General features: G+C 37.7%; 1 protein-coding gene and 1 long non-coding RNA gene across 8 annotated transcripts; both read left to right on the top strand.

Moving 5' to 3' along the window:
• Positions 1 to 25,108: 25,108 nt before the first annotated feature.
• On the top strand, positions 25,109 to 94,437 carry NETO1 (neuropilin and tolloid like 1). 7 transcript variants are annotated; one of them, XR_003923016.2, is made up of 11 exons: positions 25,118 to 26,373; positions 29,958 to 30,011; positions 31,645 to 31,782; positions 40,328 to 40,576; positions 65,026 to 65,067; positions 65,179 to 65,306; positions 76,054 to 76,282; positions 88,442 to 88,555; positions 90,857 to 91,415; positions 92,571 to 92,659; positions 93,905 to 94,437. XR_003923016.2 is itself a non-coding variant. In XM_030011779.2 (11 exons), the coding sequence occupies exons 1-10, from the start codon at positions 26,346 to 26,348 to the stop codon at positions 92,643 to 92,645; spliced, it is 1,578 nt and encodes a 525-aa protein (XP_029867639.1). In that variant the 5' UTR covers positions 25,119 to 26,345; the 3' UTR covers positions 92,646 to 92,659; positions 93,905 to 94,437. The 7 variants fall into 7 exon arrangements, 6 of the variants coding, with proteins under 6 accessions (XP_029867640.1, XP_029867642.1, XP_029867638.1 ...); XM_030011779.2 differs by having other exon boundaries at positions 25,119 to 26,373; positions 92,609 to 92,659; XM_030011776.2 differs by having other exon boundaries at positions 25,120 to 26,373; positions 92,585 to 92,659.
• A 2,986-nt stretch (positions 94,438 to 97,423) lies between these two features.
• Positions 97,424 to 112,045, top strand: LOC115340322. Its single transcript, XR_003923017.1, has 2 exons — positions 97,424 to 98,855; positions 108,974 to 112,045. It is a non-coding gene; the product is annotated as an uncharacterized LOC115340322 (long non-coding RNA).
• Positions 112,046 to 144,179: the final 32,134 nt, after the last annotated feature.

The raw sequence follows: 144,179 nt of genomic DNA, 5'->3' as shown, positions 1-144,179 counted from the left end.
TGTACGATATTTGATTGGAAAGAAAGGTAAACAGTGAAATCATGTTTTTCCTACTGTTCCTGTATAATCAAGATTTTAACCAAGCCATGCAGTTTTATCATTTCATTTGTCACGGTGTATGTCTTCTGCAGTCCTCACTGTAGACAGAAGAGCTTCCAGGGATCTGCTGTGTAATGTAACAGTAATTGTTTGAGGTTAAGAAATCTCTTGATCAAATGATCAGGATGATAGGAAAGATTGCAAAGACTGAAGAGTTTTAGGATTCTAGAAAAGTAGTAAGTAGTAATAGCAACTTGAGGGAATAAATCAAGAAGAACCCATTAATTGTTCATATCTTAGCAATCTTAAAAAAGAAAAGGGTTATATTTTAAGGTATACTTTTCCACTCACTTTTTATATTTATTTTTTCTTTTTCTAAGGCTTTCAGGTTTCTTCTGTATCTGATTGAAAAAAGGCAAATCTCATATCCCATATATGTGCTCTAGCTCTAGCAAAGCACTATTGTAGCTCATCTAAGAGCAGAAAAATATGAAAGAGGAAAAAGCATGTATTAAAGAAGAAGCACTTTACTGCCTGATACTGTGGAGAACTTATACTGCATATCATGTGATTATACTACCAAAGAATCTTTCTTTGGCATGTGCAAAAATCTGGCAAGATAATTGTCAAAATATTGGGAAAAAAATAAATATAAGCAAATAATTTTGGGAAATACAAATGACAGATATTTAAATTTTAGTTTTATTTGCTTGTAATAATCAAGGCACAGAAATGCCACTGTAAGTTTACACTTGTTGCCAAAGGCCTGAAGAGAAATAAGGTCAACAACAACTGAAACAGTGTCTGCCAGTATGTCTCTTTGTTAGATTTATATTTGATTGGTTTGATAAATCCCTTTTCCTGAAATCAGATCACGGCAAGATGTGGTAAGATCTTTGCACCAAAATAAGCCTAATAATCTAAAACCCAAAAGATGTAGAATCCTTGAGACAGACTCCTCATTTACTCTCAGTATGAACTGAGCCACTATATTAGGGATGGAAAGAGGAGGACATTTAGGTAACAAAACTACTATACAGTAGTTCATGAACAGCAGAAGTTAAAGGAGTTCCGCTGTATTTCACCTCACCTTGTACAATATAACAAAACGATTTTTACAATTACTGCAACACAGCTGGAAATAGGGTGCTGAATTTTTACTGACTGAAAATCTGCTGAAAACCAATGATTGAAAATGCCGTGAAACTAAGCAACAAATGCAATGTATATTTGGGTAATTGAACTTTGAATGTGCATGACAGATGATTTCTCTAGATATTAGAAACCTGTGTTATATAGCACCAAGACAAGTTTTCTCATTCTTTTTTCCAGTCAAGAAGTTTCTGTCTGCCTACAATTTAAGGAACTGACTCATCTGATTTGTCTATTTAAGCATGCTTTCTGGAAAACCTTAACATTTGGTTTATTCTTTCTATAATGTTTGATGGTTTGTGACTCATTTTTCAGGTGGCCAATCTACAGGCATTTGTTAATAGGAAGATACTACTTCTGCTTTTCTAAAACCATTCAGGGATAAGCTGGTCATCCCTAACTAGGAGACAGTAAGGTCACAAAATATTTGTAATTTTGAAGAAAAGTTTGGGATGCTTACAATACATAAGCTGTAAAAATTAGGATAATGAGGTGAAGAGAAGACTTTTTTGTTAGTGGATTTTTATATATTTTTTGTTCATGTAAGCTCTTCATTCATACGTATCTTTTTACTTGTGCTGTTAAGACCTGTTGGTAAGTTCAGAAACCTGCTTTAATTGTCACCGAAAAATTACTGGGCATTGTCTTGGCCATAATCCCCATTCATCCTTCCTGACTGTCATTGGACAGAGAAAGTAAGATGGCTCAATAATTTATATTAGTGCCTTAAGGCAAGTACCTGCACAACTTTGTACCCTTCTGAAACCAGCAAAAATGCCATAAAGTTTTAAACAATTTCTATGGATGTGTTTCTTTAATAGGATAAACATTTTCATTTGCCTTGATTTAATGTTGATTTTTCCCTTAAGACTGCAATTATCCAGCTGGCAAACACAAAATGGTCTCCTTAGTTATTCCTCAGCTTAAATTTATAGAGATTCATCCAAACTGAGTCTAGCAACTGAAACATGAAGCTGCTTTGGAAGATCAGGGAGAAGATGGCTCTTAATACTTCCACCTGTCTTTTCTCAATGTGCTTCAAAATAGAATGGCATGCATGGGTAAATATGATCAGACTTGTTTCTCTCTGGACTATTAAACCATACGATAGAGAACTCTTGCTTTATTGCATTTGAAAGAAAAAAGTTCTCGCCAGGAAACATACATTGGCTGTAACTTTTAGCGGTCTTCTGAAAGTGTTTGGATAAAAATAGATCAGAGTGGAGACTCTGAGACAAAAATGTGCTCAGAAAGAAGTAACTGTGACCTCATGTTTTGTCAGAACATTTTTTGTTGTAGTGCATTGTTTCCCTATGTTGGTGAAAATATTATCTCAGGCTGATTGCTTAAGGTCCCGACCTGCAGATATAGGATATTTTGAGTGAGATTTTTCAGTGTAGACCAAAACCTGTTTTGAATATTATCATCCAAGTGAATACCCTAACCTTTACACTTAAAAGGTACACACTTAAAGCACTCAAAGGCTTCTACTTTATTTTGAATTAAAAAATGAAAATAAATCATAAGAAGAATGCTATTATTATCTTCTGCTCTGTTCTATTCACAGATCTTGCAGCTTAAGGCAACGATCTATATCAGCTTTACAGAGGATTACAGCAGTCACTTGGTAGTTCATAAGACACTGGAAATTCAAGTGGTTGCTTATTTTCAACTTGTAACAAAAAAAGGCCCAAGGACCTGCTATTAATATCACTTTATCATTTATGTCACTATTATTAGGCTGCCCTTAACAATATTCTAAGTGGTATTTACCCACAAACTGGTACTTGAACAGCTTGTATGATATGTGCCTCCTTCAAAAATAAATCACTATAAAAACTTTCATATCCCCAGATATGTGACTATACCATTATTACTATACCAACATTAGCAATGTCTGTTTTCCTGCATGACCTTTTTCAATATATTCAGAACGGCCTTATTATTCTTGACACCACCAGCATTTGACACCATGTGAAAGGCTTCAAAATGAGCGTCTGCAGGTGTAATTGCTAAATGAAATCTTGTCTGACTTTTCATTACCTCCTGGAAGAGCTACATTCTCTTTTTGCAATGGTTATCCTGTAGAAATAGTAGAATATACTGCTCAAGGGTATTCTGAAGACAGAAAGGCATTTTCGGCAGAGTGTTTTTACATTATGGAATACCCTGATGATTTTGAAACTCTAACGTTATGTTAATATATCTGACAATGTAAGACACTCTTGTGACCACATGAACATTAGTCGCAAACCTAGATATGCCTTATTATCTCATTTTTCAAGCTACTAAAGAATGCAGAGATAAATCGCCACACACTGCTTGCCCCAAGGACAGTGAACTGTAGGTGTCAAAGCAGAGAAGACTAATTAGTCACCTTTCACTACCTCAAGGTCAGAGGAACATGTTTTTTGTAGCTTGCATAAAGTGATCATCTATGCTCCCTTATGGTCAGAATGTCCCTCTCTGTTTTTTCCCCCCCTGTACTATCAGTATGGGCAGCCATGAAAAAAAGACTGCGATACTGAAGTCCTTTTTTTACAAAGTGCTTTGGTCATCATCAAGTCTTTGTAAAATAATTTATTTTTGTCATGGAGTCTATTGATCACACAGTCATCTTGGCTGTATTTTGGTAAGTGGGTAGTCTGCTATTGAAGTCTGTTTATCTTCACATGAATTGTCATGTGTTTTGGATCTTTTTGATGCATGTCAGGATTCTGCAACTTTGAAGGCTAAAGACATCTTGTACTTCTATATGTTTAATGTGCATGTGTGGTAAATGATTGTCCATCCTCACTCGAGCTTTCATCTTAGGATGTCTTTGAAATAGCTTAATGCTACATTAATGCTGAAAATAAGTTCTTCATCATTTCTAATGCACTGTGTTGTCTGTTCATTCACAGACGTTTAAAATTTCACCCAGTGTAAGCTTTTTCCCAAAATTATTTTCTTTAAAGCATTCTGTAACAGTCACAATTTGCACCATTCAGCATTTATCTAGCCACAACTATTGCTCAAGTAAAAATTTCACAACTTCATAATTTTTTAAAAATCTCACTGTACTCCTGTAATTGATGACACACAACTACAATGCAGAGACACATATTCTTTTTTAAATGGCTTTATTTTACCTGTGAAAGTACAACTCTTCAAGCTTGGCCATGCAATTCAAATCAGATGGTCCGCAACCATATTATACTTTAAGAAGGGTAGATGGGATGCATATGCCAGATTTTCAAGAGAGAAGGGGCTTCCTCTTATGCTGTAGGAGAATGAAAGCAAAGTTGTGACAGACGCTTCAGAACGGGTTCTGCTTATTCTGGAATATGGCCAAACCTTATTAATGCAGTTCTCAAAAATGTCAGATTCACCATGGAGCAAACACTCCCTTTCATCTATGACATCTGTAAGGCGCATAACAAAATAAACCTACTAGCTGGTGTCTTCATCATGCTTTTATTTTTGTTTCTATTCTGTTCTCTCTTCATTTAGTCAGTCATACAAATAGAACATTTTCTCCCATCCAAACTGCAGTGTCCAAACCTAAAGTAGTTTTAAAAAGTCTATAATTAAGCACAGGGGAAAATATGAGTATCAGTTATGGGTCCATGTTAAATCAAGAAAAGAAAGGAAATTCAGGGTGTGATTGAGGATGACAGACTGGCTTTGAAACCAAGAAGAATTAAATACCTTTTTTTCTAATGTACAGTTAAAAGTATTGCATTGTATATTGTGGTTATAGCAGGATTTGGGGAATATCATTCATTCAGTGCATTCAAAACACATGTAAATGCAGAATACATCGTGGACTAAGTAACAGCAAAACTTCTGAATAAATTGCATTTCTTTTCTTCTGCACCTTGAATCATACAATGCAAGTGAATTTCATTAGTTCTCTTTCAAATATGGCCTTTTAATGCAGCTTTACGAAAAGAGACAAAAATTAAACAAGCTCTATTTTACTCAGGATTGTGAAACAGAGAAAGGATTTGACTCAAAAGGCAGCTTTTATTATAGCCAAACTCCTAACTTTTCTGTAAAGTTCTGTAAAATGAGTGTTGATCTGTTGGTTTTAAGGGATTTTGTTTGGTTGGATAAGGTTTCTCTGCACTCTTCACAGCAGTGTATCAGAACTGAGTTGTAGAATTAACAGTTCAATCCCTATATTGATTAAATTTAAGCTGAGATTTTGCCTCTGGGAATGTAAATGAATCAGATCAAATAATTGAGTATATATTTCAAGCACTAAAGCTCTGTAACTGGCTACAGGTTTTTACCCAAATTGCAGAATAAGCACGGGCTGTGAGACATTACTGGTATACTGATCATGAGTCTGGAAGCCAGGATTTCCAGATTCTGTAGCTGCTCAATGTTAAATCAGGGACTCCGGGAATCCCAGGAAGGATGTTTAGCCAAGAGAGGACCTTCCTGCTCACCCTTGGAGTGGGAAGAACCTGAAAACTCCTGACTCTTAATCTCATTCAAGGACACTTAGGAGGACTAAGAGCCCTTGGGACTTCCAAGCACCTCAAGGAGCCTCCAATATTGCAAGAGCTCTGTGGTGACCAAGACAGAGGAAGATTTCTTGGCAGGACTCCCTTGGAGCTTGAGAATCAGAATATCTTCAAGTCCTTGTGACCTCATCGAGAATACACAGGGAAAAAAAGAAGAATCTTTCAGGTCTTTTGCAGCAGTTTGTTTCACTAGGTGCCTGATGGGGAAACAGCTAGCTTTGAAAGAACCAGCATCACCTAATGGAAGTCTGTACCAGCACATATTAGTACTTGGCCAGCAATTTATGTGACATGATCTAGTCCAGGTAAAAATTTCCTTCTTTTCAGATTTATCTTGCAGATGGCATATAATACTTTGACATTGCATTTTTTTGAAACAGAGCCTGAAAAGCCTGCTAATAAGAGTATTAAAAAAAAATATGCATTGCACTAAACCAAAATCTTGTTCAATGTCCTGTCCCTCACAATCAACAAGAGCAGATTCTTAAAGGAAAAAAAAGGAATAAAGTATTTATCCTCCAGCTTTCCCAATTCACCCACTTCATGTCACTAATAATTCTGTGGGCCTCTCATCACATCTGTTGACAGTAGTCTCTCTGCAAACCTAAAGAAGCTACTCCATTTCTCTCAGCACACTTCCTATCTTTTTATCCATATTTTTTCATTTTAAAATAAGTTTTTTGAGGTGGGATGAACAGGACTGTAGTCATCATGTAAGAATGTGTTTTCTAACCAAGTTGCTTATTCTGTTCTTTTTTCCATTCCTGATCATAGCTAACACTCATTTTGCCTCTTTGCCTCCTGAAAATTCTCTCTGATATTTTCAAAGAGCTACCTGCAAACACTTCAAGAGCTCTTTCATTCATCATGATAGAGTCTGTTATTGTGAGTATGTCACTGGGTAATTTTTTTTTAAATTAATTACCTTGTATTATCTCGTTTGAGTTAATCTGCCACTTTATCTTCCAGTTTCTTGAGGCTTCATCCAAATATTAAAAGGCCCTTTTGTAATGTGGTTTAACCCCAGCTGGCAACTAAACACCACGCAGCCACTCACTCACTCCCCCCACCCAGTGGGATGGGGGAGAGAATCGGGAAAAAAAAAAGTAAAACTCATGGGTTGAGATAAAGACAGTTTGATAGGACAGAAAGGAAGGGAAAATAATAATAATTAATAACAACAACAACAACAATAATAGAATATACAAAGCAAGTGATGCACAATACAACAACACCACCAACAATAATAAAAGAATATACAAAACAACTGATGCACAATACAATTGCTCACAACCCACTGACCAGTGCCCAGCCAATCCCCGAGACGCAGTGTCCCTCGGGCAGCTTCCCCAGCTTATGTACTGGGCATGATGTCATATGGTATGGAACATCACTTTGGCATGTTTGGATCAGCAATCCTAGCTGTGTCCCTCCTAGTTTCTTGTGCAACCCCAGCCTCCACTGGGAGGGCAGTGTGAGAAGATGAAAAATCCTTGACTTACTCTAAACACTGCTTAGCAACAACTGAAAACATCAGTGTGTTATCAACATTATTCCTATCCTAAATCCAAAACTCAGCACTATACCAGCTACTAGTGTCATGTCCCAATTTCCCAGGGCGATGACTCAGATTTGCTGATTCCCAGGTCAGGATTAAGGTGAAATGACACCAGGGATCCTTTAACTCACAAAACTTGACTTTTATTCGCTCACAACAAGAACTGGCATGATCACAACAAAAATTGGTATGCTCACAACAAAAATTGGCATGAAACTATGTCAGTAAACGGTGTAACATGTGCTAACCATGCATCACCAAACTTATACTACAGGCCTGGTTTATCAGGGAATCAGTTGAGGGCAGACAATAAGGCGAGCCCTCCCGTTGAGTCCTGAGGTTGAGAGCAGACCCCCTTGCTTTCTAGACTCCTCCTCAGAGAGGAGCCCAGGGGCGTCTGGACCAGCTCCCCGTCCCAGACTGGGTCAGCGGTTTATGTCTAAAGGGATGAGGTGTAGGGATTGTGGAAAAGGAAAAGAGAGAGAGAGAAGAGAAAGATCTCCCAGGTCCTGGGTCCGGCGTTGGCCCAGTCAGCCGAGGGGTCCAGTCCTGGTGGGCTTGCACACCCGGGGCTTCAGTTTGCGTCCTTTTATCATCCCTGCCCCTCCTTCAGGTGGGCATTGGGCTAATTAAGTGTCATGAACGGTTTGTGAACCTTTGGGACTTGGGGGTCGTTTGGGGAGACACTTCCCCTTCCCGGCAGGGTGAGCTGTCCTGCTCAGCCCATCAGAACAGCGGTATGGGGGCCGGGAGCTGCGCGCCCTCCGGAACGGCCTCCTTCTCCTCCTGCTGATTGATGGGTGCTGATGGGTGCTTTTCACCTGGGGTTCCTTGCTGCGCAGGGTTCCTTGTTATGCAGAGTTCGTCCTTAAGCAGAACTTGCCCCACCACAATGTTTGAGACATGATCTCCTTCAGTCCTTCACAACTAGGAAGAAAATTAACTTTATTCCAGCTGAAACCAGGACAACTTCACATTCAGCTTTGACTCTTCTGCATGATTTTTATATTCTCAGCAAGCTTTATCAAGTCATTGCTTATAAAATTTTCAGATTTATTTCTGAACATATTTAACAACAGATACCCAAAAATGTTCCCCTGAGAAGTGCCTATAATTGTGAAAACTGACCATTTATTCCTGTGTTTTGCTTCTTACCATGAGAAAATCTTACCTGGTATCTCTGACATCTTAGTTTATTTAGGAACTTTTGTGTAGAATATACTAAAAAGCCAAGAATAGTCTATTAACCAAATGGCCTTTTGTTTTCTCACAAGTTTATTGCTGTCTTGGAGAACTCTGGTGGATGTATCAGACATGGCTTTCTTCTACAAAAACTGTGTTGATTCTTTGTAGCATGCAGTATTTATCCTCAGGTGACCTTTTCCTCTTGTTTCTACCATTTTGCCTACTGTGGAGCTCAGGCTGTTCTATAGTTATCCAGATCATTATCTAGCTTTCTTTCACAAGCTGGCATTGCCACTGTCACCTTTTACTCCTCTAGCACCAATTCCAGTTTAAGGAGTACTTTAAACTCACCCATAAAGAATAGTTCCAGAGAGGGAACTTCCTCACCTTCTCTGTGATGAAAACTGATACATAGAATTTATCTACTTCTTTTTCTGATAAAAATTTAGTTTTCTTGCATATTGTCTATATATTATCTGTATCTGCCTTATATATATGCCTTATATATCTGCCCTGTCAGGTTTTCATTAAACTATGAAGCAATGTGTTGGTTTTGGCTGGGATAGAGTTAATTTTCTTCCTAGTAGCTGGTATGGGGCTGTGTTTTGGATTTGTGCTGAGAACAGTGCTGATAACACAGGGATGTGTTCGCTGTTGCCGAGCAGTGCTTACCCAGAGCCAAGGGCTGTTCTGCTTCTCAGCCCACCCCACCAGCGAGGAGCCTGGGGGGGCACAAGGAGCTGGGAGGGGACACAGCCGGGACAGCTGACCCCAACTGACCCAAGGGATATCCCAGACCGTATGGCGTCATGCTCAGCTTATAGACCTGGGGGAAGAAGGAGGAAGGGAGGACCTTTGGAGTGACAGCATTTGTCTTCCCGAGTCACCGTTAGGTGTGATGGAGCCCTGCTTTCCTGGAGATGGCTGAACACCTGCCTGCCCATGGGAAGTGGGGAAGGAATTCCGCGTTTTGCTTTGCTTGTGTGTGTGGCTTTTGCTTTACCTGTTAAACTGTCTTTATCTGAGCCCACAAGTTTTCTCATGTTTACTTTTCCGATTCTCTCCAATATCCCACCGTGGGGGGAGTGACCTAGCGGCTGCATGGGGCTGAGCTGCCAGCTGGGGTTAAACCATGATACAATGGAAACTAAATGAAAACACTCCCTTTTCCACTACATCATGTATTTCTGATTCTGAAAGTAGTATGAAATTCAATGCTAATCCTATTAAAATTTTCATCTTATAACTCAGAATGTGAATGTGGCTTGTGGTGGACTTTTTTGGCAAATACAACATTTCATTAAATGAAACCAGTGGTATGTTTATTTGGTTCAGATCTACTATGGAAATTAAAGGTGATCAATAGGATTTTTTAAATTGAAATAATTTAATCTGAAGGGGTAAAGACAACTTAGTGATGAATTTGGGTCCATTTTTTGAAGTGCATTTCAAAGAAAAGTTAAGGACAGTATAAATTTTATAGCACAGGATGAACAGACTAACTCAGAGCATTCTTGAATTAACTTTTGAATGATCTGAGAAATGTTATCACCTGTAATTTCTCCCTTTCTGTATGGCAGGTGAGTTTCTGAATATTTTTAAAGTGAACTGGTATGATTTATGAGGATTATTGCTTTATTATTTTCACAAATGCCATCATCTGACTGTTCATGAGATTTATTAGAAAATTTAGGGATTATCTGGGAATTAGTTAGATTCCAGAGAGCATGTTCTGATCACAGGCCCTTGTGCTAGACTTGTAGCTTAATATTATGTACTGTGGATAAAGCATAAAGACCTTTGTGCTTACCTCTTAATTTATCTTTTTTCTTGCTTATTACAGCTTTATGCAGAAGTGGGCTGTAAGAACCAAACTCTGATTAGAAGCAGCAGCCAAAATGGGCAAGGTGAGCAATAGTGAAGGGCACCATCTCGTGTGCTGCTCTAGGCAGCCAGGAGGGAAATGAGAAAGGAATACTTGACACTCCAAATGCCTCAGGTATGCGGTGTCATATTATATCATACACCACAAGCAGCATAAATGGTGTAACTGAACTAAAAATGCAATGCTTTCCATAAACCACTGAGAAATCACTTAAAGTATCCCATATATAAGTTGCCGGGACAGTAGTTTGGCAAAGAGTTCCTCTGCAGGTAGTTTAGAGGGAGGAACCATGATTGTTAAGCCCACAGTTTATGTTTTGGGATATCTCTTTTTTGCACTCTTCTTTTGTGATCTCTGTTTGAGCGAAAGACTAGTGTAAAATCGAGTTCCCTTAATGGAGGAATAAGCTTCAACTGAGCAGCACCACTGCACCCAGAGCAGTGTAAGCCCAGACTCTCGTGATGCTTAAACACGCTCAGCTGGCCCGTGGCATTTTGTCAGTATATGGGTGGATCTGCATCCAGAAAGATTCAGGTTGGATATTAGCATAACTGTAATAATAGGGTTACTGAAGCATGGAAAGAAATTGCCCATCAAGCCTTTGTTACTTCCTTCACTAGAGAATTTAAGGACTGGCTACACAAACATGTATGAGGAATGACAAAGATATAGTTCATCTTGCCTTGTGCCAGAGAACTCAGTGACCTCTTAAAGTCCCTCTCAGCTTTATTTTCCTATGATTCTATGAAGATTTGAAAGTAAATACAATAAAAGCTTTGAGATGCTCACAGACTGCAGTAAAGGAGCCATATAATGTTTTGAGTAGATGACACCAATGCTGTCTTCCTGGGACTTTTGCCAGGTAAGTGATTTTGAACTACAGCTTTTCTGAGCACTTATACTACTGAATCCCTCAATTTATTTCCAGTGAAGCCTTTATTCTTAAATCCATGTAAGTAAATTAGGCAACTGAACAGAAGGGAACACATTTTGATTGTTAGGAATTGATTAGTATGCTATAAATGCTAATACATGCAAATACCTCTATAAAGAACATTCCTCTGATTTAGTCCATTTCCTTTTTGACCTTTGGAGACCTCTTTCAATTCTGATCGCTGTGCAGGTCATCTGATTAGTAACATGTACATGCAGATCTCAGAGGGCTGCATGAGTCTTTTCTAGCTTTCAAGCCTTTTAATATTGTCAATAGAAAAAGACAAGTTTTCTGTGGTCAAAGGCTCATTTTTGTATAAATTTTAAAGATGAAATCCAATCTATAGTGTTAATTACTGCAATGTAATTCAGTTGTAGCAATATGTATAAAATTGAAAATTACCATAAAAAGTACTGAAAACATATATGTAATATACATTCAGAAGTTAGGTATGCTATATGTGAGATTATTTGATATCCTAATAAAATCTCTTGTTTGTATAACAATAGTATAGACCCTAATTAATTTATCACAATCTATTTTTTTTCCAAAAAGATTTTTTTTCCACAAGAGCGAAGCAATAGCACCATCTAGAAGAAGTATACTTTCAGTTATGTGTTAGTCCTTTTCATATCTATCTTTTTCCTGTTTCCTTCCTACTGGATGGAAGATAGACCTAATGTGCTTCTCAGTCTCCTAATTTGGTCAAATTTCAGTAGACTTTTATTATTTTTATTATTTGCATAAGGTATTAGAAATTTGACTTAAATTCATATCCTTCTATTTAAAATAAGGTCTTTATAAAAATTTTCAGTGAAATAGCTGTCATAAAGATAAAGAATTAACTAGCAGAATTTTTTTCCTTTACATCAGATGGAGAAATGGATGAACCATTCTTGACATTTTTCCAAAGTATGAAGATAGAATCAGATACTTGGCAGAAAAAGCCTACACAAATGGATAAAGCTTAGAAAAGTATAAGAAACTGAGAATGGACCTTAAAATTGAAAATGCTGAAAAACTTGAGATAAGCCTTGATACACCATCCAGGATTTGTGCTCATATCAGTAACACTGGGCCAATATTCACTTCACATGACAATAGAGTAGCTTGCAAAAAATTCTGTCTCATGTAATACCATGATAATCCTGATAAAATTTTCTCCCATAAAAAAGATGATGACAAAATTTTATCTGTAGGCAAAGAGCAGTTACTCAAGTGTGCAGTACATCAAAAGCAAGTTTCAGTGATCCTGGATCAGTGAATGGCCAACTCATTGAATGGCTAAACTCATTCTCTGAGCAGAGTATGAATGATTGAACATCCCTCTCTGGGTATCTCTGATGGTAATGTAAATTCATGAGCCAAATTCAGTAATGCTCTTGGTATGGATATTTATGCTTTACATTTGGAGTTTCTGCAGTTGATCTTACCTGACACCTGAGATGGAGAAGCCTCATGGACTGTCCAACATAATTTTTGTGTTGCACCAATTAGTGTGACTAACATCATTGGAGTATTTGATATCTCATTGTCTTGAGTATGCAGTGGAATGCTTTGCATTGGTTTTTCTAGCTTTGAAACATATTACCTTATATTTTGGAAGGGCTATGACTTTTTCCGTGCAGCAGTTTGATGGAACAGGGTTGTTTGGTTTTTTTTAATTAAAACATAATAACTTGTTGAAGTGAAACTTATTCTGGCAATGAGCTAGTTTCAAGAAAACATCTCTTGGGAAAAGTTTCTTATGTCCAGCATTGGATTTTCCAGGAGAAGTAAATAAGTAAAACAAAAGGTCATGGTCAACATCTTGATAGTTACCTAGGATGCAGCACCCCTAGATTAAATCTGTAGTCTGAATCAGGAAAAAAAAACCACTTGAACTAATATTTCTCAGATTCCAGGTGCAGGTTTCCTGTCTAATTCTTTAAAAGTATATTAGAGAAGACAAGGTCAAAGAGATGAACCTTGTAGCTGGGAAGAAAGGGGAGTATTTTTCTGTCCTTTGCTTCATAGTGATGATAAAACCTTGCATCAGTTTCTTAAACTTTATCTGATGCTCTTACAGGCTAGACCTATAATCTACAACAAACTTTGATATTTTTTTTTACTGGAAGAGTAAGCCTGTTGTCTGTGTCTTCCTTCCCCAAATTTGAATTGATCTTTTAGTTTCCATAGGTCCTGGCCATAAAGTAGCAATTGAATTAGAAATTATAGGGAAAGTCAAGTATCATTGGAGAGAGAAGGACAAACCTAGCCTGTTGTTCTTGACTAATATATGTGCCTTTTAAATCCTCTTGCACAGGCTGGAATTTTCTCCACATGGGAAGTTTTGTGGTGATGCTTATTGCACTACTGCAGTTCAACTACGAGGTGAGATAAGCATGACAGGCATGAATAATAAGGCAGAACTATGTTGTGCAAAGCAGCTTCATACATAGATACCTGAGCTAGCCCCAAGCAGTGCTGATGCAATCACGTGGCACATACAGCATCCTGTTCTAGAAAATAAACCATGTTTCCCATGGGTGCCTTGTAGCTCAAGCTTCTTCAGGCCATCGTGATTATCGTGTCGAAGATTCCTGTTTGGCGGCGAGTGGGATCGGTGCTAGATTGGGAGCAGCCATGCTATGCTCCATGGCACCCCGCAGACATGACACCACTACTCCACAGCTTCAGATAAGAAGTGTTTTGGACGTTACTTCTTCTTTGGACCTATAGGTGGTAATTGTCATAACTGCACAACTGAGGTCTGGCATCTTATGCAATATGCATATGGTGAAAAGAGCTACTATGTACCGGTTGATTTTCCTACTCAGCACAAGTTGGAAGAGAATCAGTAAGAAAAATGACACAGCATAACCAAGAAAAATGGTATATGATGTCTCTAACTTTTGATTTTTTGCTTTTGAGTCAGTTTATAAATAGCAGGAACAGGACATAGGCCTTTAATGTATTTCAACTTACATTTAAAATGTATTAAATGTAACTGATTTAGACTTCTTTTATTTCACGTTCTAAGTACAAAGAAGCAGGACATTAGTATTTAGTGTTCTTTTAATTAAAATAGCAGTTTACTCTAAGCCCTGGAATTAATTACTTTTTGAACTGCTTCTCTGCTTTACTAATAATGTTTGGCAGTTTTAAAATAGAATAGCTAAACTTGAGGCTATTCATTTTAGAAAGCTGATACAGAATACACTGAGCAAGCCGAACTGTAATTTAAAAACCTGTCATGTGTAAGTGCATACAATTCGTTTAAACATGAAGACCTCTGTGAAAATTTGCATATGCACACTGTGAATGAAAAGCCATTCAAAAGATGGAAATCAAAGCTAATTTTAACATTATTGACCTAATGATACTAAATTTTGTGCTAGCTATGACTTTAACGACAGCTGATTATTTTTCCACGAGCCCAGCCCTTGAAAAGAAATAGTTTGCATCGTACAGGAAATATGCACTAAAAATGCTGGGTTTTAACATATTTTTCTTAACTATGAGGAAGTGTTATAGGACTTAAATGACAGGACATGCATTTTAAAGCAGAAATTGAGAAAAGTTTTCACCTGATAACAACTTACTGATGTAAATAATAGTCAAGGAAGGACTCTGCATTTGTAGTTATCTTCTTGGAGAAATTACAACTTTAATACCTACTAACACTTTGTCCCAAACCGTAATACAATCATTTTGCCTCATTTAGAATATTTTGATGGCATGTTCCTAAAAGTAAAACCCCCATGTATGCAGAACAAGAAAAACACTCCAGATAACTTCATGCTTTAATAAAGTAGGCTCCTACATAAGGCAACTAACTTCTGGAAGCAGTAAAAAGACCCAAGTAAGGACAGACGTGGCATCAGTGTGTCCTATGCCATTAGAAATGGGGACTGGCTGTACAAACCACATGCGATACTGTGGTGGTTTAACCCCAGCTGGCAGCTCAGCCCTATGCAGCCACTCGCTCGCTCACCCTGCAGCGGGATGGGGGAGAGAATCGAAAGAGTAAATGTGAGAAAACTCGTGGGCTCAGATAAAGACAGTTTAATAGGGAAAGCAAAAGCCACACGCACAAGCAAAGCAAACCAAGGAATTCCTTCCCCACTTCCCATGGGCAGGCAGGTGTTCAGCCATCTCCAGGAAAGCAGGGCTCCGTCACGCCTAACGGTGACTTGGGAAGACAAACGCCATCACTCTGAACGTCCCCCCTTCCTCCTTCTTCCCCCAGGTCTATAAGCTGAGCATGACGCCATATGGTCTGGGATATCCCTTGGGTCAGTCGGGGTCAGCTGTCCCGGCTGTGTCCCCTCCCAGCTCCCTGTGCCCCCCCAGGCTCCTCGCTGGTGGGGTGGGCTGAGAAGCAGAACAGCCCTTGGCTCTGGGTAAGCACTGCTCGGCAACAGCGAACACATCCCTGTGTTATCAGCACTGTTCTCAGCACAAATCCAAAACACAGCCCCATACCAGCTACTAGGAAGAAAATTAACTCTATCCCAGCCAAAACTGGCACAGATACACACGCAACAGTCTCTTCCAGACATTTTGGGTGCTAACGAACACTCTCTGTAGCAACAGTTGCCAGCCCCACTTGTGTAGGTGCTGCTGGGGCAGTGACTCTCTGGAGTGCTTTTCGTATTCTGTCCAGGCCAACTGTCCCCATTTTGGGGACACTACCAGTTGAATTTGCTTGTATTGGTGAGCACCTCAGCATGATTCTCTTGTCACTCATGGTCACTGTGTTTAAAATCCAAAAACCACCTCCTGGAGGGTGTAAGCTGCCTTGTATGATCCTGAATGAATGGTACCCTGGTGGAAGTTGTCTCCGAGTACTTCTGTCACATGAATTCAGGTCCTCAGAAATATTTAGATTTCTATGCCAGATGTTGACCTGATATTTAATAGTGAACGTCCCTAGATTTTTAAGTATTTGTAATGAAGCAGTTTTACCCAAGAAGAGTTAAGTCTGCAATGTTATCCATTAATATTCAAGTATCTCCATTAGGAGTATGTCACACTTGCTTTCATATATGTACTCTTTCCATCTCCTGCCAACCTTCTTTTTTCTCCCCACCTCAAGATTAAGAACAGAACAATACAATGAAAATCTAAACTATGTGTTAATCTAGAAGCTAGCAATTAAAATAGGACTTCATTTGGACTGATTTTGGACTGATAAATGTGTATCCAACATCTTCTGTGAAATTTTGTTGATTTACACCTGCTGACCAAGCTAGGCTTCTGCTTCTAATTTACTATTCCTGTATAACTCTTCCTCTTTTACTGTCATCTCAATCTAGTTTTCAGTACATCATTTATTTATTTGTAGTTTTGCTGTATATGCTACATATATAACTTGTGTGCTGGATATAGCAGAGATGCTGACTTGGCAGTTAGCAAATTGCATGCAGCATTCAAATTCCTTTTCTCTAAGAGATTATAAATAGAGTGCCCTTTTTGATCCAGGTCTACAGTAATGAATATTTTCATGGTATCTAACAATAATGAATTTGAGTCCAAATTGTGTGACCCGCCACTGTCTCTCTTACTGTGTCACAAGGATGAAAAGTTTGGTAAGACAGCACGATTCATGCTCTTTTTTCCATGCCATGATATTACAAACATTCCATTTAAATAATAAAGATGACCTATTCTGTCTCCCTAGTGTAAAAAAGAGTATTTGTCTTAAAATGTAAATTTACTCCTATTAACAATCCCCTAGAAAAATGCATTTAATCACAGTGTTCCACTGGAACACTAATGAAATAAAAATTAGTTGAACTTTCCAATTAATCCTTTTAAGACTCCATACTATTAGGTAGGAGGAACAGTGCTGTTTTGTCTTAATGAGGAGGTCATTTCTTTTGTCAATGCCAAAAAGAATATTTAATAAGCTTCAGGAAAACATGCAAGTATCTTTCTAATTAAATTAAACTTTGCCTTAAGATGCAATGAAGAACAAAAACATACAGTCCCTACATATGTCACATTATTTTTAAATACAGTTTTCAGGTGGGACCCCCATTTGGCATTTGGATCTATTTACCCTAAATACAGTTATAGGAAAAAGAGTGGAGGGAAAGCTGCAATGGCATGGCTTAGAGGTAATTGCAGATGAATCAGCTAATAGTTAATGTCACCGGAACACAACTATACAGTGTACTTTATCTGCATATTGTGCTGACGTCCCAATGGAATCAATCATTAGGCTATAATTTGTTTCCACAATAGATATCTGCCTTATTTCCAGACCTTTTCTATTCACAAATTGCAGACCAATAGGTAAATGAATGCTCGCATTTGCATATAACTAGTTAAAGATGATACAGGAGGAATTTTCTATTCCCCCATGACTCAAAAGGGAAAGTTCTCCTTCAGAAGAGCAACAGGAGTGAGGCCCAGAACTGTCTTACTTGCATGAGCAGAACGCTCCTGCAGTTCAGCAGCAGCTTCTGCTGGCTGTCCATTGGCACTGGAGTCCTCCTATGGAGTATGCAGTCACTTGATTTTATTGAGAAATCCATCCTACAATTCACATTTCACTCCTCCACTTTGGAGCCTTGCAGTTTTATCAGATGCTTTCGTTTTGGATTAACATTTTCTACAGCTGGCATCATATGGGGAGGATTCTTTTCTTCCCCCCTTTTTTAGGATTGAGGAAAATCTCTGCAAGGACTCCTTTTAATTCCAGTAAATATGGAAATGAATGCTCTGACTTGTATGAGTATTCATACTTGAATTGGCATAGTTCAAAAAAGATGAAGTTAGAAACCTCAAAGTTGGCTGATTTCTAGTCTTCATTACACAAGGCAAAGTACTGCTATTATGAATACCTAATCCCAAATTTCTGTATGTTTATGCATATATGTAGCATTTGATCTTAGGAAGATTTAAAAATGTGAAATATAGTTTAGGATATAAAAGTGAAAGATAGCCTAGATATTTTACACATCTGAAAAATTCACAAACTTCTGTTTGTGTAAATATGAATCATAGAGGAGCATATTCTCCCATGCAAGGGATTACTTTCAGGATTTAAAAAGAGGTAGGTATATCAGCATTTTGAACCATTCTTAGCAATTGTTTGAATCCTTTACTATCATACTGTTCTTGAACGTTCTTAGTCTTAAATACCAGGTTTAATAATAATTACAGAAGAACAGTTAAAATATTTACCATTAATACATAATGATATTTCTGTAATTTATTACTTCATAATAAATATCAGATCGTTTTAATTCTTTAATGCATCTGCCCAACATAACATTCTGCTGAAAACAGTGTTGTATTTGATTTTGCAATAGACCTTAATTTATTATACCAATTATTGATTATATGTGGTTATCAGGTTTAAAGGGTCACCCTTAACTGTGACAGAAAGATCTGAGTCTTCCATCTCAAAGGTGGGCCAGTCAAAGTTATGTGGTACCCAAATTTAGTAGCACTTTGTTACTGTAATATTAACGATTTGCATTAGACCAATCTATTTAAAAGAGATTTTGACTTTCACACAACATGCCCATTGTGTGGAAACTAGCTGGAAGTTATTCTTTACAAAAAATGTAAGTAGCAAATTTTAAATAAGTTTTCATTATGTGGTAAATTATAGAAGTTTTGTAAGGAGTAAGTTATCTATTTTAAAATTAATTTTAGCTTCTGCCATTTCAGTTTTCAATTTTCAATTAAGCATATTCCCACGGTTTATCTTCCACAGTTGTCTTCAAATTCTTAGCCTGTGATTGATGATTCAGAATATAATCTTTGGAAAGGTTTACCATAAGATTCATGTACTCTTACAGTTGTTTCTTTGAAAACTGATTATTTATAAGTTTTTCTTGTTCATTCTTTTTTTTTTTTTTTTTTTTTTTTAACATTAGTTATTTTGGGCAGAGAGTAATAATCCCAAAATTCTTACTGGATGAGTTGGAAAGAAAATATTTTCAAATATTCCTGTTTAACAGCTTTCTTCCAGATTTTGCCAATAATAAGCATGGAATTTCTTGAGCTCTTTCAGAGTGCTGTATGTCTATGTTTAATTCATAAACCAACTCACCAACATGTGAATTACAAAAAAATTCCCATATTCTGTACTAAGAAATTCCATTAGGAATGACCCTTAGTCTTGAAATGGTAAAATCAAAGGTTCCTGAAAGCCTTAATTTAAGTGTCAAATACATCTCACCCTAAAAATTGGAATCCTGGCTAGCACTTCTGCAAGTACCATTTGCTCCAGAGAGGATAGTTGACAGTGGTTTTCTAGGTCAGTGGTCTCAAAATTTTTTTGATCACAAACCCCTATCAGTAAAAGATTTTTAAGCATGCACCCCCAATATATGTTTATTTATTTATTTATAAATTATATACATGTACTACTGTACTAATGTATTTTGCAAATTATAAAACATATACAAAAATAGAAATTAAAAATGATAAAGATGAAATAAACACCAATTTAAAAAAATACTTCTATTTTTCTTATTAATGGTGCAAAAAAATACTTTCTTCCTGCACCCCAAAAGGTTGCATTGTACGTCCTGTAAGTGTATGATCTCCCCCTATTTTGGAGACCACTGTTCTAGATAAAGCAAAGCAAACTGAGTACAGTAGGCAACCTTGCCAATTCCTGTATCACACAACAAATACTTTTTAATTCATTCCATTTCAGAGTGAGACAAAGCAAACAGGAAGGGGGGGGGGGGGGGGGAGAAGAAGAAAAGTAAGCATCCTGTAGAAGAGAAGTCTATTATCTCATTGAAATCATCGGGTATTGTGTAAATCCAAATTGCACTTGGTAAATCCTAGGCTAATTATGAGTTACTCTGCAGATAAAAAGTATAGGATTTTTCTTCTTGTTTAAACTGCTTTCTTCTCATATTTAAGTGTTACCGCCTAGACTGGCTTGTAAAAGGGAAACACACTTCAATTTCCAAGAACACTTTGTGAGAAGAGGTGTTCTAACTCTGTTGTGTTCAGGAAAGCCTTTGTTGGAAGGGTCCCTCTGCACTTACAGGAGACAGGTCTGTGAATGACCACAAAAAGGACAAGGAGAGAAAGTTTTTATTTTAAAGGACCAAACGGTGCCATCATCCTTATATCAAACAAGGAGATATATATATATATATTATGCCTCTCGGTAGGTGTTTCATCACAAAAAAGAATGAAGCGTATTTCAGTTTTTCTTGTTTCAGTTTCTAACCCAGTTGAAAGAAATATTCAATAAGTCCACATTAATAAAACTCAGTGCAGAAGGAGCTTATCTGAAAGGTGAAACGGTTGGTACTGAGGTTTCCACACCTTCTCTGTACCTCTTTTAAGGGGTATTTATTTAGCATTAGTTTTACTCTGTTCCTGTGTACCACATACCCTTTAGAAGCTGGAAAACAGACTCTGCTCCTGGAACACATCTCTCAGCTTGATTTCATCCATAAGCAAACCAGCTCACACACTCAAAGACTGCTCAAATTTGCAATCCAAAATGCGGTAAGTGGGGGCAATTGGGAGATTCACTTCAAAACCACACTCCTAATCTGAACTAAAACACGAACATAGATGTGTTGATCAGCTCAGTGATTCATTTTAGCGTTTCCAAATGTCACACTGTGTATAGATGTATTACTCTGAGCCTGTAGTTTGGATTTGCTACGTTCTAGCAACAAAAACCATTCACAAAGAGATTGTGACAAAAAGTGCATCTGCGATTACATACATCAGCACAGAATCCATGCTGTTTTTAAAGGAAGTGTAGAGAAGTGAAATATCACTCTCTTATTTCTTCTTTCCCACCCTCAGATGGGTAGATTGCTCTCCATAAATCAGGAAGCCAATGTCTCCTCCGTTTCATAACTTTGCTGTTTCTTGCAGTTCAAGGAGTCTTTCAGTAGGAATGTAGGAGTAACTCGTGGCTACTTTGAATCCTTTGAGTCTTTTACCTACACAAAGAGGAATTAATTCACTTAACTGTTAAGGGGCATAGTTAGAACAGCAGTCAATGGCAGAGCAGGGATAGGACAAGGCTATCCGAAATGGCCAAGAAAATCTGCTGGACAGATTCTGTTTTCACGAGAAAGATTTTAATGGACAACGGTACAGGGGCAATTTACCTAGGATGCCTCCATGTTGGGGAATTTTTAACTGAGACTAATTTTGTTTTAACGGAGACTGAATAATCTCCTCTGGTTGAAGGAGAATATAATCCAGATATATTGTCTAATTCTATTATATGTTACAAATGAAAGCAAGCTGACTCAATCCTGAATATTAAGGAGTTTCTTTATCTCACTAACCATAACAACGAAACTGTTCCCCTCCTTTATGCTCCCTTTCCCCCCATTGCTTACAGAACCACAGAATCATGGAACAGTTGAGGTCGGAAGGGATCTCTGGAGGTCGCCTGGCCCAACACCCCTGCTCAGGCAGGGTCACTTGCAGCCAGTTGCTCAGGACTTACTTCTGCTATTTGTCATTTACGTACATAGATTAACCACAGAAAGGGGAAAGCAAAGCAGACTTTTTTTTTTATTTTCTTGTGATTGAAACACCAGCATAACACATTTCAGAGGCAAAAGCTTTTCTTCTGTCCGTTAAAAAAAAGCATCCATTCCTTCATTTAGCTCTCAACGGGAGACTGTACACTACTGTTTCTGACAAAACTGTTAGAAATATTTTCATACTTGTCTTTTTTCATTTTGTAATCTCAGTTTGAAATGTTCCATAGTGCTCAAATTGGTCTCCAAATGGTTGATCTCCTTTCTGCCATGCTAACCATCCTCAGACTGATCTGTGTCTTAGGTTAGCCTAAAGATGTTAGACCACAGGAAGGAAGTGCTTCATATCTTGCTGGATAAAATATTCTGGGTTCAAACAAACTCCTGTAAAAATCAATAGAAAAACTCAGCTGTGAAAGTGAAAGAGAGAGGCTGACAGAATGCGCTATATGAAGAGATTACCATGTAACAGATGGTTTAAAACTACAAAGAATAACGTTGTATGTACTGAATCAAGGAACATCATTGTGTTTGGTCGTCTTGCTTATTTTTAAAAATAAGATTTCAGCTGACATCCAACAAAGAACTAATAAAAATACATTTCTAATCTAAAAGTGTAGCTGCCATTCCATGTAATAAAATAAGGCAATGTTCTTACTCTAAGGAAAATGCAAAACTTAAAAAAAAAAAAAAAATTTCAAAATCAATAGGACTCTTACCAAATAAAATCCAAAGGGTTCCAAACAATACTAAGATGTCATTTGAGACAATTGTTTATGGCCACTATTATTTTCCATTTTTTTTTAACATTTCATGTTTTATTAAATGTGAATCCCTTTCTCCCTTTTCTAGTTTGCTGCCTAATAGAAATGTAAGGGTATGGTTATTGGCTAATTAATATACACAAAAAATACACACTAAGTATATAAATATTTACCCATACAAAACCAGGGTAGTGAAAGGTGCATGCTGGCTGGTGAGCTACTACCTTTTTAGAAAGAGTATTTACCAAAACTCACATAAACAGATTTTGAAACAAAATGAGCCATAAAGCAAAAAAAGGTGGTGGTGAAGACTTTACAGTTGTATGAAGTTCAAAATTTCAAACTCTCTACAGGAGGGAGATCTATTGAGGTAGAAAGTGATTTTGACCAGTCTCTAACTTACAAACCCTGTGTGCTTGCTTATAAACACATTTGAACAAGCTTTTAGCATCCAGCTATGTAGATCCTGAGATATCCCCTTAAGGTCTCATTAGCAGAACATGCAATGGCCACTGTGGCCATTCCTCAGCTATTTTGTGGATGTCTCACTCCATAATGATGGTGACTGACTACATTTTGGCATATTTAAAACGTACCTGGTATGTACCACATGCTATTAGTCAATACTATTGCAATGGTGTCCTTAAAATTAAGAGTGCCAATCAAAAGAGATCTAAGATTTTTAAAGATGAAAACACCCTATTTCAGAAAAGGAAAAATGTTGAAGCTCGCTGTTATATGATGTGACACAGCACATTTTCCCAGAACAGCAAAATCAGCTGTTTTGTGCCTACTTGTTCTATAACCTTTTTTTTTTTTTAAGTAACTATAACTTGAAACTTAGCCATATGGATGTCTGCATCATCCTGCAGAAGAAACATCTGACTGTCTATAAACACTCCTATGACTGTTTTCAACACTATCCTTCTTCAGTTACTCTACTGTTGCTTGCTAAGGCAGGCTGCACATCTGTATTGTAGAAGTTTATCCTATGGATAAATCAGGTGACTTTCAATTACTGCACAAATAAAGTTCTTTAACTTGAGGCGGGAGAGAATAGGGAAGGTCAGAGAAAGTGCTGAGAGGGTTAGAAAGCAGAGTAGGACAGTTTATTAAGATTAACAGCTGCAGACTTGATGTTGCTAATGGCAAGACAGATTACACACAACATAGGTGAATCCTTTCATGAAGTCTGATATCTTCTATATTCCTTATTATAAGGAGCTTACTGCAAAGCCCTGTAGCTGAATCCTGTGCCCTTCTCACCCAGCAGGATTTTTAAATGCTCAAAGTCAGGCTGGCTGGGTGGTGGCTGGCTGGCTGGTCGAATGGATGAATTCTGCTAGCCAAGATCACCTCAGACTTACCCTAATGTGCACGCCGCTATGGCTGACTGTCTGCATTCGTAAGCATCGATGGCAGATATATTCTTGATTTCAGAGTACAGAGCAGACAATCCACAGGCTGAAAAAAAAGCCCTGAGGTTCTTTGTTAAAACACGTCGATTTACTGGGGGAAAAAAAAAAAAAAATCAAAATAAAAAAAAAAATCGAGGCTTCCTCATCACTCACCTCCTGGAATAGCAGTTGTGCTGCTCAGTGCTGTCCCAGAGGGAGTGAAGGCTCCCGCCTCATTAAAAAGCTGCCCTACAGACAACGGGTCGCCCGACTCCGTTCTCACTGCCCACCAGGTAGCCGGCAGACCCCGGGCCGGGGGACGCGACCCCGGCGGGCGGCCCGGCTCCGCGGGTGCGCACCGCCCCTCCGCGGGGGCCGCCGGCGAAGGGCGATGGGCGCCGTCTGACCCTTTGCCTCTCCTCATCTACGCCGGCATTTTATTTTTAATTGATTTACAGCCTCCTCCCCGAGCCCCCCCCCCCCCCCCCCCCCCCGCCCCGGTTGCGCGCTTCCAGACACACTTTTCTCGTTGCAAACGGCGTGAGCATCAGGTGCGGGCAAGGAGGAGAGGGGCCGTCCCTGCCTCCGAGGTGCTGCCTGCGGCGTGGGGAGCCGGGGGAAGGGGCTGGCTGGGCCCCGGAGCCCCCGGCTCTGCCCTCCCCATCCCGGCGGGGGGGCGGGGGCGGGGGCGGCGGCGGCGGCTCTCCCGCGCCGGCCCTTCCCCAGCCGCAGCAGCGGTGCGGAGGGGCCGGGGGAGCCCATCCTGCTCCCCTCGCACTTCTGTGGCACAAATCTTCCCTTCTCCTCGGCCCTCCCCGCCGCCCCAGCGGTGCGCTTCGCCCCCTTTCTACGTGCCCCCCCTCGCCCCGCCTTGTCCGGGCCGGGGGGTGCCGGCTGCCGCGGCCCTGCAGGGCCGGCTCCCGGGGCCAAGAGGGGACACTGCCCTTTCTTTCCATGCACTCCCTCCTCCTGTCTCGTTTTTCGCTGAGATCATTTCAGCTTCTCGCAGTACTCTTATTATTAATATGTTTTTTTCCCTACTTTACTCTCCCCCCTCCCTTCCCGCCCTGGCCGCGAGCCCTCCGCAACCTCGTCGAAGGGATGGGTGTTCGGGGTGGGCTGTAGCTGGGGAGAAAGATAAGCCCGAGAAAGGGAGGGGGAAGAGAAAGGGAGAGATTTTGCTGTCGTCTCTGGGCTGATTGGAAGAGGCAATCATTGTATCTGCGGCCGGAGGATTAGCAGCTAAACTTTTATTGCTCCCTTTTGTGCGTGCGTGTGTGTGCGTGTGTGTGCGCGTGTGCGTGTCTGTGTGGTGTGCGTGCGTGTGTGGGGTGTGTAAATGGAGAAGTCGCCTCTCGAGGGGGAAAATCTCTTCAATTTCCCTTTGGCAGGTGCAGTTCAAGGAGGAACAAACTCATGAGCATTTTGTCTGATCCCTGACCTGGGGAGGGGAGGGGAAACTACCCCTCTCCTCTCACTCTTCCTTTCCCAGTTTTGAAATCATTCTTTCCCCACCACCGCCACCCTCCCGCCCTTCCCCTCCCCTTCCCCTTCCCCTTCCCCTGCACTGAGTGAATGGAAGAGTCTCCAGGGTTTTCTTCTGCTTCTCGCCCTGGACTGGAGAAGTGAGGGGACATCTCTGTAGCCTCATCCGTCTCTATCTCGCTCCATCCATTGCCGAGACGATTTCAGACGGCGCAATGTGTTTTCAGCCTCTTGCCGCTGCTACCACTTGATACCATGCTACGCGCAGGGAGAGGGTTTTGCAAAAATGGATTTGTTCGATTTTAAAGGATTTCTTCTCTAATAAGGATCGCATTGCACACAAATATGACTAAATCCCCTATTTGGTAAATCTTTCTTCCCCCCACCCCTCCTCTTTGGGTTCCCTCCCGCCCGCCCCCACCCCTTCAGAGGAGCAAGCACAGGGAGCTGATGACGGACCCATTAATCCCTTCTTCAATGCATCAAAAGAAGCCGAAAGGCTGGAAGTCGCTGGGCTCGGAGTCCTGCAGGAAATGCTTCGACCTGCTTTTGGTTTTGTATGAAACTGGTGACTAGGGGCTCGGCTCGCCCCGCCGCCGCCGCCGCCCGCCCGCCCGCCGGCACCTGGATGCGCGGGCTGCCGCTGCCGCCGCCGCCGCCGCCGCCGCCGCCGCCGCCGCCTTGCCCGCCGCCGCGATGCAACGCTCACGGTGGTGCTGCTGCTGATAGCTCGGGTGTGAGGGGAGTGAGCCGGCGGTGATCATTTGAAGGCGGTGAGGGAGAGCGAGGGAGAGGAAGGGCTGCTCCGCTCTGCTGTGTGTGGGCTTCGGGATTTTTTTTTTTTTTTTCTTCTTCTTTTCCTACTTCCATCCTCTCCCCGTCACTGGAAGTCCTCCCGTATCTAAATGGAATTAGTGGAGACCGAAGCCCCTTGTGTAAGGAACAGACATGACCCATGGGCGCAGCTTCTTTCACAGTGAGTATCTCCCCCTTCCCGCCCCCCCCGGGCTGAGCTCCGCTGCCGCGCACGGGCTCCTGCCCTCCGCTGCCTCCACAACTAGCGTAACGGGACGCCCAGACCTCCGCGGCGTGGGGGCAAACTCCCCCCACGCACACACAACGACCCCCTTCCCCACCTCTCTGCGGTGCAGCGGAGGGGAGCCGGGGTCTGTCAGCGCTGTGGGCCCGGGGGGGGGCACGCTCCTGCGGGCTGGAGGCTTTCACCTGATGGCTTTCGGCGTGACGGGGCGGGGGGGGGGGGGGGGGGTAAAACGGCCCCCGCGGCCGCAGCCGGGGCTCGAACCGGCGGCCGAGGGGGCGAGGGGGCGCGGGGCAGCGCCGCGGTGGGGGCGGCCAGAGCCGGCGCGGATCCCGGAGGGCTGCGGGGCGGGGGCGGCCCCCTCGGGCGAAATCCTCCGGGAGAGCAGCGGGGAGGCACGGGAACGTAACAATTGTTAGTCGGAGACCCCCCCGGGGGGCGTCAGGCTGCCCGGGTGGGCCCCCTTTTCCCGCCTCAGTTTTGCAGAGGGTCCACTCTACTGAAGGGGTTTGACTGGCCACAGTTCCTCCCGGCACCTCTCTCTACGCCCGCACCTGTAAAATAGGAGCGCTATGGCCAGGTATTGCTTGTCCGACAACTCTTCGCTCGGGCTAAGCCATGTCTATGCCAAATCGCAGCCTCCAAAAAGCTGCCTGGCCGAGGATTAAATCTCTTAATGTACAGCTTGCAATGGAAAAATGCACAGATCCCAAAAGATGCAAAGATGCGTAATCAGAGTGGCACTAGAAAGCATGATTATAATTACACCCGTGATTAGGAGGGAAAGGAGGAGGAGGAAGGCAGAGAGAATGCAACAAGAAATTTGGTGGAAACTTCTTTAAAATAATTCCCAAACCCAGATAATCACACTACTGTTGCCGTACTGTCAAAGCTTCCCAAGCGACAGTTTTCAATGAGTGAAGATTGCATGAGTGGTCTCTTTGGGGTCTTTTTTTTTGTTCTTTTTTCCTCTGTGAGAAGCACTGTTGTTTTCCTGTGGCTTGAGAAAGAAAAAAGCAAGGGGTCATAGAATAAAATGGACCGCCTTGACTGCTTAAGTAAAAAATATTGTGTTATCTTTTCCCATAAAGCCCACAATTTTAATTACTTTCTAGCTATATACAGATTTTGGTGATGCTGGTGTTAATGCCACCGAATCAAGAAGCTTTCGCTTTTTTTGAAATACAGGAGGAGTATTTCACTTCATCTATCCAAATGTTAGATGTGATACATCCAGAAAAAACTTAGCCTTTTAGTCTTTTCTTGTCTATTATGTTTTATGATCAAGATTATTTTGACTCCTTATTAATAATCAATACTGACATGATGATATGTAAGTATAGCTCCCTGCTTTGGAATAACATAGCTCTGCGACTTGGAAGCATCCTTTCTAGCGGTTACAGCTGGAATTGAAAGGATCTGTGTTTTTTCTGTCATCTTGGTAATAATATCTCTGTGACTTGAACCAACTCTCTTTACTTCTCTGAACTTCAATTTTTTTCTACATAGAAAAGGAGGGGAGAGCTAATAGGTAAAGGTGCTTGAAATGAACCTGTAAGAATCAGGCATGAATAGTTATTAATTGCCTAAGAAGAAACATTTCTCACATGGGGTTTGTTTGGCTGTTGTGCGTCCTATTCTAGCTTCCATAAATCTGTGGGCAGAAAGAATGGCATCAGCTGGCTCCATATTCTAACACCAATCCACCTTACACTATTGAGAAGTTAGGTTTTGACTGGTGAGGATTACAGGCATAGATGCAGTATGTTCACTGCATGAAACCCAGCTAAAGTAAATGAGCAACTTAGTAAATGAGCGAATCCTGCATTGCCTTTAGATTCTGACACCACCGGCAGGCAGAGTCCCAGCTAGCATGTATTTCCAGAATCCATCCCCGAGGAGAGTAAGGGCATGAATGGTTGGGTAGTATTCAGATCCAAGCAGAAGATGTGATGTTCTCACTGAATGCCCATGACACAGAAGAGTTTTAAACTACTGGCTCTGCCAACATCCGTCTCTGTTAGCTGAGGGATTCAAAAAGACACAGGGGCTGTGAGCCTGACCAAGAAATAACGAATATGCTGCCAAGCCTTCATTCTCCCAGAACTTCAGCCTTTCCCTGCTTAATAAGGTAGCCATCATCCATGCCTCAAACCCTCTGTCACACAAGAAGGGTCAAAGGCATAGAAATAGAGATCTCAGTGCCATCAGAATACTGGAAATATGGAGAATGGCTTCCTTCGGGGTAAAAATTGCACACAATTTGCAGTATAAAAGCTGAAAATTATGCGAGCACCATCTTTGAAAGGAACATTTACGTAGCTAGTTACTAGCCCATGATGACTTTTCTTGTCTCTTGGGGATAAGAAGAGAAAAGTATGCCATTCAATTACATTTGTTAAAGACCACAGGTCCATCAATTCCTCATCATAGTCAACAATATGAATAGCAGCTGATCAATCCAAAATGCTCAGAATAAACACACAACTTCATCCCCACTTCAGTGCAGTCTGGGCATTATTTCCGTGTTTAACACCAAACTAGCTGGGGTCAAAACCCTGAGCACTCCAAGAACTGACGGATCTGTTCTCTTATGCTCTTTCTATCCCACTTTCTCCAATAGCCAAAGAAGATATGGGTGATGACAAGAAAATGCTATCATCAGTGCATGATTTCTTCATCAGGTAGCTAGCTAGTCACTTTGATCTTCCAAAGGACTCTCATTATGACTAGCCTAAGTGTTTGCCCCTTAGCCTTTTCTAGTTAAAATCTTATATTTGGAAACTCCCAGGAACTCAGGAGTTATCTCCAGGTTGAAGTCCGTCTCAGAAAGGTCACATTTGTTCCCCAGAGGCATAGCTGTCCTATCATGGTGGAAATAGGAGATTTCTGTTTGTAAAATGGGCTGCAGATTCACTGCAGCACAAAGCAACACCCTCTCGACAAGTCAAACAAACTAGATTAATGAGACTGTTAAGCACACACAATAATTTACTTCACTGGGGATTTGCAAATGCTTTGATAGATGTGAAGAACCCAACCCCTCACTTCTTTCATACTCCCAGTACTCATTTTCAAATTCTGTTATGCCATAGCGAGAGACATTAGTGAGTCCAGTGGCACTGAAACTTAGCAGGCCTTTGTCTCCCTCTGTTAAAAGCAGCCACTTTTCTATCACTGGCCCAAGCTACGATTATATAAATAAATATTGGTATAATGTTTTTCTCTAGTATTAAAAAAAGAAAAGAAATAGGAGGGAAACATCAGTGCCTGGGGATTTTGTTTTAAACCCAAAAGATCTCCTCTTTATTTGGATACATTTACGAAGATAAATACCTACAAGGAGAGATGAGAAAGAAACTTGTTTATACAAAATGTGAAATTTAAAGATGCAAGTAAACATGAAACATTTTTCTTACAGTAATTCTATTTAACTTGTATTCTTCTAAGATAGATGTTTACAATTGATTTGATTGCAGGCACTATCACACTGTGATATCTAATGCATATTTCTCTTTCAGTTGTAGCAAGTCTAATCATCCTACATTTGTCTGGGGCAACCAAAAAAGGAACAGGTATGTAAATGTCATTCATTTTTTTCAGACATTATATTAGAGTCCCAAGTATGGATTTGAGTTGTTAGTTTAGTTCTTGAAATTTTTAGTAGTTCGCCTACTTCCAGTGTCTGTCCTTTGTTCATTTGTTCTGGGTATTAGTGTGCCTGTACACACACAAAAATGCAGTGGTATTTTTTTTTAGCAAGTTAGTGACCTGATCCGCAGCTAGATGTAACTGAAGGCTCAGCCTGACTCTAACCGAAGACTGTAAAGCGTCCCCACTTTCAAATTGGGAAGTCCAGTTTGAGCACTGAGCTATCAACACTTAAGATCTTTTTGCTTGTTAAATTAGAAGTTGCTTGTTGAAGTAGAATTCGAAATCTGAAATTGGGTATCATGGGTGCCTTTGTGCAGGGTGGGGATAGAAAGAGGGTCTTAAATGCCCTGGATGCTAAGTGTGGTGAGAGCCGAGCAGGGCGAGCTGCTGAGCACAGTGTGTGTCTGAACTCCTTGGGGACTGAATGCTCAGTCCCTGCAGGCCTGAATTCATTTCAGGAAGTTAGGATCCGTGTCCTACTCAGACCAGGAAGAAATAGAAACCCTTGCAGAGCATAAGACGGATCTCAGGTGGTTAAAATCATCCTTGGAAGGTGCCTGTCTCCCTCCATGGATCGTAAGAGGGAGCCTCAAACAACTCGGCTCTACACATCAGAGGCTGAAGTTAGACGGGACACCCCTTGGATATAGATACCTCATTCAGAGCAAAACACAGGAGTCCTTTTTGGACACCTGTGTGAGGTTTAGAACCTACTGTCCATCATTTTAATACCAGCCTAGGTATTTTTCCCTATGAAGAACCCATCTTATTTTAGCCTACTTGTTAAAGCACGATGCCCAGGAAGTGATCCTTCACCTTCTTCAGCCTGAACAGACTCAAACCTCTGTCTCCAGGCTCTCTGCCAACGTGCAGAAAGGAGTGCAAGAGTTTCAGGCTAGGAAGAAAACCAAGAAGAAGGTCTGACTCTGCTCTCCGATGATTCACCTAGGAGGAGGAGAGTTCTGGGCTGTGATTCCGGGTCCCAGAGCTATTTATTAATTTTACAGCAAACAGCAAGATAAAAATAATCTACAAACCAGAATCCAGGAATTCCCCCGTCTATCTCTGTCCGGTGAATATAGAGTCAAGCTGCCATGAATTTAAAACCATGTGTATATTGTGTCATAATTCTGTGGGGTTTTTTCTTAATTTTGCAGCTCTGATGTATTTCTGTATTACAGCACATAGCTTGCTGACAGAGCACATGCTTGAGCCTTTTGAGGTACACAAGTGGGAAACTCATGTCGCCCATTTCTTGAGCATGTGCTTTTCCTACAAGGTTATTATTTAAAAAGCTATATAAATACGTCTTCCCCTAGACATCCAAGCCTCTCCTCTGCTTTGAAAAAATGTTTTGAGTAAAAATTACATGTTTGTACCCCTAAAGAACAGCCTTGTTTTCCCCCAGGTCCATGATCATACTCTTAGTCTCAGCAGAAAAAAGCTGAGGCCACTGACAGAAGGGACTGTTTTATTCTGTAAGAGTTCTAAGTGTCATAGGGACATAATAATTTGTGAGCTAATTATATAATGCTTAATGTGATCGTTTCACAGAAAAGCAAACTACTTCCGAAGGACAGAAACCAGTGCAGTGTGGAACTTGGACAAAATATGCAGAAGGAGGCATCTTCACTTCTCCCAATTACCCCAACAAGTATCCTCCTGACAGAGAATGCGTCTACATTATAGAAGGTGACCAGTAGAAGAATCTTTATATTCTATCACCAACTGTATAAAAAAAAAAAGTGTTTTATTTTATTATATGTGAAGAGTAGGTAAAGCCTATATGATCATGATAAATCTTTTCAAGACACAAGATTTAGCAAAGATCTTTTTCGGTTTTTTTCGTAAAAAATTTAAAAATTTTGTAGAGCATACCAAGAAATACTGGAAAATACTTGATTTATGTCCTGACATCACTCATAAATTAGTTCAGGTGGTAAGTATGCATGAGTCACTTAGTAATAAACACAGTATAATTTATTTCAGGATATTCAGAAAACGAATAGAACCTAAAATGCTGTAACATGACAGAAGAAATAATATTTTAAAATGAATAAAAAAAATGAACACAGGAAATGAAAATGCTTTTGACTTTCCTATAGATATTTTAAACTTATCGTAACTGAATCAGGGATGACAAGCATAGCTAGGCAAAGTACAGTAAAGACGGTCATACAGAAAATATCCATATAGTGAGTGTAAAAATTATTTTCCATCCAATTGTTCATAAGAAATGAAAATAAATGAAAAACAAAGCAAAACAAAACAATAGCAGAAAAGAATAAACATTAACACCAAACAGCTGTAAGACACGGGTTTTAGAGTAGACAGTTGCAGGCATGGAAGTGATGTGAAAAAGGCTAGAGGTGTATTACAAGCAAGTTATGCTGTTTCTTTTCATCAGTCTTAGCACAACAGATGTTGAAAGGATTGTTGCAAAAATGAATCTGTGGAAAGTAATAGAGATTAGATACTGTCACAGCTTAGTCGCAGAAAAGATGAATCAGGTACAGAATGGTAAGTCATTGGAACTAAGAAAATTCATTCATGAGTTGTGAATACATGCAGAATACAACACTCACGCTTGTTCTATGCATGCTTGGTTGGATAGAATTATTAACTACAAATGATGGAGCCAGGAATTATAGAAATATTTATTTTCCTAAAGATGCAGGTAGTATCAAGAGAGATTTCTAAAGGTGTATAGCTGATTCAAATTAAATTAGATGCTTTAGAACTCCTCACAAGTCCCTTTTAGAAAACAGTCTGTCTTTCCAAATCCAGTGCTGAGTTACTAAAAGAAATATATTTCATAAAAACCTGCCAGGGAAATGATGGATAGTAAATGTTGTATTTATTGTTTAGGAAAAAAAAATCACAGCAAAATGACTGAGATCTCTGAATTCCACTTTAGTGCTAGGTAACCTGACAGAAGTCAGAAGTAAAGAGGTGATTATAAACCATGGAGTCAAACAGGCCCTTTAAAGAAAATTTATGCTTGTCCAGTCTTCCCACTTGAGTCCAAAATTTAAGCAGATGTATGGTAAACATTTAAGTTCTTTCATAGTTTAGTAATTGATTTAAAATGAAAATTTAAAAAAAGATAAATTTATACCTTCGATATGTACTACTTAGCCTTATATTTTTTGTTACACTTATGTTGCTAGATCCAGGTCTTTTTGCATATATTGATCAAATTATTTTTCTAACATTTCTGTGAGGCTGGGAAGAAGCAAGCCTGTTTTACCTTCAGGGATCTGAAACACAGAGACATGTTTTATCATTAAAGAGAAAGAGTGTGGGGAAAAAAAAAAAAAGACCATTTTTGTAAACCCTAGTCCAGTATCTCAGGCCATAAGGTGTTCCTCCTCTTAGTAAGAAGGTGCCTGAAAGCCTTTGACTGTAAAGACCTTTGTCTTTATTATAGTAATTAGGTACTTATAAAAATATAGTTAAGAAGCTGAAAGGTGGCAAAATATGCTGTTGAAATAACCTGATTTAGAATAGCTCAAATTGGAAATGTCTAAGAACAATTTAGGAAGGAAAGATTTAATCAGCCAGCTTCTATGAAGAAGATGAGATTCCACGTTGACAAGTTTGGAGCAATGTATAGTAAAAAGAGTAATCTGAACTCAACAGACATCTTGTTATATTTTATGGGAAACGTCAATCTGGCAAAAACCAGTTGCACGTAATTTCTTACAACACTGATATTTTCTGCTTCCTGTCCAGCCATAATCAACAGTTTGGATTGCAACCAGGTATTTTAAAACCTGGGTTAATAGCAGCTCTCTCAGTGTATAATTTGATGAGAACCATGCATATTGCACAACATTTTCAGCTCTAATCTCCCCATGTCTATCTTCTAAAAAGATCAGGAATAGTCATTTCTGAAAGATGTCACAAAAATAAACAGAGGTGTAGTAAGATGTCTGGGCAATGGTATTTTTAAAAGTGGCAGTTTTCAAAAGAGGCAAAAGGAGCAACACTGAAGGACAACAAAATTATTTTGTAATTACGGTCAATTATTTGTCCATATTTATTCTTTTTACAACATATAAAAATGGCAGGAGATTATAAAGAAGGCTAGCAAGTGAAAACTTTTCCCCATATCTTTTATATTCCGTGGAACTCATTGGCATAAGATATTGAAGTTAAAGCATTGAAAAAAAAAGGGATTAATTATTTTACTAATAGCAATATCTTTGAGGTCAGATAACAATTTATGGAGTGGCCAATCCTTGCTAATCCAGGACACAAACATCCATTCATTTTTAGAGTAAGACAGAAACATCTCCATATGCATCTTATTCCTATATTTAGTATTGAGATTCCAATATGCTTCAAATAGCTTCTGGTTGCTGTTGAATACCAAGTACCAAACTAGGGGGACTGTCGATATGATCACTCTAGCATTCCCACATTGCTATCTCCCCTTTGTAAGTCTTAGAGAGTTCAGCATACCGGGACTGTATATACCGTACTGACAGCTGTATGACATGAGTTTAAATACACATATGAATCACCAGGTTCCTTCCTGCCTGCTTGCTTTCATTCCTTCATTTTTTTCTATCGAACACAATCTAGGGCAAATTCTGATGGCTTCCCCCAAACACATTTCCTACTGACTTTAGTGGTCTTGAGTGAGGACTCGAGCATGTAGTGTGTTGTAATAAAATTGAATTTCATCTCGATACAATTTTTTCCCCCACATTGTAGCTCATCTTAAATGTATGCAAGCCTTTTATCATTTCAAAATTACTTTGGTGAAGTAAAGGAGCTGGCAAAAATTGCCATGATCATAGACTGTGAGTTTCTAAAAGAGAAGAGGATTTCTGACTGCAGAGGCTTCTATCCTAGCAGTCAAAGGCGTAAGCAGATCAAACAGCTAGAAGTTTCCTTTTCTCTTCCTTTTTTTTTTTTTTTTCTTTTCTTCTATTTTAGTAGTAATGATAATTAACTATTGGAACAACTAGAAATTTTAAAGTTCAGATTGGATGCCTTTCTAAAAGAAATCCTTTAGGTCATCCAGAAGTCATAGACTCGGTACAAAAATTATTATGCTGTAGAGGAGCTTCTGGTGAATCCCATCTGCCTTTCAAAATGCATTGAGAATTTGTTCTGGTTTTTTTCTTTCAGTCTTATTGGGCATATAAAAAACGTAGGAAATAGCTGAGTATACACATTAAATTCCCTGTTGGGCTCAATTTCACCCTTGTTTCGCATATTCATGACTCTAACCTGGCAAAATTCAAAGCTGCCTGGAAAAAACACAGCAGTGGCAGCATTAGCCTTTGCCAGGCTGCAGAAAATTTGGCATGTGTGCTCCGAAGGGAAATTTGCACAGGAGATTTTGTAGGAGCAAAGGCTTTTGTTTGTGTTAAAAATATTTGGGGAGTGGGATAGTCATACTTTACATAATATATCTTAAGAAATCATTTAGAAATCCTGGAAGTGAAATACATGTAAGATTTTATCCATTCTTCAGTTTTTAATAACTAAATGCTTATTTATAAATGTAAGTATGGACTTGCTTTACGGAGATATGAAATAAATCTTCCACTTTATATGTTTGTGGACATTTAGAGTTAGCTTTCTTGAAGGTCCTCCATGATTTCACTAAAGACCATTAAACTCTTTAAGCCTAGATATTTCACAGGTGTTAGAAAATGGTCACGTATCACTGTACAAAAAACCTCTGCTCAAAGGCCTTTTGTATTTTGCAGTGATTTTTGTGTTCAAAATGTTTTCATCAAAACAAGGAAAGAATCTTCTTTTAAAAGGAGGATATAGGTGGCTTTCTTATCGATAATAGCCGGACAACCAGAAAGACCAAGGATTATTGAAAACTATTAGTACAGTAGCAGCTCAGATAGATGGGGGTAGGTGTTGAGTTCAATGTCTCATTTCCATGCAGTCTGGTAAATTGAAACAGATTTTTCGCTTAACTTCAGCTGTCAGCTACACAGACTTAGAGGCTGATCAGAATTAAAACCTTAACTGTGTGGTTTTGCTGCAACTGTTCTACTGCAAGTTGGAACCCAATGCCTTTTTTTTCATTGAATCTAAAATCTCAAGACAGCACTGGTGTAAGATAATTAGATGAAAAATATGACAAGACATGCAAGCATTAAGTAGTCTTTCCATGGTATTAAACATTTCTGAAGAAACAAAATTGGAAGCTAAATATGGAAGATTTCTGAGATTTGAAGTAAAATAATTTTATGAGGCAGCTTCGATATATTTCATTTGGACTTGACAACAACTTTTCTTGACATCGTAGTCACAGAAGTTGTTCTGAAGATGTGAATGGGCTTTACCTGTGAATAAGAGAAATGACCGCTCTATCCTTTCTTTTCTGATTAGACGGCCAGATTCCAATCCAGTCTGGAAGAATTGCGTATTCTGGGCTTTTTGTTTGGTTGGTTTGGTTTGGTTTTCTGTAGCTATACGTACCTTATTATTAGTCATTATTCTGGACTTGTTCTTACTGTGTTTCTGTAAGTTTTACTGTGACCACATTTGCACACACTTTGTTGCAAAAGCTGTGGCACAAGATGCGTAGTTATACAATACCTGCTTGTTTTAGCTTGCATTTGGCAAAGAAATCCTTTGCTAAAGCCAGAATGTAAGTCTGAAATGATACCTTTTTCACTAAAAGGAAGTCAAAGTTGGGAATTTGAATTGTGTGTTTTCATCCCTTACGGTCATTTCCAGGAAGATTTGAATAATTTTGTTTCTTAGGTAGATTATTGCAAACAAAGCATTTAACATTTAACTCTAAATATTGTACAAGATGAAGCACAGAGGTGCATTTAAAAGCACATGATGAAAAGGTGCATGGATGCATGTATAGCAGCGCTTCCACCCTTTGCCCAATCTTCTGTGATCACCACAGTTCTCACAGTCACAGAAACACCAAGTGTTGCATTCCTCCGGAGAGTTAGGAGAAAGGACCTCATGCTGTTTGGACTAGCTTGCAGAGCAGGCTAGGACAAGGGCAGTACCTATACCAATACCTAAAACAGGTCAGGAAATGTTCACTGGCCTTAAGGCACTATCACACACGTGCAGATTAACTCCTTTCACCTTCACAGTCAAGAGAACGGATACAAACCGCTTGCGGTGAATGGTCCTTGACTGATGCGAACCACCACATCGTGCCTAAGAACTGGTTTTGTCAGTTCTGCCTGGCATGGCCAACATGATGCCAGGAGGTGATTTTAACATTTAAGGAGTGTAAATGGTCAGTGGTTCAGCCCCCAGACTCATTCCCTGGCCTTGTTTTGTTTAACAGTGGAGAAAGGCTGCTAATGAATAGTCAATGCTCCCTTCTTAAAGTGGAGCAGCCTCTACACATGGGAGCTTTGGGGCAAAGTAGAAACTCTTTCTTGAGCACTACTTGAGCTGATGTGATTCTCTCCGATCCTCTAGCAAGAACTGAGCTTCACTAGGAAAAGCCTTGTCTTGACTTTGTTGAAAAATAACTAAAAGCAGAGAAAACTATAGCAATATTCTGATCGTGAAACTAGTTTGCAACGTGAGATTCAGAGAGCCACATGGAGGGTGTGGAAATTGTGCAGTTTTTTCTCAGGCTATGCTTTCACCGAGTCAATAGATTTCATGCGTAACTCTGTAGGCCTGATTCTCTTTTACCAACAAAGACTCCTTTTATATTACAGTGAGGCTTTAATTGACTTTAGGGCTCCTTTTTAACACCAAAAACCATATCAAATGACTGAGCTACAATTCAAAGGGGGCCTCACGCCCATTTTTATCGTTCGCTACATGAGTCTTGGATTCAGAGAAGACCTGTTAAGGGTTTAACTATAGGCCAGCACTTGTAAGCCTCCTTTTGGTATGAAATAGAGTAGTGAAGGCCTACCACAGGAAGTTTATGAAGGACAAATGTATTACGTTAACGGTGTAAGCCATTTTTGAAGCAGGTATCTCTGTTGACGTGGAAAGAAGAGCAGCCATACACTGTGGTATGATGCTGTCTGACACTAACACTCCTAGCAGAATTCATCTTCATATCTAGTTTGCAACATTAAAACATTACAATAAAGCTTTAGGTAGGTTAATAGCATAATAATTGAATAGTGAGTGTATAAGATTTTCAAGCCTTGATGAGCATTCTTAAGATTACCTAAAGCATTGTCAGGATGGAGTTTCTGACACCTGACTCTGCACTCCCTAGGTGAATGAAGAGTAGTTCTCAACAAATCTCCTTAAATGGAATAACAGCATACAAAAATATGATCCCAGATTGAAAGGTGCTGATTATTCTCTTCTGCACTAGTAATGCTTAGTTATGTTTAAGTCAATATTTGTTATAAATATGTGAAGTCAAGTGTGGAAACATCTGAATAAAATTAATCAATGATGTCTTCCAATTATTCAGTCTTTTACTATAATCTAAAAGATCTACTTTGGTCTTCAAACCTCACCAAAGGTAGTGTTAATAAGATCTTCTTTACAAGCTTTATTATCTGATTTTAATTTTGTAAGTTTTTTTTCATACCTTCAAAGTAATTTAATTTCCATAATCTGTGAATTTGGTGCAATTATATGTAAAGTTTTAGGTTTTGATTTTGCTATTGAATTTGTATGGGGACAAAGATCACAAATTTCTATGAGTTGGTATAAATAACAACAAGCCAATAGTAAGTACTTCCCTAAATGTGAATTTCTTCAAATTGAGAACAGTAGATAAGGTTTCTTTCTTATGTTAAATTAAATATTTCAGTAAATACCAATCACTCAATTACACTAACTTTGAAAGTAAAGCTATTAAAATAATCTTTCTTCTCAAATAACGTGTTTTATTAACTTCTTCAATGAGTCTTATAAAATGAGGCTGTATTTATTTACAGGAAATAGTTGTAAATGGGATCTGACTGTATGCTCTTATGTAATGATTATAAGATTTACCTACTGTTTTTTATTTAGTTCATTTTAAATAGTCTCCCTTGTTATGTGAGTAATGAGCTCGTCCCAAAAGCTTCAATTTAAAACATTTTGAAATACATACAAGATCTAAGTTCTACTCACACTGGTAGTTTTCCTATTATTCCTGAGGAAAGAAATGGAAGGATACCGACTGCTGGAGTGCCAGCAGTTTCCATGTCAAGCTTATGCGCTTAGCTTGGAGTTTGATCTTGCATGTCTTCATGTGAAAAGAATGGTAACTCTGGCAAAACTCAGAGCAATTTCAACCTCTTCTAATATGTGTAAAGTGTAGGACATGATCCCGTGAGAGGCACAGCAGGCAGTGACACAACAAACCCTTGTCTTAGCAGAAGGCTTTGTCAACAAAAGGCTATATCGCACCATGATCTAGACACTGAAGGCATACATTTTTTGCTATGGACAGGATTAAGCATAGGAACAGCACACCTCAGGGACGCTGCATCTGTTAACATTTGTAGACAAAACCATGATTTTTTTTTCTCCTTTTAAGAAAATACTGTAGTTCAACCAGTAACTATTCTGCTTTATACAGGAGATGCCAGGGAACATTTCTTTTAGAGATCACTCTGACTGCCACTAGCCTTAGTATTTATGAATAAAGATGGGTTTTATGTCTAATTAAGTGACCACTATAAAGTTTCTTCAAGGTTTTCGGTAGAATACTGTTTGCTCTTTAGTTAGATGTTAGTTTTGCTTCATTGTTATCTAGTTTCTTAAGTGAGAATTCACTACACTTGTCCTTATGTTTCAAATGAGAATAAGTAATTCTGAGTATAAGCAATTACACTCAAGCTTGTCATTGACTGCAATACATATAGAAACAGAATTTGTCCTTCTTACTATAGCACAGTTCTGATCAGTTTTTCCTTCATCTTTGTAAGCATTAGGTAAAAAGGTCTTCTGATTAACATTTCCCTCCCCAAATATAAGAAAACACTGGTTTTCCACTGCGTAAGTTTCTTAGAAAGATTTTGTGTTTGAACCAATTGTTCCTAAACTGTGTTTTGTTTTACATCACGGATATCTCTCTTAGTTCTGCTAAGAACTGCTGACATGAGCACTTTTTTAGAGGTAAAGAATAGACAAGTAAGCTGATGGTATAAAATCTATAAAAACATAGATGTACTAATATTCAAACAAGTTTTTAAGCAAAATGCTAAGATGCATACAAAATTGATATAATTGATTTTCTTTAATTTTGTTTTAGGTTTGAAGGGTCTTGGTTTAGAAAATAATAAGATAATTTTCTTTTCATCTCTAGCTGCCCCTAGACAATGCATTGAACTACACTTTGATGAAAAATATTCCATAGAGCCTTCTTGGGAGTGTAAATTTGACCATATTGAAGTACGAGATGGACCTTTTGGCTTTTCCCCAATCATTGGACGTTTCTGTGGACAGCAAAATCCACCTATGATAAAATCCAGTGGCAGATTCCTATGGATTAAATTTTTTGCTGATGGTGAGCTGGAATCTATTGGGTTTTCTGCTCGGTATAATTTTACACCTGGTGAGTACAAACCATCCCACTTTTTGATAGAAAAAGCTTAGCATAGTAACTTTTCTAATGATGTATAATTGTGCTGTTGAATAATGTCTTTAATTGGGACTATGTTTATTATCAAGGAAAGTATTAACAGATCGGAAAATGATAGAAGGTATATATATCTTTTGCATAACAAGTAAGGCTTATTCAAGGAAGAAATTTTCAATACAGTTTTGTCCAAGATGCACATATTCAACTTCTGCAGTTTTTAAAAGAATTGTTTTCAACTGAATTCTATTATAGAAAATAATTCGAAATGTTTCTTGGGAAGTTATGTGTTTTATGCTTGATTGTTACACTGTGCAGCTTTTCTTTCAAAATGATCATTGATTAAGTATTCTAACAAAAAAATGTAATTATCTCAGAAAATTCCATCATTGCTTTTCCACTTCACCAATCATTTCCCCAGCTGAGGTGTGGAATAGTTCTCCCTTTTCAATAAAGCAAACTATTACAAGTATTGCCAGAGGAAGTGTGAGGTTCAAATAGTAAAATGTATTAAACATTTTTCTGAAAAAAAGATGTAAATCTTAATTGTAATTGTACAATTATTCCTTGTCACTTTTTAAATTTAATTCATTAAAGTAAAACAAAATTCATAGTCATACTTTCCATTAATTCCCCTCCTCCCCCCACTTATTAACAAAAGATTGCTGATTTTAAATTTCATTTTTGGCTGCAGCTACACTATACTGCACTGCACTGCTGGATTTGACGTAGTTCTGTACCTTCTTATGTATTGAGTGATGAGTCATACCTTAATATAGCTCACTCTAAAGCACTGTAATTATTATGTAATTTTGTCAATTATGTTACTATTGTTTCAGCTAAATTGTTGTATTAGGTGGAACAATATGCTTTAGAATATCTGCTAAAATTAACAGGCCCCAAATTCTGCTTGCTGAATTATTCCAGTAACATCATAGAAGATAGCAGGACTACTTGAATGTTCCTCTATGCGGTTTTCTTTCCCTAATGCAAGGAAAATAGTTACAAAATTACCCAGCATAGTTCAATTTTCTTTTAAGTCAAAGATACTGTCTTCCAGAGGGTAAACATATTTAGAAGGTTCAAACAGCAACAGGACACAGTATTTCTGTAGCAAATAACCTGATAGCCAGATATAAGTATCTCTTGTAAATGCAAAGGCAATGGATGAAATTTTACTATATCCACACGTACTTGTCTCTGAAAAGTGAGTTAAATTTGTATCTTTCATTTACTCTGTGGGCTTTTGCCATTTTTCTCCCCACCTCCACCAAAAGTTCTTTGCTTTAGATTTCATGTCCTTCTTGTTTCAAAGGGTTATGTATTATGGTTGAAAAGATGCTCATAGCACAATCTGCAGCTTATTCTGTCTAAAAAACTCTCAAGTGAAAAACAATTTCATGGACCATGTTTTATCCTCGTTCTTTTTCTACTGATGTAAGGTGGATTTCTACACAGAGATCAATGCTGGTAAATTGCTATAGCAGCATAAATTATTCCAGACTTCAGATGGAATAGCTATGTCTTTTCTTTTTCTTTTTTTTCTTGTTTTTTTCCCCTTGCCTCCATAGATTTCAATTGGAAACTCTGCAAATGATAGAGGTTTTCTAGGAATATTGGCCAAAATAAGAATATGATTAATCTGACAAGTGCAAACCAGCACTGCTGCCTCCTTGATCCCCAGTAACAGGAAGCAGGTCTCATTCTGTGTGATTACTTGACCAGTCCTTCATTATGTAGGCATGGATGAGGCTTGACATTTTGAGATCCCTTGTCCAAATGTGAGCAGTGGGAGGGGTCACTGTCAACTCATCAAAAAGAGTGATGGCTTTCAAGAGTGTATAAAAGAGCAGCATAGAGAGGAATTGTCTCCAGAAATTATCGCCTAAACCATCTAGATCCATCTTGGCTAGTGACAACTTATCAAATTAAATTACGAACAACAGAGAGAGCAGAAGAAAATTTTCAGCTAACCTCTCTTAAAGAACATCAAGAAAATGATCCAAAGCAAAGACTCATTTGGAAACTATTGGTGTCTAGACCAGCTGAACACTCAGGGGAGATGTAGTTTGTCACATCCATCTCACTGGGCACAAGCCACACACTCTGCCTCACTGCAGCTTGCATAAGAGGCTTCCTCCATCCCAATGACAAGCACAACAGAGCCATTTCTTTAGTACCAGCAATCTTTGATGTTGCCCACCCGTGTGGTCCCCACCCACCCCTGAAATGTTCTTCAGCTGCCACTTTTGCATTCAATATCTTGATGGAGGCTCTGTTTTTTTGATAAAGACAAGAAATGTGATGTTGAACGTGTGGCAAGATTTTAAAAAATTAAGTAAGTAAATTTGACTGAATGGAAGTTGCAACCATTTGTTGTTATTTGAATGGTACCTAGAGAAGCAGGGAAAGAAATTATTTACTCTGTCTCCAGGGTGTACAAAACCAGCTAACTGGATGAAGTTGAAAAAAGGATCAATTAGGGTATCAGGAAAAATGTTCCAATGAAGATCTATTAGTCTGTGCAAATGGAAAGAGCCCTGTCACCTGAGGCATTTTAAAACGAGCTTGGACTAAGTCCTAAAAAAAAGAAATTATATAGAACAATCCCAAGGAACAGACTAATATTTTGCAATTACTAGAACATTTCTGTTTAGTAATTTCTTTGACTCCTTGGTATTGAAATGGTTGGAACTCCATCCACCGATGCAAAAGTCCAGTGGAGTTTCAACAGTCTCTCAACGGGCTGGGGTTTCAGGCATCTTGAAACAAACATAATTCTCTTGCCATAAATTCTGTTCCATTTAAATAGATTATTTTTCAGAGCACCTTTCAGCACTCTAAAAGGTGAGATCTAGCAGAAGAAACAACTTTAATGACAAATCCAGAACTACACACAAAACCAACACAAACACACTCAGGAAGTGGTAAAACTACTGAAAATTATGCAAAACTGTTCCTTATTAAGAGGATAATTTAGGCTTTCATTTTTGTGATATTATAAATTATAGTGTTAAGCAAGGTGTGGTTGAATGAAGCTGTATGTGCGGTATAAACATCGACTATTTTAAATGTCAAAACTCTGGGTTAAGGGAAGAAGTCGTCTTTTTTGTTCATATTATTACAGCTAAATACCAGTAATAACCAAATGCAATTTGGATGTAAAGTAAATTTGCAATCATTTTGTATACATGAGAGTTCATAAGTAAAACAAAACATACTTACTTTTTATGTACTATTTTATTTTTGATTGTTAAATGCTGATTAACTGTGATCATTTCATGGAACTATCTGAACCTATGAAACCTTCATAAATGTATACAAACATTTTGTTGTGTTTTTGCAAATCTCATGTATAGAACAAAAACCATATCAGACTACAAGATTTTCAAGTTGCTCTGGTTCATTTTGAATGCAAATATGATTGGCTAGGGAAAGACACATGAGACAAGTCACATGATAATTCTTTCTGGCTCTTGCTTTGTCATTCTTTAGGCCATGGGAAGGCTTACACCTGAAATTGCATTTCACATCTCTGGGTCCTTGGACTCAATCCGTTACCCTCATTTTTCCTAAAAAGTTATGTCTCAAGAAGATTTTCCAAAATGGTGTTGAATCACTGTTTTGTGTAGAAAAACTCAAATATTACTTCAAGGGGACTTATTCTTGACAACCATTCTTTGAAATGAGTCAATTTTTTAGTGTAGACAAGGATTCAGACAGAGAGGATATGTTTATTTGAGCTTTCTTACTCAGCTAGAATAATCAGATTTCTGTTCATCCTGGTCCCTGATTTTGCAGGACAGTGGCTTAAGATTGCACATCATTACTTTCAGTTCCTTCACTTAGTAAAAGCCATCTGTGTTTTTATTTAGCCTCATTAACATAAAGGTCAGTCAGTAATGTTTTCTGTTCAACTGCCTGATAATGGAAAAAGAAAAAAAGCTTTATAGTCTTTCATGTCCCGAAAAGTGGAGTGTAAAACACTGTCTAATCAGAATAACAGTGCTTTTACGTCCCCATTGCAGTGGTATAAGTAGCTGTAGAATGTCAGAGTGGTAGAATAATGACATCATCTATCTTGACAAAAAAAACCCACAACCCAAATTATTTCTGATTGGGGAATTTCTGTATTTTAGGACTGATGAAAAAATTAATGTGATTTATTAAATTCAGTCACAATTCTAAACAACTTAGCTAAGGTACTGTCAAATCATTTTGCCATCTAATGTCCATGTCCTGCCTTGTGTGTATTTAAGGAAGGGGTATTTCCTAGGCATCTGGGACAGCTGAATACTTGTGGGAGCTTGCTCACTTGCTTTTATTTATGTCTTTATTTATTTTTGTGTTCTCTTCTGAACTTTGTCTGATTGCTTCTAAGTTAACATCAGCAGTGACAACAACTTTTAACCAACTTGTAATCCAGTTAAGTTTTTTGAGAAACAATAAACAATCTCAGAGACATGCAACTTTGAGTCAATTATTTTTCCTTTGGGATCAGAGTTGGTTTGAAATTATGAGAAATTACTCATTATCACTCTTTGCTTAAACTTTTGAGACAGAACCTTCTGATGTTTTTTTTTAAAAAAAAAAGTGTGAATTTGTTTTATTTATTGAGATTTCTAGCCCTCAGCACTTCAAATTGTTATAACTTCCCTGAGTTATGAACTTTTAGTGTGTTCATACAAGTGTGCAACAGTCAGGCACTTCATTGCTGTTTACAATCTATAGGGCATCTGGTCTTGTGAATGTGAAGGAATTTCACTCTAACATCTAGGATGATGCACTTGCATGTGACATTGAAAATTATGGTCAACTGCATAAATATTGTCTTTTCAATGGAATTTGATTTGTGTTGTGCTGTTCTATAGGTTCCATTAACTTACAGGAACTGTAGGATTATGCCCAGAGTATTTCAGTACCATAAATGTGGGAATGTAATGGGATAATATGTTTATTTTAAATTTCAAGTAAAAAATAATTTCTTATGTGGAGCAAATGAGTATCTAAAAGATGTCACAGGATTCTCAGGTCCCATATTACCTCTTGTTATCATATACTTATATTTTTGCTTTCTACAATACACAAAAGGCAACTGCAGAACTTCCTAGTTTAGAAATCCCTGCATGCTGGGAGTATCATATTACCAACAGAAAGAAGTTGAACACTTAAGTTCCTACCATGTTGAGCTTTGCTGTAAAAATAAGAGCAATAGAAATACAAGATATAGTTTTAAGTATTCTAACATTGGAAGAAAGAAAAAAAAACCCAAGAGCTGCGTTAACTAGGGACATTAGAGTTGCATTTGTATTGACTGTGTATGAATATTGGAGTGAAGGGGCTCTCCAAGTCATGTAGTGTTGTCTCTCACACTGGGACTGCAAGCATCAAGTTTCCAACTCATCATAAATATTTAAATTCATATCCTTCTGTTGATAGATCTTAAAAGACTTTCAGGGTTAATTTTATTTGGGTATTTTCTGCTTCAGCCATTGTTATGGAAGACCTGTTCCAGGATCCAAATTATTAGGAATGGTCTTCTGATTTCTTACCAAAAGTTATTCATAGCCAGCTTATGTCTTTGACTTCTTGTACCAATGTTACTTGTTAGCCTTGAAATGTCTTTTCTCACCAGGACTATACACCACTGCATCATGAGCTTCGAGATGGCAGTCATCTCTTTTTTAAGATGTCAGTTTGCTTGTCTACGCAAGTCAAATTCTTGTACTGTCTTTTTACGCCATAGGCTCTTTGTTCCCCCTGTCATCAGTACCACCCCTCCTCTCTCCAAGAATCTCTTCTCTGTAACCATTCCACAAGTTAAACACAGACTTCTAGAGGAGGTTTACTAGGATATTGTACTGCAGTACAGGTATAAATAATTCTTTTCTACCTCCACCAGAAATAGCTTTCTTGATATGTAGGTGATCTCAACAATAAAGGTGATTATGCTGTTGCATTGCTAAATAATATTTACAGAGGAACCACATTTCTCTGACAAAAAGTTTATCTTCGGAAGCACCTGGGAGGAACCTTTAGCAAGCTTAGGTGTGCATTCAAAAATAATACTAGAAAAATCAATATTTTTAGATTAAGCTGTGTTTTTACACCACCATTGTCATCATTCTCAAAATAGTTTATGTTCCTACTTGTTACAGAACAATTAAACAAAATCTTAGAGGCAGGACAGGATTTTCCTTAAATAAGGTCTTTTCTTATGCTCTTTCCCCTAAGGATATACTTCTGGTTTTATGCAAATACTACACTGAGTTAGCTTAACCTTAGGTCTGATATAGAGTGATTACCCTTTGCTTTAAACACTTGCAAAATGTAGAAATAACCAGTGAGCCCTGGGCATTATCTTTCCCTATTAATTCTTGATTAAAACACTTGGAAAGGGCAGAGCAGGGAAGATAATATGGAATTTGTACCAAACAGAACACCTGGGTACTTGTCTTCCACATGTGTTTGGAAAAAACTTGTTTACAAAGAGAATTTTCACTACTAATATGCATATTCAGAATAGCACCTCCATAGTATCTTACTTGGTAGTTCTCATTCAAATATTTAACACCTATTTCTCCAGGCAAAAAAGGAGGAACTTTGTGCCTCATATGTAATGAGTAAGGAGTTTCTGAATACTCTTCAAAGTTGTTCCAGATCATCTGACTTCCTTCTCTGGCAGGTTTTCTAATAGCTCTTACTGGGATGCACTTCTGGCTGATTGTGTTGTGGCCTCATCCTGGCAACACTGTTGTCTGTAATAGTTTCTCTTAGTGACCTTGGAGATGTGGATGTCTGCAGAGATTCTGCTGACATTGAAGCAATTCTTTTTCTTTACTTATCCATTCCTTAAGCCGTTGAATTTTCATCTGTATGTATTGTATCTACAGGTTTCTGAGGTGTTACGGGTATAGCCAATAAATCTTGACAATCACCTCAGTGCTTTTGTCTAATCAGCATGACTGTGGCCCTTCTCTTAGGCAGAGAAACTATTTTTTATTCTAGCCACAGAGTTGCAAGTGGTCTGATTCCTTAGCTGCCCATATAGAAAATGATGCTTTTATGTTAGATACAAAAGCATGTTTACATCACTTGTTTTCAGTCACCCATATTTGTTAATTTGATATTTGCATAAGTTCAAGTAACCATGATTGTTGATTTTTTTGTTATTGTCTGTTTAATGAAGTATTTCTCAATTCTAACGGCAATAAGTAAGGATCCTTGTTGACATATTTAGCTTCCCTTAACAGATTTTTCACTCTTTGAATAGTGCTTCTAGCTAATTCTCCTTAAAGAAATGCACACAAACCCTTGTTAGAAAGCTCCCAGTCCTCTGTAACTAATAAAAAGGGCTCTTGCCCAATAATTAGTAGCTCTGATTCTGCACACTGTAGTCTTTGGAAAAGTCAGTCATGTTTCTTTTTCTAGAATTGAATATTTTTGCTGTATGCAATGGTTAGCAAATTAGTAAATGTATCAAATTCAAAATACATCCTCTCTCAGCCTTTATTGTGTATACTTACCAACTGTCTATCATTGGTTGATTTTCTGAGGGTACTATTCATATTTTTTGTAAAGAGGTCAATCCAGAGAGTCATTTGCTTACCAGTACTGAGGTGAATGTTCTTGAATATTGTTTTCTGTATTTGTAGCTCTAGTAGGTGTATGGTGTCCCCTTAATATATCTTTTGTGATATTGATGGCTATGACCAATGTTGATTTGTTTACTGTCTGTTGAGACATGCACTATGTTACTCTTTCAGATATCACATTTGAGCTTCTTTGGTGCTCAGGTCCAAAAGTAAGATCATGCTTTGATACAAATTTTGTCCTAACTATTTTGTAAATAAATTTTTAGCTGGCCCATTGAAGTATCTATGCCTTTGATCTGTCTTCTCTCTCTCTCTTATTATGTGATATCAAATAGCCTGCAATCTTTAATATCATACTGCTCTCATGGGCTAGAGAAATACTATTGTGCGTAGTCTTTTCCGTGTGGGGATAGAGAAATACTATCATGCATAGTCCTCTCCATGTGAGGAGCAGAAATACAAAGATTTCTGAGAGGTAGATGTCATCTGTATGGGTAATTCTAGCCAATGTGTGTATTGGTAGACACGAACCTCATGGAAAATCAAGAGCTTGAATCAAGCCTCTGAACACCCAGACTTACTCCTATCTGTTTTTTTCCCTTTCTCTCTTTCACTCTCTCTCTGTACAATTGCAACCTACCTCAAGCTGCCGACAAGCTCTTTTACCATATATATCTTGGCCTTATACATACACTAAGGAGTTATGAACAAACCTCATCTCAGTAACTTTAACTGATTTTATGTATACAATAAATGCAGGTATGTTATCCTAAAAATTATTATGACAAATTGAGGAAGTGAGAAGTTCAATTTTTTAAGTCCAAGTCCAATCTTAAAAGAATCCAATCTTTAAAACATGAAAATCTGTAATGAAGAGGTATATAATGGTAATAATGGGTTCATGCAAGAGTCACCTGCTTATTGTCAGTGTTGTTTAATGTTTGTGAATGCTGAGAAGATTAAAGGGTTTTTTCTTTATAATATTAATTCACATTATATAGCAATATTCCTTTAAAATCTCATAAGTAACATATTCTGGTCAGCAGGGTAAGGTTAACAAAAAGTTCAGCCAGCAAATAAAGGATGTCACAAGTGTCTGACATCCCTATTTAAAGTTTCAGAATTTGCTAGCCTCCTGTGGTCTGTTTCTATAATGTCAAATAATGTAATTTACACTGTATCTTGTAGGTATTTTATTAGTTAGCTTTGAAATAATAATAAAAAAAAAGTCACATAATTTTCATTCCTGCAAATCTTTGAAATCATCTTTACATGCAGAATGCCACTAGCACAGCTACAGTTTTTCTTTTGTTTGGGAAAGCCAGTAAGTCATTTTTGTTCAATTTATGTTCAATGTGTAGATATTTTCAATTTGCACACAATTTTTATTGTGGCAAGTCCAAATGCTAGGTGTCTTTATTTTTTTCTCTGCAAAACCTGTTCATTTCACTAAGGCCCTTGAGCCAAATAAGAATAACAGGTACTATAACACTGTAATCCATCAAAAATCTCTGAAATTACTTTCTGATATGCCCAAGGTTAATTCCAAAGAACAGTTGCTTAAGCTTACTATACTCAAATACTGCACTGACAAGCCACTAGTTCTAGTCCCAGTTTAGCAAAGAACTTCAGGAAGCCTACATTTAAGCATGTACCTAAATCTGTCCAGTCTCTAGGCTTGGGTACTTACTTAAAGGTAAGTACGTTTAAATAATGTCCTCTACCTTTTCATCTATTGAACTAAGTAAAAATGAAATATTTGTTTATTTTGGAGAACTGAACTATTATTTCTTCAACTCTTTTCATGAATTAAAAACTATTTTACTACCTTTACACAAATTATGTGGTAGATATATATCAATTCAGTGTTTGTCTGTTTGAACATCATCACACTAATATAGCCTTAAGTAGGTTCAACTTATTCACTAACTACCAATTTTCACTTGTTTTCATATTCTGTTACAGTAAGTTGAGTTTTTGTTGGAGTTAGAACATCATGGTTAGTGATTTGTCTGTCTTCCTGTGCTATTTTTTTCCTCTAGATATTCTTGACCTTAAAAAATCACCTTGGAATCGTCTGAAATGAAATTATTTTCTGTATGTAAAAACATATAATTTTCTTCAACCATGCTTAGAACAGAATTCATTCAGATAAGTTTTTGGTCCGACTCAGTTTGTCAATCAGGTTTACAAGTTGTAAAATGAAGTTATACTAGTTCTGCAACCATTTGCAATGAGTACTGGTTCCACTCCTTGGATTTTAAATTTTAAACATAAAATAAAGTTTCCAGTAGATTTTTACTACATTCCCACTACTTAAACTTGTGGTAGTGCATCCATTGCCACATGGGCTTTTTAAAATAAAATGGATCAGTACTTAAGGATATTTTTTTTAAAGGGACAATTATTTATTGATAAGAAAAGAGGGATGTGATTTTTTTTGTGTTATGATGTGTTCTTTTCTCTAAAATTGGAAGTTAAGCTCCCAGACAAAATCTCCACAAACAAAAGGTACCTAGGGAAAGCCAAGACGCTCTTTAGTATCTTGCTCTTTCTGCAAAAATCTCATCTCCTCACTCTAGCTGATTTTGGAACTCAGTAGAAGTCAGGACCGAGGAGTAGTAGCCTTTATCGCACACCTTTCTAATAATGAAGAAACTCAGATCTCTCAAGCTTGAGCTAGCTCAGCTGCAGATCTTCCAAAGAATGGTGTCTGTCTTCCATGCTGTATGTTGGCGGCAGCTATGACTATTTATCACTAGTTTATTTACTCCTACTACTCATTCATTTATTCAGCAATCTGCAGACATTTAAAAGAGCCTACATTCTCTGTTCATTTATTTTCTCAATTCATTTAGGACCAAGCCTAAAGACATTTAGGTGGTGAGACATCTGTTGAAATAAACAACCATTTAAGCAAAAGAACTGGATTTAGGAAGACTCAAATTTAAGAAGTTTATTTTCTTTGTGGACCTGCACTTCATTATCTTTCAATTACATTTTTCATATTTGTATTGTCTGCCTTTCCTTTCCTGTTTAGCTAAAAAAAAAAAAAAACAAAACAAAAACAACTTGATTGATTGTTAGAAATTATTCTAATAATAAAAATGTGATCTTTTTAGTTTATTGCTATAAGGAAATATTTAAAACCACTTTCAAAACTTGCGTTTATAATTACTGAATGAAGACTACAGGATTCCTTAACCCCTCTTGTCTTCCTAAAGTTTTAATGTTTTTTCCCAAAGGGGTTTTGCTGTAGCCCAGTGTTTAATTAACTAGTATAATCTGATGCATAAAAGCATTACCTAAAACTTCATACAATACAAGAAAGATTTCAGCTAAACAGACCAAATTCTTCTCTGGTTTAAGAATGAGACTTCTATTCATACCAGTGAAGTTGGATGCACGGTCAGGCAGGTTGGGTTTAGTCTTGTACTCTGGTCTGCCATGATATATCCAATCTGATTCAAGACTGCTTTGCAATAGTATGGTCATACAGTCTAACTGAGAACCTTTCATTAAAAAGATGCTAGTCATTCTTAATCAAACCAGGTAACATTAGTGTTAGCAAAATTACTTCTGCCCTTAGAGAGCAATTCTCAAGACAGACATTTTCTGTTTCTTATTAAAAATGCATGATATAATAAATACCACAAATATTCAAGTACAAAAATATCTTTTGAAATTGAGAGAACCAGTGCCCTCAAATTATTCTTGCTCTGAAGGCTCTTCTCGATTATGTCAAATGCACATTGTTTACATGATCACAGCATAGTGTGCAATTCACTAGGTAAATGAGTGTCTGACATTCATGTTTCCTCAAATAGATTTATAGAGGAATTTTAACTTCAGTGAGACAAAATGTTTTGGTCTATGCTACACAGTCTAAAATGGACTTTCAGTTAATTTTTTTTTAATGTTTAGAGTGGTGAGATCTACCAAACAATTGAGAATGCCATTGAAAGGAATAAATTAATTGCAAAATTGTGAAAATAAGTAAGCAAATGCTTTTGATCAATGTTTTAAAAATATTGCTTCAGAGATCGTTACACATCAGAGATGTAGAAAGTTTATTTGAATACCTTGATGTCAAAAGGTATCTAATATCCAGCAATTTGCGTTAAGAAAGATTGCTTGAGTCCCAAGTAAGATGCTGAGAACAGAATTGCCAAATATTTTCTGAGATTTCAGATTCAAATAAACTGATGTCTGTGGCACATCCATTATTAAAAATTTGTACTAGAGTGACAGAAGCAGGCAGCGTGAAATGTGTTATTCTAGTCACACATCAGTCCCCTAGATGACACCGAGAAGCCGGAAGATGTTGTGTAACAGGACTTACAAACATCATTTGCCAGATGTTATCTGATAGTTGAAGCTCAAGAGACAATGTTATCAAATCTGCCGGTTGCAGTATGTGGGTTAATAAAAGATTGTATGATACCACTTCTTGTTTTCTCTTGATTTTTTTCCTTTTTTTTCCTGTAGCTTATTTCTCAACTCTAGGTGAAAATCAATATTAAAAGAGAATGCAGAAAATTATTATTAAAAATATTTTGTTCTTTAATGCTGATTTCATTATGTGGATTAGACTGTTGGTTATTAACTGCTACCAACTACAAAGTCCATATTGAAATTGTATAAAATGAGTTTACAGGTTGGGGTTTTTTTAATAAAAGGCATACTGGCTTAGTAGTTTAAAAATCAGATTTGGGTAATTTGAATCTCTGTAATTGTATGTGCTCTCCCCACAAGAATAATTTGTAGCATTAATATAGTTGTTTGTATTGCAGAATATTGCATATCAGTGATAGTCCAATATACATATAAATCAATGATTTACCAAATACTTTTAAATGAAAGGTTTTATTTATATTTGATTTTTTTTTTTTTTTTTATCGCTAGAGCTTTAAATGACTCTTTCAAATCAAGCTAGGAAAAATCCTGCTGTTTGGCAGTCAAAAACTTGATCTGGTCAAATTAAATTTAATTATTGCCTGCTGCTTGGATAAGCGGCTGACCCATACTTAAAAATCCTGAGTGCTGCGACTGACCATCATGTTTGACCTGCTGGGGCTGAAAGTGAAAACTGTCCTGTTACCTCATTTCTTCTAAATATTGCCACATCAGTAGAAGAACTGGTCAATCTCTAATCAGTACCCACTTTGCTGTTCTTTTCCCAGTCTCTTCAGCCAGTTAATGGCAACATTGGCTATTGTATAAAGTAGGCATAAGGACTTAGGAACACTGCCTTTCCAAAGTGTGATTCAATGAATCACAATGGCTTTTTCATGGTGAACGTGATGCAGAAGACCAGTTTTCATTCCCTGTATGAGGCTGAGCCAGTCAATCAGTGTCACGCTCAATAAATCAATTGCTAAATTCAGCTCAGATTGTGGGCCTAAACCTGCTTCTGTTAGAATCAATATTAAAACTGTGAGTAAATCCAGTGGAAATCAGATTGTTGCTTCAGACTGGTAGCTTTTGAATAGAGGAGAAAAACTGCAAATCTGTCAAATTCCATGGAAATTATAATTTTTTAATCTAAATTCCCAAGTTATGATAATAGGATTAAAAATTTACTAATCTATACTGAATATAATCCCTTTTAGGGATAGCTGGATCTGGAGTTTCTGGGGTGAGGAAAAGTCAGTGGTAACTGAGTTTTTATAGACATGAATCTAACTGTATTCAAACTCTAGGTTACAGACCTCCAGTTATCCACAGACCCATTTGTTTGCTGATGTTCATGACAAACCAGTTTGAAAATTCGTTAGTGAACACAGAGCACATGGCATAAATGATATGCAAAGAGGACTGAGGATCCATTAGAAGGATCTTGTTTAAAGAAAAAGTTAAAAAGGTTGAAGACAATACCCTTTGATTTAGAATTTATCATCCTGTTGATTTTTTTCATGTGGGCATGCAGCAAAACATGTCTTACTGTTACTGATGAGCAACAATCTTTATTCATTAATTCAAGGGGAAACCATTTGGAGCTAGGGTTGGTATGAATTATGTTTATTTTATTCAAATACCTAGTAAAGCATACAGTAGGGTTTTCCTCATCAAAATAATAGAAGTCCCAGCTGACCTAGTGTCTTTTTTCTAACAGACTAAATCTACTCTAGGTCAGTATTAGCAATTAATCATGGTTTGAACTGTTCTCTGGCACTTTTAATTGCATGAAATTGGAGAAAAACAATCTATTTGAACAAAAGGGAATGTCGCTCTCATGAAGCTGTAACCAACAAGAAGCAGATGAACAGTAAGGCAAAAAACCTAGCTGTAAAGCTTTGCTTAACCAAAAATTTATAAAAATTATTTCCTCCCGTAATCTCAGGAGAAGTTGAATTTCATAATACTGGAAAGAGTGGAAGGGTTATTGCTCCCTTCCCATATATTATTTATATCCTTTAAATATCTGAATGTTATCTTGCATAATAAAATGTAAAATTCATAAGTTTGTGGGTAATTTAAGTAGCAATTCACAGTTTAACACAGAGTTATCTTCTTTCTCACAACTGGACTATACTGAAACTCTTCCTCAGACAAAACTGCTACCCTATGCTGTTAAAAAAGATGAAGAAACAAAAGAAAGTGCAAGAACATCTCCAAGGAACTGCCACAGTATACTCCGTAGCTAAAGCTGATGAAAACCTCTCTTCTCATTCTGTAGAGAGGGCTTTGGACATTTGGGAAAACTGCTGAGGCCAACAGCTCAGTGCTCCCTAAAAAGACAATTTCGAGGCAGGAAACCTCCTAGAAGTAGCAGAATGAGAAGGAAAGCTCTGGTGTCACTGAAAGCTATACTGCCATGGATGCTAAAAGGACAGGACAGAAGACTTATTTTTCCCACAGTTGTTTCTGGGAGTTGGTGTTGATATGCCTTCCTCAGCAATTCATCAAGCTATGTGGCTTTTAGAGTTCCTCTTCTTGCTCACTGAAAGTGTCTGTGGTGGGAACATATAATTACCATTAGAGTTGACAATTTGGTTTAACAAATGTATTTCACTCTTCCTTTGATATGTTCTAGGTTTTTTTTGTTTTTCTTCAGGTTCCAGTGGGGATGAAAACCTAGAATTTTCCCTTTGATCCTAAACACCAACAGATTTCTACTCTGGATATAGAATAAATTTTGAAAACATCCTGTGACATTGGCTTTTGGAATCTTACAAAGACTTTGTAATAGGAAAGCACTACAACATAATTCATCCAATAACTTTCAAATATCTAGCAGTTGCACAGTAAACTAATGAATGACTTTTTGTCTACAGCTATTTCACTTGTTTCCACTCTAAGGATCATATTTTCTGGAGTACTGTGTCAGGTTCATCTCTTTCTGGTATCTTACAAGGCCAGATGATTAAGCAATTAGTTGTTTTACAAACAAAACTCAGTTCCCTTCCAGTGCTCTCTGACACGGTCATTCACTTTAGCGAAAGACCACCTGGTCCTTTGCTAGGCTGTAAGAGAAAAATATTTGGAGGCGGTGCAAGAAATCTCTTGTTAAAGTGGACGGCAAACTATTCACATGTGGAAACTAGAGGAGATATTTGAGTTTCTCATGTGAGATGCAGTTATCTTCAAAAAGATGCCAATAGCATACATGCCATAGCTGGCATGGCCAGCTGCAGCAGGGGAATGTTAGGAGGTGTAAAAATTATGTTGATGTTTCTGTTTGTATTGGAAATGTGTCTTAATGTGCAGTCAACTACAGGTTATTCAGTACTATATGAAGTAGCACAAATAATATATTCTGTTGACTATAATAGCTGAAAAAAGATGCAGCTCTTCAAAAGAATTGGGAACACTGCAGTGAATGTATTCATTCTGTTGAATGTTCTGAGGTAAAACTAGGAGAAAGCATTTCTCCTATGATAAAATAACAAAGGTTACTTTATATCACCAAGTTATTCCCAGAAGTTCCCTCTCTCCTGGGAAATCCACTCTATGGACTGATACAGCATGAATGGCCTCTCTGAAAAGGATGTGCAGATTTAACACTCAATGGTAGCAAGCAATAACCATGTATATATTGATTCAATCTGAAGAAGTAATGCCTAGCAACCAGTTGTGGCTAAACCCTCTGGATCATTTCCCGTATGCTTCTGCCATGAACTTAAAGTGTTATTTCCTTGGGCTGAGCTAGGAGTCATCTCTAACAAACCAGTGAGACAAATCCTGAGCCTTAGTAATGTGGCGCTGAAATTGCATGACTAGGCCATACTTAGTATTCAACATAATTCAGGAAAAGCTCCATAGCACTTTATGTTGCACATCTTTCTTCCTAGTCAAGTTCAGAGACTGTTAGTCAATCACAGGAAGCCACTGGGATATTTTCCTGGGGGGGGGCGCACACAAGGTGCTGCCCTTGATAGTCAGTCCTGGTGGTCCGGTCAGCTGCACTGTCGCAGCAAGGCTGTATTGCTCAGATAAAGTGGCTCCTGAGCTTGTTCCGTCTTGTTTCACCCATTTCCAGGCAACTGGCCAATAAAGGTATATGCAGCCACAGAAATATTTGTCATAGGAGCATTTTTCCCTTTGTTTCCACACACAGTGTGGTGCATAAGGGGAATATGATGCCTAATTGGAGCACTCAGCTGCTAGTGTAAATATTTAACATAATAAAAATGATCTGCCACATAATCCCACACATATCAGCAAGGGTCCCAGATTTCCTCTTTCCGCTCAGCAGCCTGAGTATGACATTGTTGCCCATTCTTGCTCTCCTTTCTCACTAGGTCAGTTCCAAGAAGCACTTCTTACTTCTGGGATTTAGGTGCACGTGTCAAATAGTCCAAACACCATTTAAGGATGAGACCCAGGCTCTCGTGAGTCCTCTTACCTTCTAACATGGTTCCAACCCATACAGAATTTACACTAGAGAAAGAACCTACTCTAAACAGTTTACAGAGTAGACACAGGAGGCAAGCAGGCTAAGATCTCAAAGCTTGCCATTTTGTGCACGAGAGGACAAATCTAGGTGCAACCTCTGTAATCGTGTGGTCTGTTCCAGTCATTCAGGCACTTCTTGTCTGCTCAGTTTGACCAGTATTAGCAAGGAGTTGTGCAAAGACATGGAATTTCTTTTTCTGATGATATTGCTTTTTCATTTCCAAATGGATGTTAAAGAAACAAGTATTAACTTTTGGTATACAAATGTCTGGCTATTGCTTAAACTTGCAGTATATCTCATCTTCATGAGGTCGTTATAGCTGTGCAGGTTTTAAATCAGTATACTATATTAATTACACTATAAAGACACCTTGATTGTGAGTATGAGCTGAGATTAGTAAAAGTGACAAAGAAAAAACTAAAAAAAAATCATTTTAGAAATCACACTTCTGCACTTCTGGGCAGCAGTTTGTGTTATTTCAACAATATATGGAATCTGGTTAAAGTAACTAAGGCAGGTTGACTGTATTTTTCTAAATAAGATTTTGCTTCACCTACTGCTTGCAGCATTCATTTATAAAATTTCTTCCTAAGACTAATAGTAGCTTTAGTGTACTTTACTGTGAGTTAGATCACCAAAAGCAAGACAAAGTAGTGTCTCCTTATGGACCTACATTCTCAAAAACAGTTTCTCAAACTTCTCCAGAGTACAAATCTTTTTGCTTTATTTGTGTTCATATGGCTTCTTGTTGATCTAATAGCAGGTAGAACTGCAAGGTGAAACAGCAAGAGTCATATTCACTTCTACATTTGCACTTACCACCTTTGAGTTCTTTCATGACTGTGCTAAGGAGTGAAAAATTTGAGAAGCATTGGTTTAGTTTACAAATATGTAGCCTCCAAAATAGCTGCCCTTGCTCACAATATTGTCTTAAAAGAAAGAACATAGAGAAGAAAGAGCAAATACAGTACATACTATTGCCAGCTATAACTATTATAGAACTGTTTTTCAGGGTGTCTAGCAAACTATGGGCTTTCTTTGAAGATCCTTTGGTATCTTTAATACAGATACAGACGTATATATGGAAGTTTCAACAAGACTACAGAGCTGAAAAATTAATCAGAACAAATTTCATTTTTGGCTAACAAGACAATAATTTGTGTGGTTTTGCACATCTATTTCACTTAGTATTTTTTTACTTAGTACTTTCCCTTTACTCTCTCCAGCAGAATAGCTAAGTCCCCTTTGTTTGTACACCTCACAAAAAATGTTTATTTATAGAAATATTTTTCTATTTTAGAATTGCTTTAGTGATTCTTCGAGCAGATTTTTATGCTTTTAAAATCTTGTGGTCATCATCTTCCAGAATTTTTACTGTATCATCAAATACTAGGAGGCAACCACATAAAATACCTTAGAATAACCCTGCTGTTCTGTACTGAGTTCTGCAAGCTTTGCTTTTACAGAGAATTATATTTCACCCCTCAAGAGGGCAGGACTGGTTTAGGGTTCCAGAAATCATTGTAAAAGAACCTGACTTCATAAACTTGAAAATAAATAACTGGAGGCTTGCTGAATAGTGCAATTGTCTTTACCTTTCCATGAGCATTTACAAGTAAAATCAGGTCTCTCATAAGTTCTATGACAGAGAACTACATGCATGTGTTAAAATTTCTTAAATATTGATAGATAGAAGTTGAATACCTATTTCTAGTCATTCAAAGACAGGAAAATGAAAAGATGTATCTACAGCTATCTGTTCAATGAATAAAAATGGACAGTTTCCCTATTTATCATTGGGAAATATGGTTTCTACATATTGTGACTACTTTGTGTATATATCCATCAAAAAAGGAGGGTTTTGTACTCACAAACAGCAAAAACTCCTTTATGTTTCAAACATCAACCCTTTGTAGTGTATACTTTGATCAAATAATTTCTTCATTTCTCATATATAGAAGAAAAGAAAGCAAAATACCTCAAAATTTAATCACAACCAGGTCTCATATCTGCACCAGGATTTTGCGGTACACATTTCGTTCATCTTGACTTCTGACCATACAGCAATTGCTCATATTCTTCACTGTATATATTGTATTTCAGATATAAAAAATTCTCTGTAATTAAGTATATTCTAGTCCAGGTATGCTAAGGAACATACCAGCTTGATCTTCCATTTTTTGAAAGAGATATTGAAACATTTGTAGACTTAAATCATTTGACTTCCAAGAGTGAGATATCTATTATTTCTATCAGTGCAAGCAACAGGTTTGACATTGACAGTGTAAGAAAGTGTCCAAACGAACCTTATGTGAAAAGCTCAAGAAACAGATGAATAAAATGTGAGAGGTTTTCTCACAAATTTGTGCATTGGAAAGAAAGAAAATACTGTAATTTTTCTGTATGACTTAAAATTACTTTTAAAAGCCTTGCAGAATCTATCCTTGAAGACAAGTTCAATAATTTGATAGCTGTGGATTTTTTATTCCAAATTTGATCTTTTAAAATAGATTTGTAAAAACAAGTACCAGTGGAATATCTTATTGCTAGTAATTAGTTTGAACTTTATGCATTTTCCCTGTTTCTATTAGATACTATCTACCTGTCTCTTACAGAAATCACTTAAGTAACAGAATTTTAAACAATTTCACCTTCTGTGCAAGTGACTTAAATTGAGAGAGTGTATGCAAACCTGTATGCATAGGTGGGTAAATAAGTTTCTGTGTGGATATGCCACAGCTGGGCAACCACATAAGATGCTGCAGTTTACTTGTAAACAAGGTCATTTATGTAAATAAATACATTCTTCTTCTTCTTTTTGAAGAGTTAATTCAGTTAACCTAAAATCCCCTTTTACCTTACAATTTTCTTTATTTCAAAAGATTTTTGAGCAATCAGGTGCCCTAACTCATTATAATTGTCCTCCTGGTTTTGCATTTAAACTCCATTCTTGCCAGCTGCTTAGAAAAGCCAGACTTGTGGTATGTTAACAGTGAAACTAAAAATAAAGAAATGTAGCATGGTTTCCATGGGCCAGGTATAGAATAGATCCCAGAGCCAGCATTCAAAACCTTTAGAGGCTCCCATGAAGACCTAGTGGATCAATTTGAAACCAGTCCTAAATATTACACATTTTTCCAGGTTGGATATATATGTTCACAGGACTCAAAGCACATCTCACCAAAACAAGTCTGTATTGTGATAGATTTGTCTAACCTCTGCTATTACCTTAGATTTGTCTTTCGACTAGTTATTTCAGTATTAGCCAATTCTGGTGTTTAGTTATTACAGAATCACAAGATAGCTGGGGTTAGAAGGGACTTCTGGAGGTCATCATGTCCAACCTCCTTTTCAAGCAGGGTCACCTAAAGACACTTGCCCAGGACCATGTCCAGATGGCTTTTGAGTATCTCCAAGGATGGAGAATCCACAACCACACTGGGCAACCTGTGCTGGTGCTCAGTCACCCTCACAGTGGAAAACTGTTTCCTGGTGTTCAGACGGAACCTCCTGTGTTTCAGTTTGTGCCCATTGCCTCTTGTCCCGTCACTGGATGCCACTGAAAAGAGTCTGGTTCCATCCTCTTTGCACCCTCCATTCAGGTATTTATAGACATTGGTAGGATCACCTCTGGCCCTTCTCTTCTCCAGGCTGAATAGTCCCAGCTCTCTCTGCCTTTCCTCATATGAGAGACCTTCAGTCCCTTAATCAGCTTCATGACCCTTTGCTGGACTGTCTCTAGTAGCTCCATATTGCTTTTGTACTGGGCAGCCCAGAACTGGAGCCAGCACTCCAGATGTGGCCTTACTAGTGCCAAGTAGAGGGGAAGGATCACCTCCCTCAACCTGTTGGCAGCACTCTTCCTAATGCAGCCCAGGATACAGGTGGCCTTATTTGCCACAAGGATACATTGTCGGCTCATGTTCTACTCGGTGTCCACCAGGACCACCAGGTCCTTTTCTGCAAAGCTGCTTTCCAGCTGGGTGGTCCCCAGCATATAGGGGTGCCTGGGGTTGTTCCTCCCCAAGTGAAGGTATTTGCATTTTCCCTCGTTGAACTTCATGAGGTTGCTGTCAGCCCATTTCTCCAGCCTGTCGAGGTCCCTTGATGGCAGCACAACCCTCTGGTATATCACCCACCCCTCCCAGTTTTGTGTCATGCTTGATGATGGTACACTTTGTTCCATCATCCAGGTCATTAATGAAGATATTAAACAGGATCGGACCCAGTATTGACCCCTTGGGTACACCACTCATTACTGGCCTCCAACTGGACTTTGTGCTGCTGATCTCCACCATCAAGGGCCTGGTTGTTCAGCCAGTTTCCAGTCCACCTCACTGTCTGCTCATCCACTGCATTTTTTTAATGGTTAAGGAAGTTACAGATTATTGCCATTTTCTTCTTAGGCCACTCTAAAGTTTCTCATTCTGCTCGTTTGCCTGTAACTCTAAATAACCTGGCACAGATCCTTGCATTTCATAAGAAGTTTCAGATGTAATTCTATGTTTCACAGAGACTTTACAGAAAAGCCAATAGTAACTAAACATTGCAGGAATCTATTATTTGTGGAATAGGTTGTAATATATCACCAAAGGGAATTTCTGGATATTATTTTGTTGGTTTTGGTCGGTTTTAAAAGAGATGTTCAATGCTTCAGGAAAGTGCCACAGAACTTCTTTTGGATGCAAGGTCTTCCATTTATATAACCTTTACACATTTTCTCATTTCTTATGAAAATTCCTGGTTTTCTTTTCTCATACTTCATTTACCCATTAAGGAGATTCCCATAAAAATATGTACATGTCTTGCATTCCCCTCAAGGCCAATTGCCTCCTATTTTTCTCTCTCATTATAGGTGATCAATCTTATTTTTCACAGCAAACTCTTCCTCTCTTGGGAGGTTTTCCTAATGGGAACATGATTTTCATCAGGACTATCTGTCTATCGAAAGATCTAGCCAGTCAGTATTTAGATATCATGAAAAGGGTTCTGACTCAGCCAGACTGATAATAACAATTTGATTGAATTACATACAGAAGAGCTGCTAAAGTATAATCTGTTTAATGGTAGACTATTTAAAACCCAAACATTTGCTGGGTAAATAGGCTTAAACATGCCAGAATTTTCAGCATCTCGAATAAGACGTTATTTACAGATTGTTGTTTTTATTATAATAATATTGGTATACTATTCATGTTTAATGAAGTGTGTCAGGTGACATAGATTTTATTTCACTATCCCTCTTGAGATGTTGAAAGGTCGCAAAAAAGATTATTTTTCAAAACTGAGCAAGATCTACCATATGTCTAGAATTTTAACAGATTGTACACATCTATGTGCATTGTTACCAATGTTACTGTATTGTTAACAAATGAGAACATACTTTCAGAATAGTTTTGTGGGTCAAATTGCATGGTCTAGATTACCCTTCAGTCTGGATTCTTGCTACCAGTGGTCCTTTATATGAGAACTCCTTTGTAGTGGTTTAACCCCAGCCAGCAACTAAGCACCATGCAGCCGCTCACTCACTCCCCCCCCACCCAGTGGGACGGGGGAGAAAAGTGGGAAAAGAAGTAAAACTCATGGGTTGAGATAAGAACGGTTTAATAGAACAGAAAAGAAGAAACTAATAATGATAATGATAACACTAATAAAATGACAACAGTAGTAATAAAAGGATTGGAATGTACAAATGATGCGCAGTGCAATTGCTCACCACCCACCGACCGGCACCCAGTTAGTCCCCGAGCAGCGATCCCCCGCCCCCACTCCCCCCAGTTCCTATACTAGATGTGACGTCCCATGGTATGGAATACCCCTTTGGCCAGTTTGGGTCAGCTGCCCTGGCTGTGTCCCCTCCCAACTTCTTGCGCCCCTCCAGCTTTCTCGCTGGCTGGGCATGAGAAGCTGAAAAATCCTTGACTTTAGACTAAACACTACTGAGCAACAACTGAAAACATCAGTGTTATCAACATTCTTCGCATACTGAACTCAAAACACAGCACCGTACCAGCTACTAGGAAGACAGTTAACTCTATCCCAGCTGAAACCAGGACATCCTTCTATGGGAGAAATCCTGTCAGGAGCTTTTTCTCCTTCTTTCTGCCTCTACTTTGTTAACGAGGTGGAGTGTTTTCAGTAAATCAGAATGATCCTTGCAAACTCAGCAAAAGGAAGATAGGTAATGGTTACACTAGACACAGTTTGGATATTAATTTGGACCAGTAGTCAAAGTAGGTTTCCTTTAAGTATCTTGCTGTCAGCACTAGATATCAACATCTGAGTACATTAACTGCAATATTTAATTATACTTAGTGTTGCTGGTTATCATATCTATCTACTGATCTACAAAACTGCTTAGCAATTAATGCTAATTGCCTACGCAGTTATATTTGCAGTCCCTTAAGTTCATGAGTATTTACTCACGATTTATATTCTGCAACTAAAAGATAACTGGGAAGAACAACAGGAGCTTGGTTATAGAGGGACAGTTTAAAAAAGTGATTTTGCAACTCCAATTTTTTAAGTCAACACATTCTGCCTCTTGAGGTTAAAATGGCTGATCTTGCTTATAGAGCACTAGACTTTTTCAGGATATTATTTGGTTATGATTCTTACTGTCCTCACTCAACTAAGGCTAGAGGGGAACAGAAGTTTTTGTGATGGGTTGGTTTTGTTTGTTTGTTTGTTTGTTTTTCTCATTTGATGCATTTCCTACTTCCAAACTTTCTCTTAATTGTTTTATTTATAGCTTTTTCTGCACTGACCCAATCCTGAAACAATAAGATCAGTTCCATGAGTAGACTACATGCCTCACACTCTACCTTGGTTTTTGTCTTGTCCAATCCTTTTGAGGCCTGGGCGCTATATATGTGGCTCAGGAGAAGCTTAATGCAGAGTGTTTGCATATAAGTGTTTATCATTGATTTCAGAAGACCAGATCCTATCAACTTTCCAGAAAAAAAGTAAAGGCCAGCAGATTTCTCTTGTGGTTTTTTTTTTGTTTGTTTTTGTTTTTGTTTTTGTTTTTGTTTTTTTTTTCTCTCCTGAAAATGAGAAAAACAGTGCAGAACATTCATTTTAGGTAGAAAAGCAGTGCAAGTGATAAAAACCATCCAGACAAGACCAGTCTATTCTGAAGAAATCATCTTCTCTTGAAATACTTTAGCCTCTTTCACATTTCTGGTTTTGGGCAGTACCTTCAAACTGGGCCAAATTTCGTGAAATGATGGTTTGTCTATGGATAGTTGTCTACTGAAGCATAGGTCTAAGACAAAACTGATTTCACCTATGTGTTATATCTGGCTCTAAAAGCATGATACAAAGCATCTCAGACAGTAAATATAATCATGCTTATCTGATTGAAAATAGCACATGTATTAGACTTATTACCTGGTTAGCACAATGGTAAATCCTTATGGTATTTATTCCAGGAAGGCCAAATGGATGCTTCTGACAAAGAAAGTGTCCCCTCTTTGTCAATAGGGATGGCAGAGTATTCATAAACACAGAATGAAGTTTAGATTTCTGTAGTTAAGTTGAGTGTTATACTGCAAAATGCAAAATAGGCAAAAGGATTCTGAATGGATCTGTAAATATATCCTCTTTCATTAGACTGATGTATTAAAATATCATGTGGTTAGCTGTGCGATGTTCTTGCTTGCTAGTGTATGCAGAAATATTTTTGAACTCACTCTTCTGAAAGAGAGACATAGAGAAAAGCAGGATTTTGTAACAGAAAAAAAAGAACTTGGTATGATAGTATCAATAATTTCTGCATTAATAGTGTGTTGCCATAGTTTTGAAACATTTCTCATTTCCAAGAAATACATGTATAATTATATCACTGAAGTACATTGTCAAATTTTAGCACATTGACATTATAGCCAAGATATTGAACAAAACTAATTTTCTCTTTCTCAATTTTTAAGATCCAGATTTTAAGGACCTTGGCATTTTGAAACCATTGCCAGGTTGGTATGTTGTTTTGTTTTTTTTTTATCTTGGAGGCCTTTGCACTCTGCTGTAGAAAATATTTTTGTTTGCTGTTCAGGTTTCATTTTTTCTGGTATTTTGTTATTCAGTTTGTGAGTTTGAGATGGGAGGACCTGAAGGAATTGTGGAATCTGTACAAATTGTCAAAGAAGGAAAAGCTTCTGAAACTGAAGCAGTAGACTGTAAATGGTACATCCGAGCACCACCCCGATCCAAGGTCAGTCCTTTATCCACTTGCTGATTTGCCATTTAATTTAAGAAATTGACTTTTCTAATATGTTGTGCATTTCTTAGTACAGTCAGATCTTGTTTAATAACTTTACAGCTTGAACTTGTAAACTATTTTTTTCCTTCTGCTGTGGAAGGGTAATTTGTCACCTCAGCCAAAATAACCTTCGTTCTCTATAAATAATGATGTGGGCAGCGTTAATGTGCTTTTTGTGCCATAAGTAATTTTCTTAAATTCATCTTTAATTTTCCTCATATTTTTAAAGAATCAATGTGTTTTCTTAAGTGGGAGGTAATCTTATCACTTTAGTTTTCAATATATTTCAAATACGTAATATAGAGACTACTAAGGGAACACTGCTGGCTCCCTAAGGTCTTCATTGTTTCTCATCTGGGAACTGTGAAAATGGAGCCAAGGTAAATTCACGTTCCTGTGTATGAGACCTTTAGTTCCTTTGGTTTAGAGCCACAGACAAAAAGAGATAGTGTTCTCATTTCTGTCCCACCAGAGTCAGCAAGCCATGCCTTTGTAACAAACAGGAGAGGGTTGCGATGAATTGAACAATTCTTTTCTTGGATTCTCTTTGAGTTCCTCTCCTATCTGTGGCTTATCAGTTATTATATGGATTAATTGTTGCTGGCTACATTACTCTTTCTCCTCTCTTTGCAATTGGAACAGCTTTGTGTCTCCCACCTACTTTCATTCACTGAGTTAAAGACAACTCCATGTTATATTTTTTTCTAGATGTCTTTTATTGAACAGGAAAGGTTTTACAAGGTAGGATTTATATATCCAATAATCTCTGCTATCTTTAAAGAGATAAGGGTTTTTTTGTGTAATCTCAGAGCAGACTGTACTGAATATATCTAACTGTTTCAGCATTTAGTATTGAATAAGGAGGAGGAAGGGTTTCCAGAAGAGAAAAAGTCATTAGTATCAGCATTTTTCTATTGTGAAAGTTTAGGAGAGTAGTTGAATAGTTGGCTCATAAAGACTACAGATAAATTATTTCCAGAATATACTTTAATCTCTTTTTTTTTTTTTACTTTTGGATAAATTCAATATTCATAGAGGTTTTCAATTAAGTAAATGAGTTTCCCACTTTGCTGCAGTAAGTAGCTATAGACATGAAATGACTGAACTGATGAATTATTATTGCATATTTTATATACTTAGGTATTAATAGTAAGAAAACAGGTATTATTATTGCATATGTTATATAGTCAGGTATTAATAGAAAGAAAACAGGTATTATTATTGCATATGTTATATACTTAGGTATTAATAGAAAGAAAACAGGTAAACACAAAACTAGAATTGTGCTCATTAGAATCAGTACAACTAAATAAGCCAATAAAATTGTCCTATAGTCTTAATTTCAGTTTATGCTTGGTTAGTCAGATAATGTCATTGTGATATTCTTACTTTATCTAACTCTAACGTTCTGTATGATTCAAAGTCCTGCTAGAAATATTTACTTACCTGTAGGATTTATCCACATTTCAGTCCTGATGTAAAAATACAAACTGTGTAGCTGCATGACCGTAAACACAGTGTGTAACAGAAGAATGCCACACTACCAATGTTAATAGAGGATTAAAGACTGTTTCATTCTTCATGAACTTCTGTACCTGCATTTAGTTGTGTATACCAAGAAGTGTATACCAGCTGAAGAGCATCTGGAAGGGAGAGTGATGAGAGAGTTCTAGAAAACCTGTGGAAACACTGGAAGTTATTTAATGTCATCTAGAAGATTTTGTGAAGGAGCATGATACCAGATAATAAAAGGCTTATACAATGAGGAAGGAATGCTGTGTTGTCCATGTCTATGGGATAAGCCATGGTCCTGCACTCTGAAAGAAAGATTCAGGTTAGATACCAGGGAAGAAAATTTCAAACAGCAGGGAGAGGATTAGGAATGATTGGTTAAGGAAGTTTGTTCAGCCAGCATTGCTATCCGTCTTAAAGTGCAGGTTAGGTAATGAAACATTACTAATTCTACCTATCTTTAGGCAGAGGGGTGGGGTGGGTCATCTCTTGATAAATCTTGCTGCTCCCATCTTACAGAATTCTCTGGGTAGAGAGATAGGGCAATATAAAAGCATATAAATCAGTGTTTCCTAACATGTGGAGTTGAAAGCTTTTTCAGCAAGCCAGGAAAAAAAAAACCAGTTTTCAAGCCTAGATTCATCTTAGAGGGCTAAGTCCAATTTAGCACTTGAACTGGATTCTGTTGTCCATATTTTACAGTCAGCTTCCTTTGTGCTTATCTAACCTTGAACTAGCGACATATTCAGTACAATCATTCAGTGACATCATTCTAATTTATGGCAGCTTGCACCTATGAAAGCAGGCTCTCCTGCTAAGAACAGTAAGAACTCAGCAGATGTCTTTAAATCCACATGTTCCTGTACTCTGGGCTGCACACTTTGTTGCTGGGAACTATGCCTAAAAGGCCAGAGTTTCTCAGACAGGGTTTAGGTTGGATCTTTACATCTTTAGTTTCTTAATTAAACTGTGCCAGAATGTGGGCTGCTTGCAATTTCATTTGGCTTAAGCTCATCCAATCTAAACTGTCTGCAGAAGCAAGATGCAAGTCCTTTCCTTGGTTTGCAGTTCCAGATTCAAGCCAAGTCTGAGCTCAACATGTGAGCAGTGAGATCAGTCAGGGAGTATGAACTTGAGATGTCTATGCCTGAGCTTCAAACTGACAGTCTGGGTGTAAGGTTGCTGCTATCCTCAGCAAGCTGGAATGGGACAGAGAACAGCACGTTTCTTGCACACACTTAAATAGAGCCATCACTGATTACCTTAGAGCACAAAAAATAAAATGCTGACAATGCATGCAGAACTGAAACTTTTGGGAAGTGCAGAAGACAGCAGAAGGCAGTTTAAACACGACTTCAATCTATACACACACCTGGAGCCTTATATTTGACAGTGGCTGGTTGCAAAGTGTGTGTTTCTTGTAATCATTCGAAGTCAGTTCCTGCTGAGTAAGATAGCTGTGAATCTGGAGTTCAGAAATACTGTGGGTTCCGCACTTCATGTAGAAGCTGACTTCAGTTGGTAATCAGAGCAAGAATGGGAAATCAAGAGAGCTGCTGATCGAATGTGCCAACCCACCCAGAACAGTAAAGACCTGGAGGAACCTCCCCATCCCAAAATTCTTCACTGTAGAACAAAGCCCAGAGGAGGAAGTGAATAAGCTTATTGTGCTGGGATTTGAAAAACTTCAGAGATATCATTGGCTACAGCAGTGGATAGGCAAGGAATCTCTATTTATGAATAGAAAGCAAGAAAATGAAAAGAATGATAGTATTTTCTCACTTTCTGTTAAGGATGAGATGTTGGAGCATAATATCGACAACAAGCATTTTTCTATATTGGATGTGTTAGCAGAGTTTGACAAGACCCCCCAGGAAAACAGAACACATGTTTGTGCTCAGGTAGCGCTCCCTTTGGTGGGTAACTTTCCCAGCAAGATACCATTGTATCATTCTTGTTCCCCAAGAGGTTTTGTAGAAAAAAACAAGACAGCAGAATTTGACAGTAAAAGTAACAAAACATGTACAAAGATGGTGTTCTGATGCTTGGAAAAAACAGTAAGCAGTGCTTATAATCAGAAGCTCCGGGCAACTCGGGAAAGAGCATCCAAACTACAGATATACAAGCACTAATTTGAATCCAGTCCAGTGGAAGTCATCTATTCAGGAGGAACGAGCAAGAGGTACATTTAGACTGAGCAAATAGTGAGGCTACCCTCCACATGTACACTACAAGAAATAAAATGAAGTTGTAAGCTAGTTAGACAAAGTGATGCTTAATTCTCCTGCCCCACCTGAGCATGCTGCTGAGTGAAGAAGATATCTTTACAGGTTATAGGATGCAAGACTTAACAAAAAGCTTAAGAAACTGAAAGGATTAATTAGTGAATATCTAGTTTGGACATGTTACTGCAGAGGAGAGCCGGGCAGGCCCGGCCATGGCAGCTGGGCTGTGGTGGGGGCTGGGCTCACCCGTGGCCATGGGGCCAGCCCCAGCTTCGGCCAGGCAGCAGCTCGGTGATGCGGGAGGCTGGGGTGGTGAGGCGCGAGGCCAGGCGCGAGCCAAAAGCCCAAGTGGGACCAAGACACTTGCATATTTACAAAGGATAGGTATTGCTACCTGGTAGAGGCTCTAAATCACTTCTCACTGTTTTCATGGTGGACCTTGTATGCACGTACCTGACCAAATAGAGAGATGGTTTTGGTTCCAGGTGCCTGACTTCGGACTGACTGTAGTCTGGAGAGAGACTGGGTTGTTGGGCACGCATTGCCTAGACAGTTGGGAGGAAACGCGTGGTGAAGCACATTGCAGAGCTACAAGTCTGTTTAAACCAATCTGACTAAACCAAAACATTTTCTGTTCTCACGCGTGAAGTGGAAACTTTTGCTCGTGGATGAAGACCTGCAATAAAAACAGTTTAAGCTGTCAGCACTGGCAGACTAGCATATCCCTAATTCTTGGAGGCTTCTTAATCAGGTGTAGAAGAGAAGCTTTAAGCAGTACACTAAAATTCAATAGAATCCATTTGAGTGGTAATTCCTGAAATTTTACAAAAAAATTAAATTTAGAGACTGAAAAACCAATAGCCAGAGACACTTTCACAGACTTCAGATGAGCTCCATCTCTGAAGAAGCTCTGAAGCTTCCTAACGTACAGATACTGCAAATAATATTATGAATGAAAAAAACCAACATATTTATAGGGCATCCCTGGAAGAATGTGAACAAATTATGTTTAAACAAGTAGAAAATAGTGTTTACATATGTTAAACAATTAAAATCACTTATTTGAAACAGTTTTGTTAGATGAAGACATAAGACAAGCATGTGTGTAGAATCTTGTATGTGGAATCTCTTCTAGCAGGCGTGGTAATACACATGCCAGAGTAGCACTGAGAAAAAAACACTTTTAAGTTAGCATGAATCTATTCCATTCAGGTATAGAAATATAACCAACTGCAGCAACCTCAAACAAAGAATTTTAGGAAAAGTGATAAAAAGAAGCTACTGGTAAAAGTAATAAAACACCTGCCAAAGAGAACAGCAGAATCAGGATGTGATCTACAGTTTTCAGTGTTAAAAAGCAGAACAGCACCAAGGAACTGTAAAGGTTGTCACTTGTGAGCATTTTGCCACTGTAAGAGAGAAAAATGAGGATGACTTGACAGTTAGAATAAATGTCAGTTACTGGGGACTCACAGAAATCTGAAGAAACAAATAGGACAAGGCAAAGGAATCCAAAGAGCTTCACTTGTCCAGGAAGAAGGTATTTGATGTCTGAGCCTGGCTGTGAATCACAGGCTGTTAGAAGAAGTACCGTATAAGGTTGTCACCTTTGACAGACAGTATTCTCCAAGCCTTAGGAGAGAGGAAAATACAAGGTGTGGAGTTCTCTGTTTGCACAACATGGTCCCAGCTTAGGAACAGGAGGCCCAAAAATGTCAAAAAACCCCAAACAAACAAAACTCCACACAGTAACACTTTTGGGCTGAAATAATGTTGATTAAAAAAAAGTTTAGGATCCAAGCAACAGAACAGGCTACTTGAGAAGACAGATTCAAGTATTGTTAGTAATATGCCTTTTAGGCTGGTATAGTTGTTGTCTTCTTGCCTTGAAGAAGATTAATTAGCGTTGCACAATCATCTGCTTTAAAAAATGGAACCTCCCAGGCCTAAATATTGGAGGTATCATCTTGAAAGTCCTTTGTTAATCACATAGAGCTGAACAAGATGCAGAATAAAGCAGGCACTGTAATTGATCACTGAGCAATGGGGAAAGACGTAGGACCATTTCACCCAGTCCTGTGCTTACAAGAGAATTGACTGAACCTCGGAGCTGAATGTGCGAAATCTGGACGTTAGGCCCTGATGAAAAGGAGGTTTCTGTCTTACGTCTAAATTACTTTTGGCAGTTGAATGATGGCATTTTGTTTGTTTGGTTTGGTTTTAAGGGACTGAATGTCTGTGTACATATATTAAGTCTGATATGCTGGGATATGGTTTGAAGCTTTTCCTGACTGGCCTGATCAATCATGTTGTCAGCCCTAACCTTCAGTGATTGATTAAAAAGCAGAACTCATCAAAAGTGATTCACTACGAAGAGATTATGATCTGATCATTTTACTGAGGTGATATATTATTCATAGTTTCCAATCATCTCTTTTTTTTTTTTTTCTAATATATGCGGTCAGAGATTTCTGTTGTTTTCAAATTTAAATAAAAAAATAGTAAAACTTAGCCTGCATTTCCTTTTTCATTATTATGATGACAATACAAACCTTAAAGGTGACAAGACAATTATTTAAAATGTAATGTGACTGAGTGTAAATTATATATGCCACAGTTGCAGTGAGGCTTTATCAGTTTTGTTGCTAATGGCATTGGCATTTGCAGTGACATCTCGAAACTCAGTAAAAGCTAATACTTGTGCACTAGCAACCTGTTCTTCTAAGTAATGTGGAACCAATGATTTGAGGAAAGTGTCTTATTAAACCTTTACAACAAAAATGTGAAAGAAGAAGATATGTTAGTTATGCTGCTTCTTTCAAATAAGATGTTCTCTTCAACAAGAATGTCCTGATTATGCTAATATAATGTGTCAGTATCTATGGAAATGTTATCATCCCGAAAGCTCCCATTGGCATCAGTGAAAAATGCTTAACGAAGGCAGATGGTGGCATTTGAGTTTGTGACCTCTTTTTTGTTCATTTGTTTTCTTTTGGGGGAGCAAAGTTTCTTATCCACTGCTGGTAGAAGTAATGACTAAGATCTCAGTAAATGAAATAAATGGAAATATTGATATTTTTTCTCTCACTTTGTGCTAGATTTGTTTTAGTGAGATCCACATACCAGTGAAAGTAATGAGAATATTGCCACTGATTTCAGAAAACGATGTATCAGGAACATTTTGCATTAGATAACAGTTTGTCATATTATCAGTTTTATGCTTTCCCCGGGGAACTCAATTTATTAGTCATTTTCTTCTGCCAGTGTGGGTCTTACAGCCAGTGACAGGAACAATGGCAAATATATAGTAATAAAACCATAAAAATTGGCAGAGGTGTGCAGATGCAATTAAATTATTCCAGCTCTTTAAAATAAAATCTGATCCAATATCAGGTTGTCATTTTGTGTAATCAGTTTCCAGTTTTTAAAAATGCACTGCAGTCTTAATCCATAGGTCTGATCCAAATGAGTAAATGGAAAGATACCCACTGATTTCAGTCAGCTTTGAATCAAGTCCTCATTACTTTATATAGAGTTCTGGGAATAGTCATCTCCAAAGAAGACTATGAGAATGAAACTCCAGCTCACCCCAGAATATCAGGAATTTATTTTCTCTAATTTATGAAACTTCATGCCATTGGAGAAGGTGCCATCTTTCTTCTGAAGGATGGACATAGATTTTTAAGTCAAATATTTCTTTCCAGTGGTTCCAGTACCTATCAAGTCTATATATGTTATGTTCTTAGCTGAATTTACCACACACAGGAATGAACTGGTATGACCGACAGCAGAATTCAGGCTTGGGAAGAACTGAAAGTGCTGGCTTCTTCACTGAAAAAACTCAAATTGAAATGCTAAATTATTGTTCTCCCGGTTCCTTCTCAGCATTTGTAACTGCTGCTCTAAGAAATATTTTCTTCTTTTATAAGGCTAGCGTGCCACCAGAAACTAGAGAATGTCAAATGATAAGCCCATAGAAATAAGACTTTGGCTGTACTGTTACAGGAACAATCTGTTTGAAAAGATCAGGAATAATTGATGAATGCTGGAAATTGCTGTGAGAGCTGGTATTTTATAACCACAGTGAGGATTAGCACACATTTCTTGTAAGAATGAAAAGGGATATAAATTACATCTCAATACTGAAATGGGATACTCTATACAAGATATATGTGTGCTTATATATACGTATACACAGATACATATGTACATATAAATGTAGAGATATATATATAAAAGAGCAGGGCAGAAATAGAGAACAAGTGAGGAAGCATAAGAGGTCTTTCCCCCATTAGGTAAAGTATAGTTTTACTATTGTTCTGCAGTCAGACTAAGATAATTTTTTTCTGGAGTAGGTAAGAGCTTTCCTGAAGAGTGGAATAACATAAAAATATGACATATGTACACTGCATTACATCTGTGTGGTCTATCATATCTATATATGGCATATTTTAACATACAGATGGTATACATACGATACGCATATAAAAGTAATGATCCATGACAATAACATGTCAGAAGCCTTCTGTGCTTTCCTGTGAGACATTTATCTGACATGCTTTACTTTCTGGAAAACAGTCATGTGTATACAATATTGCATATAATCAGCCGCAGAAGGTTTTTATTGCATTACCTGTGACAAAGTTGGCAAGCACTGAAGCGCCCATCTGAAGCAGGCTGCTTCTGTTAGCAGAGGAAAAAAAAGCAAGGTGCACCTTTAGCTCCCCGTTGTAAGTGAAATGTTATGCAGGGATGGACTATGGACTATCCAGCTTCACATGAGAGGCTGGGTGCCAGGGTTTCACAGTGATGAGGTTTACCTGACAGGCTAAGGCAGTCAGGTATCAGCAAGACAGAAATGCTCTAAGTAGCTGGAAAGCACCAAGAACAAGAATTTGGAGCATGAGAAGGAATAAAGGGTCGGGTGCCTGAGCACCTGGGAAAGGGAGGAAGAGAGTAGAGAATGAAAGAGGGACTTGTAAAGGGATGTAGCCAGTGCAGAGGAACTTCAGAAATGCATTTTCTGCATTCGACAAATCTTCAGAATTCAAAACAAGCCTTTAAGTACGACTTCGCCAAGGAAGTAAGTGAAGGTTTAGCAGGAATGGAAGCTGCATGTGCCCCAGTAGGAGAGAAAATGGCAAGACATTTCAAGACAACACATTTATAAAAAGTGGTGGCTACTGTGAGACAATTTCAGCAATGCCGGGTGACTGAACTCTAGCAATTTTTCATTCTACTGCAGGGGTGGAGTGCCCAGTAAATGAAACAAAAAACACTATAAAAAGTATTCCCTGATATAAGATATTGCCATCTGAATATTACTTTGTGTATTGCTGTTAACTGTTCCATTTTGTAGAGATCAATACAAGCGGCTTCCTTAATTTATAGTATTTAAAGGCCAGGACACATGGTGAGAGTAGAATTCACTTAGCTGCAACTGAATTGAAATATATTCCTCAGAGTTCTTCTGGATAATGGGAATGTTGGAACATAAGTAAGGATTACTGTAAGAAATAACATACTAGAAAAAGGTGAGGCAAGCAAAATGAAACTTAGTATACCAAATTTCATATAATAGTAAAAATTCTTTTACAAATATTCCTTTCAGAGAGACCAGTTGCAAAGCGTAACAAGGAATGGAAAGGTACCATAACATACTACCTGAAAAGGCTCATTTCAAAATCCGTGCTATTATTAAACAGTGGCAGATTGCTTAATAGCACATAATTCTTAAACCATAAGAGCTTTAATATATTAATGAGGTGAAGTGGTGAGTCCTATTGCTACTAGGATATGCTATGTTTGTGTGCTTTATGCAAATCCAGAGAAGCTTTTTCAGCAATTGTTCCAGGCATGTAAAAAACTACCTGAAGTTAATAAGATTGTTTGTAAAGAAGTATATCTGATGTCTAATACAGTGGATTTTCTTTTTTGTTATTTTTTCAAGTGAAGATGCATATAGCTGGATGCTGGATGTATTTACTGGCTTTTTATGTTATTTCTGCCCTACTTCACCTTTCTGTATCATTCTCCTGAAGTCTCCTGGGTATGCTTGGCAGTTTGATTATGTATCATGTGTCTATTGAAAATATTACTTGCCTTCTCTGTTACTGGAATATTTGATGTTTCTTGTATTATCGGTTGCTTTTAAAATGAGTGTTTTTTTCCTATAAAAGTCCGTATAGAGTTGAATATAAAATAATAGCATTTTTTCCTCACCCCTGCGTCTTTTTGGGTAGATTTAAAGAGTTCTTTGCAAAGGGCAATACATCTATTACTTTTATGAGAGAACTTAGCTTGTATGCAAAAGACATTTCCTAAAAAGCTTTCTAGGTTTCTGGCGGTTTCCACAAAATACGCTTGATTTCACCCCTGTTAAATTATGAAGATATATACCATAAGGCTTTGTTTAGAAAAGCTGAGATGGTGACCACATTGCTTGAGGAAACATAAAAAGATTAATGATTGAGTTCTGTCTGGCTCCCAGATTCTCACTTCCTGAATCGGTGTAGCTGAGACATATCACAAAGATGACACATATTGACTCTGGGGAGGGAGCAGCAATTATTTGCCTTATTATTTTCCATGTCAGGCAAGTAATAGAGCAATATTGTGCCAGCCAGCGAAAGAAGAAATTTCTAGCTTGTCTGTCCTGCAGCTTGAAGGACTGTTGTATATACTTCTCAAGGACGGCTATATATTTGGAAATTAGGATCTAGATCTTCCACTAGATTCTACTTTGAAGCAAGACAAAATACCTGGAAGTATAAACAGTGCCCAGTTTCCATATTAATGCCCTTCCAGGGAAGTGGCCTATAGATCATGAGCTCCAGAAAAATTATGTTGATGGTGGTGGTATGTAGTCTTTCTCCCACAAGGTAGAGCAAAGGTATTTAATGTTTGTTTAGTCATTCTCAAATGTCTGTACATGTTGCATTTGTTGTTTGCTTGTTTCATAGATCTATTTGCGATTCTTGGACTATGAGATGCAGAATTCCAATGAATGCAAAAGGAATTTTGTAGCTGTCTATGACGGAAGCAGCTCCGTGGAGGATTTGAAAGCAAAGTTTTGCAGCACCGTTGCTAATGATGTAATGCTGCGGACAGGTCTGGGTGTAATCCGCATGTGGGCAGATGAAGGCAGTCGAAACAGCCGATTCCAGATGCTCTTCACATCTTTCCAAGAACGTAAGACCCTAATCAATATGTCCGCCTTTCAGTTTGTTAAATGATACAAGTCCCTAAAACTGTTAATGTTTTCTTTGTGCAGAGTAGTCACTGAAGAATGTTCCCAAACAAGCTATGTAAATATTCAGAACAGTTTTTATTCCAACCATTTATAGTGTGCAATAATTTGTAATGCAGTAGATAGAGCACAGGATTCAGAGACAGGAAGACAGGTACAAGTAGTCACGACCTGTCTAGTTGTATGACTGTGACTTTTATCTGATCCCCAAGCTACCGGGCTGCTATGTCTCAGTTTTCCCATATATGACATGGAAAACAATAGAGCTCTGAAGGTTTTTATCAAGCCTGATCCTTTTCTATTAATTTGATTTTTAGATCTCATTATGATGGGTGTTTGAAAAGCACCTTATGATTATTTTATCACAGATGATGGGTGTGTTTGTGCATATTCCAGAATGCATATATCAATAAACGTATATGTCAGATATTGTTAAGCAAGGAATTTAGGGTTTTTTTGTAGTAAGAGAAGTTTTGTAGAAGCCTTACAGGATATTTTGGTTAATATTCTGTCTACGCACCTTGCCTGCATTCATATGTTTATATGATTTCTAGACTCAGATAATAAGCAAAACAGCCTTTGAAAGAAACAAAAGGTAGTTCTAGCCAGTTTAAAAAAATAAACAAACCACAAAAAACCCTCAACAAAACCCAATAACCCCATTCACTTAAAATGGGTAATCACAGGTAATCACCTGTGAAAGATACCGATTTGTTTTCTTTGATGAAAATAATGCATATTTGGTCCCTTGAGGAAGGAGTATACACATTTATTTTCACATGCTGATTCATGTTGATTTTTAATGTATTTTTTGGTTTGCACATCACATGTCTGACAGGCAGATTTCTGTGTCGCTGTCAGCAGTTGGAATGAAGGCACAATCCTACCAAACACATTCTTCATCTGTATTCTGTGTGTGTGTACCCTGCAACGACGCAGTAAGACTCTGTTGAGAACAGCCTCCGTAATTCCTTAATTATGGCTCTGATTAAAAATTTCTGACAGTCTACATGCCTGAAACTGCATACGCCACTGTACTCTCACACTGCAGCCTTAGGGTGGATTATATTTTTCTTGTCTGTAAATCAGGCCAGGGCCTAAAAGATATTGAGAACCCTCAGTTGAGATGATACTGCCCTTTTCTCATTTCTGCAACTGGAGATGTCTTGAATATTCAAGATCTGATTCATTTTTTTCACAAGGCATCCTGATCTGTTACCTTAGAAACAACTGCACTGGAGGTTCACAGCATATAAAGAACTGGAGAGTGAAGCACTATGATGACTAACTTGAAATGAAGGTTTGAATAAGTGTGTGTTTGCAAGGCTTTCATATTTTAAAGGAAAATAAGGAAAAATGTGGTTTTTTCTCATATAGTATTCCTAATATATTTACCTGACATGCTACATCTTACCAGCTACTCCGTTCCTGTAAGCAGACGATAGTTTATACTGCAGGGTATTCTGACTGGGAAGTTGAAAACATTAACATGATGTGTTTTCTGTAAATTTATTCTGAACAGTCATTGCACGCTAAAAGCTGAAAATTTATTAAGGGCTAAATTGTGCTTTGAGATATGTATACACAGCCTGCTCATAAATAGCAGAAGCAACTGCATCTGTGGTTTTAATGCTGGGAATTGACTTTAAAGATATAAAGGTGATGCAGATTGTACTTTCTGTGCCATGTCAGTTGTCTGTAAGTGCTGCCCTATGCCGCAGACGGGTGCTGGCTGTCAGGAGTCAGCTGGAGCAGATGTCCAGCGTGCGCACTGCGAGACACAGCTCAGAGCATGTAACTGCAACGTCTTTCAGCAGTCTGTGGGAATAATTAGATGATCTGCATGGAAGAGAAGGAATGTCAGACCTCATTCAGGGAGATGTGCATCAGGGAACAGACACCTGTGTCTCTACTTGGGGACAAAGAAAGAAGAAAAAAGCTATTTTGTTCACCTAGAGCTGAGAAAGAAACAAAATTTATGTTGTGGTTATATGCATGGGAAAGAGTGACAAAGTAAAATTCCTGTCTTTACCGTTGCTGTGGGAATGACCGGGAGGTGTTGCGATATGTAGCTCCCCAAGTTCCTCTCCTTAGTGTGAAGTTGTCGAGATTGTGAGTCTTCCCTTACACAAAGCTCTGTGAACTGGAAGTGCTTTTTTGTGGAAACAGGCTACTTAGCCTGAGGAACATTTTCTTTCTGTGCAAGTCTGTTCAGTGTTAATTCTTGTTATAGAGCTGTTTCCTGGGGACTTGACATTTGTGTAGAACAGAGAAATTTTGAAGACATTTCTTATATGATTATTTTCATGCGGCTTGATCAGTGTGCTCCACTTACTTACATTTGAAATACATGTCTTCTTTTGTTGGCATCTAAAAAGTGGTCTTACAAGTTTCCAAACCTCTAGCAGTGATGCTCTGCAGAGCAGCAGTGCTATAAATATGTCTGAAGGAAAGGCATACAATGCAAGAAGTTGTTAAATTTCCTATGCCAGAAAATCAGTAATGATTCTCACAACATCAAAATAGTAGTAGAGCTCTAAGTAACACTTAATAACCAATTAATTCATAATAGCTGGTAATTTAGAGTGATGATCTGATATTTCATGATCAGTATTATTAGCTGTTCTAACTATCATTATGGGTTTTGTCTGCTTATGTCCTTACCTTTTTAATCTTTACTATATCTTCTAAGCATATATATCTAATCATATTTTTGTGTATGGTAGTCACTGCCTACAATAGACTTTAAATATCCAATAAATTAATTTAAGAATCAGATAAAGGAAAACAAGAAAGCTGCTATCATCAAAAGGTGTCTGTTCTTCTGGTAAGAAGACTTGAAAAATGAGTCTTTGTTTTTTCACCCGCTGACTAACTGTTCATTTCATTTTCCATGACTCTGAGAGTGATCTCCAGCCTGATTAATGACAGACATGCTACACCTACAGCTTCTTCAAAGAGCTGCTCCTGAGCAGACACACCTACGCTTTAACCTAAAAGCAGATTCGTAGAAGCAGGGTGTATGGGATAAGAGAAAATCCCTCTGTATGCGCAACAGGCAAGACATTCGTTCTCTCACCTCTGACTGCTATTTGGTAGCACTGCTTCCTTCTCCATCCCTAGCCCTGCATCACAAACTCCAGATCAGAAAAATACCATTCCTTCTCTTATTTTGTTGCCCCTTTGAGCTCTAATCCTGTTTTCAAAGCCCTGTCACATGTGGCTTTTCTAAAGAAGCACAAGTTCTATCATTTTCTTTTTATTAACAAAACCTGTATTTGGATAGAAATCTAGAGCCGTGTTTAGAAGAGTAGTGCATAGCTTTATTGAGTAACAGCACTCAAGACCTTGTTTACAGCCAGAATCCCTGAAGATGCTCACCCCAACATGGGCAGTTCTCTAATGGGGAAAAGGCACTACAGGTATGCAGTATTAAGGACTGTGTGTGTTGTGGTAATGCAAAGGGAACTCCTGAGAAAGGGAACAACAAAGCGATAAGTGCAACTCATGCGAAGAGATGGTTTCCCTTTGCAAGGACTTAGGAGTGTAAATAGATTGCTGGTTTTGCTCCTTGCTTCCACACTAATATAGGAAAAAGAAAACTTTGGGATTGCCTCCTTACTGGTGAGCACTCATCTGTGATTTTCTTCCCCTCTGCGCTATTTGCAGCTATCTCTAGTGAAAAACCCTCACTGGCTAAGCATCCCAATGACCCTCTGACCCTGAACAAAATAACTGTTTGTGGTGCCTAGAGTGTATAAACTGAACACAGACTGGAGCTCTGAGCACATGCTCCTGAGCTGCCAATCTCGAGTGGGTTCATATATCAAAAAAACCCCATGAAACCACATATAGGAGTATTTTAAAGACCAGATTATCGATGTGCATCTGGTATTAAATATCTGTAAAAGTTACATTTATCTTGAACAGAGCTGTCTGAAGGTGGCTGAGCGGGAAAATTCGGTATTAAGCACATTTCATTTTCAAGTTTCTAAGAGCTGTATTTTAATAAGATTTTTTTTTCATTAGTGGCAAATGAAAAGATAAGTAATTTTACTTTAGGTAATATCCTTGTAGTGTGTGGTACTAAAACCATCTTAATAATTTTATAATTTTCGTAAATAAGTGAAACAGTCTCTCAGTATGACTGATGAACTGTTCCTTGGAGAGGCTGAGAGAAAACTTCTTCCTCTGTTTCAAGGATGATTCAAGGAACACCTAAAAAATTTCATTTTTCTTTCTCTTGTGAAGGAAAACAAGCTCTATTTTTCAGTAAGAAACAGTGGGAAAATCCAAATGATCTATACTTAAAGAATTCATATGCAGAGCGTGATGCAATGAGCTATCCTGAGTGCGTGAGGAGTAGGTGTGAAATGTCTAACAAGTTTGCTGTAAAATATTTCTCACATCTAGCCATTGTTAAGATGTCAGAATTTTCCCATTCACCCTCAGGAGAAAGCAAGACCTCTCAAAAATGCTATGACAAGAAGGGAAGAGGGGAAAAGAGAGAAGCCTAAAAATAGCAAGTAGGACAGGGCATTCATCTAAGATTAGGGAGTCACGGACTGAAACCCTTGTCTTGAAACAGGCTCAAAGGGTAAATCCACACGGTTCAATGAAGTACGGTGTAGACACCCAAGCCAGCTTGCTCAGAGCTAGTTCACACCCTAGAAGCAAAGGAGTTGCACTAACTCTGCATGGTGCTGAGAAACAGTGTAAGTGCGCTGGGGAAAGCACTGCACTGAAATGGAACAGCCAGGCTTCACACCAGGTCCGTAACAAGTCAGCTTTTGGCTTCATCTTGTAAACATGTTTTGACCTGGCTGTGTTTGCATTTTATACCCAAAGTATCCTGTAATGCCCAATAAAATGGTGCTCAACACACACAGATAATGTATTTTATTGTTAATGTCATAACATCACAATAGTACAATAATTATTCATAACACACAGAATATTTAATTGCTGTAGTGCTTTACAAATATTGTTATTTTATAGTATAAATGTCCATGTATTACTCGTGATTATTTATTTATTGTCTCAGTGAAAGCAGTATTTTTTAAAATATAAAATATGACTGCTTATTTCATGTTTGTAAACATGGCGTATGGAAGAACTATTAACGCTCTTTTTGTTTCTCTGCCTTAGGGCTATTCAGGATTAAAAGAATTTGTGATAATTTTGCCTTAATAAATGAAAAAGTATAGATTATTGGCTCCATGTGTATTCCCAAAACCTTCCAGTAGTAAGAAAATATAGACAAATCTATTGGCTCAATTTTAATAAATTTTGAGAGCAGTAACCTTCAAATACTAACCTCAGGGTTTTTTTAATACTGTGATGGTAACCTTCTGGAAATATGATCATTATAACAATCCCCTAACTTGTACTACAAACAAAATATATTTACATGCCAGATGACAGAAGTAGGGTTATTACTATAGGATTTTTTAAAGTACAGGTTTCCTAAACCTGAAAAAAACTCTGCGATATCATGTCTATTCCTGTTAACCCACTTGCTTATATATCTTCTAGGATAAGTGCACCATCTTGTGTTCAGTATAAATACTTGTTGCAAAGCAGATGTTACATTATAATTAATTCAATAACTATAAAATCTGTTTGTATATTAAGATACAAGGTATCCCTACACATACGACACAAATTTTTTAAAAGAAAATATTATCGTTAAAAATACTGCAGAATGAAAGTGTTTAAAGTTTTTCATTTTGTATATATTACTTTATATAAACGATAGTTTTATATAAAAATAATTATTGGTGCAAATCCAAACTGGAAAAAGAACCTTTAATAATAATTTTTTCTTTAATTAGTGTTTTCATTTAAATTATAGTGTTTTCATGCTGTTAAAATCCAACAATTTATCAAAAAGACGTGAAGTTATTAAAATACATCAGGTTGAATTTTATGTATAGTTCTAATTTGCTTGCTTGTGTTATAATCAATATGAATTGTTCATTGTGCTGAATATGCTGTCTCACTTATTTCTAGGCCAGTACCTTGGCAGAGCTTGACTCAAGGCAGCTTTGGGACACAGGAGAAATAACACAACTGTGTGTTCCCAGCTGTTACTTTAATTATGACGCCATCTCTTTAGAGAGTCACAGAAGGGTTGAGGATAGAAGGGACTCCGGGATATGGTCTAGTCCAATCCTGCTCAAAGCAGGGTCAGCTGCAGCAGGTTGCTCAGGGTTGTGTCCAGTTGGGTTTTGAATATCTTCAGTGATGGACACTCCACAACCCCTCTGGGAAGCCAAGCACCTGCACAGTGTTTGACCAGCCTCAAAGTAAAAGTTTGTTCTTGCATTTAAGGGGAATTCAGTGTATTTCATTTAGTGCTCATTGCTTCTTGTCATGCCACTGGGCACTGCTGAGAAGAGCCTGGTGCTGTCTTCTTTACTCCCTCCCATCAGGTATTTGTACACATTGATGGGAGTCCCCACAAGCCTTCTCTTCTCCAGGCTGAACAGTCCCAGCTCTCTCAGCCTCTCCTCATATGTCAGATGATCCGAGCCTTTAATGGTCTTTGTGGCCCTTTGTTGGACTCACTCCACTACGTCCATGTCTCCCTTGTGCTGAGGAGCCCAGAACTGGACATAGTACTGCAGATGTGGCCTCACTGGGGCTGAGGAGGGGGGAAGGATCACATCTCTCAACCTGCTGACAATGCTCTTTCTAATGCAGCCCAGGATACTGGTGGCCGCCTTTGCCACAAGGGCACATTGCTGGCTTATCGACAGCTTACTGCACAACAGCACCTTTTCTGCAGACTTGCTTTCCAGATGGTCAATCCCCAGCACATACTGGTGCATGAAGTTATTCCTCCCCAGGCACATGACTTTGCATTTCCTTTTGTTGATCTGCTTGAAGTTCCTGTTTCTCCAACCTATTGAGGCCCATCTGTACAGCCACCCAACCCAACCACTTGGTCTATCAACCAGTCCTCCCAGTTTTGCACTGCCTGCGAACTTGTTGAGGATACATTCTGTCCCATCATCCAGGATATTAATGAAGAGGTTAAAGCGTATTGGCCTCAGCACTGACCCCTGGTGTACATCACTAGTGACTGGCCTCCAGCTGGACTTCGTGGTACTGATCACAACTTTTTGAGCTTGGCAGTTCAGCCAGTTTCAGTCCAACTCACAGTCTATTTATCTAGCCCATATTCATCACTTTGTCTATCAGGATATTATGGGAAACAGTGTTGAAATCTTTTCTTAAGTAGAGAAACAATGTCCACTGCTCTCCCCTCACTCACCAAGCCAGTCAGCCAGTCGTAGAAGGCTGTCACGTTGGTCAAGCATCATTTCCCTTTCATAAGTCCATGCAGACAACACTCTTCTTCTTCATGTGTTTGGAAATGGTTTTCAGGATTATTTGCTTTGTCACCTTCCCAGGGATCAAGATGAGGCTGACTGACCTGTAGCTCTCAGGATTCTCCTTCTCACCTTTCTCAAAGACGGGGGGACATCTGCTTTCTTCCAGTCCTCGGAAACCTCCCCCAATCACCATGACATTTCAGAGATAATCGAGTGGCCTCATAATGACATTAGCCAGCTACTGGGGGCATCACATCAGAGCCCATGGGCTCGTGTCTGTCCAGTTTGTTTAAATATTCCCTAACCTGGTCCTCTTCCACGGAGGGTAAGTCTTCCTTGCTCCAGGCTTTCTCCCTCATCTCACGTGCTTGGAACTCCAAAAAGCAAATCCCACCAAAGAAAGATGGAGGAGAAGGCGGCATTCAGTACCTCAGCCTTTTCTATGTCCCTTGTCACCAAGTCCCCTGCCCCATTCAGCATCACACTCACATTTTCCCCCATCTTGCTTTGGCAGCTGACATACCTGTAGAAGTCCTTTTTGTTGCCCTTTACAGCCCTCACCAGATTCAACCCCAGGTGGGCTTCAGCTTTCCTAACTGTGTCACTGCATGTTTGGTCAGTGCTCCTATATTTCTGCTGGGGTCATCCGACCCTGCTGCCACCTGTTGCATGTGTCTTTTTTTATGTTTGAGTTTAGTCAGGAGCTCATTGTTCATCCATGCAAGCTAACTGCCACGTTCACTTTATTTTCTGCTTGTCTGGATAGACAACTATTGAGGGTGGAGGAGGTGATCTTACAGAATCAACCAGCTCTCCTGGAACCCTGGAGACCTCCCAAGGCATTCTTCCAAGCAGACCCCTCAGAACCCTCAACAGTGAAATTTTGCTCTCCTGAGGCCCAGAGCTGTGATTCTGCTTTTTGCCTTATTCCCTTTTTGCAGCATCCTGAACTCCACCATCTCATGATCACTGTAGCCAAGGCTGCACCCAACATTCACATCCCCGACCGGTTCTTCCTTGTTTATATAAGTACGAGGCCCAGCAGAACTCCCCTTATCAGGTCCTTGATTACCTGTATCACAAAGTTATCATCAATGCACTCTGGAAACCTCCTGTACTGCTCGTGCCCTCCTGTGTTGCCCTCCACAGATAGCAGGTGGTTAAGATCCCCCATAAGGACGAGGGCCTGAGAACGTGAAGCTTCTTCCAGCTGTCTGAAGAAGGTTTCATCTACTTCTTGTCCCTGATCAGGTAGCTCGTAGGAGACAGACACCAACTACAATATTGGTAGCTGTGGGCCAACACTGGGCTTCCCACTAATCCTGACCCAAAAACTCTCACTTGGCTCCTCTCCCAACCCAAGGCAGAGCTCTGTGCATTTTCACTGCTCTCTCATATAAAGGGCATTTATATAGTCATGAGGAAGATCATAGACTGGTAGATTAGAGCTTCTGCTGGGTGGAGAGGTTTGTGGTGCTTTATCTAGTTGAAGCTAATGATAGCATATGCTTCCTTTTGTGAAAACATCCACAACCTTTCCACAGGTTTAAACATTTACATATTGAGGCGTTGCCAGAGATGATGTCCAAGACAGGTTAAGCTATCAAGTGTTGCTTCCACGTACCTTGTCTGCTTGATTCCACTCCCATCCTGGGTTCTGTAACAGCTTCAGGAAAGCATCAGGACCAGATCCCTCTTGCTGTAAAAGAATCCTGTTTACTACCAGTTCATTTATCTTTTTGCTATTACTAGAATGTTCTTGATGCGCCATCCCAAGACCCCTTTGCTGTGCCTCTTCAAGGGCAAAAAACCTAATTCCTCCAATGTACAATGGGACTGACAAGTTTTCAGCTTCCCTTGATGCTTTCATTCATTCCAACAAAAAGCCTTCATTAGAGTGGGGAAAATATATTGATTTCTTGTCCAGCTTGATACACTCCAGGTTCAAGGAACCACAGAGAGGACTTGACTATACTAATTTTATAAACATGAACAAGAGGGGGCTGTTTGTCATTAGGTTTAGGAATCTTACATTTGGGTTTCTCTCATGCTAAGTTTGCTGTACCTTGAAATTGCTCTGCCTCTCTATTCATCTAGTTTTGACATTTAGTCACATAACATCTCTTTCCTCCATAGTTCAACAGCACAATGTAGAGAAACAGAAATTTTCTTTCTTTTTTCTTCCTTTCTCTTGCCTTTCATTTCCAGATCTCCCCGCCATCACTTTGCATAATTATCCCTTGTTCTTAAACCTGCAAAAAATATCTTTTGTACTGCTCTTATTTTTTCTTTTATTCCTGAAACATTTCCTAATGTTTTTAATTTGATGTAAAATCTCTTGTCATTCCTTTCAGTGCAGAATGCCTTGTCATCTATTTCTGCTGCGCAGTTCTTTCTTTCTTCCTCTTCCTTTCATTTCCTTTACTACTTTCCTCTAGTTCTATTTTTCTACTTACCACCACTATACTTCTAAATTCCTTTATTTCTGCCTTGCACAATTGTCCTTCCTTCCTTTAAATTGTTCTCTATTCTTTTAGAGATTGTTTTTCCACTATTAATCCTTTCTTTGCTATTGTATTCAGACTGATTTTAAAGTGGCAGGAGCAAGCCATAGACATCTAGGAGGTTCTACCTGCTCAGACACAGCACTCTGTCCTCACCACTTCACTTCTAAGGCCTTTCATGCCACTTTGCATGTTTTTTGGTGTTTTGGTGGGTCTTTTTTTCTTCTTTATGGCTTTATTAGCATAAACTTTCCTAATCCTGCACTTCTTTTTTTTTTTCCCTTGTTCCCCTGTCACTCCTTGTGCTTTCTCCATTTGTCATTTGGGTCTTCTTTTCTTGTGCACTTCCTACTTACTACCATGTATTTTGAATGGATGGCTACTTAGGTCTCCCTTTCATAAATTCTCTCCCTTTGTGTTTCACTTTTTTGCTTAGAGCAGGCAGTGAGACTCTTCCTGTGTGTTGGAAAGAACCAGTCCCAAAAGATCCTTGCCTTGCCCAGAAACAGGGATTGCAGCTAGACTCTGAAAGGATGACAGTATCTCTGGTGGGTTCCCTATATGATGTGTCACATCATGATGTGACACCATATCCTCCAGGCTCAGCCCTCACTGTCCCCAAATGACAGCAACAGATAGATAAGGATGGTCCCAAAGCACCCTCTCTTGCTAATATGCACGTGTGTTGTTCTGCTCATTCTGTCTAGTTTAAAGTGAAATCCTTCCTGTAACAAACTTAACACCCGATCAGGGTCACTGCAGCTTAGGAGATGGTATACCAGATTTTTCCAAAAATTGAACAGTGGGCAGAACCAGTCTGGCTGATCAGTCTTCTGCATTGGCTAAGAGATAAAGAGATACAGTATACATATACTGTTATATCTGAGTGTATGGTTGCATATTCGGGGGTGTGTACAAGTTTTGATGGCATTTACTGTTTGTTTAACAGACCATAACTGCTCTGAAGAAGCCATTATAGTCAGTTATGGATATCTCAACTTAAGCACTTATTGAAAAGTGGATTTCTTGACATGATGTATAGAAACATTAACTTCTACAATATAAATCCTTTGTACTGTCCTTAGTTAGTAAACCACTGAATCAGTCATCTGCTCTGAGCCAGTCTCTGGGCTATGGATATATGTTGTCATAGGAACTGCTTTTAAAGTTGCAGAGGAGAAAAACTGTCACGAAGCATCAAATTCTAACTATCAGTAATATGAGCATCATAACTCCTTTCCAATTAGTTAAGGGTCTTAGGTTATTTTTTAACTTTCCCTTAAAAATAATTATAATAAAGATTTGAGTTGTTTGAGCTAATAAAATACATGAACAGTTAATTTTTACTGATTTAGCACTGATAAAGTTTGTAGCTCTTTTTCTAAATGGAGGCAGATCTTCTGGTTTGTTTTTTTTTATTTCTGGTTTATTTTTACTATGTTATATGATTTTGGAGTAGTATCTGTACAACCCCAACACCTAAGGATCTCCCAACACTTCAGTAAGTAGCACAGTTTAGCAGCGTGTAAAATTCCTTCTGATGGCTTCCAAGCTGCTTTTTCACAGTAATAGTACATAGTCTTCAGTAAAGCCTTCACCCTCCAGCTTTAATCTGCATGATTCTCCTAGACCATGGGCTTCAGGGACACTGAAGACTGTTGCTTTTTTTAATCTTCACACTTGCAATCAAAGGGGTACTTTTTACTGTAGCCTTTCTTATGACCAAAAGGGTTTTTAAATAATTTTCTTTTCTCTGTGTATAAATGTTCAGGGATCATTGATATGGGCACTAAAGTACATATCTTCTTTAAGTCACACAAGTTTTCATATAAAACTGGAGTTTCAGGAACAAACTTAAAAACAAATTATTTCCTATACACCGGATCTGGCTGGGATACAGTTAACTTTTTTTCATAGCAGCGCATAGGTGCTGTGTTTTGGATCTGTGGCTAAAACTGTTGATAACACATCAGTGACCCCCCCACCAATGTATGGGGGGCCAACCCAGCACAGCCACGAGACTCAGACTATGGGAAAGTCCATCCATCTTAGACAGAACTGAAAATCTCTTGCCACAGAATAATAAACAGTGTGTGACTTGAGTGCTCTCAATGCTGCATGTCGAATATTATATATAAGGAACCTGTGTTGTATAGCTTTTTCCTATTACAGATTACATGATCACTCCTGGATGTGTTTGCTGTGGAGAGCTGAATGATTTACTACTTAATATCAGCTTTTTCTCTCTTGTTTTTAGCCCCTTGTGAAGCCAACACATTCTTTTGCCACAGTAATATGTGTATTAATAATACATTGGTCTGCAATGGACTCCAGAATTGTGTGTATCCTTGGGATGAAAACCACTGCAAAGGTAATGTGTAGAATTGGAAATGTCAATTCATTTAGACTGCATTGGATACAGCATATTATCCTTAGTTTCTTTTTAAGAATGTGCCATATGGGTCAAAGCTCAGAAAGAGTAATTCAGGGAGAACATACATCAAGCAATAGAGAAAATGAAGAGAGGTAAAATACCAATGGATACTTTCAGTGTTTGCATTTGTTTTGCTTGGTGTTGATTTGTGTTGGTTATGTCTTTCTGGCAGGCTTTCTGATCACTTGGTTTCTGTTTGCCGTAAAATCTAAAACGTAATTAAAAGTCATATTTTGGTTCCTTTGCCACAGTTACCTTTGTAGTGGAGTAACATATGGGTAGCAGGTGTCTTTTAGCTGCATGCCATGCCCATAATGGCCCAGATGGGCTAGAAAGCCAAGGTGGAATGGAAGTAACACTGTAAGAAAGCAACCAAATCTACCTATAATCAAGTGAAATTGAAGAGCAAGGAACAAGCACAGGAAATCAGGCATAATGTCTATTTCGTAGGTAGGGACTGATGTTCCTAACCAGGTGCTGACAATGGTTTCTAAATACTGCTCTGTGTTTCTGGGAAAAAAAAAAAAAAAAATCAGCATCTGCATTGTCTTCAGGGAAAAGAGCATAACTAACTTACATCGCTGGCTAGGGAGACAGTTCGCTTCCCTCCCGCCCCCCCTCACTACCGGAGATTTGTTCCTGGAAACATGGGATGTGCCAAATTTAGGAACCAATCAAGAAAAAATTCAGAACTAGGTGGATTAGCAGTCAGTTCATAAATCTGCTGAAGCCTGTAAAATCCTGACAAGCAGTGCAATAGGGTAAAACACAAATGAAAACATACTTCAAAAGAACACAGAAAAACTGTGGCATGGCATAATATTCTTCAAAGAAACTAAACATACGATTGGGAAATAATTATCTGTTCTCTACTTCTTCAGCACAGAGGAAAAGCGAAAACCTTTCCCTCTCTTTAATTTCCAGAATGATTTTCATCTTTCATTTGCCAAGTATCTTTTTATTGGGTCTTGTGCATTTATCCTCTCTTGTTTTTCTGACTAGTAAAAGGAGGTTTGCTGATTCCAGCAAAAAGGTTGCTTGCTGCTGTGTTGCTTTTTCTAACTCTGCTGCTTCCCCAGAGTCTGTGTCAGTCAGTTAGAGAAACCCCAGGTGAATCTACAAGAGTAGGCAATTGGGAGTACTGAAAAGTTCACTTTTGGTATCTAGGAGATTATGAAGAGATGGATGTTATTGTTTTGGTGCCAATAACTTTCATTTCAAAGGCTTTTCATTAAGTCCTTTGATATGTTTTACATTGCCAGGAAAAATTACACTAAACCGGGTGTTGAAACTTAATCACAGTTGTCAAGTCTTGCCATGCCTCTGCGAGACTGATGCGAATGCTTTCAGCTTGGATTTCTACAAGGCTCAGTCACCGTCTCATGTGTCTGCAGCCATTTCAAAGCAAATCACAGAGAAATATACACAACAGTAGGGTGAAACTGCTTTTCTTTTTGTTATTTTATTGCATGTTTTCTGTTTTTCTTCATTCACAATGCTGAATTTGCTGGCTAACTTCCTAGAAGCCCCTCAGTAAAGGATAGTAGGTAGGATCAGCTTTTGGATTTTTATGGGTGTTTAGAAAGGTTGTGGTAATTAATAGGTCAGGAACAAAAGAAATAACTAGCACAGATTTTTTTTTTTCCTTTCGGAAACCTCAGTTTGAATAACTTTTCTATTTTCTCCCGATTTAGCTTTTTCATTGAATACTGTCAACAGTCCCTGTCAGCTCACAAATATTAGGACTTCACCAAAGTTCCCAATGCAAAGAAGAATTTATTTTAAAATCCTGTGAAGTCTTGCATTTTCGTTGGTCCTAATGTCCTAGTTGCATATATTTACTGGAAGAGACAGAAAATAATGAAGAGAACATCTGTAACAGTCTTGGGAGCTTTAGCAGGCAAATGGAGTTCAGAGGTGACACTAAAGCCATCTGCTTGTTATGGTGGTTGCTTTTTATAAAAAATGTAAATAATTCTCTTATTTCATTAAGCTTGTAATATACCCTGAATAAATCACTTTCCAAGTGAATAGGCACACAGAGGACCTGTGTGGTGTTTATTTGGCTTTCACAAATACCTGTTTTCTTCCTTTTCTCTTTTTGTCAGTGAGATTGATTAAGTGAACTCAGACACAGACTAGGCTCAGCTTTGCAGTAATCTGTGAACCCATCATGGTTGGTTTTATTCTTGAACTGCAATTAATGTTGTGCTTTTTTTTTTTTCTCCTGTCACACAGAAAAAAGAAAAGCTAACCTATTGGACCAACTTACCAATACCAGTGGGACTATAATTGGGGTGACTTCTTGCATTGTGATCATCCTCATTGTTATCTCTGTTATAGTACAGATCAAGCAGCCTCGTAAAAAATTTGTCCAAAGGAAAACAGACTTTGATCAAACAGTGTTCCAGGAGGTGTTTGAGCCTCCTCATTATGAGTTATGCACCCTCAGAGGGACAGGACCTACAGCTGACCTTGCTGATGTTGCAGATGACTTTGAAAATTATCATAAACTGCGGAGATCATCTTCAAAATGCATTCATGACCATCACTGTGGATCACAAGTGTCTAGCATTAAGGGCAGCCGTAGTAACCTCAGCACAAGAGATGCTTCTGTCTTGACAGAAATACAACCCCAGCCTGTAAAACCACTCATTCAGCCCATGAACAGGAGAAATATCCTTGTCATGAAGCATAGCTACTCACAAGATGCTGCAGATGCGTGCGAGATAGACGAAATTGAAGAGGTACCAACCACAAGTCACAGGCTGTCCAGACATGATAAAGCTGTTCAGCGGTCAGTATCAATAGATTTTTGATGAAGACTATTGTGTAAGGACTTGATTGCCCAAACATATTCACTCTTTATTCAGTAAAGACATATTTTCTTTCTTCTTTATTTATTGCTTAAATTTCTGTTTCCTGATAGCACATACCATTATATTCTCCCTTTCTCTTCCTGTTTCCCTTTCTCTCATCTCTGCTCCTGTTTCCTGAAGGATCCTGTATCTCAGTTTTACTTTTCTACTTTATATCTTTCTTTTTCTTTTACTATTTTACACATAGCAACATGCATACACACACAAGTCAACAGAGAACAGGTACAATTTTTAAAAACCAAAGAAGATTTTGTGTGACTCTAGTTTTTGAAAGAGCCACATACATGTGGTTTCCATGTAACTGAGGTGGCCTTGAGTATCATCCACTGTTGGTCTAGCATCTCTAAATCAACACATCAATAAATAAAAAATACATGTATCCATTTTGATGCATGGCACAATAATGAGAAAGACAATCCTGGGGTAAGGAAACCCCTTTTCTCATGAAACATTATCTTTTATATAATGAATGACAATATTTGCAAAACTTTACTGTATCTGTTCCATTATTAATCACAGTATCTTGGCTTGTCATATTAACATATATATATATATATATATATTGATTAGAACATGAGACAGCATAGTGGATAGAGAATACTCATATATTTACATATAAGAATGTAGTTAAAAGGAATCTTTCTAATCAATAAAAAAGTCAAGCATGATATTTTTAATAAAAGAGCTATTTCTACTGTATCTTGCACTTTGAATGACTGTAAATAGGAATGATTAAAAGTTTACAAGTAAAAGAAAAAGAAAAGCAGAAACATTTATGACCAATTTATTTGAAAAAGAACACAGAAACTTTTTATATATATTTGTGTTTTCTCTTGCATGCATTATTTATGCACTCTTGTGACTGTTTACATGCCCTCCATATTTTCTTTGCACATTAAGGCATTTCTGTCTCTTAAAAAGAATAAGTTATTTGATTATTTTAATCTAATTGCATGCCAATGTAAATTACTTCATGAATATTGATCAGATATTCAAGGTGTACTGTTTATTAAGTATCTATATGCATATATTTCTTTTTTTCTATGCAAACATTATTATTTTGAATGAAATAGCCATAACATTCCAGGTTCTGCCTCATTGGGTCTCTAAGCAAACATGAGTCTGAGTACAACACAACTAGGGTCTAAGGGACAAACTTGAGGTAAGTAAACATACCTATACAACAATTGAACCATCTGTTGCTTTCCATTTTATTTGTTATACTGCTAAAATGCATGTTAGTTCTCAAGTTATACGTCACCTTGTATGGAGAGAGCCAGGTTTGAATACTGAGAAAACTGAAAGACAGATGACCACTTTAGCATTGTAAACTAAGCAAAATCTATTAATTCCTTATTCTCAACAGCACTATAATCATCCCCTAGCTAAATATAATCTTCATTCCAAACACATTATAAAGACAGATGCTTTGCATGGCTCTGGTGTTTTATTTTTTTATTTATGAAAATAAAATTTAGAGTCCCAGCATGTGAAATAGTATGTAAAACTTGGCAATCTAACCCAAGCCAGGAAAATGTGGAACTATCTGTTTTCAGTTCATTTTATTCATTCAACTTTGTGAAGTGTTGGGGGAAGGGTATGTGGTAGTACTGATAAATTTAGAGATTCTGTAGCACTAATGTTAATGTTTGCAAATTAAACTTCCTTTTTTGAGTCTTTTCCTAGGCTTTTCATTTTGTATAATTTGTTATCAACACTTAATCTCAATAAACATAATCTCAGATGTTTATAATGTAGTTATAGATAGTTGCTAGTCTGTCAATTTATATATGTATATGTGTGTATATATATATATATAAACATAGATGTGTATATACATGTTTATATGTGTATATATGTATACAGCAATTTTACTGGGAAAGAATCCATCAATGCTTTTATTGCTCCTAGATAGTTTAGGTCAATATTTTTCTGTATTTTTCCTCATAGAGAGAGCATATTTTAACTTTGGTTTGCTTTCAGACAACTATTCATGCAATCATGCAAACTCTGAATGGAAAAATCTATAGTGAATTATTTCAGCTGTCTGAAAGAGAGAGTGGACTTGTTTCCAATTTCATTTCATTGCCTTTATCCAAACCTAAGAAGTACAGACATATCCTACTTCCTTAGCAAGACATTCCCATTGCACAATAATGTTTCTTTTGTAATTTGGTTGCCGGCCACCAAGTGCTCCTTAGGTTTTAAATACATTTGGAGATTTGCTACAAACTTGAAGAAGAAATTAGCTCCTAACTTAGATCGTCCTTTTTTTTTTTTTTTTTTAAATCTTAGTTTTATTTCAGTTGATATGTTTTATGTCTGTTATTTACTTGTATGTTGTGTGATATGTGGAAGAAGATTTACATTGAACTTTTGTTATATGTACGTTGTTTTCATTATATAGACTGCTTGAGAATAGTGCGCTCCTGGGTGATTTTGAACATGCTACAATGAAATGTGAAACAATCGTCCTTGGAAACACCAGCTAGAGGTTTTATGGACTCTCTGACCAGCTATTCTCATATCATGACAAAATTCAGCAAACAGTGTTGAGTAAAATTACTAGAAGGCAATAAGACTTTGGTTATTATGCTTATTGGTCATTTCTCTTTTTCTTTTTCTCTCTTCTTTTTGTTGCAAGTTAAATTCCCAATTTCAGGAACAATTTATTGAAATCAGGTATTTAGCCATTCATAATCACTTCAATAGAAATGTTTGTTGGATAAGCATCTAGCAATATGACTGAATTTAACATTGAGAAAATAATCTGCATGTATGTTACTGAATATTTGAGTTGGCAAAAATCCCTTTCTTAGATACATTGTAAAAAGCATGCTTTCACAATTATTGCTGTTACTGTTCCATTTCTGTGTCATATGCTTGCTACTTGTAACTTTTTATATAAAGATACATAAAACAATGTATAATAATTTCTTACCTTGAGTTTAATGGCAATGTTTTCTTTTACTAAATTTATAAATCTTGTGTAATTTGGAAGATCAAGCTCAAAATGTAGCTCCTAGGAACTTGAAACCAGATACATCAAAGAATCAGCTCTCTCTCATCCCTCACTTACTGAAAAGCAAAATACATTATTTTTTTTAAATTTAAATGAATTCATAATACATAAAGTTGATCACCTAATTTCAGTTTAAAAGGTTTATGATAACCTTTGTGTTCAATTCTCTACTCTTAAGTAATTTATTTCCATGGCAATTATTAGGAAGTTTGCTTCAGTGTAGCAGAGTAGCAGATTTTTATCAGTTATACAAATGTTATGGCTGGGCTCCAATTTTAGAGATACAGATATAAACTGCTTCCTTATGCAAGATAAAATGATATTGATAATGCAAGTTATAAACACTAGTAACCAACACCTAAATCAAACTTGAGAGGTTAAGTTATTAAGGAATTATTGTAGGTTGAAAAGCCACAATTATGTAAAGTTGAAACCTCCCTCATTTAAGAACTCAATAACCATGCAGAAAATCACAGTTTCATTACCTATTTAAAGTCTTATCTTCCAAATTCTGTTTCAAAACAAATCCCAGTTCCTTCTTAAACATAGCGTCATTCATGATTGTTAGGTTTTTCTGTATAAAAATTCTGCTAATTTTATTGAAAAAGTGGGAAGAATTCCATGGATCTTCCCAAAGTATAAATAAATGGGAAAAGAGAAAACCTGAAAGACAGACATAAAAAATAAGGTGATCTATATCAGCTATTTAAATATATAGTACATAATGTACATAATTAAAAATACAGGAAATCTGATTTCTACAAAACAATTTCTACAAATGTGATTTAGGAATGACATGAGAAGAAGAAGGGTTTCAGGTATTTGCCTCCTTTTTTGTACACTGTATTTGCAATGTATTTTACATAATTTGATTTTAGCTTGATTAATTTGTTTGTTATCACATATTAGCTGCAAGAACCAGTCCTCCATCCTCTGCAGTCATTGAGCATCATTGAGTTGTCTTTCAGTTACATGGATTTTTAGCATGCACTAATAGTTCATTTCCAGATCAGTATCTCTTTCCCAAGTTCATATACTTTATCACTGTTTTTTTTCCTTAATCTTTCCAAGTCCTATCTTGTGATTCTTTCTTAAGTATATTATGTTATTTACCACATCCATGCTTAAAATGGATGCATCCATGCATCCATTATAAAATCAAGGAAGAATGAAAGACTTGCTGAAAGAAATGCATATACATGCACACACATTTATGTATATTTATAAATATTTACTAATGGAGGTAGTATATTAATAAATATATAAGGAGAAATCTGAATATGTGAATTTAGCTTTGAATGAATTATATTGGTCACCTAGAAAAATGCTGAAGCCTTGGATTTTAAAGTTGCTATGTAAGTGCCTAAATCCTACTGAAACATAGAGTTGGTCTAGTCCCTCCTAGACAAGGACACAATGAAATCTATTTTATGTTTTTTCCACTGAAGTGTTGACTGAGAGAACTTAACTGGAGAAGACATGGTTATTAGTAATTATGTTGCATGCACATCCTTGCTTTCTTAAAAAAAACGAATTCCATCAGGGAACATGAGTGAGAAACATAAAAACCTGTGTAAATAAAGCAGGTCAAACAAAGTGAGAATGGTAATGCTTACTTGATCTTGGAAACTCCTTTAGAAACATGTTGTCTAACAGCTAGTTATACCCTTAAACAAAAACACCACTGTAAGTGACAAAATATGTGTATACTGGGGGAACAGGGTCGAATTATAAAATTAAAAAATAAACAACAATAAATTCAAACCCAATTAAAATATTATAATTGATATATTTAAGTAATTATATTCTGTATATAGTCAATGTCAATAATAACCTAGTCCACTATACTGCAAACAGTAAAGATTAACTTTTGTTTGGTATCACAAAATAGCAGGATATCGTAATGTGATCTATAAAACTCAAAATATTAAAATAAAAGGGGTTGTTGCTGAAAATAAACAGTTTGCCTTTCCTATGAGTATTTTTTATTATTATGAAGCCACTTTTTTAAAAACAGAAAGCAATTCAAGCAAGCTAGTTCAAACAGACAGTCTAGTTTAAGCAACTTCAAGTTCACACAAGCTTAATTAGCTAGAAAGAGAATACTCAAAACTGGTATTTGACCACATATTATAAGTGAAATTTAACCTATTCTATTACACCTTTTCCATTTTATGGAAAAAAAGGTTTAGCTTGTTAAATTAACACAGCTACATGTATGCTGTGTAACAACTTAGTAAATTACTGTGGATTAGTTCAGCTAGTAGTGTTACCTTCATGCATTTTAACTCATGTTTGCCTTAAGCTAAAACTAAGAATGGTAGTTATTAGACCATTTTTTGGTTTGACTGGTGCAATGTGTGTGATGTATAGCCATGTTGTCAGTATGCTTATTTCTTACATGTTTTTTAAAGATGAGTTTTTGTTATCACAGTGCATTGCCATATTGTTCATAGTTTTGCTTTTTTTTTTTCTTTTTCCCATTGCTGTAGTGTTATGTATATACTTTTCTTTTTAGATGATAGTGTGAACAACCACTCCCAATAATTTTTCTCTGCTCCAGGAAATACAGCCTTTTGTTTGTGAAGTCTTCTCTGCAGCATCATTTAAAAATCTCAGGAAGTCCATTTTGTAAACTATCCCAGTGTAAACCTTTTATATCTTCCCAATTCTAAGAACAGCTCGAAAGGGGAAAAAAAAAAGGCTCTGAGAAATGTTAGTACCTTATCCTTCTATTTTTCTCTATTTTTATGCTAGAGATACTCTCTTGAACCTAGCAGTGATGTAGCCAATGGGAGGGAATAAGAGAAAGTAGAAAGGTTTCCTGCTCAAAAGAAATAGCTAGCACCAAAAAAAAAAAAAAAAAAAAAAAAAAAGCAGACAAAGAAAAGAAACAGAGAAAGGTATGCTAATTAAGAGAAGAGTATGAAGGACTGTTGCTCATACCCATTCACAAATTTACAGACATGTTTAGGACAGATAAATTCCTTAGACAGCAAATAAAAAGGTACTGTCCATGTCAAACTCCAAAACATAGCTGTAATACCTATGCTTTAGAGAACACTGTCCTACAAAGAAGTTGGCCTTTTGAGTTTTCTTGTCTTCCACTTGATGTGCAATCTCCCTGCTACCACAAAGATATTCCAGCTCAGGGAACACAGCTGAAGAGCTAAATGATACAAAGGATGAAACCCACAGCATTCAAAACACTTTTTAACACAGAAGTCCATATCTGATCTGGAAGTCTCTTATCTCCTCACTCCTGACTCAACATTTGATGTGAAGTTGTGGACTCATGGCTCCACTGCTCTTCCTCATCATCACCTTAGCATCACCTCTCTTTACTCTTTGATGATCATTTTACATCACTGCTGCCTTTCATTTCTGTCCACAGTGAGCTTAGTTCTGTTCCCTTCTCTCCTCCAAAATCACCAAAAATGCTGAAATGCTATCTATCAGCTCACTGACCTTGTGTTACCCTTGCACCCACCTGGCTCTTTCCCATCTATCACTTCAGAGCCATCTTAACCTTACCTTGCCTATAAACAGCAAAATGAAAACATGTGATTGCAGCATATGTTAATTACCTTTAATTTATACAGCACAACAAAAGCCATGAAGATGCATTGGAATGGACTGCAGTATGGGCTTATTAGGAATACGGGATTTGTATTGTAATGACTGTGCATCAGTGTTGTCTGGGCCATCTACCTCTGGGTTGGCATGCCTGCTCCTGCTATATTCATACCTCAATGTGGCACAAAGAGAAACTCGCCTCCGCCCCTTTTCTTCTCCCAGTGATACCTGCACCATTGTCAAACCAAGTTTTGTTTTAAGTGCTTCTATGTTTTCTCCTATGCTGTATTTATATTAGTATGTCCCTCCACACAACGTAAATCCCTGTCCTAGCCTCCTTCACGTGCCTATTAAAACACATTTGAGCTGCATAGCCTGGCAAAAACCTGCCAGTGGTGTGTCAGAGCTATCATCAGCAAGGTAAGAACATCAGCTACCATCAGGAGAAGCAGGAGCTGCTGCTTCCTTCCGTTTTCTTTCCCAGGAAAAGGAGTCGTGCTGATCCGCAATCTCCCAACAAGGTCACTATGGGGAAAAAAGGGAAGCTGCCATCCCCTTCAAGCAACAAACCGTAACTAGGAGTAGAGAGACAATCTAAGCAGCCCATGATAGAAAATGGAAAGAAGGAGATGCTCAGATTTCATTACCAAAGTAACAGGCCTGACCAACACTGTGCAGCAGCATTGCACCTCTTCATTCTCAGATAAGGGAAGACTGAAGTGCAAACCTTCTTTTTCCCAGGGAGAAGGATACCACAACTGTGAGTACCGATTCTGTTCAGGGCTCTGGAAGGACTTAACAGCTGCTTGTGTGAATGTGGGCAGACAAGGACTTACTGGGCCTACAGGGGCAATCTTGTGCTGCCACATGCAGTGGGCAGCTCTGCAATATCTAGTTACTTAGACCTTTTAAGTTTGCCATTCTTCGGTCTGTCCTCCTCAGCTCCAGCGAGAGACATAGTAAACGCACTCAACTACTTCTAAAATGGTGGCTTCATTGGAAAGTGATTACTTGACATTTAATTGAATTGGATGTGAAAGGCATCCATGGCACTTGCTGCAGTTATTGTAAAAAAAAAAAAATAAAAAATTGGGGGGTTTTTGCATAGACCCTAGATACATGTATCTGGTTAAATGAACCATTCAGCTGCATCAACTGCATCAGTAAATGAAGACACCTCCCACCTGAGGTTTTGCTAATAAAACTGCAGGGCCTGATTCATGGTCTGTTCACATCATCCCTCTAGATCCTGCTTTTTTGTGAGTATAGGGAAAATTTTAATTAGGAAAAATCAGTTTGTTGAAAGCGAATGGGTTTCACCATCTTTAGTGAAGCACGGAATACGGTTTACATTGGGGAAAGACAGCATTTCTCATTTCTTGCTTAGTGCTAGAGGGGTTTTCAACATCAGTGAAAATATGTGTGAGCTGCTCTTTCCCTTCATTTGACAAATCAGTGATTCAAAGCAAACTTAATGCTCTATACTTAACTGACCCATGTAAGTTAGAAAAGGAAGTAAAACAATGAAAGAGAACACCAGAAATCTGAAGTAAGCATATTTTCCAAATGATCAATGCAGCAATAATATTTTTAAGTGTTACAAGACTAACAGCTGAACACTTGGTTACTCTACAAACCCAGTCCTAACCCCCATTTTTGTAACAAATTTCATGCTGTCATAAAATGGAGTTCAGCTGAGGAACGTGAATGATTTTATATGTGTATACCAGTTTAAAATTATAAATCTAACATTTAAAAATCTGTAACAAGGAGCCGATATCCTTTATTTTTGGGACAGACACTTTAAATACAACTGATTTTGCTGGCCAGAAAGAATTATTGTCTCCTCTTTTTCAGAGCCAAGTCTCTGCATTTTGACTTTTCCTTGCCAAATGGACAAAATTTTTAATTCCTTTCCAACTTTTTCACTCCCACATTCTACTGACTGTTTTGGTGTAGAAAACACCCATGGGGTGGTTTTGTTTCATATTCTGAGCATATCTGGCACGTCTTTAGTAATAAAACAGTACATTACAGCTTTGCCTGCAGGAGGAATTTCTTCAACTCTTATCTAAGTTGCATGGCAAAGATCCAGGCCCAGAGACTTTTGCTGTCATTTGAGAGTAACTTTAGTGACATAAAGGATCTTGTTAACTTCTGGTGTGTTGGTGGAAAGTCTACACCACTCTGGGCAAATATTGAGCGTTAGTTAGCTAGTAATAACTTAAATTATTAGAAATAATATGAATATGGCATCTCCATTTGTTAATATTGCCATCACATTGGTGATTGAAAAAGAGAGTGATATTAACATGGAAAACCTTCAGTTCATAGCAGAAGGGAGCAAAGATAATGTGACATTATTATTATATATGCTAGGGTTTTCAGATCTGTGATGATTCTCCTTAAATTCAACTAGAATTCTTAGTTTTACTTCTCCTCCCCTTTTTGTAATGCAAACTTTGTACTCTGTATACGTCTGTTGGATGAACATCTTTTTTGCAATTCAGTAGCTTATCTTGGTGGGGACTCAAAAGGAAAAAAATATTTGCTATGATAACATATAATATACAGCTTTTTAAAAAAAGGCCACCACATGTCATTAGAGTTTAGCTGAATCACTTAATGTGCCGCTGGAAAATGATTAGATCCAAGATGCATAAAAATAAAAATAAGAAAGTGCTCTGGAAGCTCTGCATGATTTTAGTTCTCTAAGATTTTATTATTCAACTGGCTTTGATCAAAAGACAGAAATCTCAACAGGCATAAACTTTTATGGAAATCTCAACAGGGACATAAACTTTAGATAGCATAAAGTTTTAAACACACATCTGTTTGGAGTATATAGAGAAAAGAAAGGGAACATTTAGGAACTTTTTAATGGTTTGAGAAAATGAGTGGTTCTTCTATACCAGAATTAATCAAACAGACTTTGCACAGGCTCCTTTCTGTAGAATCTGTGCATCATGATGAAAAAAACATTTAAATAGGAGGTATAAAATGCAGTCTTTAAGAAGCGACAGAAGTAGATCACGGTAGCAAAAGTGTGTAGAAGTATGCTGTGCGATTCTGAACCTAGTAAATACTACCCTGAAATACTGCAAAACTTAACATCCTTTGGTTTCCTTCTTATAAGGCATATAGTTTCAAGCAGCTACATACCAAGGGGATAATATCCAGTGAAGTCACTAGGAAACTTCTTTTCATACTGAGGCTCTTATCTAGCTCCTGAATCAGGATCTTGTCATCCAGTCTGTGAGGACGGGCTCACCACCCTCTGTTGCTGATGATGCTAAATGGGTTGATTATTCAGAGGCGATGTTCTTTGTGACAGACCTGTTGTCGTTTTGATTAGCACTGAAATCCCACCTTCAGCTATGACAGTAATAACAGAAATTAGTGGGTGATGGAGAACTTGGTCTAGTTAAGCCTTAACTATATACCTATACCGTCTGTATCTGTCTCCATATTTTAGCAGTCAAAGTAGAAATAAAGAGGTAGCTAATTTAATTTAAAATACATCCTATCACTCTGGATTTTCTTTAGCATTCTTGAGACATGTTCATTGATAAACACCTATCTGAAGAATTTTTTGTTGAACACCATGGCTCAAACAACATTTACCTTGAGCATGAAGGTCTGAAGATCTAAATTTTTGTATCCTCCCTTCCCCCTCCCTCCCCAACATTTATTAACATTTTAAAGTTCTCCAAGCCTCTCAGGAACTGTTATCCAGTTTGGAGCTGACTTTTGTCAGTGCTGAGTACCAGCTGGGTCAGAAGAAAGAAGATCTTTGCAACTGAAGATTGCTAATATATTTTCTCAATGTAAAGAACAACCTGAGTATTATAGCTACATGGAGCCTTCTACTGTTAGGGGAGAAACAAAACTTAAAGTTCCAGCTAGCTAGGTTTATGCCATAGCTGTATTTTTGCCATGTGAAAACAGTCCTTATTATCCTCAGTTTCAAAGTACATACAAGAGAAAGTGGAAAGTGAAGGAGGCTGCTGAGAAAAAAAACATCCAAAACCGCAGCAGTGGTAAGTAAATAATCATTGTACACTTGTGCATAAAATTAATGTACAGCATACCATGGAGTGGAGCCATTTCTGTTCCTTTTGGACAATTTGAAAATCCTCTAATGAGTTTATGGGGTTTGGTTTTAGACATGGATCAGGCATTGTCTGCTAACATTTTAGTTATGTTGGTTTCATCTAGTTCTAAGAATTACAAACTCTCTGCATTCCGAAATACTTTTGAAAGCTGTTAGCCAGACAGTTTCAACACCTTCCTCTGCTCTATGTATTTTACAGATCATTTAGAAACAGGTACTGTGCTACGGAACTCCTGTTGAGCGTGGCAAAACATTGCATAGCTATGCCATCTAGCCAGTACTGTAATCATAGTGCATTGTTTGAAAAATGGGGAAAAATGCAATGATGTAATACAAGGTCACATTCAAAGACCCAATCCACAGAACCCTGGAAAAAGACCTTTTAGTAAAAAGGCACTGCAGAGTTACTTCTGAGGAGCTTGAATTTGTCCTTTTTTGTACACTGATGTCTAAAATGATAACAAGCATTGTGAAGGAGAAAGGGAGAACAAAAGCACAAACCAGATTTTTTTCTTTCATGATAATAGTAATGCTTATCTCTACATCTACTGCTTGGGCGATGTATTGTTTGGAGAGAACTCTGTGCTGATACAGGCTTTCAATCATAACATGTAATGCTGATGCTTATGCAAGCCTTCCCCTAGCTTGTTATTGAAGTTTTATAAAATTCATAAATCCAATAAACATGATATGAGAATATTACAGCATTTTGCCTTTGCTGTTTTCAACAGGAAATACATTCTAGATTAAAACTTTGCAGGAAGCTCAAGTTTGAACAAAAGTCATGAATCTCTCCTTTCCTCCCAGTCATGCATATAGTGGAGTTTAACACAGACTAATTTGTAAAAATGTGGTGCATATGCTGACATATGCAATCAATTTTCTAATATGGCATGCTTTTCATCACTTAGTATGCATGTCTCCCAGGTACGCGGATACTCCATTATGAACACAAGAGCTTATATGTCCCCAGACAGCAATAAGCAGTCATCAGATTGCTGAAAACTGCAAATGTGCCCAAGCTAATGCTGCAAGTATTTGGACTGATATTGCACAAAGAAGTTGGACAGAGAAATACAGAGGAAGGCTTTCATCCATTTCCAGAATATTTCATGCTTGGCATTACAAAATGTATTTCAATTGCTATGATGATGAACATAAATTAAAAAGATTTATCAGTTTGCTTTCTGAAGATGCTGGTAGTATTTTATTCTGGGGGAAAAAAAGATGCAGCTAAAATGTCATGATGCTTAGAAAACATCTGTTCTACCAGATCATGACTAAAGAAACTCCACACTTACTTTATTTGTGTTTTGTTATTGGTTTTTATGTCTTTCAATCACTCTTAATGAATGTTAAAAGCTGTTTAGTCAAAGGTACATAATGTCTCAAAGCCAAATCTTGCTTCAAGATCTTGGATGGGTTGGACCCTTACGAGGATAAATACAGCAGAAGCCAAAGGGAACAATGGGTACTTGGCATTTCCCCAAGCCTGTGCCACTGCAGGGAGAGTAGGGAAGGAAACAGCCTTCTCTAAAAAACTCCTTAACCCTATTGTACATCAGAAACCAAAGCACTGTAAATAAAGCCCCTCTTCTGTAATAGAAGTACTTATTTTGCTGCCGTCAAAAAGAATATGAGAGGCAGATTCAAGCTGTCTGACATTCTTCTAATTTATTACTAGGTGATTGTTCATCTGCATCAGTTTTCATGAAATAGAATTGGTTTCCCTCTGAAACTGATCTGGGAGGTTTCAAGCTTAGTCTCCCACATGAAAGAAAATGGCCTCCAACCACTGGGCCAAGGAGTTGGACTCTTCCTTACTCCTCTCCTTTCAGTTTCCCTCTTGTTTTAATGAATTTAAACAGAAAAGGAATAGTTCTCACAAGAGTGATTTAACAGAGAACTATGCAAGAACAGCTAGAGTGTTGCACTTGCAGGTGGTTAGTTTTGGAATTATTTTCATTAAGTTACTTGAATTCTTAGTTTTAGGTAACACTATCCGAAACCTTTCAGTTGAAAGGAGTCTCTGATATTGCATCTGTCTTTCCATATTTCAGTTCTGCTATTCCAGGAGAATTTGGAAGCTCCTGCTTCTGAGGGCTGGAAGAGAATCCCTACAGAAGAAGGGCTGCTCCCCAATAGATGCCTCAGATAGCCGAGTCTCCCTTCATCTCAACTCAGTGACCAAGGTCAAAGAGGTGGCAGGGACCAGTAGCAGCTGGAGGAATGAGACTCTGAGATGGTGTTGTTGGCAAAGGGAAATGGAGGTCTTTTTCTGGTCTATTATTACTGCTCTTTCACCAGTAAGAACTGATAAGTCATCTTGCAACCAGTAAAAGGGAGTGAAGGTTTCTTTGGGCAGTTCTTCCTCATGCGATCTTACACCTTATGTGAACTTACAGCAAGTGCTGAGTGGCAGACGGGACTATAAGCACAAGGGGATGTGCCTTTTTCCCTCAGTTAATTCTACATTTTTTTTTTTTTTCAGAGAAAGGTTCAATATTTATTGTGTTTAAATAGAGCTACCTTATCAGCAAGGTGTTTAGACACCAGAGGTTTTAGTGCAGGACAGGTTTTAGACACTTCAGTAGGGTAGTCAGTTTCTATTGGAAAGCTCAGTGTCCAGCATTGTTATTTCAATGAATACATAGTCAAAGTTACTTTCCTCATGAGTACTTATTTCTTTTGATCCAGGTCAAAACAAACTCAATTATCTGCCTCTGTGACAGATTTCAATAAGTCTTTCTTATTTCTTTCTGCTAAAATGGGAAGAAGAAGGGTAGAAAGTAACGTATTTTATCTGAAGTCAGTTCCTAATTCAATTAGAGCTTCATCTTGGCCCCATTGAACTCACCGGGCTTTTTGCCACTGACTTTAATAAGGTTAGAATCAGACTCATAACACACACTTTCTTATTTCTTCCAGATAACCAATTAAAATATTAAATATCTCAGGGTGAATGCTTCCTTCTCATCTACCTGTCCCTTCATATTGTATTATTGCTTTTTCTTCCGTCCTTCATTAAGTTTTAATTAAGAGTTCCTTTGTGCCTAGGTAAAGGGGGGCTGTTTTATTTTAAAACTTTTCAGGATATGCTTCAGTTTTGATGGTTTCTAAAGAGAAAAAATATTAACATGATTTTTCTCTAGTGGAGGCCTAATCTACCAAATATGCCTGCCTGAGGATGAATTGGGAAATGAGCTGACAAATAAGGGATATGAGAGTAAGCATGCATTCTGTCTCCTCTTTTAATTAAAAAAAAATAACGCATTTGGTTAATAAGAGTCCTGGTTCTCATCAAGGCTTTCCAGAGAAAATAAACCTCCTTTCTATTTCACAGAACGTCCACTGTAAAAACAAGATTAATATTACTGATAGATGGTTTCATTTCTGAAGCCTCATAACATTCATATCCATTCATTCTTCTTTTTAAACCTGTCAGATCAGTGCTTATTATTTTACATCAGTGACAACTAAAAGTAATGCCTTTTGATCCAGTTTGTAGCATTGGTTGCTATGTCTGACAATACAGGTGAAAAGAATGTGATACCAGGGACTACAGATTCAGATAAGAGCACGAAGAGATGTGGGCAAAGCAACACCTCTAAAAACATACTTGAATGCTGGTATGTTCTTCTATAAAGAAGGAAGATATTTACCTGAGTGGTGGAGAGAAGAAGGGAAAGAGAAAGGGAATGATTTGTCTTGATTTTCATTCAGATTTTTTCTAGTGACCATGTACTTGTTGGGTTGCAGTGTATGTACCAGTAGTACTGCCTGGCTAATACTGGAATGAATGTATATCACCTTCCTTTCAGGTATATATTTGAAAATCATAACTTTGCTCTAAACAAAGATTTTGCACTACAGTTACTCACTTAGGCCTTATGTGCAAGGCCAAAAAATGCTAGTTATTTCTCTTCTGTGCAGTTACATACAGCATATTGGTACATGCAAGATGATCATTTAAGACCTTTGTAGGACATCTGAAATTAATGAAAAATTAAATTTTTGCTTGGATTTAATAACTGTAGGGGGATAGAAGGGGAGAAAGTAAAATCCCACCCAATCTACTGACTTGCCAAGTCAGTAAGAAGTTATTTCTAATAGTATGTAATGTAACTAAGTCTATTAACTTTTTTTATTCTAAAAACCTAGATAACACAGTCTAGTGTGTTAGATGCCTGATAGTGATTCACACTCCTTATAAGAATTAAACTGTTGACTGCTTACAAGTGAATTCATTATGGCCTTGTTTATCGATTTCTCTAGGTCTCTAGGGAACATTACAGACTGATCTGAAATTTCTGTCTCAGATGTATATTGAAACACTTAGAACTGCTGAAAACAATCTATTTAATTTACAAATACCTTTGTCTATTTGTTGACTTTAAAACTAGCTTAAACAATGTATTGGATGTCATCATGTCATTAACTTTTCCCTCTGATGAGGGTGTTTGAGTATCCTCCTGCACGCTTTAAGTTCCTTGCTGCAGATGGAGTAAGGGCAAGAAAGAATTTTTCTCAATACAGCATTGTGCTGTAAATCCTCTCCAGCAAAGCATTTTATCTTGACTAACACTTTTTCCTTCTGTCTGAAAATCAGTGGGGAATGTTTTCTATGCACTGTACACCATGGACAACTTCCAGGGTTTGAAATTTGGCCAGTGTCACTATGAGACTCTAGGGGCAGGATTTTAACATTTGTTTAGTTGCATGAAATAGGAGCCATAGATCAAGATGTTATTTATAATCCAATGACCCAGGCTAATTTTAGTAGCCATGCTATATATGTCTCTAGCAAGCAGTTGCTAAACCTTGCTTAAAGAGCTTTGATGTCTATTGATCTTGCTGATCATAGCTATACCTTTCATCTGAAAAGTGATAAATGGACATCCTTGGATAGATTGAAAACCATATCAAAACAAATTCATGCCTTTTATTCAAACAAATAGATGTGAAACTTTGTCTATATTGGCTCCAGCCAACAGCATATAAACTGCACGAATTTTCTTTTTCACCTGATCCAGGTTGTGGGAGGCTTTCATTTTCTCCATCAAGTTTAAGAGACTACGGTCTGAATGAAACAGTACTGACTAGATATCAATTTAAACAAGAATGAAGGGATGGAAAAAGATACTGAGTCAAACTGAAAACAGGCTTTGTACTTCATTTGTTCAACAGACTTGCGATTGGTTTAGCTTTTGTGTTACTAAATACTAGATTCTAAGCTAAAGTAGTGTATCTGCCCAGAACTTGTTAGATGAAGAAGAAAAAGAAATAAATGTCACAGACATTTACCTCAAATCAGGTGTTCCTTGATGTCACTCATGACTATATGAGTTTTAGATGTGATTGAAGTTAGGCAAATTTTCCTTTGCCAGAAACTGGCAAGATTTGTAAAATGACCTAAGTTTATTTTACAGAAAAAAAAAAATCACATGATCTTTTTTTTTAAATTCAGCAAGGAAAAAAACCCCACACCATTTTATGATAATATTCAGGTGTTTTGGAGAGAAATACATGAGTCTGAGGTGATTCATACCATGGAACCAAACCTGAGGTTTTTCCATATTTTGGGAGAGTCCTTGGATAAGCAAGTTTGTAATTATACGTATGCAAAATAAATCTATTCCTCTGGAAAACTGGCATATTTTGATGTAGACATTTAAGATCTGCTTCCTTTATCTCTAAAATTAATTAGTATAAATGTTATCAGCAGGTTTTTGAGTTGCTTATAGCTAAATCTGAGTGGTCAAACAGTATTGCAGAAATGGCTCTGGTAAAATAACTGAAGTAAAAGTGAAGGCAAAACCAGTTCTTCAGCTCAGAACTTAGCTTAAATTGATCTATTTCACTGGCTTAGTGGGAGGATCATGACATGTCTGCAAGCATTTATAGATCAGTGAATGTGCTGGTCTCTTAATGGTAAATCCTATTGAAATTCTGGTAAACTTACATTGATAATTTTTTTTTAAGCACTAGAATATAACTTTAGAAAGATCTTTATTATAAAAAGTGCATGGCACCTGGATGATATTTTTTAGTGCAACAAACAGTAATTGATTACAAAAAGAAAAAGCTTCAACTTTTAAGCCATTCTTGTCAGTATGAATAACCAAGGTAAAATAATAAGTGTTGCTAATGGCAATTTAATGAAATGTGAGCAATGGGTGATGCTAGAGATCTTTTGGAAGAGCTAATCTGTCTAGCGGTTTATCAGGAATACAAATTTTAAACAGTAAAAGCACAAACTATGTTTGTTTCAGATTTTTATTTCATATAAAACTGATCATAATACAGATATATTTTTATATCTGATTTAATAACACTATAGTAATTCTATCCATTTACCGTCTGTCTGTCAAAGTTTGTACTAATAAAACATTCACAATTCACATCTGCAAGTTCTGAGAACTTAAGGGTGTTATTACTATTTGTAATGTTAATACCTTTCTGCCATTTTTCATTATTTATGAACCATTTGTGCTTTGTTCTGCAAACTGAGAGAACACTTTGAGAAACCTTGTATCTTGCCTTGTCTGTTAGTTGAAAAAGAAATACAACCAAAAACCTTATACAGTTAACTGTGCTATAATCTTTAATTTGTCCTGTGTAGTCAGGCTCTACTCTGATCTCTCCAAAAGCATCAACATGCATCTGTTCATTGATCGAATCAGAGCCTACACTGTGTTTCTGAAGCATGCACTGAACAACGTATATTTCTTTGGCTTCACTTGTTCTTGCTGTTTTCTCATTAGGATGCCTAAGGATTTTGACTGAACTGGTAGGATTGAATATAACTAGGAACTGAAAATGACCCCAGTTAAAGATTTCTTGTCACTGAAAAAGACTTCGGCTTCACCTTTCAAATTCCAGTGGATGGCAATCTAAAGTGAAATTGTTCAGCTGAAATTGCCGGGACCTTAGGTACTCCAGGCTACTGGAAAGACATTATTAAGCCTGCATTAATGAAGAGATTGGACTTAGGGCATGATCCAGAGCCCATTGTAGTCAATGGGAGTCTTTTTCCATTGACTTCAGCGGGGTTTGGATCAGGCCTTTACTTCCTAAAATGAATAGACTCCCAGCGAAAGTCTGCTATAAGCAAGTGGCATCCTTTCCTGAGATCTTGGAAGATACCGAAGACAATAGTATACTTCACTCATGAGTACAGCTATATGTATGGCTCACTGCTCATGGGAAGCACCCAGTGTATCTTAAAAGTAAAGAAAACCTTTAAAGTCTAAGCGTTGCTTGTCACATTCAGAATACTTGATCTAGAAAGCAGGGATTTCTGTTCATATAATAAATTGGTAAATTATGAGAAACAATGCAGATAAATTTCTGAGTATTTCTTAGTTCCCAAGGGAAAGGGGAGAATTTAAGTTTAAAACTCCCAGAACTCTAGTATGTGAGTCCTTGACATTCAGAAATAAAAAGCAATGATATCACTAGAGACTTCACTTTTTGTCACAATGACTGTAATGAAAACTAATAGTACCAACACAAAATCATCGATTTTTCTATGAGGATTGACCATTTTCAAAATTTCTATTTCTATAAAAGGGATCTAAATATACTACAAAATTGAAGGAAACTAAAGTATTTCTTTCAAAGAACAAATAGTAGGGGATTACAAAGTTCCTGTTTTGTTGTTGTTGTTTTTTCCTGAATAAGTTTAAACAATCTTCCTAAATTGAAGAGCAAGTAGAAAAAATTTAAATCCTCCCCTGCCTCTTGAACCCATGTACTTTCCAAGGAAAAAGTTCTGTTTCAAGTCATGTAAATGTCTGAAATCCTAAATGCCTGAGAGCACAGACTGAGCAATGGCTTCAAGGCTTTTGGCTTCATAGTCTTGGTTAGTTATGTGATGTCTTACTTGGACATCTGCAGGACTGTCCCTATGTCTGAGCTAGTTGCTCAAGATTTCCTTTACAGATAGCACTTTTGGAGCAGAAATCTTATCATGCTCATGCAGTTGCTTAAAGTTGATTTGACGAACTATGCCCCAAAACTACCTCACTCTCTCCACTCATTATGAAAGGAATAAACATGACAAAAAATACATGCATACATTTAAGCACATGATTTGCTTTTGCCTCCCTCCTCAGTTGATACAAACTGAGAACCTTAAAACCTTGTGATCAGGACCAACAAAAAGCTTGTAATCATGGCTAGAGGTTCAAGAGTGAAGTGGCTGAGAAAGCCTTTGGACTTCCAGCAATCCTTATTGTAACAGTGAGAGGACTTGGACACTGCCAATTGCAATTTCCACAGCTCTAAATCACGTGATTTTCAAAGGGAAGAAGAGGGAGCCTGAAAGATTTCTGCCATATGTTCAGAGACATCTCTAGTCCAGACACTCCTGATACCTTCTTCTCCTTTTCCTCCTTCCATGTGAGGGTGCTCATATCTTGCATTTCTGGCCAACAGCCTGAAGCAATTACGTTCTGGTACTTTGTAGAAAATTCAGTCAAAAATTGTCATTTTTTGAGAGTTCTGTCCTCCTTTCCTAGGTGTAATGAGACGCATAGAGAGAAATAAAATGCCTCTGAAATTTTTGTTCTGTCTGACACCTCTGAAGAGAGTTATCTGTAGTGATTAATTAGCATTATCTTTGACAAAACTAATCATTTATAGTGAACAAATGTTATGGGGCAGATTGTTGGTGCTTCTGAGGCAATTCCATCCTCTGCAATAATTCCATAAAGGTTGAGTTCCCTGCCTGACCGCAACGGGACTTAAATGGAGATGAAGCTGCTTGGAAAAATCTGTTTTGGAAATAGAATGATATCGTGGAACTCCTCAAGAATTCTTGCTTTTATATCTAATCCAAATTTCTTTTCCCATTACAAATTGAATGCATTAATCTTGTGAGTTAACACAAATTTTACAGGAAACTTTATAGTCAAAGTATGTATCATAATTGGGATTGTTATTTCACCTGATAATTTGTTTTCTTATAAAAAGTTACATATCCTATTAGGTGACTCTAGTCATAGTTCATATCTCCCTTGATTGATGTGACCCTATTTGATCCCATTTGTGCAGTTTACAATAGGTCAAAAATTCTCTTTGAACACTGGAAAGGTGCACTATTAAGTTTTGCAAAGTTATATTCTGTGAGGCAGATTGGCATGACTGTAGTTTATAATGCAATCAAACTGTAAATCTGTAAATTGTAAATACAGTCTTGAGGTTCATTTTGGGCTACTGGTTTTTGAAGGCTGCTCTTATATTGTATAGTTTCCTAATAAATGTTACACTCACTTGTTCTTTTATTTGATATAGTCTCTTCACTTCAGTTTATAATTTTCTTATTGCTAGTTCTTAGACTTCATGCAAGAACACTAATTAAAACTTAATATATGGCCTGCTGGAATGAATCTCTTTCCTTAACTTGCAAAAGAATGTTGGTAGTATGCCTCTTTATATTCTTGAGAAAATACTATGATAACACTGCAAAAAGTTTTGGAACTGTTTTCCTTTATAATGTGTAAATTATTTCTGTCATCTATGTTATTAGATTTTAATTCAGTAAAGCTGAGCTAACAAACTGTGAAGGGCACAGACTATAAACCTTTCAACAGCTTTGGCAAGAAGTGTCATGCAAGGAAAATACGTATGCAAGTATGAATGGGGATTTGGAGGATCAGATGTGTGAGTGAGTGATGTTATAAAAGAAGGACTGTATTTAGTATTATGGATGATGATTTACATCTTCAGCTTGAAAAAGAATCTGCATATGTTTTACGGAGTGTAATAATTCAAAGTGACCAAATTACAGGGATGTCAATAAACTTCCTTTCCTGTTGTTCAGCTAAACCAAATCACTTTTTTTTTCTTCTCTTCTTTTTTGAAATAACACAGAAAAATGAAATGCAAGAATTTGTTCAAGTATGCCACTGTGGTGTGGTAAATTGCATATTGTCCCAGCTCAGACAGAGTGTTCTGCAGAAACTTTGCATGTTATCTCTACAACTTTATGTTATCTACATAACCACCTAACAGCTGCCGCAGTCTTATTTTTAAGAATCTTTTAAGTGATGTTAACTATGTAGCTATCTATGAAACTATCACTGTTTCAAATACGTCAGGAATATCTTATTGTTAGTTTCTCGTATCAAATTAATGTGTGTGCATTAGCTGTGAACAGAGGTGAAATGGCTGAACGTTAGAAAACCATTCTGATGGGCAAGTTGGCAAAGAAAATTAACCAAAAATTACAGGGAATTGATTGTCTATATAGGTTTGTTTTCTCATTGATTAAGGTTTATTTAGGACAATAGCTTAAAAGCATACAGAAAAATAATTCATCCTCTCATATACAAAAAGAGAACAAATGGGTGCTTATATGAAAATTAATTACTTAACTATTACACACAAGGATATTGAATGAAGCATTGTTGTTGGCAAACAGGATTGATTTCTTTATACTGCATGTAATGATTGAAATAAGGCTATAAACCAATCCATTAATGTGGACAGACATCTTTTCTGAGTACTGAGTGATAATGTTGATTTTGTACAGAAGTGATCCATGTTAGAAGAGAAACCATATCAAGGCCTCTTAGCCTGAGAATTTATACCCAGAAAGCAGAATAACCATTCTGATTCACAGCTGATAGTCTCAAATAGATTTGTGTCATTGGAAATTAGTTAGGTCAATTAGACACAAAGACCTAGATGTTTCAACAGTTTCACTCTGCATAAAAACTGCATCCATTGCATGACTATAGTGGGCCTCTCCTATTACTCCTCCAACTATTGAAACTCTCACAATGAAATATCTTAATATTACTTTCTTCCATATCCTTTATAGTTATCACTAATAAATTCTGGAGCTGAAGTTCTGTATTGTTGTCAACTGTTACAAACTGCCAAATGAAGTTGAAAATGGTAAACATCATGCAAATATAATGTTGAAGACAACAATTACTGCAACTATTAATTTAAATTTCAAATTATCTGTTGTCGGTATTCAACTATTACTTAATCTCCCAGACTAGCACTGAAGGTGTCATGTTTTGGTTTGGTTTGGTTTTTTTAATAGAGAATAACCTGCTGGTATATTCTCTAGGGTATATTAGCTTGGAAACAAAGATGATGAAGGGTGGTTTATGTTTAGACTGACAGACTAGAATATTTTCATTTCAGTCTCTGCAGCATTAAAATCCTAAACCCTAAGATTCTAAGGGCCAGAGAAGAAAGAGGTTTTAGATAAATTACTTTATTTGGAATCCACTTCTACATACCACACATGGAAAATACAGAACATAATTTTGTAAGAAGATCTGACAGGCAAGCTATCAAACTTATATTTTGCTTTATGTCTTTCATAATCTTACCAGGTAAAAAAGAGGTAAAGGTTTCAACAAGGCTCCCTCATTTTGTCAGGTACTCATCTGTTTGTGTGTGTTCTTCTTAAATTTCCTTTTTGTAGTTTATGGCACTCTCTCTTCCAGGCTTCTCATTTATTTATTTTTTAGGAGTGACCCAGATGAAAAATAGCAAGATGGATCTGATTTTGCATATTAATTTTCAGAGCTCTAACACATAAGCATAGGTGTTTCTATTACTGTAGGAGATAAAATGCAACCTCTTGGCTTGTGGAAATACTGAAAGTATTGTATGCTTTCATGATACCAGATGGTTTCTAATTACTAAGGCTGTTGCCTTGAATACTGTTTTTAGTCACTGACAAACTCACATCCTATTTGCATTTAAATGGCTCTCAGATGTACCTAATAGCTTCACTATATGCTGTGAGTAGGGACACAATTGTACACTCCAATTCCACACAGTAGCTTCACTGAAGTAGCTACTAGCCTGCTGCCTGTTTAGAAAATGAACTTTTCTGATTGGGGTAAATATCTGTGGCTCTCGTGTGATGACTAGTTACCTTTTACTTTATTCTTCAGAACAGGGCTCCCCCCTTCCGCCCCTGATAAACAAACCTCTATCTTTAACATGACAAACTCTTACATCTCTTTCATTATAATTTTCCCAGGGCTAATACAGTCTTCCCTAATGAAGTGAATTACTTCCAAGTATTACAGGTACTGTGCCTAAAAATGTTCATTCTACTTAGAACAAAGAAAGAAATTTCCATTTTTTTACATAAAGCTTTCATCATAGCACTGCCAATGCAGACTCATTATTGCATTGCATCTGAAGTTGACTGAACTTTGGTTCAAAACCAAATTCTATTCAGTGAGGATTAACTTCATAGAATAGATTGTACAAAACTGTACTTTGCTTCAAAGGCAACAACTTTGCTGTGTTGCTTGTGAATCCTGTGTTGGCAAAAAATTGTTTGGGGAATATATGTAACATAAAAATACAGATATTTAAAGGTTTAGGCAACAACTGTGTTATCCCAAAACTTGTACACTGCTGATCACTGACATCCAGAAACTTTTCTTCAAATATTGTTTCAAAGATTATGCTTCTGAATGTGACTATTCTAAGATCAAATTGTCAGAGAGAATTGTTTTCTGATTTCTATAATTTAATGAAGGTGATAGGGTGTATATTAAGCGATTATGTGACTCTATCTCCATGATATTCATTCAAAGGCAATCCTTAGAATTTTTCCATATACAGCAGTTTCATTTGTTTACAAATGTACTGTAAGATTTTTTAAAGTATTTAATTTTATCATTTGAATTCATAAAGATGAGAAAAACATTAACTCCTTATAGTTCCATTAGCTCAGCTAATGGTGTGTATTATTAATTTCTGCAAGCTCTTTCTTTTTATTTGTGTTTCAGTGATAGACCAATGTATCTATCTACATTGCTACAGTAGGTTTACATATTGTTGCTGTTGAACAACTGCAATGTCCACAAACTGCAGTGTCATACTATCATCATCTCAAACCTAATGGAAAGACATGTATTATGGACAGGTTTTGTGAACTGTCAGATGAGGTGAGCATGTACTGATGTTAAAGGAATTGTAAGATGGGCAGTTAATTGTTTGCACATAATGTATTGTTACTGTACATACCTTTTAGTTTAGGGTTTTAGCCCAGAAAAAGAGGAGCTTTTCTGGGACAAAACCTCAGTCCCGCTGAAGTCAATGTTAAAAGGCTCACTGAGCTCAACAGGCCAGATTTCACCTCTGGTATTTACATTCATTGTACACCAAGGTAAAAGTTAGTGCCAGCTCTTCTGTATTGCTCAGTTTGTTTGGTTTTGGGGTGAGGGGTGTGAAATTAGCCAGATATGATTGCAGACAGTTGGGATGAGATTGTTTTTATGAGTGAATGAGAAGGAATCATATTCTGGATCAGGAAAAACAGCTGCTAGAATTTCTACCACCCATCCTTTAAAAAAAAAATACGTACTTTGGTGAGGCACATTATTATTGTATAACTGGTGGCAGTAGTCCTACAGCTGGCAGTTCACATGACAAAGGATAGAAGCCTGATAACAGTGCTGGGAATTTTTTCTCTGACTTCAATATGATTCTGGAATGAAATGCTAGCCCTATCTATAGTTCATCTACATCTTGTTTTGCTCCGTACCCCTTGCAGTCAGCAGGAAGGCATAGGCCTCTCTAGAGAGTGATTCATTCCATCCAAAGGCAAGTGTGAAGTACATGGAGGGTGATTCACCTGAATTATTTCCTTCCTTCCACTTGGAGGGAAATGAAAAACATGACTAATATAGGCAAGTCAAATATCCAGATCTCTAATGACTCTTCTAAATGGATCTTCAAAATATCATGTTGAAAATCTTGACATGACTAAATATAACACACAAAAATAAGCTTAAATTTAGTTTCAAGACCCACAGTCAAATTGTGCTTAAGCTTTCTAGCTGAGCAGGAGAGAAGGATGAAAACAGTTTTCCCTGTTAAGTCTTGTCTCCTATATAAGGTTCTTCCTACAGTGCAGGCTGTTTTCTCTTCCAGTAGCATTTTTAAAGCCATCTGTATAAACGGGAACTGTCAAGGGCAAAACTCCATTGGTGTCTGCCAGCCAAACTGGGCAGGCATATGCTCTATATTGTTGGAGGGATATAAAAGCAGGCATGATCCCTCCCTGCTGTCTGGGAAGCACACAGACCTTAGAATCTACATAAAAACATTGTTTACCCAACATAGCATGACTTGCTTGGTTCTAATAAAAAACTAATTTTCAAATCACTATTGTGATGGCTGCCTTTAGGGAGATATACTGCTGCAGCAATGCTTTGGTAGAAAGTAGTAGAAATTGATCCTGACTTGAATAAATAATGTCAGAATCTGCAACTGCTGTTGCAAAGTCCTCTGCCCAGGGAAAGGAGAAGACATTCTGGTAGGTACTAAATATGTTCTGGTGAGCAAATAGAGAAAAGCAAGGGAAGTGTAGACCCCAGATCCAGGTCCCACATCAGGAAAGTTATCTCTGTCCAGCAACACAAGCTTAGTGTATGCCTTTCATCTGCATGCGCCTTTGGCAGGGCTGGGTGTTTAGGAGGCATTCAGAAGAGCAGAGCAGCTCACCTCTTGGGAACTTGCAGCAAAGAAGAGCACTCACGGGGGTTGTTCTGCTGAAAAAGAAACAGAATGAAACAATCCTTTCCACACATTAGACTTGCTTCCTGCTGAGGGCAATGGAGATATTGCCTGAAAAATTGTAGAGGAACATTTGCCTCTATATTTTTCGGCCATATAACACCTATTAGTTTCTTGTAGATTATTATTAATGGCCACATCAGACCAAATAGAAGTAATACGAATTCAACAGAGTCCTAAGACAACACCCCAATTAGGCATGCATGCTTCAAATTTTGAAAGCTGTAAAGCATATCTGGAAAAACCCCAAAACTTCTCCTGAAATATCTTTACCAAAACTAAGTCTTGAACTACTTAAGCCTGAGTTGCATAGTCAAGAAGAGAAAATTACCATCTTGGGGGGTTTTGTTTGTTTGGTTGGTTGGTTTTGTTTGGGGTTTTTGTGGGGTTTTTTTGTTTGTTTGTTTGTTTCCCGGTTGATTAGTTCATTCCACACTACCTGAGCCATTAGTGTAATATTTACAAATTTTGGAGAGTTTTGAGAGTTAACTGGTCAGGAACAGCAACACATTAAATGTTAACAGAACCTCCATGGAATTACTAGCTTAATAATAATTAGCTTACTTCAAGGAGTATAAGAAGCAATTTTGTCTTTAAAGGTTAAAAGAAATCACAAATTAATGGAAGAGAATGGTTGTTAGCTCAGTTTTAATTGCAACCTTTATTAATGACAGACAAAATGAAAGCTAAGGCTCATATCTTCCTCATTACAGTCTACAAAAGCCTACTTTTGATACCTTTATATAGATTTATCTCTCATACAGAATAATTATTACAGAATATTAGTATAGACTGTGATGAAAAGAACAAATACATACCAAACATTTTTGAGATATCAAATGTTTTTTAAATAATGTTACTGTAACAGGCACAGATTTATAGATTCCTAAGGCAGGTTTTGGTAATACTTTTGCTCTGAACCACAGCAGATAATGTAAGGATCTGAAAATCCTGATAAACTAACTGGGTAGACAGCTGTTTGACTTGCAGTTTAAAAACAGTAAAAAAGGCATCCTTGGCATTTCTTGGCATTGATATTAAATTAAATCAGTACTCCTGAATGTGACTATGGAAGAAGTGGCACAATCACTGTGAAAATTCTCAAACTGGACTAAATTTAAGGTGTTTGAAGAAGTTTTTGGCTAGGCTTATGTTTTAGTCAGTGTACACAGAAGGGACCTTGAAAACAAAGAGTCAAGAGTTCGTCTGCCAGCAGGACAAGAGTAATATACTTGAATGAAATGTAACAAATTTTTTGGTTCTCTGGGCAAAGTGGGATAAAGAGAGAAAGCTATTTTCCAGATAGGGAAGACCTATGAATGACATGAATTACAATCAAGGAGGGAAAAAAGATGTCCTTGGGACAAGACTGTAGCCATGAGTGAAGAAACTGATTACTGAGGCTGTGACCCTGCCGCCTGGGTCACAGCACTGTACAGCAAAGTGACTACTTTGGTGAAGAAGAGAGAAATACCAGGACTTGGGTAGTTATTGCTGGGGTTGAGACCAGCAGCAGTAGCTCCTGGCTCTTGTCCTATACCCTTCTGAACAACAAGCTTGTATGTACAGGACCTTTACTACTCTTTCATTCAGCCCCTTTCTTGCTCAGCCTCTTACTTCTAGGGCAGGAAAATTCAGTTCTGGTTTTATAATCTTCATTGCCACCTTCTTTCCTAGAAACAGGCAGGGGTAAATTGTGAGAGCAACCAAGGAACTTTGGGATATCTAGATCCATAAAGCACCTGCAAAAATTTACTAAATGGCAAGTTTTCTGCCATGTCTGCTCTCTATAAATCAGATTTTTTTAAAATGTGTTTGCCTGGTATGCCATTCTTCTACATTGCTTTGCTAATAAAATGGCTGTCATTCTTTAATCCTTTAATCTCAAGCAGTCTGGCATTTAAAAAAAACCAAAAATGTATCTACTAGAAGTATTTTGCTATTTTAAATCAAGCTAGCAGAGCACTGTTATCAGCTGAATCTATTAATTTCATTTTTAATTCAGCCTACCCAAACCAGGTTTTTTCATTATCAATTTTTCCCATTCATCAGTCAATCCCTTCTTGATTTTGGTAATTTCTGCTAAACCGTGGAACAATATAAATTTTTTTTCTCTAATGAAGAAAGAACTGTGTCTCTATATGAGCATAAAAGGCTATGGCTGGTGTGTAAATTAACCAACAAGTAGACCACAGGCTAATCCATTTATTTATTCAAGTACCATTTACTTCTGGACTTGTTTTGCATCAAAAGCAATTGCTACTGTCTTATATAATTAAAGGAATAAATCCTTTTGCTTTATAGCATTGTTCACTAAATCCAAAGCCTCTTTCAAAGCTGAAGGATGATTTTGCTTGCTTTAAGGAGTCACTTCCCAGCAGAATGTAATATGTATGCACATGCATACATATTTAAGCTAGCCTAGTTACAGAATTTCTCTGTTGCCTTTATCATAGTTACTGCTTTAGTGAGATACATGTCTGGGTACAGCACTATGGACTGGAGAGAAGACCAAGAAAACCTTGTGCATATCTGGTAACTGTGAATTTGTGGAAAGTCCTTTCAGTATGATTTTTAAAAGTGTGTTGAACACAATGAACACACCAAAATTACTATTTCTAATTCACTTACACTCAATAAATTGCATCTGTGTAAAACTGGAATTTAAAAACCACCCACAGTTATCAGCTAAAGAAATGGCTTTAGATCTGAAACATCATGAGCAAACTTTTTAACATCTAAAGCAGCAATTCCTAAAAGGAATCCACATACCTGAATTTAAACAAACACGGAATCCAGGTAATATTAATAGAATTCTGGACAGGTCAGTTTCCTTTAAGGTTAGTTGTTTGTTTTCCTTTTGATATGGTGTGGTCATGCTACAGTAATCACAAACTGCAAGGAGTTAATAGAGTATGGTCACTGTCATTACTGATGGCAGGATTTATGATGAGGCATTTGTGCAGCACTATACCTCCCTATTGTTAATCGTTTGAAGCTATTGTCTCCATGACTGCCTGTCCATGGATATGGAACTGTAACATGCAATACTGAACTATGTTATTAAAAACCATTTTATTATTTGTCTTGTTATGCCTCCCACTGAGGATTTTAAGTTAGCCCTTGCCATCTGAAAAAAATGAATTTTATTAGTGGCAGAACTGTCAAGGACATTGCAGGGCTCCCTGGAATTCTTTCAAGGAAATGTCAATTTGATCAATACTGAGGGAGTTCAGAGCTCTATGAAAATAAGGCAAAGCAGGACAAAGCACGCTTACCACATGAAATAGACAAAACTGAAGTTTCAAGAACAGTTCCCTTGATATAGATCTTCATATGTGTAAATTTACAGCTTAGATTCAGCAGGCCAAATGCAGGAGATGTATAAGGTAGATGAAATGAGATAAATTTATGTGCACTTAGACTCTCATAAACCTCCTAACACCTATTCCCAGATGACTAAATTCAAGTGCCACACATAAATCTGCTACTACCACCACTGACCTAATTTATTAATTTACACCGGCACTTTCAAACAAGTTTAAAAAACAAACAACAGACAAACCTGTATGCAAATATTATAAAGGGAATTAAAGGGACCAGGTTAGACTACGCATATTCTGGATGACTAAAATTCTGTGACATGATCTCACCATTTTTTTCTGACAATTTTGATAGTAATTTTGATCTAAATTAACTTGAACAGGTAGTTTACACCTATTATTGACCATTGTTCAGTGGAGGTGTTGAGAAGTAACTGGGCCAGAAGTTAGTATAGCTCTAGTTAACTAGGATATAATTCATCATGGGTTAGAAACACAACAGGACACTGAATTAAACCCTGTAATGATTCATAACCTACATGTTTTCAATGAAAACTGCAGAGTCTTTGAAAAATAACTGGCCTTAATAAGTTTTCTTTTCTATGTTTTATTATTTCAAATTAGTGAAGAGAAAAAGTGTCTAGCTTGTGTTCTAAATGGATCAACAAAACTAGTAAATGTTCCTCACCCAAAAGGCCAAACATTAATAGGCAATATTAAAAAGATTTCAGCAACTTGTCCTCTGTCAAGAAACACTTTTGTCTGTTTTCTTAAACCACTCGGGATGAGAAAGAACATTTCACAGAAAATAAAAGCAATGAAATACCATCTAGCAGAAGGGAAACAAGACAATTATTAATGAAAATAGACTGCATAAACTTCTTAAATCATAACCTTAATCATCCAAAGATTTGAAAATGCATATTATACAGAGGGTGTATAATGTTAAATTTTAAAATGAGGAGAAGTAATACAGATCCACTCTTTTGTAATTCAATATTGAGCTTGTCAAAGGGAGCTGTAATATAGATTAGCTGGGCTGTTATTCATGTGCCATGTCCCAGTACATAAGCATTTACAGGACCAAGACCTATGTTATAACTAATCTCATTGCAGCACCATATGTCAAGAAAAAATGAAGGAGTGCTATTTGGATTTTTCTGGACACCTCTGTGAAAAAATCTTTAATTTGTCACAAGAGTCTCTTCTAAAGATGTATATATATATTCATGATGACATTTTCATACCACCTGTCAGGTTCTGAGAAGTGTGACAATTCTGTACAAGACATAATTATTTCCCCTAAGATTGTAGGGTTTTAATGGAATGAATCTGTCACCCTATGTGTACTTTAGATAGGAAATGCTTCTCCCATCATCTTGTGGGCCAGTGAAGTGAGCTCGCATTTGCCTGGCACAGGGTTTGTTAAAACTCTAGTGTTGCCTTATCTTCTGAGAACAGCTGGCTGGTAAATGTTGCATATTGAATTGCTTGAGCTCATTCATATTTCAAAACATGTTTATATCTGTCAGTGAACAGTTTTATAACATCCCTCTTATATTTTACATCAACAGTATTAACTACAACTCATGTTGTTCATTTGCTATTAAAAGTAACAGATGGTACACTAAGCTGTTTTTTCTTCAACATAAAGCATGCACTCAGTTGACATTAAAATGTGTTTCTGCTCTGAAAAGTGGTTTTCATAAAATATACTTTACGGATTCCATATTTATTATTTCTCAATGATTCTTGGAGGAAATAATCTCTTCTTTATAAGTTATAAATTGGGTTTTCCAACTGCTTGCAAATTTGGTGGTTTGTGAAAATAAAGCTGGTTTTAATGGTACCAGAATCCACAAAGGAAAAAGGCTTTGGAATGAGGATTTAGGTACCAATTTTGTTCATGCCATGCAGTCAGGCACAGATTCTAGCTCTGTCCCCAGATCTGTACTAACCTTACCAAAAAAGGAGGACCAAAATAAAAATACATAAACCAGAATATGACTAACCCTTCTCTTAGACGAGCCGGCTAAACTCTTGAAGTATTTGTCGGCTTAATGGAGTCCATGCAGCCCACAGCTGGAATTGCTGTCATACTGCCTCTCACCCCTCAGAAAGTATTGTGGGCTGCTGGTGTTTGCTTAGGAAGTATCTAATATTTAGGCAGATCATGTGTCCTTGGCTAATCTGGCAAACGAAGTTTCCTTGCTGCCCAGGTAATACAGATTATTATGAAAAACTCTGGTGTCTCATTGCTACCTGTGTCAGGGCTACATTCTAAGGTTTCTATTTCAATTGTGCAGCTTTGATTAATCTCTTCTTGTAAAGTAACAGGAGTTGCTGAGAGGTGTTATCTTATGGCTCGCTCTGTTTTTCACTTATTTTCCTAATTCTTTTTCTCTGATAGCATGGTGGTATGGAGGCATCTGACATAAAGTTAGCTGAATGGTTTGCATTCTAGAAAAACTTGGAAACTTTGGAAAGCTGTAGTACAGAGAAAATTAAAAGTTGGTGCATTTTGATTAGGAGACCAGTCAATAATTAAATGACAGTATAGAAGTAGTGAGGGCATAGAGATTCAAGAGACAATGGATACCTTATCATTGCAAGACCTTATCTCCCTGTTTTGCTCCACTTAAGAAAGAGATATGCTGAGGGAAGACAGGTAGAAAATTGCTGGAAAAATACTTTTTCATATGCTTTTTTATTGATACTTTTAATTTTATTTGTACTCTGAGAAACCAATATTAAGAAATTCCTTTCTCTGTGTTGGGATGCAACACTGCAAAATTTTTCCTTGTTAGTTTTCCCGTGTAACCTTTAAAGACGTAGGGAGAGATGCATTCTACCATCTTTAAAACAACTAATATACATGTTGTCCCTTCCAAATAAAAACATAAGAGAGAGGGATAAAAGGACTCTAAGCACAATTCAGGAAGCACTGAAAAAGTCATGCAGCATTTGGCGTTTTACAAAGGATAACAGAGACACCTAATGGCAAAGAAAGGCAACTTGTTTAACTTTAATCCTGAACAAAACATTCCTTTCAGGGAAATTCGAGGTAACACGAGATGGGCTCCAAAGGAAAATTTTCCTTTTGATATTCTAGTCTGGTTGTAATACAGATGGATGCAGAAAGGATACAAATTTATGCACTGGACAATAGTTAGTGAGAGTTGTTACCTGATCATTTCTTTGGTTCAAATAATTAATTTTAATTTTAAAATTATTTTCTTGTCTTCAGTACAAATATCACTGCAAAAATGCTTGGTTAGTGGTGAGAGAAATATATTTTTTATTTATTTCAAAAGACCATTAAATCAAAATATAGTGCTTTATCAAAACTTTAACTTCATTGAATAGGATTTTTGATACAAGCCCAAAGAGTTAAGGAGATATGAAGGAACTTGTTCTGAGGATTTTCTTAAAAAGAAAAGCAAACAGTTGAAAAGGAACCATGCCTTTCCTCTGTCTTCTTCCTAAAACTGTGGTGGAAGTAGAAATCAAGTGACAACTGAAAATCAGGTTCCACCTGTTCATTAGCAGGCAAAGATCAAATTCAAACAAGCATATCAGATTCACATATAAACCAGATATAGACAGTACCTGAAACTCAGTGCATTTGGAATAGCTGCCTTGCTAAACAAATGCTACTCTGCTGGCATCAACAGAGAGCTCACCAAAATCGCAGTGATACATGGAGGTGAAATGTTGAAATAATGTGGTTCCTTGGTACAGTAGAGAGAATGGTAATAGGCAAAGAATAGCAGTCTACAACCTTTATAAAAATCCCATGGAGTTACAAACTGGCATAAAACATGCTAAACTCTCACATTGTAAAAGAAAGAAGTGCACGGGCAGTGTTCAATGTGTTTAAGATACTAGGTTGCACAAGAGAAGAAAAACACACGGTTGGCTGCTGCTCCTCTTATTAATCAACAAAGGAACAAGGGTGAGTGTGAGATCTCCTCCATGCTCAAGCATCAACAAGAGCAAAGGGTCAGAAATTAGCAAACAGATTACTGCAAAGTACTCATGCCAGCAGCAAAAGAAAAGTGGGACTCTTGATCTGGTCACCTCTTTGCCCCTGGGAATGTCTGGCTGTCCTTTATTAGGCTGGATTGTACAGTTATGATAACAGCCTGAAGTGAAAGTGCCAGTTGCAAAATTTTCAGAGACATCCATAAAACAGCATAGTTATGCTATAATTCTCTTCTGTTTTCTTTGGGTTTAGATTAATTGCTGTAGCACACTACTGACTTCATGCCTACTAGACTGGTTTGAAAAATGAAGTTTTTGTGACTCATTTAAGGAAGTGTTTAAAAGATTGTTCATTACAAAAGGCTTCAGAATCTTTTTTTTTTTTAATCATAATTTCTATAGACAATCTTCTACTTAAAAAATATTCAGCGTTATCTGGCTGTGTTTTCCTACTCTATCCTAGCCACATAAAAAGAGAGAGTAGGAAGTCTGAGGAAAAATAAAGGAACCCATTTCCTTTTTCCACTCTCTCAGTAGTGAAAGTAAAAAAGGTCTCAGTCCCACAATACATCAAAAACATGTGTGGAAATTAAAAATTGGGTTTCTTCCTCATTTAACAACTCCTGTTCAAAAATGGTATTTCTAACCTTTTCATGGGTTTTCTCATCCATACTAATCCTTGTATTATGTTTTCATATATACACTCTGTAAGTGTCATGTAAGTGCCTTTTAACCTCCTTTTTAATTTCAGTATCAGCAAATACAAACCTCAGGAAATAGTTTTGTCTAACATAGAGAAAAGTGAGCTCTTCACTCACCATGTATTTATAAATACAGAGGAGCTTAACATAGAGCATATGTTTCCATTTCTAAATGTCCCAGTCCTTTAAAGATCATTTTATTTATCATGAAATTTACTAGTGAAAAATATATTCATACAGAGGCAATAGATAAACTCATGGGTTGTTGTGCTTTTTACACCTCTCTCCTTAGAAAATATGTATTAATAGAGAAATCTACCCCACTCTAAAGCTCTGTGCTTGGTCCGACCAGTAGCTTTCCCCACCCTTACAATGCCTCTTCCTTACAATGAGCTTCTAGTCTCCAGTTTGCCAAGATAAATTTTAAATCTAATTAGTACAAACCGGCATCAAGTCTTACGGTGTCGTCATGTGGAAACACTAGTGCCAAGAGGCAACAAATGTTTCAAATAAAAATTTCAACAGGGAACCTTGCCTGCAAAAATCCTAAAAATTACTTGGTTTCAGACTCAGTAATCTGTATGCAGTAAACCCACTTGAGCCCAGAGGTGTCTATTGACTTAATCTTAACCTCATACCCAGCTTTAATCACAGACGTTCAGCCCCTGCCAGACCAACACAAAGCTGGCTGGCCCTGCAGATGCTTGCATTAAATTTATGCTAGTGCCCACTCTATGAACAGCTACAGCTCTAAAGTATCAGATCTCTAGAACACTCTTTGTGAACCCAGTGCCAATTCCAGAAAACCAAACCAAACCAAACCAAGCCAGGTTTTCCTAATAGCTTCTTTTATTTCTCCTGGAGGCAGCAGCCAAAGCTGTGGCTCACCAGGCTCTGACAGTCTGGGCAACCAAGCCATCCTTGGCAGAATCAGAACAAATTGAGAAAGGCAACAACTATGGGAGTCTATTCAAAGCCAGCCACCCTTGGTAGCCCCAGACATCACCACTGGACCAGGCTTTCCAACCCTTGCTGGTTGCAGCACTAATTCTGAACTAGTCAGTCTCTCTAGACACAGCCCTTAACTTCGTTTACAGTTCTTTGCTAACCTGAACAATGCTCCCAACCCTAATCTTAGCTTTAATTACACCCAGGAGCCATATAGTAGTTCCAGAGCAACACAAAGCAAGCAGATCTCTGCTGATATATACATTAGTACTACAATGGTGACCTTTAAAGCCTGCAAACATGCCCTTATGTAATCTGAAACAGAATCTGCTGTGGTAATCTCTGCTAAACACTGGTAAGTACCAGTCTCACAATAAACAAAGCCAAACAGCCCTTTCTGGCCTAGCCATAACCTAGTTTATTGGCTTCTTTTCATTTGAACCGGACATTTATCCCTAGCCACAGGCTTAACAAAGGTCTAAGATCTAGCCTTGGCAATCTCCAAAACCTCTTCTCCACATGTAACATTCAGGGAAAAATTGATCCAGACTGGGTTTATTGTGTCTTGCCATGGAACTAAAACAAGAGGTTTTGATAGGTTTTGAGGGGAAGATAAAATAAGTGGACTGACCATGAATCCTGGAAGATCTTCCAGGAAATGGTTTTTGCATCTCTATTCCTTAGAAGCACATGCATACAAAACCTCAAACGTGGCAAATGGTTCCCACACCCAGAGGCTCACAGGAAAGAGACTTAACAAGTGTTATGCATGACATACCTGCCCTATGTTTGAATATTTGCATTAGCATAATTTTGTTCTAGATCTGTCAGCTGGATGAAAGGTTACTTTATTCATAGGTCTACAAAAAGGAATTACATATTTCATCTAAAGAAGATTTTGTGTTTTCTCTTGTATGTCTTGTATGTGTGGATTGTTGTATTTTTGGTCCTTAACTTTTGTATGCTCAAAATGAAATTCAGTAGGTAATAGCTGACATGATGGACCAGAATTTCATTTCTAAATGACTATGGTAACTACAGCTGAGATCTGCATTCAGCATAAACAGCATATCTATTCATGAAGAAAATGTGAAATAGAAAGTAAAAGTAAACATGATGAACAGTATATTAAATTTTCCTTACCAGCTGAAGCAAAATAAACTTGCATATTCATTAGGAGGGGGAAAAAAAGACTTGAGGACAAATGACAGACATTAGCAAACAATATTACCTACATTGAAAGTCTTAGCTGATGCTTCCAGAATTCTCCACCTCAACTTAATTGTCTCTAAAGACCACATACTGCATGAAGAGACTTGAAAACTAATTTTCTGAGACAATTTCAGACTACTGCTATGGTAAGCAGCAGCGCAGAACATGTGAAAGCTTCCCAGACTAAAGAACATTGGTGTAAATATAAAATGAATATTGCAACAGTATTTTATGCTGCCAGAGATGAAATTACATCATAGATATTTAAATGAAGACTTATTAGTTTTTTAGAATTAGTTTTAATTAGGTTTGTTTAGAATTGTGGTAGAAGTATGACCTTCCTTAAACTGTTGCAATCAATAGCTGAATTATTACCTTGCTAAATAAATAGGTTGTTTTCCAGTTCCTCCTTGTCCTGAGGTGGAAGGAAACAAGATTAAACCTATCTCAGCCTTAAATTCTGTACTTCTAACCACCAGGGGGGCTGACATAATCTTTGTAAATAAAATTTGGAGATCTTAGCTGATGACAGAGAGGGTTTAGTGAAAATGAGGATATTCACACCTTACCATCAAGTAAAGAAGAAAATATTCTTTCTTCCCCACCATTAAAAATTCTTCATGAAGTATTTAATAAATCTATCTGATCCATATGGAAGTAGTGCTGGCATCTCGTCAGACTTCACTGGGACTCGTGGTTCTATGCAACCTTGTAGCTGCTCCTTTGTTGGAACTTCCAATTTCAGCCCATTTTGTGTCTGACTGGGTGTCACTACTTGAAGAGAGGAAGAGGAGGAAACTGAGGAATTCCCCTGGGCCCCAAAAGTGATAAACAATGCTTAAATATAGCTTATTTTCAGATATGAGTCTCACAAAATACCGTCTGTTATGGGTTTGTGTGGCGGGGTTTTGGTAGCGGGGGAGTGCCCGCAGGGCCGGCTCCTGTGAGAAGCTGCTGGAAGCTTCCCCGGCTCCAAGTCGGACCCGCCGCTGGCCCAGGCCGAGCCCGTCAGCGACGGCGGTAGCGCCTCTGGGAGAACAGATTTCGGAAGGGGAACCGGGAGCGAGCGGGGGGAGTGGGATGTGAGAGGAACCCCTCTGCAGACACCGAGGTCAGTGAGGAGGAAGGCGGGGAGGAGGGTTTGCCCCTGCAGCCCGTGGTGAGGCGGCAGGCTGTGTCCCCCAGCCCATGGAGGGGAGCGGGGCAGCAGAGGCCGATGGCCATGACCCCACGGGAAAGCCCGCGCTGAGCAGTTGGTGACTGAAGATCGGCCCGCGGAAAGGACCCACGCCAGAGAAGTTTGTGAGGAACTGCAGCCTGCGGGAAGGACTCGCCTTGGAGAAGTTGGTGGAGGACTGTCTCCCGTGGGAGGGACCCCCCGGTGGAGCAGGGGCCGAGTGCGGAGTCCTCCTCCCCCTGAGGAGGAAGGAGCGGCAGAGACCAGGTGTGGGGAGCTGACCCCAACCCCCATTCCCCGTCCCCCTGCACCGCTGAGGGGAGGAGGGAGAGAAAACCGGGAGTGGGGTTAAGCCTGGGAAGGAGGGAGGGGTGGGGGGAAGGTGTTCTAAGGTTTGGTTTTACTTCCTAATATCCTTGTTTTGTTTTGATTGGGAGTGAATTAAATTGATTTTGTTTCTTCCCCAAGTTGAGCCTGTCTTTTGCCCGTGTCCATAAGTGGTGAGTGATCCCTTCCTGTCCTTGTCTTGACCCATGAGAGTTTCTTTGGATTTTCTCCTCCTCATCGCACCAGGACTGGGGGGGGAAGGAGGGAGGGAGTGAGCGAGCAGCTTCATGGTGCTTTGTTATCGGCTGGGCTTAAACCATGACACTGTCCAAAGGGAAGAGTTTTAATGATGAAGGACAATATTTTTCTATGAATCATTGCATTTCTTTTACAAATATGTTGCAATATATTGCCAAATTGGATGAATCTGGATCAATCAGAGGCCCCAAACACCTCTGAAGTTAGATCTGCTTTGAATAGGAAATTGGACTATGTGACTTTCAAAGACACTTTCTGACCTGTATTTTTTCTGTGATATGGGGTTTAAGAAAACCAAGTGGAAAATACTACTTTCAGTGTTTCTGTTTAAGTCCTTTAGTTACCAGAATGGATTCTAGAACTTAGTGGAAGATGGTTGTGTTAGTAGGACAATAAATTAGCAGTAGGACCTTGATGCAGACAGCCTATGTGACATTGCAAAAGTCACTTTGTAAATATTTATTCCAGTTTTGCTCTCTGTGAGGTGGAGATAGCAGTCATCTCCTTCATAATAGTGATCATCCAGTGTGGTAATGGAAGTACTCAAGACAGCATTAAATACCAGCCTACTTGTGAAATAAGCAAACTGGGTCCAAAATATGGTGGATCTCCCTGCTGGTGGATCTCTACAATTACTCCCTTTCTTAAGAGGAAAGGCAAAGCATGATCTAATGATCTAATGCATTTCCATGAAAACATTACCAAGACTGGGTTGATACTAGGGGAAATACTTTTTTTCATGAGGAAAAGGTAATTAAGACAATTCTTTTAATTTAACATGGTCTCTAAGCTATCTAGTATACAGGGAAATGATTTCTTTTTCTTTTAGCAAACTGCTGAATACATCACCACAATTATAACCAGGCAGTGGAGATGGCTGTTGGGGCAGTGTTGAATAAACGGCAGCTCCCACCTGTACTTTACAAATGTGAAGTGTTGTCTGCAAATGACATGATTTTGCAAAATCAGTCATCTCTACCCCACTAGTTCATGTGCTGTCAGAGTAATGGCCGTGACATTCTCAATATTGTCAGCAATAACGGTCCATTGACAAAAAGAAAAGAATGAGGGCACACACAGCCCCAGGTCTGATAATATTTGCCTTTTTGCCCTTCATAACATGACATGTGATGTGTATGGTTCTGCGTGTTGCCCTTTGTATGAACAAGTGCTTTGGGGGAGCTTATATAATCTTCTGCATGACTGGGTAGGCACCAGTAAAGCCAGCTTCCTTGTTCCTACATGTCAATCAAGCCAATCTGAAATTTGAATTAGATTACCTTTGTCATTGAAATTATACTTTGCTATTATAAAACTTAAAAAAAAAAAAGAAGTTAAAACCAGATCTTAATTCTACCATAATATTTCCTGTACGGAGACACATAGGTAAGAAAGCAACTGCAAATTTCATAGTTCTGTTTTCTTCCTGCTTGACTTCATTTTAATTGCCTATGGTGTTTTTGTAAACTTTCAGCATCTTAACTCAAAGAAAAGGTAAACATTTAGAATTTTTTTTTGGTTTTGCTTTGTCTAGGTACTGAGAAGAGGAATAGCTTCTTCTTAATTGTTTTTGACTCTGGAGAGCATGGTGGGTTGAAATCTAAGTGGGTTGAAATCTAAGCAGTTTAATGTTGTAAAGCCTGCTTTCAGATTTGAGCAGCTCTGGCATTTTTCCCAGGGCTTGTAAGTGATTTTGTCATCATGTCAGAAACTGGTACCATACTTTTGGCACTGCGTATGACATCTGGGGAGACAGCTCTCAAGCAGTAGAAGCCACACACCACCAGAGGGTGCCAATTACTTTCATAAGCAGGATCTCTGAAATAATCTTGTCATTAGCATCTTAGCATTTATCAGTGCTACATTATTTACCGCGTGGACATGTTCAGAAGGCTGTGCTGGGCATTATACTGACCGCCAAAAGCCTCTGGACGACACTTCTCCTGAGCATAAAGCCACGTGAGTCAGAGAATGCAGCACACTGCCCTGCAATCAAGGGCAGTGTAGCAAATGCATCTGGGCCCAATTGCAGAGACAGGATCAGGTGTATGATTTGAATGACTACCTGCAAGAGCTATTTTAAAGCATGTAATGTTCCACAGCTGAGAAATCTGCAGGCAAACAGGTGAGTAACAAGGTGTGAAGACAAAGGGATGTGTTAGGAGTGGTGTCCTTGTAGAGCAGGCAGCGAACTCCCAGTGTAGCATTGTAACTGTGATATGTACAGAGAGTTTGGTCATCTTTGTATGTGCTGCTCTCTGCCTGGGTGAAGTTTAAGTGTGACGGGAGGTTTCCTTGTTACAGAGCAATGCACTTGATAAGGATCTTCCCTTGCCCTTTCCTCTCTGCTGCTGCAGCTGTCCTTTCTGCAAATGCTCCTATTTTAAACAGCCTTAGTACTTCTCTAAGCCTCCAGAGAAGGAGGAAACTTAGAGAAAGGAAGACAGGTTTGGGGGTAATTGTATTGAAGGAACATCTTATGAATTAAGAGCATTTTAAAGTGATAGTAATTTCTTAGAGTTCTACAGTATTAAAATAGTCTGTGCTCCGACAATTTGTATTTTTGTTTGTTTTGTTTACATAAGATATACTCTGGCTGAAAGAATCTGTAATACTCAAGCAGATTGAAAAATACAGTGGTGGTCCTGTCTCTGTTGTTTTCTATATTTTTGAGGGGTGGGGGTACGGATGTGGTGGGTTGACCTTGGCTCGCTGCCAGATGCCCACCTAGCTGCTCTCTTGCTCCACCTACTGAACAAGATGGGTAGAAAATAGGATGGAAAAGCTCATGGGTTGACATAAAGACAGGGATACTGCTTACCAATTACTGTCACAGGTAAAACAGACTCACCTTGGGGAAGATTAATTTAATTTATTGCCAATTAAGAATAGAATAGGACAATGAGAAATGAAGACAAAAACTAAACCACCTTCCTCCCACCCTCAACTTCACTCCTGATGCCTGACCCTTTTCCTCCACAGCAGCGCAGGGCAATGAGGGATGTGGGTCATGGTCAGTCCATAACAGGTCTTTTCTGCTGCTCCTTCCTCCTCATGCTGTTCCCCTGCTCCAGCATGGGTCCTTCCCACAGGGTGCATCTTCTTTCAGGGCATGTCCACCTGCTGCAGCGTGGATATCAGCTTCACCATGATCCTCTCTAGGGCCTGCAGGGAAATCTCTGCTCTGGCACCTGCAGTACTCTCTCTCCCTCCTTCTTCTCTCACCTTTGTGTTTGCAGGACTGTTTCTCACCCGTTTTTCTCACTCCTCTCTCTCAAATGCTGTGCAGTATAATTTACCCTTTCTTAAATACATGTTCTCAGAGGCACCCCACCCACAGCAGAGGGGTTCAGCTGTGCCCTGGGTTGGAGAACTGCTGGAACCAGCTGCGTCTGGCCTGGGGCAGCCCTGGCCTCTCCTCACAGAGGCCACCCTGCAGCTCCCACCCACCAGTGCCTGGGCACCTGCACCCAATACAAGGGATTATGGAGAAACTACAACATTTAAATGCCAAGATGAAGGGACAAATGGAGAAAAGACTGAAGGAGGAAGGGGCATCTGTTGAGTTAACCAAGAGGCTGAGGTTCCCTGGTTGAAAGAGGGAGCTGCAGACTGTACAGCAGGGCACCTGGGTCCTGCAGGACACTAGACAGGTCATGCTGTAGCCAGAGCTCTGGAGGAGTTTTCTAACGGAGAGAGGGATGGCCAACAAAAGAAAATTCTTTATAGGCAGAATAATGAATAATAACCTTATTTCATTTTCTCTGAGGGCCTATTTTCCCCAAAGAAATAACAGAATCAGTTTAAGAGGAAGATGGAGCAAGAAGAAAGTGGAGGTGAATTAAACTCGAGACATCTCCATGCCCTGTGGCATCCCTTCCTTGCAGAAATTTACTAGTTAGCTTTACTGTTTCATTGTGAGATACTCTTGTGTTTTACCTGGATGTGCATGAATTAATTTATGTGTCCATTCACATCCCATGCCAAGCCACTGTCTGACCCAAGGTAATGTTATTGACATCTCCACTTTCCAGCAATTATGTTTCTTCCCGGACAACAATGATAAAGCAATTAATTGCCTGGTGATTTAGTTTTAGAAAGGTTAAGAGCTGGAGGTAACCAAAAGTGTCTGTGGTAAGCAGGAAATCTCATTCTTGGCTACTGGGATTGTTGGTGAGTAGTTTTGACCATAACCAAAATACAGCAGGGAAGGATGCTCACAGTTGCCTGCTGCAGTAAAGCCTCTAAGATATCACTATTTTAACTGTGAAACTTGTCCTATTTTGAATGTGGTAGGACTTCTTACAGGCTGAAAGTTAAGCTATAGTCCTCTGCTGAATCTAGGTCAAAATGATGATAGAAGGAGCTTGCATAACTAATGTGTTTGTACCACATTCCCCTCTGCCTCCAGCTTCAGAAAAGGTGTCAGGTGTTTCCATGCAGCTGCCTCTGCTCAGAGCTGACCAAGCAGACAGAGGAAATACATTAGAAAAGAATTGTCTGTATGTGGGGAAATGTTAACTCTTATGTCTCTTTAAAGCATTGTAAGTGCCCATTAGTGAGGAAGTCGAGGAGTCAGTTGGTCTCAGGAGGGATATCTCAGCATTCACTGAAGTGTTTGTGTTGCAGACCTTGACTTTGTAACATGACCCATCCCTCAATTCCTTATGAACCCCTATCAGATCTGGAGCTCATGTGATCGGGAATGTCATCAGGAAGCATATAGGAGACCAGATCTGCAAAGGCAGCGAGACACCTGCCTGTCCTGGATCTTCATGTTAAGTAGGTACAGGATTCCCTCCAGAAAATCTGTATATTTGGCAACTAAAATGGTGACTAGTTTTCATCAGTTTCAGGCTGCTTCTATTGCACATGAAAATGACTAATTTTCTACTTTATTGTCTTTGGTATGATGTAAATTTGTTTAGACTGCTAGGAATGTGACAGAATGGATCAGACAGGTTTTGGCAGGAAATTGCCTGTCTGGGTTTGCACGACATTCCCCAGGCACTGATTGCAGGTTCATACACATAGCACAAAGCTGTGTCTTTGTTTTCAGAGTCTTAGAGACAAGGAGGCCATCTGAGGGACCGGAGGGAAACTCCAAAATGTTCCTTGATGTCAGTGGGGCATATAGGAGTTCATTAAGGTCTTGAGGGGGATGGAAAGTGATTTTAAGTAGATCACCATGATTTCTGACCTGACAAGAGTGTTTGAAATGTCGTATGGAGGAGTTGCAGATTGATTTCAAGTGATTGTCAGTTCAGTCGTGGGTGGGATTACACATGGAAAAGCATGCCATCCTCCAGTGTTAATGAAATTCCTTTGGTGTTCATGGAAAATGTGGATATTGGTTAATGGTAGTATCTGACCATAATTTGTTATCTTGTTTGTCATTTCTGATGCTTTTTTGCTATAAATAGTACAACTTAATGGGAAGATTGCCATCAGGAGAGAAGATACTTGGACTTTTCCTTCTTTATACATAATTGCATTATGTTCATTCCTTAAAGCCTGGGTCAGGTAGAGCCACTTGAAAGGGAGATTGTTCCTTGCCTTCAGTGACTACTGATCCTGGTCAAATACAGAAGAAACTGCAAGGGGTGTTGGGAAGAGCTGGAGGAAAGGCTGTCAGCAGTCCAAACAGCAAGACTGCAAGGCTGCTGAAAGGAGCAGGGGGAGGCCAGTTCTAGTGGAGAAGGAAGGGCTTCTCTAAGCTCCTTTTCTAAGCTGTGCAGAGTTTGCTGCAGCTCAGAAAATTACTGAGTGACTCAAACCAAGCCTGGAAGCAAGACTCACTTGCAAAGACATATGAGGCAATGGGTGAGTTGGGTATGAACCCTTTAATCCACATTATGCTTGCCCAAGTCACTTTGAATTTTCTTTGTTGAAGTTCACTATCTTGGTTTATGGTCTAATAAAATTGTGCTTATAGAACTTAAAAGTCTTGGTCCTTATGGGAAGCCCTCTATAGAAGGGTCTGAACACATGAACACCTCAGAGCTCTCACCAGCTCAGGAATCCATCACAAGCTCTTAGGACAATTGCTGTTTATGATCTTTCATTCTGTGTATCTGAACTCTACTTATGTTTTGTCTATGTGGCTTTCATTCCCACTTCCTTCTTTTCATTAAAATAGCCATAAAACTGTTCATGTTGATGTTACAGCATAACTGTCAATTACATTGTCAGCATACATGCAGTTGATACCAGTGGGATACAGTGAGATGTTTTCATCTATTCATCTATTTTTTTTAATGATCATCAGTACTTGAAACTTAGTAACTGAAATTTATGGCAAGTTGCAAAAAAATCTAGTGGAATGTTATTTGTGTGTCTGAATTATCTGTTGACTTGTCTTAAAACTCAAGAAGACAATGTTCCGTATAGTTACGTTTACTTCTTCTTCGTACTTAAGATATTCCTTTATAAAAAATATATATATTAAATGGAAAGTTTGAAGAGCTACAGTAATCCTACTGTGCAATCCAAGCATAATTTTCCAAGAATCTGAATGACAAGAAATTTCAGCTCCATTTTCAAATCTATATGACCTCAGCCACAAGTGACAAGTGGATAGCTACTATTGTAGTTTATTCGTATCCTTCTCCAGGTAATTAGGTATTTCTGAATACAGCATAGTTGTTTAAATTTACAGAATTAAATCTATCTGAAGGTACTTAATTAAAAGTTTGCATGGAGAAAAAATAGATATAAAGATTATATGTTATTGTTTGACAAATATTTTTACTATTTACTTCAAAATAAAGCAATAAAAATCACGAAAACTAAAGTTACACCTAAAAATTAGTTAGAAAGGTTGCAGAGTTCATTTTAATTTTATGTGAAAGTAACTTAGTTATCCAAAAGCCTTGATTTCAAGAAAGGATAATTTAAAGTGTCAAACTCCAGAGCTGCATTTTAGGCCAAATGCAAAAAATGTAGCACAAAATGTAAATATATTTATGTAATGTGCTCATAAATGATTCAGTGTTTAGACACCAATCTAATTTTGTTTAAACTGTATCACTTTATTGTAGGCTACAAGATTTTGAAGTTTGAATTAAATTAATGAGCAATATAGATTTAGCTTGTGGGTGGGTTTTGTTTTCTTGGTTTTAATCTCTGTTATTTTCCATTGTGGGGAAAAAACCTTAGCTTTTGGGGGAGGAAAAAATAAAAAGGAATAGAGAAAGATCTTAATGAGTAAATAGCTGTTCCTGAATTTCTTTGTTTGTCATTCTATAGCTATGATGGTAAGTCCCCACTTCAAGCAGATGTTCTAGCTTTCTCTCCTATACTTAACATTTTCAGGGCAGGAACAACAACAACAAAAAGTAGTAGTCTTTAGTAAATTAAACTAAGCTTATCAAAGTCCTCTCCAAATAGAAGTCATAATAATGAAAATAAATTCTGTGAAAACATGATGCATGAATTAGTTTAATTGATGCAGTGGTTCTGTGTAGGTGAGTATGATCTGCTGTTTGATTATCTGTATACCAGCCTCAGGGCCACCCAAGATTTTGAAGGGACACATGTTTTGCAAATTTCCTCTATTGTAAAGCTATGGAGTGCCAGATTCTCCCAGAGAGAAAACAGCTCCAAAACAGAGGAAGCCAAATGCTTAGGTGCTTGTCTTTCCTTCTATAAAAGAAAATTTCACCTTTTGGAAAGAGCAGATTTCTCATTCCTTAATATAAAAAATACGCTTCAATGAAAAGCATATGCTTCAAAGGTTTCCCATCCCTAGAAAGAGATGGACTTCAAGAAACAGAAAGCATTTCTGGGGACCAAACTCTTAATTAACAAGAAAAAACTCAGTACAAAACCCCCAATCATTTCTAAAATAGGTGGTGGGTTTTGTTTGTTTTGATTTGGGTTGGGGGGGAGGTTTGTAGTGGTGGTGGTGGTGGTGGGTTTGGGGTCTTTTTTTTCTATAGAATAAAAACCTCTAGGTTATTAAGCTGGACTAAGATGTGAGCAAAAAGTAAGTGACCAACATATGATCAAAAGAAAAACATCAATGAGGTGCAGTGCAAGTTACTATTTGTCACTGACTTTTTTTTATGCTTAGGGGTGGGGAAAAAAAAAAAAATAAAAAGAAAAAAACTGATCTAATGTTTGAGCTGGGACAAACAGCCAGAGGGATAACCAACAGAAAGATTATAACACATGGCAGAGCAAGGAATGACACAATCTTGTGCATATGTGGGCCACCCTGAATGGCCACCTGGGTTAAAAGCTCCTGTGCAGAGCTTTCTTTTGTCCTAGTCTCTTCAGCTTGGTAGTAAAATTCCCAAAAACTGTACAGCCTTCAAGAAGCCAGTTATAGTAAGTTCCCCACAATTGGACTGTCAGAGTATGGACAATAAATTTTGAGGTGGGTAAAAGCTTGGTAGTGGGAAGGAGCCCTGGGTATCTACTTCAGTCATGTACAACAGGAGAGTGAAGCTCAGGGTTATTGGGGGATGGTTCTCTTAGCTACTCGTATTTGAGTTTTTCAGCTTGATGTGGTGTTTTCCTTTTATTCCTTTGCACAGATTCTGTTTGATTTAACTTAGTTGTCATTGGGAAGGAAGAACTGCTAATTTCTGAGCATCCAGAATGGGAGATATGGATGTGTTTCAATACTGAATCACAACAACTGATTTTGTGAATGCATTTTCCAGCTATTAATTAAGTTAATAGAGGTGATCTATTATGTCTTTCATGCCTTAAAGAGTGCACCAACATAAATATCTGCAGAGAATATAGTTGTTCTGAAAAAAATGCATGGTGGATAGAGGAGGAACGTGCCTGACAGTCTTGTTTTGAGCTAAGGACTAATAATGGCATGAGAGCAAATGGATGTAATAGGCCTCAGGAACCACTGGAGCAATGAGGTTGTAGCCTCCAGTAAAAGTTGTGCAAAATACAGTGAATTCTAGGTAGATTTTTAGATGAAAGAGTATATATTCATAAAAGTGGGGGCACAATGCCATTAGCTCCCTGTTATCATCACAAAACACAGACACCTGAAATGTCTCCTAGTCTTACATGTTGAAGCTTCTTTTATTAACATTTTGAATTTTTAAGTGGTAGTTTTCTGTTTAGTACCACTTGCATTCTCAGCAGATGTCTTCTGTTGAAGTGTCTTCACTCTTTTTTGGTTTTACTTAGCAAATTAATGATAATTAATTTAGTGAAGCATTATCATTCTCTTCTAAAATATATGGCATTGTGTGCCATAAGAAAATGGAGTTTAATACTCGGTGATCCGTTGGATATGCTTGTTACTGTTTTCTTCGACATAATGAAATGCTTATTCTTGTCTCTTAACCCCATTAATGTTCAGCTTTCAACTGTTAGGGTGCATATGTTCTATGTTTTGGAATACAACTTTTTTCCCCTCAGTAAAATTACATAACTTTTGAGTTTGTAAGAAAATGTTTTGTTGCACTGTAGAATATCCTTCCTTTTTACTGTAAGCCTGTCTCATTGCTTAGAAGTGGTTCTCCAAGATTTCTGAACCATGGGATCAGCTGTGGTCTGAACCCTGGAAGCTACACAAAAGCTTCTTTTGCTTTCAAAAGCCCTTGTGTTTTTACTTGCTTTTTTAAAAAGTGTAAAATGTAGTTTCTTTAATTCACTGTGTAAACTTGGCTTAATTCTTTTTAAGGGTCTGTCTGTTTTTTCCTGAGACAATTTCGAGAAACAGGCTATACTGCTCAATACTATTATTTTTGCTTAATGTGTGTGTCAGAGAGGGCCGTTAAAATACATTTAATGGTCAGGTTGCTACCATCATGTGAAGGTGTCCTTCTACTCAGTATTCTCAATGTGTTGCTGTTCCCACTGAGCAAAACAGGAGGCTCTGTATGTGTAATTGTGCTGAAGAGAATGCTCTGCTACAGCACTCACTAGAGTCATGTTTTCTCTGTAATAAAGTCTCAGTAATGGAACAGGAATTTACCTTATATATGAGAAATTTTAGTTAAAATATAAGAAGTATCATGCAGAAAAAATTTTATTTTTTAAAAATTAGCTATCCAAATAAAGGTCTGTTATTTCAAATTGTTAACATTTTATATTTGTGTTGCAATATCGTAAATGCTTCTGAAGGGAAAGAGAAAATCTCAGCAGGGTTGCTTATCTCGTCTGCAGGTTCCATCCATTTAGATAGAGACGAAACCTTCTCTTGTAAATTAGGTTGCCTGCAGTGGCTTTCCCTCCCTACTCCTGTCCCAGCTTGAGCTCCTCATGTACTCAGAACTGTACAGAGCATTTCACTGGCGGTTCCATGAGGGCCTTGTGCAACGGATGTACTTCTTTCCTATTCCTACTCTGAATATTGTGTTTGTTTTCATTCCTTTGTCTCTCCCTCTGAGCTGACCAAAGGAAATGTTCCTTGTGATTTCAGTCATTCGGAACCAAATGACAATAGCTTTGTAGGTCCCTTTTTGTAGATCTGTTTTCCTGAATTCAGGCTTGAAGTCTTTGAAGACCACCTCTGACAGTATGAAATTTTTCATAAGGGGAAATTTTTGTTCTTTTATTTTACTGTTATTTTTATGCTTCCAGCATTTTAATTACAGTCTGGTTATTACCGCTTTTCCTGTTGTTCCCCAAAATGAAATCTGTGGGAGCCAAAAATAATTGGAAGCATGATAAATCTCAAAAGAAACTGAAACTGAGGCTATGATCTTTTGTTTCTTTCTTTCTGTAGACTCTTAAATCTGATAGGCAGCACCTTCAGACATTAGCATTTGACTAGTCTGAATACTCCTGACATTTGAAGACATCATAAATAACCATTTAACATAATATGCCTTAGAGCTTTGAACAATTCCTGAATAAAACTGTATATGTGTCAAAACTGAATGTGATGGTTTCACTTCTTTGCTCAGGCTTACTCTAAAATATAATTCCAATTTCAACTTCAGACTTAGAGACAGGTTTTATTTATTATGAAAAAATATTAAAGACAATTTTTTGGAGGAGGAAAGAAGTCTGCCATTGAAGCAAGAGTGGAATGAGTTGAACTTTCTCACCCTATATAAGGTCTGATACTCCAGAAATAGTTGGGATAACTGGAAAGCTTGTGCTCTGGCAGGCTTCAGCAGTTGTGCTAGACTGTGTTTTCTTTAATTTCTTGTATCATCTAGTTAACTTTTTTTTTTTTTTTCAGTTAAGAGTATGTTAACATTTGTATGTTACAGGGTTAATGAGACTTGTCATACAGCTGCCTAAAGTCCTATTACGTTTGTGCCATTATTAAAAATGTCTCCTCCCATGATCAAAACAATTGTTTCTGAAAGAGCTATAAAGAGAGGATACATTGCATATTAACAACGTCAGTTTGGGAAAGATGTGTTTTAATACCATACATGCCAAAAGAAATAAACATTATACACAGAGTCTTTAATTAACACAATTGCTTTTAAGTGTTGGTAGTTAGGATTAATGATGTTGGTTATAAAGTGCCATGTTTTCTGCCACAATTATAATATGGGATTTAGAAACTGAGCATTGGGGTGCTGACCTTTATTTTCCCCAGGGCGAAATAAAGCGTTTTGCTGACTCAGACTCCTTCCATCTTCATGCCAGAATGACATAGACATTAATTTTTTGTTGTTGTTGTCTTTACCTAACTTAGTATGTAAATTGCCATTATTTGAAGTTTGTGCTGCTTTCAGCTATACTATCTTGGTGTAACATTTATAATCATTGTTGAATTTTAATGCTTTGGATTAGAGGATAAGAAATAGGAGAAGAGTGAAAAGGAAATAAATTATCCATATAACTCATGGTAATTAGGGGGTTTATTAAATTACATTCCGGTGAGCCCTTAGCACTTTCTGAAGGCAAAAGAGAGAAGCATATGAAAGAGCCTTCTTCAAAACCACTCTAATGATGCCAACCCCTAATGTGCTTCTTATGTTCATGTTTCCATCAAGCACCATAGTATTCAGCCTGTAAACTCTCACTGAAGACAGAGGGAGAGGCGTTACAAGATAAAAATTCTGCTTTCTTATTTTCCCCACCTTTAAAGATGGTAACCAAAAGGCTAATGGGAGCAAACCCATGTCAGCCTTTTCTAACACACAACTTTACCCTATGTTATGGCTATTCTGTGAAAACAGAACTGAAGGGTTCCGTCATGAAAGATGCAAGCTACCACCTACTTCATAATATCTCTTCTGAAGATATCAAGTCAAGTCTTGGTTGTTATCCACAAAATGTGAGGGCTAACCCAACAAACTATGATATTGTTACAATGATGTGTTGGAGATAATCATGGATGTTGGTCTCTTGGGTTTTCTCGGTAACTTAGTCGTGAAATGAAAGATAGCTGTGTTGTCCATTCTCTTTGTATTGCTCCTCTAAGCTCTACAATGGTGATTTATAATTCATAAGTTAAGGGATATGAACTCTCTGCCCTGGTTATTTATAGAACTGACTCTCCATTTTTTGATAAGTATTTTAAATTAATAATGTAAAAATCTATTGATTTTATTTATGTGTTTCATTTAATATACAGGAATACTTGTTGAGGCATTTATGGAATAGTAAAAATAACACAAAGGGATAGATGATGGCTTACATTTAAAGTCTGCACTGGAGAGGAGTTTGGATTGTTGTGATTTTAAGTTATTATTGCTACTTTTGATCCTCAAGGCAGGGCTACATACACACACTTGGAAGTGCTTTAAATAAAGTGTTGCACCAAGTTAACTCACTCCTTTTTTTTTTTTTTTTTTTTCTGTTGGTGAGTTAGCATTCCCCAAACAAATTAGACCTTATATTATGAGATACAACAACAGTACACAATGGATGCTGTTGTCAGTTCTTACAAATTTACAAGTCCTGTGGCTGTAAGTCTTTTCTTTAAATATTGATTATAAGAACCAAGTGCTCCTTGAAGAAAACCAGCACCAGATTCATTCTAAGTTAAAAAGCAGCTAGAGATTGCTCCATATTCTGAAAAATGACTATTTTCAGGTGATTATAAGCAGGAATGTTGTTCTGGCCTTATTGGTCCTCTGATCTATAAGAGCATTTATTAGCCAAAATTATTTGTCACCTTTCTTGGCTTGTTGTGATACATACCCATCCACTGACCCGTTTTCCATTGAACCTTGTGGGTTGGTATTTTGTAAGAGTTAGCACAGAATTCTAAATATTGTGAATGGAATAAATCTTAAGCTGTGTTGCTGTTGTAATTATGTTTTTGAAAATATGCAAGCTTAATGATGAGTATTTCGCAAGAAATTACTGAGAGCAAATAAATTAGCTCTAAAGTGTGTGTGTTTCAGTTAAGAATTAATATGGTGCATTTCTGTTATTTCTGAATGATTTGTATTGCCTTGTGACCTACCTTACACTCCTTGACAAGCCTATCAACTTGAGTCAAAACAATATCAAAATGTAATTTGTACTACTTTTTGTGGACCAAACTCAAATTAGGGGCAAAACTTATGTATGAAACTCAGAAGAACTCTGCAGAGAAAAGAAAACCAAATGTAGGTCAAACAATCATTTATTTGCTTCACTACATACTTACTATCTACTGTGACATTAATTTGTAGACACTAATAATGACTACTAATTGCCCATATGGTGTTCTGTCCAAATTCTACTACGACAGCTAGCTAAAGCTAGTCACATCTTCTTATTTTCTGAACTCTGCAGAAGACGCTTTTCCTCCTTTCTTCAACATAAATGCAACCATTAAAGTGCAGAAGATATACTAAATCTACTAAAAATGCTTTATCTTCAGATACCAGGGTAAAGAGGTACACATGGTTTCATTGGGTTGCTTTCCCTTTTACTGCCTGACACTGGACTTTATGTTGCTTTTTCTGTGTGTGAGCTGAGATGCTCAAATTGCTAAATGTAAATCTGAGGAGACTTTAGTGCAAGTAGTAAAATTACACTGAAAGTAAATTTATTTCTCATTTTAAATATCTAAATATCTCTTGCAAGTCAGACTTATCTGGGGTTTGTGTGCATGGGGGGAAGGGTGGTTTATTTTTGGTTTGTGTCTTCTCAAGCAAATTTCTTAATAATATTCTTATATGAGCTAGAAAATGCATTTCAAGCATTACTACCCTGATTCTTAGTATGGTGCAGCCAAAGCCTTTCTGGTAATCAATAAGGTTCCTGTAGAAGGATTCACTTAGAGTATCTTACTGATTTCTTTAGATTCATAAGGTAAAAATCTATTTCTAATTTCCTTTCCTCTTGCTAAATTATATGCTATTTGAAAGGCTTTTTAATCTTGCAATGACTAAATACATTATACATCAGTGTCTTGGAATGCCTACCAAGGGGAAGACTTCCAGTGTCTTATTTGTAAGCAGTGTAGAGGAGAGAATTTTGATACTTCTGATACTTATGAGAGAGGCAAAGGAAATATTTCCATTTCTAACTGCACTCATTCTACATGTTTTGGTCTATATGGTCTCTGTTAATATTACAGGTAAGACAATATTATCCCATCATGAGTGTTGGAAGTAACAAAACTGATTTCATCCTTTCTTATTAATATTGCAGTAATAACACTGGATGTTTTGTTTCATTTATGTTACATTGCCTAAAGGTATTTTCACTCCAGTGGTAGATTCTTGAGTCAGCTCTAGGGTAGAGGGAGGTTAATGCATCATCTCTGAGACCCAGGTACTTATGTATACTAGTACACACTGTTATGTGTACTGTGTACTTTTTTAGAAATCAGTTGTATCACCAACACTACTAAATAGCAGGCTGTTTGTTTTTTTTTTTTTCCTACAGCCTGGGTTGAAACACTCCAATATTCCAAATGTTAAACTATCAAGACAGGCAATTATGCGTTAATTAGTTTCGTCAATTCAGCCTGCTGTGGTTCTTGGACTTTGCTTGCTACCTTGCTTGTGCTTTGTCTTTTCAAAACATCTACAAATCTTGATTTATTTTGCTTGCACAGTCTCCACTAATCACAATATTTTTTTTAAGAGGAATCAGGCACCCACCTTCATCTTTCTTATTTTATCTATACTATTTTGCTCCTTTTTTATTTGTTTATTTTTTTGTTTAATAAGTTATGTTGTTCTTTTTTATTGCTACTAAGGTGGCCAATTCCATGTAGAAACCCACGTCATTGAGCTGAGGGCTATAAAATATGTAGTGTCATTCTTAATGCCATGTTTTAGTTTATCTGGCCTTCTCCTGACCTTTCTCCATAGTAAAGAAAAATCTAAACCCAAAATCCTTTCTCAAACCTTACACAAAATATTTTTCCCTTCCCATTATAGTTGTCAGGCCATTCATACTTTTCAGAATGAATTTTATCTAGCAATTAATTTAATTTTCTTCACATTTATTGATCTGTCTCTGGGAGGGTACCAAAAGTCTCAAGTAGGCTTAGAAAAAAATGAAGAGCTTTAATTGTCAATAATTATGCAGGAGAGTGATGCACTGAGATAGCTTTCTATTTGCCAATTTCCATCTT

The sequence above is a fragment of the Aquila chrysaetos genome, chromosome 4 (genome assembly GCF_900496995.4).
Source record: "Aquila chrysaetos chrysaetos chromosome 4, bAquChr1.4, whole genome shotgun sequence".
Lineage (NCBI taxonomy): Eukaryota > Metazoa > Chordata > Aves > Accipitriformes > Accipitridae > Aquila > Aquila chrysaetos.
This window is presented reverse-complemented; position numbering and strand designations above follow the sequence as displayed.

Excerpts from the sequence above, each read along its gene's own strand:
- NETO1 (XM_030011776.2), top strand. The coding sequence starts at position 26,346 with ATGACCCATGGGCGCAGCTTCTTTCACA. Across the intron at positions 76,283-88,441 it reads CTTCACATCTTTCCAAGAAC|CCCCTTGTGAAGCCAACACA; the intron begins GTAAGACCCTAA and ends TCTTGTTTTTAG. Across the intron at positions 91,416-92,584 it reads CATGATAAAGCTGTTCAGCG|GTTCTGCCTCATTGGGTCTC; the intron begins GTCAGTATCAAT and ends ATAACATTCCAG.